The following is a 121,896-nucleotide window of genomic DNA, read 5'->3' on the forward strand; positions in this document are numbered from 1 at the left end:
CTTAATCTTGCTGGAGTGCAGCTGAGGTTGCAAAAAGGCAACCAGCAGGACTCCAAGTGGAGTGAATTGGATGCAGTTGAGTCCTTGTGCGGTCCCGACAAGCAGCCTTGCTATTGAAGTATTTGTCCTTGGGCAAGACACTTTATCAATAGCAAATTTAGGGACCCGTGCAGGCAGAAATGATCATTGAGATTGAATTTTCGGTTTACACTGAAATGTTGGTATAGCTGTTACATAAGTTACAATATGAATTTATTTTTGAACCTTATAAAGTCTCGACAATGAAAAAAAAAGTAATGGGATAAAGAAAAACAAAAAGTTATGTGGTGTTGACCAAGCATTCAGGGGCCGCGATTGGTTACCGGCTCCCATATAGGGCTCTTCCTGGGTCTCGGATTCCCCGGCCCACCACACCTCCTTCCCTATCCATCCATGTAACCCCGGAGGGCCAAGCACCGTTAAGGGAGGAAACGAGGCGACACCCTATGCCTTGCTGCCGAGACAGCAAAAGAGCCCCGTACCTATGAGTAGATGCATAACCTGGACTTCGCAGACAGTCCCAGCCGGTGACTTAACTGATTGAGCTAAGGTCGGTTGGTATTTGACGACAGGAAATTAAGACTCTTAAATAAATGACTGAGCGCGTGTATTGAAAACCAAAAAATGCACCCGGTCCGTTTCGAACCCCAGACCCCGCGGTCTGTGGACGAATACCCTAACCACTAGGCTATTGTACATACAGTCTTCGAATCACTGAGTCTTAATATATAGTTGGAGACACTTGGAGGATTGTTAGCTCAATCTGCGCTTTATTATATGCATGTAAAAAAAAAACCTCTAAAACTCCCGTAATAAACAACGATTGAATGAATTGTAAAACAAACCTGTTTCATTAAGGCACTTTTACTTCAATTGTATTCGTATACGGTACATTCGCCGTAATTTTGTTTCGCAATGTATCGGTCTATCTCCAATACCTTATACTCTTCAATCCATTATTGCCTTTTCAGGAATTTCGATATATATATTACTCTACTCGGCAAACTATTCATTTCCAACCACCATTTACTACTTTTACTTCAAAACATATTCACTACGAGGGAACCAAATTTAATATAGAACTCTCCATCGACTCCTAAAAAAATTCTACGTGTTTACAAATCTATTTTGCTGAATATTTACATTCATTATGAAACTATTGTTATTTATTCCTTGCAAAATTAGGAATATTATTGATATGTACAGCCTTAATTGTTTATCTTTGCATAAATCTTTTTCTCCGAATGACAGCCTTTTGCTTGACTGTCACTTGGTGTCGATCCGAACATATGCCTACTGTGTTCTAGGGCCGATCCCTATTATACAAGCTGTGCTTTTTTATGGATTCCTCTATTGTTTTCACTCGTCTGTTGGACATGTACATGTACACCCTACATTATACACACTGATTAGCGAACACTGGATAAACTGAACTGACTTCTATAACGAAACGTTTGAACAGGTAAGTCCATGTATCCACTGACTCGATTGGATGTCCTAAATTTCATCTTCCCTTTCATTTTGACCTTGTGTCTGCTTTTAATTTATTTTGTTGTAGAATTTCAAGCTAACATTTTGTAAGACAGGTTCGATTTGCACTGTCGTTTTTTTTTATCACGCAATTTGAATGTCATGTTGGTCACGATGTGTCGTCTATAGGCCTACACTGGTTTCTTTTAAGAATGCGGGGAGAGGTTTTGTTCTCGCTCGAGCGACTCGTGAGCTTTGTTTCCGAATGCGATTGTTCACCAGTTTCTTTGCAGAGGATCAAATCGTTGGTTTCACCGCCGTGGAAGAGTTGCTTTCAAGATACGGTCTTTGTTTCACGACTGGTGTAGCCCACTGTTCGTATGAGTCCTCCTTACGTAACAAAAAGAGTTACGTAACTTTTTTTGTTCAAAATGTATACGTTATTGCAATGTGAATGGGAAGACTTCGCCTGTCTGTTCAACTTCTCCGCTTTTGTTCCAATATCGTGATACAAGAGCGAATGGGGCATATACCGGCTTTTATTAACCTGCGCTTGGGCGGTGTAGGCCTGTTGCATGGAAAGAAAGATACATGTGTACGGTATTGAAACTCAGTTTGGTTTCTGCATGTCGCCCCAAAGACCTAAGACATAATGACGTCACGCTTTGTTTACATGTGCGCTTTGCTATGAGAGCCAAATAGTCAGGCGGCATTAAGGTCGGAATCGTAACCGACTGGTCCAAAAAGCACCAAACTTGGCAGATTATTCTTATAGCCCTAAGGAAGATATTTAGAAGGGGTGACACCTGGAATTATTTGGGAAGGGTGCCTAATTTGCATAAATCGTTAATACCTACCGTGTAATATATTTGTTTCCATATTTGGGTATTTTTTGATTTTTTTTTTGATTTTTTGAAAAGTATATTTTGGGGATTCTTCTTCCTTACTTAAATAACGTTTTCTAAAGCATATCAGAGACTGGATGATTACGAGGACATAATGAAGATCCAAAATGGCTACTATTATACCCTAAAGTTGCGCGTATTTACCTTTTCCTAAGATATCATCGAGTAGTCTTGCCAAACCTCAGTACGGATGAGCTTCATGTTCACAAACAAAAATAAGTGGGAAATCATATGATAAATGATAACATCTTTATGTTTAGCCCAAAATTTCCAATATAGCTCCATGGTTTCACCGTGGAAGAGTTGCTTCAAGATACGGTCTTTGTTTCACGACGGGTGTAGCGCACTGTTGGTATGAGTCCTTCATTACGTAACAAAAAAAAGTTACGTAACCTTTTTTGTTCAAAATGTACACGTTATTGCAATGTGAATGGGAAGACTTTGCCTGTCTGTTCAACTTCTCCGCTTTTGTTCTAATATCGTGATACAAGAGCGAATGGGGAATATACCGGCTTGTTTTAACCTGTGCTTGGGCGGCGTAGGCCTGTTGCATGGAAAGAAAGATACATGTATACGGTATTGAAACTAAGTGTCTGCATGTCGCCCAAAAGACCTAAGACATAATGACGTCACGCTTTGTTCACATGTGCACTTTGCCATGAGCGCCAAAGTTGAATCGGATGTAGGACATAAATCTGATGAAATTAATACTACGCACAAAACTAAAGCAATTAGTATGTTATTTACGCTCCCAATTAATGCTATTATTTTGCAAGTTATAGATAGGAGCAGTTAAAAAAGCGTCATTTACAGGCCGGTTCACCGTACAGCACGTCGTCCCCAAACCCTGGTTTGTTATAGACTGTATGAACGGAGAGGTTTCGGTCTCGCGCGAGCGACTCGAAGCGTTGTTTCCGAAGGATCAAACCACAAATGCATGTAAAATGGTTCGTCGTGGAAAAGTTACCTAATACTTTCTCTTACTTTTTGGGTGCAACGCACTATTCTTAATGCTCTCCCGACGTTACGTAACTTTTTGTGTGATTGCGAAGTCGCCATTTCAGGCTTAAGTTCTCCGCTTTTGTTCCAACATCGCGATACAAAGAGCGAATAGGGCACACACCGCTTTACCCGATCAACCTACATTTAGACGGTATTCGGGTGTGTTGCATTGGAATGGAAGCGAGATACGGCATTGAAACTAGAACAGAAACGCCCGAGCAAGTACACTTTTTTCAAAGCCCCTTCTAAATTATCGAACAATCTACAGTTCATAAACTGGGCAGGGATGTGATAGGTTCATATATAGCTTATACGATACTGATGTTTTTTTTTTATCATGACCTTTTTATTTCCTGAAACAAAAATTCCCCACTTTATCGCAGCTGTGAACTGTGAGTAAAACACGATTCAATTACTTCTATCGCATAATTATAGCGAGTTAATAAACTCAAGATTTATAAAGTGGAATACATGCATTTGGAACTTGCTGCAATTTTACTCAATGTGGGAATTTTACTCAATGTTTTGGTCTGGCACGAGCGACTCGTGAGCTTTGTTTCCGAATGCGATTGTTCACCAGTTTCATTGCAGAGGATCAAAGCATTGGTTTCACCGTAGAAGAGTTGCTTTCAAGATACGGTCTTTGTTTCACGACGGGTGTAGCGCACTGTTGGTATGAGCCTTCATTACGTAACAAAAACAAGTTACGTAACTTTTTTTGTTCAAAATGTATACGTTATTGCAATGTGAATTGGAAGCCTTCGCATGTCTGTTCAACTTCTCCGCTTTTGTTCCAATATGTGATACAAGAGCGAATGGGGTATATACCGGCTTTTGCTTGGGCGGCGTAGGCCTGTTGCATGGAAAGAAAGATACATGTACATGTATACGGTATTGAAACTCAGTTTCTGCATGTCGCCCAAAGACATAATGACGTCACGCTTTGTTTACATGTGCGCTTGCCATGATGAGAGTCAAATAGTCAGGCAGCATGGTAGGAATAATGACCGACTGGTCCAAAGCACCAAACTTGGCAGATAGATTCTTATAGCCCCAAAAATGATATTTAGAAGGGGTGACACCTGAAATTATTTTGAGAAGCGGGTGCCTTATTTGCATAAATCGTCGAGTCAATACCTATACCGTGTAATATATTTGTTTCCATATTTGGGTATATTTTCTATTTTTTGGGTGATTTTTTGAAAAGTATATTTTGGGAATTCTACTTACATATCCTTACTTAAATAACGTTTTCTAAAGCACACCAGAGACTGGATGATTACGAAGACATAATAGAGATCCAAAATGGCTACTATTATACCCTAAAGTTGCGCGTATACCTTTTCCTAAGATATCATCAAGTAGTGTTGCCAAACCTCAGTATTGATGAGATTCAAATTCACAAAGTGACTTACTGGCACAGTTACCCTAACAAAAATAAGTGGGAAATCATGTGAAAAATTATAACACCTTTATGTTTCGCCCCAAATTTCCAAAATAGCTCCATGGTTTCACCGTGGAAGAGTTGCTTCAAGATACGGTCTTTGTTTCACGACGGGTGTAGCGCACTGTTTGTATGAGCCCTTCATTACGTAACAACAAAAAGTTACGTAACTTTTTTGTTCAAAATGTATACGTTATTGCAATGTGAATGGGAAGCCTTCGCCTGTCTGTTCAACTTCTCCGCGTTTGTTCCAATATCGTGATACAAGAGCGAATGGGGCATATACCGACTTGTATTAACATGTGCTTGGGCGGCGTAGGCCTGTTGCATGGAAAGAAAGATACATGTATACGGTATTGAAACTCAGTGTCTGCATGTCGCCCAAAAGACCTAAGACATAATGACGTCACGCTTTGTTTACATGTGCACTTTGCTATGAGCGCCAAAGTTGAATCGGATGTAGGACATAAATCTGATGAAATTAATACTACAGCACAAAACTAAAGCAATTAGTTTGTTATTTACGCTCCCAATTAATGCTATTATTTTGCAAGTTATAGATGGGAGCAGCTAAAAAAGCGTCATTTACAGGCCGGTTCACCGTACGGCGCGTCGTCCCCAAACCCTGGTTTGTTGTAATAGACTGCACGAACGGAGAGGTTTCGGTCTCGCGCGAGCGACTCGAAGCGTTGTTTCCGAAGGATCAAACCATAAATGCATGTAAAATGGTTCGCCGTGGGAAAAGTTACAAAATATTTTCTCTTACTTTTGGGTGCAACGCACTATTCTTAATGCGCTCTCCCGACGTTACGTAACTTTTTTTTGTGATTGCGAAGCCGCCAGTTCAGGCTTTTCCGCTTTTGTTCCAACATCGCGATACAAAGAGCGAATAGGGCACACACCGCTTTACCCGATCAACCTGCATTTAGACGGTATTCGGGTCTGTCGCATTGGAAGCGAGATACGGTATTGAAACTAGAACAGAAACGCCCGAGCAAGTACACTTTTTTCAAAGCCCCTTCTAAATTATTGAAAAATCTACAGTTCATAAACTGGGCAGGGATGTTATAGGTTCATATATAGCTTACGATTACTGACCTTTTTTTTAATCAGGACCTTTTTATTTCCTGAAACAAAAATTCCCCACTTTATCGTAGCTGTGAGTAAAACACGATTCAATGACTTCTATCGCATAATTATAGCGAGTTAATAAACTCAAGATTTATAAAGTGGAAGACATGCATTTGGAACTTGCTGGAATTTTACTCAATGTCGGAAAAAATCGGTTAAAACTAACTAGTGGCTCTGTCAAGATGCCACAGGTGAATAGGGACATTCACGTGGGCCATGCCCACCCCAAATCACCCAACCCATTCTTTTTTTAAAGGGACGTCGCTAGGACTCAGTTTGAGCATGTATGGAGCATGTTATGTTCATGTTATGTTGGTCACGATGTGTCGTCTATTCCTAGTTAGGCCTATAGTTTCTTTAAAGAATGCGAGGAGAGGATTTGGTCTGGCGCGAGCGACTCTTGAGCTTTGTTTCCGAATGCGATTGTTCACCAGTTTCTTTGCAGAGGATCAAATCATTGGTTTCACCTTGGAAGAATTGCTTTCAAGATACGGTCTTTGTTTCACGACGGGTGTAGCGCACGGTTGGTGCGACTCCTTCATTACGTAACAAAAAAATTACGTAACTTTTTTGTTCAAAATGTACACGTTATTGCAATGTGAATGGGAAGCCTTCGCCTGTCTGTTCAACTTCTCCGCTTTTGTTCCAATATCGTGATACAAGAGCGAATGGGGCATATACCAGCTTGTATTAACCCTAAAGGGGCCGGGTTATTTTGACCATCTCTCAGCCGGGGGGGGGGGGGGGGGGCGGATTCCGCCCCCCCCTAAGATCTCGGCCATCGAGTGACGAAAATTTTTGAAACTCACTACATGCATAGAACAACTCTTCCTCAACATGCTCAAGAAATTTCATGACTATAGGTCAAAGGGTTTTGGAATTATGGCTAATTAATTATTCATATGTATGAATGCCAATTCTGCTCGGTGTACACGACGTATATGCGAAAATTCAGTTTTCACGGCGCGTAGCGCCGGAAAATTTTTCGCTACGTGCAAACCCGTGGTCCGATTTTTATGTTTTTGGTATCAAACGATGCGCAAAGCTCGAGGCTAAAAAGTCATAATAGCTCGGGTCGCGAAAAAAATTTTTTTAGAAGCTATCGCGGAAAATGTTGAGGGGGGGGGGCGGATTCCGCCCCCCGGCCCTTTTAGGGTTAACCTGTGCTTGGGCGGCGTAGGCCTGTTGCATGGAAAGAAAGATGCATGTATACGGTATCGAAACTCAGTGTCTGCATGTCGCCACAAAGACCTAAGACATAATGACGTCACGCTTTGTTTACATGTGGCTTTGCTATGAGAGCCAAAGTTGAATCGGATGTAGGGTATGAATCTAATGAAGTTAATACTACAGCACAAAACTAAAGCAATTAGAATGTGTTATTGACGCTCCCAATTAAATGCTATTATTTTGCACGTTAGATGGGAGCTGCTAAAAAAAACGTCATTTACGACACATCTTTGTCGTGTTTGGACAATGTTTTTCTCCTTGTTTTCTTGAAACGTTCCCAATTATCTTCTAATTCTTTCTTTGTCACTGTTTTTCTTTGGAATACTGCTCAATCCCCCAAAAAAATTATTATTATTTTTTTTGGGGGGGTGGGGGTCCAATTAAGTAGCTTTTTATTTCAGGTTGCATTTGCGCACATAACAACAGACCCGTCGAGCAACTGAACTGGTTTCCAATCCAATAATATCGAACATGATAGGGTGTTGGGTAGCATGGACCTATATCGTGTCGTATAAGCAAAAGTGAAGAATTTTTATACTGCTAGAAATTAGCGATATCACAATAAAATGTTTTGCTGTTGGGGAGGGGAGCGAGTATAGCTGAACAGGTTCAATATTGACCCTCGATGCGTTTCACCTCGAAAATCGACCTAGTCCAACGACGTATAGAACCGTGTTTTAAAAAAGTCGACATATTGGCAGCCACTCGCCCAGGGTGGGTTCATTAGGCCAAAAAAAAAAGTCTCCGGTTTCTGGTATGCGCGCGCGTCGCCGTAGCCATGCGCGTCGGCAAAATGAAAAAGGTTTTTTTTTCAATAAAAGATGATGTCTCAAAACCGCCAAACTCATTGGTTTGACTGGAATTCTGCTGCTGCACAATTTTAACGTGGTTTTAGATGGGGTTATGATCGAGAATAAGCTTTATGTTGCCTCTCTGGACTCCCATATATTTGCACTAAGTTTAGTCGGGCACCATTTGCAGTCATCAGCCGACATTTGAGGCAAAAAAAACAGGTAAAAAAAAAAAAAGCCGCGTCTCACCACTTTTTGGGCAAGCTCCATACCAGAAACCGGAGCCTTTTTTTTTTGGGCCTTAGGCTAATTTGTGTGCAAAATGAAAACTCCTTTTTCCGGGGTTGCAGACGCCCAAAATTTGGGAAAAAAAGAAAATATTCTCTCTAAAACTAAGATTCACATCGAAAACTATAGAAAAGGTATGTAAACAGCACGAGGTACGTGTCGTCTTTAATGCCGTTGTCCCCCTCCCCCCAGGAACCGAGCACACCCGCGGGGATTGTCTGCGGAATACGAAAAGGTCTTCAAAGTGTCTGTCAAAAAAAAACAACCCAAAAGCCGCACCGGCGGGCGACGGGCGGCGGGCCGGATCACCGTTCAGCGCGTCGTCCCAAAACCCTGTTGGAATAGATTACACGAACGGAGAGTTTTCGGTCTCGCGCGAGAGACTGGAAGCGTTGTTTCCGAAGGATCAAACCACAAATGCGTGTAAAATGGTATGCCGTGGAAACGTTAACCTATTAATACTTCCTCTTACTTTTGGGTGCAACGCACAGTGTGCTCTCCCGACGTTACGTAACTTGTTTTGTGAACGCGATGTCGCCAGTTCAGGCTTCTCCGCTTTTGTTCTAACATCGCGATGCAAAGAGCGAATAGGGCACACACCACTTTACCCGATCAACCTGCATTTACTTAGCTCCATGTCTAGACCGTATTCGGGTCTGTTGCATTGGAAGCGAGATACGGTATTGAAACTAAAAAAGAAACGCCCAAGCAAGTACACTTTTGCAAAAGCCCCTTCTAAATTATCCAACAACCTACTGTTCATAAACTGGGCAGGGATGTGATAGGTTCAAATCTTCCGCAAGAGCTTGCGAATTCTTTTTGATACCAAAATGATGACCTTTTTATTTCCTGAAACACAAATTCCCCAGTTTATCGCAGCTTTGTGTGAAACACGAATCAATGACTTCGATCGCATAATTATAGCGAGTTGAAAAACTCAAGATTTATAAAGTGGAATAGGCCTACATGCATTTGGAACTTGCTGGAATTTTACTTAGTAAAGAAAAAGACTCGATTATAACCAAATTGGCTCAGTCAAGATGCCACAGGTGAATAGGGACAATCATTATGTAAAAACGTTGGGAAAATTGGTTGATATGTAGACCAACGTTGGTAAAAATTTCACCAGGTTAAACTCCTGGGCAAATTGATCCCGATAGTTGGACAATTTTTACACAAATGAGGTCGTTTGCAAGCAATGTTGGGTAAAAAATGTATTGCCAAGTGTTAAAGTGTTCCACCAAACATTTTTTACATCGCATCGGCGGATCCGGGGGGCGCGCAATGGGGCCATGTCCCCCAAAAAGAAATCACCAACCCCCTCCCCCTTTTTTTTTTTAAAGTGACGTCGCTAAAAAGGCAGCCATCTGCGTACAGCATTAAAATTGTGCCACCATGCACCAATGACATGAAGACTGCCCCCCATGCTTTTTCATATCAAATTTGGGGCTTCTCGGGGGAAAAAGGTTTGGCCCACCGTAAAAAGCCACTGTGTCCTGGATTTGGCCTACGTGGGCGCGAGACCAGTACCGGACTGAACGGTCGCGCGACATGCAACGAATTGTTGATTGCAAGAAGTGAAACAACAGAAGAATAGTTTGAGAGAGGGGTGGTTTCTGCATCGAGAGTGAAGCTGAATAGGCAATTCGGCGTAACAATGAATGCGCTAAAAATTACGTAACAGAGTGTGCCGTCAATAGTGTAACGCCCGATATTGGAAGAGAAAGTAAGGCGTGTTCGAATTCCTTGGTACTGTGGTGATTGGAAGGAATTCGAGTACATTGTTCAATGACGATTATTTGTAGGATACTCGCAGTCAATTGAGGGCACTATTTAAGTTTAACGGTCAAGCCTACGCAGGTTTAGTTTGGGGGTTAAACGTACGAAAAGTAGTTCGCGTATAATTTTTGCGACGTAGTTTGCCGAAACAGCTCCTGTTTATTACGCGTGTTCATATTGAAATTAAAGATAGATTAAGGGGTTATTTGCAGTTGTGATCAGAGGAATTGTATTTGATTACATAATATCTGTACAGTGATTACTTCGAGTTGATTGAGGGCGCTACTCAAGTTTAACGGTCAAGCCTAAGCGCAGTTTGTTTTTGGTGTTAAATGTGCGAAAAGTAATTCGCGCATAATTTGCTGTTTTGGTAACGTAGTCAAGAGCATCAATCGCTTTACGATAATTATGTCTGCGTCAAATTGTTTTGTATTTACGGAGTAAATGTGTCAATTTAGTCCTCCGCGTTAGGCAACCCTTTGCCTAATTCGCCTATAGTATAGTTGGCTTTTCCGCAAAGTTGTAGAAATGCCTTTATTTTTGTCAAGATTTCTTCCGGCCTTCACTTTGGGTCTTAATCTTGCTGGAGTGCAGCAGAGGTTTCAAATAGGCAACCAGCAAGACCCCACGTGGAGTGAATTGGATGCAGTTGAGTCATTGTGCGGTCCCGACAAGCAGCCTTGCTATATTGAAGTGTATTTGTCCTTGGGCAAGACACTTTATATCAATATTTGCTTCCCATCAACCCAGTAGATGATAATTGTGCTTGGATATTCTGTTTACACTAAAATGTAGATTTTTCCATATTTTCATAAGCTTTTTCATATGTTCAGGGTTCGACTTTAGCGGGGGCCCGCAAGACCAAGTAGCCCGGTTGGCGAGTGAAAAATTATTGGGCTATAGCAAAGATGGAAGGACCAGAAGAAATAAATCAAGAAATAAATCATTCAATTCAGAAGGCAAACCTGTATGAATTTGTGTCTAATTTTATTATTTTGTTAGGGTAAAAAAAAATAACTATGTTTATTTAAAACACTGACAAGATTGCCTCAAGAATATGTTTCACATGTATGTACATTCTTGTTTATGAGACACTGAAAGAAAAAAACCGGGCTTGTTAAAATTAAGAGTCTGTTTCAGTAGCCCGGCTGGAAAAATGTTAAGGGCGAATTTATTTTTGAAGAAAACCTTTTCGTTTTTACTGTACCTTATAAAGTCTCGACAATGAAAAAAAATAATGGGATAAAGAAAAACAAAAAGTTATGTGGCGTTGACCAAGCATTCAGGGGCCGCGATTGGTTACCGGCTCCCATATAGGGCTCTTCCTGGGTCTCGGATTCCCCGGCCCACCACACCTCCTTCCCTATCCATCCATGTAACCCCGGAGGGCCAAGCACCGTTAAGGGAGGAAACGAGGCGACACCCTATGCCTTGCTGCCGAGACAGCAAAAGAGCCCCGTACCTATGAGTAGATGCATAACCTGGACTTCGCAGACAGTCCCAGCCGGTGACTTAACTGATTGAGCTAAGGTCGGTTGGTATTTGGCGACGGGAAATTAAGACTCTTAAAGTAAATGACTGAGCGCGTGTATTGAAAACCAAAAAATGCACCGCGGTCCGTTTCGAACCCCGGACCCCGCGGTCTGTGGACGATGACCCTAACCACTGGGCCGCTATATTATATAGTTTCCGAAACACTGAATCTTAATTATAGTTGGAAACACTTGGAGGATTGTTAGCGCAAACGATTTAAATGACTTGTAAAACGAACCTGTTTCATGGACACGCACTGTTGCTGAAATGATGCATTTGAATACGGTACATTCGCCGTATTTTTTCGCAATGTATCGGTCTATTTCCAATACCCAATTATACTTTTCAACCAATTATTTTGTTTCTCGGAATTTCGATATACATCACTCTACGCGGCAAGCTATTCGTCTCCATCCGTCATTTACTGCTTCTTTTTCTTTAAACTGCGAGGGAACCGAGTTGTACTCTCACTGATTCTGAAGAAGTTCGATTTTTACGAATCTTTTTGCTGAATGTGTATAAACTTGATATAATGAAACTATAGTTTTCATTATTATCTTCATAGGTTCATATCTTCCGCAACAGCATACAATGACTTACTTTTATTTTTACATGTACCAAAACATGGATATGATGACCTTTTTTTATTTCCTGAAACAAAAGTTCCCCCATTTTTTTCGCAGCTTTGTGTAATAGGTAGTTGATAAACTCAAGATTTATAAAGTGGAATACATGCATTTGGAACTTGCTGGAATTTCACTCACTGAGAAAAAAAAATCGGTTGAAACCTTGGCTCTGTCGACCAAGCTACCACAGTGAAAACTAGGGACACACAACGGCGGATGGGGGGGGGGGGGGGGGGAAACGGTGGCCAACGGGGGCCATGCCCCCCCCCTCAAAAAAGAAATCACCATTCCTTTTTTTTGTAAGTGTGACGTCGCAAAAAAGGCAGCCATTGCTTACAACATTATAATTGCGCCGCCATATGCAACGGCATGAAGAGTCCACGGGCGGAAAATTTTTGGACCACTTTTTCGGGGAACATTTTTTTTTTTTTAAATAACTGGTATGTTCTGGATTTAGCCTTGTATTTACATGTACATGGGCGCCAGACCAGTACCGGTACTGAGCGGCGGGGCGACGTGAAACGAATTGTTGATAGCGAGAAAAGAAACAAAGAAGTAAAGATTGAGAGAGGGGTGGTTCCTCCATCGAGAGTGCAGTTGAATAGGCAATTCGGCGTAACAATGAACGCGCTAAAAAATTACGTAACAGAGTGCGCTGTCAAAAGCGTAACGGCCGATATTGTGAAGGCGTGTTCGAATTCGTTGAACTGTTGCGATTGGAAAGAAATCTATAACTGAGACCTTGTTCAATGACGATTATATGTGGTGATACTCTTTCAGTCAATTGAGGGCACTATTTAAGTTTAACGGTCAAGCCTACGCAGGTTTGCTTTAGGGGTTAAACGTACGAAAATTAGTTCGCGCATAAGTAGCTGTTTCGGCGACGTAGTTCGCCGAAACAGCTCCTGTTAATTACGTGTGTAAATATTGAAATTAAAGATAGATAAAGGGATTCTAGGCTGTTGTGATTAGAAAGAATGGTAAATGATTACATAATAATTGTACAGTGTGCAATGACGATCGGGCTGCGTAATTACTTTTAGTTAATTGAGGGCGCTATTCAAGTTTAACGGTCAAGCCTTCGCGCAGTTTGTTTTGGGAGTGCAACTTACGAAACGTAGTCCGCTCAGAATTTGCTGTTGTGGTAACGTAGTTCGCCGAAACAGCTCTTGTTAACTGCATGTGTTTCATGTTAGGATTAAAAAGAGGAACCGCTGCATTTCTTTGATTCTTGTTTCTATTAACCGACTCTTATTTAGGTAGTCTGAGTATCAGCCGTTATCCAGTGAGTCGGACTCCTGACTAACGTCTGATATCAAAGCATGCAGATGTATTTATACTATCTCGCGCATCAACAAATCGGAGTAGACTTTACCATATCGCGACTTCATACTCATTTCATCCCCAAATCAGGACTGAATTTTCGAACGCAGTGTTTTGCAGGCCTGGTGTTTTGCAATACAACAGCGTACCGCGTAATACAATACTGAGCGCATCGCCACAGCCTTTGTTGCTGTGTCTAGGTTTTCATGTCTGTGATGCATAATATGACGCGACGACAACGGGTAAATAACCGAAGACCTCGATAGTGAAAGCGCTCGCGGATTGGTTAAAATCTAGAGGTCAAGATGCGGTTGTCTTGTATAATCATGAGTCAGCGAATCTGCTCACATTATTATTAACCGTGGGTTCGCCAGAAGACAATACGCACAGTTGGTCTCATTTTATTTTGCTATATCTCTAGGGGCGCAGGCGCAACTGCAATGTCTAAAGTTCAGATTATTATTCGCTCGTACCCCGGCCCTGCAAATGAGGCGCTGGGAAGGGCAGATAAGCTTCACAGAATCTTGTGAAGGAAGTGGGGATAACATTCTGGGTAATTTATCATGACCTATGTATAAAGCATCTGGCTGCAGCTGTAGACCGCGGTTAGCCAATGCGCGCAAATACTATCCGAAAAGTTTGCCATAGAAATGCATACACACCATACCGGATGTGATTTCTTTTCATTGCGGACCATGTGGACAAAATTTTGAGCGTCGAATCATATGCATTTCGTCGACCCTTCGTGAACTCGAAACGGAGCCTTAGCAACTGACGGGAGTTGAAAATTTACAAAACAGACAAGTTTTACAGATTGTCCTACATTATTATGCTTTTACAACCAAAAAAGGGCGCCGCATAAAATGAATGGGAATAAAAGAGTGATGAATGACTCAGTTTCAAACCTTGCAGGGTCGTGGTCGTGATGACTTGCAGGTCACAGGTCACGCAAAATATATCCAATGAGAGCGTTAATTCGTCAGGCCTTCCCAGTGTCCTGTTTGCAGGGCGGGGGTACGAGCGAAAGATTATTATTGCTTTCAACCGACCCTAGGCGCAAAACTATACTACGTGAAATTAATTGGTGGGATGCATTGCTGTAGTGATTGGAAAAATCGTGCGTGATTGGATACTGAACATTAAAGATAGACAAGATTAAAGATGCATAAAGGGGTTATCTGATGTTGTGATTCGAAACAATCGTATGTGATTGTGTGCTTATTTTCAGCCAGTTCAGGGCGCTACTCAAGTTTAACGGTCAACCTTACGCAGGTATACTTTTGGGGTTAAACGTACGAAAAGTAGTTCGTCAAGTGCGTTACATACGTGTTCACTTTGTTTGTTTTATATATATATATATATATTTCTGCCCCTGAAGTAAGGTCGTTCGAAGAAGAAAAATGCAGCCGTATAGATCATGCTACATTAAATGATGCCGAGTGCCGTTGTGTGCGTCGCTATAGTTTTTGTTTAGTTTGTAATAACAATAATCCTGCGTAATAGTGGAGCTGCTTAGGCTCATTGTTGTGCCCAAATTGTGCCCAAATTAAGCATGCAGGGCCGAAATGGTTTAAGAATCATTTTAAGAGGTGGACATCACTTGAATCTTGCCGATCCGGGGGCGGAGCTTGATTCAAACAAAAGGAGGTTCAAGGAAAACTGCTTTAAACAAACATTCAATCTTTTTCCTTGGTTTGAAATAAACTTACGCATGACTTAAACATTCTAGCATTTTCAAACATCATTTTCCCTCCAATAATACGGGCATGGCCTAAGTGTGTAAAGCGTTGGTGTACGTTGGTGTACTATATGAGCGGTTTGAGCCATCAATCATTCTTAAGTTTTTTTATCCGACTCTTCCCATTCGTGAGTAGCATTTCATCATGGGGTCAATCTCAATACTTTCATAAAAAAAAGTTCATCTGTGCGCGACATGTCAAGTTAATTAAACTCTGAATGCGTGACTTTTTACTTTGTTCCCCTGACCCACATGATCCGACCTAGGGCAACTTAAGAAGCGTTGTTTCAGAAGGATCAAACCACAAATGTATGCATAACGGTCCACCGTGGAAAAGTTACTTAATACTTTCTTTTACTTTTGGGTGCAACGCACTATTTATAGTTCGCTCTCCCGCCGTTACGTAACTTTTTTTTGTGAACGCGAAGTCGCCAGTTCAACTTCTCCGCTTTTGTTCCAACATCGCGATACAGAGAGCAAATTGGGGGCACACACTTGTTTACCTGATCAGCCTGCATTTAGACGGTATTTGGGGATGTTGCATTGGAACTTAGATACGGTATTGAAACTAGAATTAACAGAAAAGCCTAGCAAGTACACTTTTTTCCAAGCCCCTTCTAAATTATCGAACATACTGAAACTGGACAGGCGGCTCATAATCTTCCGCAAGCTTACGATTACTAACTTTTTTTTAACCAAAAATGGATATGATGACCTTTTTTAATTTCTGAAACAAAAATTCCCCAGCTTATCGCAGCTTTTGTGTAAAACACGAATCAATGACTTCGATCACATAATTATAGCGAGTTGAAAAATTCAAGATTCATAAAGTGGAATACATGCATTTGGAACTTGCTGGAATTTACTCACTGAGAAAAAGATCGGTTGAAACCAATTGGCTCTGTCAAGATGCCACAGGTGAATAGGGACATTCATGCGCAACGGCGGATCCAGGGGTGGGCAACGGGGGACACCCCCCCCCCCCCAAAAGAAAAATCACCAAATCCATTTCATTTTTTTAAAGGGACGCAAAAAAGGCAGCCAATGCCACGGCAGTCCTAGTGCCCCTTGCTTTTCATGTCATATCAAATTTGGGGCGGAACATTTTTGCCAACTTTTTTGGGGAAAAAAGGTTTGGCCCACCCTAAAAACCACTGTGTCCTGGATTTGGCCTCGTACATAGTAGGTGCGAGACCAGTATCGGACTGAACGGTCGTGCAACATGCAACGAACTGTGGATTGCAAGGAGTGAAACAAAAGAAGAATAGTTTGAGAGAGGGGAGGTTCCTCCATCGAAATTGAAGTTGAATAGGCAATTTGGCGTAACAATGAACGCACTAAAAAAAAATTACATAGCAGAGTGCACTGTAAATAGTGTAATGCCCGATGTTGGAAGAGAAAGTAAGGTGTGTTAGAATTCCTTGGTACTGTAGCGATTGGACAGAATTTTAGTACAACATTGATGATTATTTGTGGCGATACTCTCAATTGAGGGCACTATTTAAGTTTAACGGTCAAGCCTACGCAGGTTTGTTGGGGGGGGGGGGGGGTTAAACGTACGAAAAGTAGTTTACGAATAATTAGCTGTATCGGCGACGTACTTCGCCGAAGCAGCTCCTGTTAATTACATGTGTTCATATTAGGATTAAAGATAGTAGATAAAGGGGTTATCTGCTGTTGTGATTAGAAAAAATTGTTTGTGATCACATAATAATTGTACAGTGTGCAATGACGATCAGTTGTGTGATTACTTTTAGTAGGGTCCAAATTGATACTGTTCGTCATCTGTGAAAGTCCCGTTCCGCTTGCCGTGCCCACGATGTCCTGCCTGCAACGCTACGCCGACGCCCGCTCCTCATCTCAGTGCCTCACCGGTCACGTCATGGAGGAGTTCTCGGTAAAGGTTGTCATCGCGTGCGGCTCGGCGTGCCGGGATGAGCCTCGATGCCGCTCCTTCAATCTGCGACGAGGCGGCCCCGGAGAGATGATTTGCCAGTTGAATAACATCACCCGTAACGAAGCCGACGTGAAAAACATACGACTGGACAGTGGCTGCAAATATTTCAATTTCCAAATGCTCCACGTTCGACAGCCGCTTAATACAAAGTTGTGGCGCATAGGTCTAACCATTCGATGTACATAATCGCAGTAGATGAACGAAACAACCTTTGATTTCTTGAATCAAGCAGGTAGATATGGGCGGATCCAGAGATCAGACTGTAGGGGGAAGATCTGGATACTTCTAGCGACTATCTAGATACACTCTAAAAACTCCCTGGTCAGATTGACCCGGAATACGGACTCTATTTGGCCGAATGCGTCACAGGGTCCAAATTGATACTTTTTCTGGACCAAACTGACACACGCGACAAAAAACTTTACGCTCATGTGTACGACAGGGTTACCAGCTAATATTTTGTGGTATTTTATCAATAATGATAAAATACGGCAGTGAATAACCACTTTAATGTACCCGTAATGTTGTGAGATTTTCATTGTGTTAACCCCATCAAAGAAAGAGAACGTATGCGATGGTTTAAAATACCAGAGAACACACAGATTAAAACAAATTGTCTAGATAACAATTATGGCAACTGAAAAGTTCAGACACCAAATTATCTTCCCGACATAACATTGTTTCTGGAAATTCACATTAGCGTATTTTTGGAGGCCATAACGCACTGGGCATAATTACAAGGGGATACAATTTTGTGCTTGGCCGGTTTTTAACACTAAGATTTGTTGGAGTGTTGATGTTGATAATGACTCCTGCCTTCTCATTATCAGCATCCACGCTCTAATCTGTCTGAAACATAGTGTATTATACCGGTCGAGCACAATTTTTTATTCCCATTCATAAATACTTTCTCGGTAAAAATAAATCAAAACGTTTCTGTCATCAAGTCAAAACAAGTCAAAAATCATAAATTTCCAACAATTTTGTTCTACAATGTTACTTTCATGTTTTTTTAAACATCCATCTAGTTATGCTTTGGAATGGCTCACTCGTGAGTAGTCATAAACAACTCCTTATATGGAGATTGGGGCGCATGCTGCGTGACGTGGCGCAGAACGCAGCTGTGCCGGTGTACATGTAGTGTGTTAGGACTTTGAAATACTGACTCACTGTTAGTATTGCGCGTACGTGTGGATTGTGAACTTTCAACCAATAAAACGGTACTGGCACCGGATTTCATAGGAGTTCATATTTCATGTGGCACCGGAAAAGTGTTTAGGCCGGTCTTCATCAAGCGTTAAAACCGGCCACCTGATGGGCTCTCGACCAATAATGGGTAAACTATTTTAGGAATTTATGCAGAAAGGATAAAAACCATATTATTTTGAAAAGAACAATCTTTAAATTTCACTCTGGGTATATTCTGCTCTGTTTTGCATTGCAGGTGTTTCAGCCATCGTTGATTTCACCTGTATCACCGCGTTGATAATATTTGCAGTACTGGCATTTGGTCTTCACTTTACCTCTTGGGGGCGCTGTTTAGCCAAGCAAGGTCATCCGACCGTTTTGGCTGCTAGAGTACATTCCGAAAGTATTGTTATTGCACATAGCCCATTAACAAAAGCTGGCCCAGTGATTTCGCCATTGAAGGGGGCCTTTATGAGTGTACAGATCGCGTGCTGGGAATGGTCTACATTCAGAAAATGTCACTCAATTGCTTCAACCTCCGTTGTGGTTCTGCGGGCATTTTCAACCACAATGGCGTGGTTTAAACAGCACTCAAAGGACATAAAATCCTCTTTGCCTCTTGTTGTTTCCAGCCCAGTTCTTTCCCGTTTTAGCGAATTTCCATGGCCTGGAAATGTTTAGGATTTTTTTCGTCATCGCCCATCATGTCCCCATCCCAATCCCAGACACGGATTTACGCTAGTGCTCACTCCACAATACGAACCTCATTAGGTAGAACAAAATTAGATCGATAGTACCCTTTCCTAGCTATCTAATGGTTATTAGGCACGCGATAGCCAAATAGTTGTCTATGGGCATGGCAGTAGCAACTCAACGTGGTTAGGGTTGCTAAGGAAACCAAAGAATCCTTGACGGCGTCAAAATTGCTTGTTCGGGGGCCATGTCTAGGTCTTACAATAGTGGGCAGATACTGAGCACAGACGTAGCCATTGATCTAAGCGTTGAGTCTTGGACACGGCCTTAATCTGATTTTAATGAAAAGCGCGCAGCCATCTTGGCAATGGCGCCGTTATGAAACGACAGTTTTTAGAAAACACATCCGTGCCCCTTCAAATTTAATATAAACATAATCTGCGCGCTTAAGCGCCTTAAGCTTATATCAAAATGGCGTATTTAAAGCTTTGAAAAATTTTCTTCGTTGTTTAGTGCTTGTCTAATATTTCTTGGTTGTCGGAAAGTTAAAAAAAAAGCCTAAAGAAAAGAAGAAGAAAAATACTCATAGCCTCACAATATTGTAATGGTTGCGGTTGCTGTGAAAACTGTGAAGTATATGTATAGGCAACACACCTCTCTCATAACAAACAGAAAATACTTGAGCGTGTCCTTTTTTTTCAGAGGCCATTTCTTATTTCTAACAATTGTGTTGGCAGATGCTTACAATTGGACATCATAGGCCCAGGCGCCAGTTTTTGTTGACACAAACTTAACAAGAATTTAATGAAAACCGCGCAGCCAATTTATTATGGCAGTTGTCTCCGGTTATTGCCGGATGAAGCAACCTGTTTCTTGTAAACAGAAGCGTGTCATTTCAAATATCACAGGCATTGTTGATGGTCGATGAGGGTTTCACGTTAACTATGTAAATTCGTAGTGAGACTTTCTGAGGATTGGATGGTCCATTTAACTTTGTAGCATTGGTAGATTGTTCAACTTTAGCACATACAAATCCAGGTTGCAAGATGAAGCTGATTTGGTGGAGTGTTTTTATCGTGTGTGCGTGGTTTTACGCTGACGCTTGTGAACCCGGCCAGCAGAGATTCGGGGGTTCTTGCTATCAACTCCTGACCGAGAGAATGACTTGGAACCAAGGTGATGCTGCCTGCTCGGAGATGGGCGCTGCCTTGGCGGTTCCTGACTCCTGGGATGAGCATCAGTTCATCTTGGACATGTTCACTAGTGCCGTTACTACTAAGGGGAATCTTTGGATCGGATGTAATGACAGCGAAGAGGAAGGCAAGTGGATGAGGTCTGGTGATAAGGGAGGAGAATGCAACTATTTCAGTTGGGCACCGGAACAACCAAGTGATGGAGAAGGTCAGCCTTTCGCTCAAGATATCATTGTATGGACCTGTGGCGTCGCCGAAGCGGTCTCATGGATGACGTCAAATGCGGCAATTTGTTGTTCGTCATCTGTGAAAGTCCCGCTCCGCTTGCTGCGCCCAAGATGTTCTGCCTACAGCCCTACGCCGACGCCCACTCCTCATCCCACTGCCTCATCGGTCACGTCATCAAGGAGTTCTCAGCCAAGGGTGTCATCGCGTGCGGCTCGGCTTGCCGGGATGAGCCTCGATGCCGCTCCTTCAATCTGCGACGAGGCGGCCCCGGGAAAATGATGTGCCAGTTGAATAACATCACCCGTAACGAAGCCGGTGCGAACAACATACGACTGGACAGTGGCTGCAAATATTTCAATTTCTAAATGCTCAACGTTCGACAGCCGCTTAACACAAAGTTGTGGCGCATAGGTCTAACGATTCGATGTACATAATCGCAGTAGATGGACGAAACAACCTTTGATTCCTTGAATCAAGCAGGTAGATATGGGCGGATCCAGAGATCAGACTGTAGGGGGAAGATCTGGATACTTCTAGCGACTATCTAGATACACTCTAAAAACTCCCTGGTCAGATTGACCCGGAATACGGACTCTATTTGGCCGAATGCTTCACAGGGTCCAAATTGATACTTTTTCTGGACCAAACTGACACACGCGACAAACAACTTTACGCTCATGTGTACGACAGGTTACCAGCTAATATTTTGTGGTTTAAATTGATTGTAAATGGTTCTCTGCACGACACTTGATTTTTTCCACAGCAATAATGTTCACAGTAATAATGATAAAATACGGCAGTGAATCACCACTTTAAGCTGGCACATACATGCACTATAACATTAACATAATTATAAGAAGAGATTGAGGAATATATAGGGCCTGGGCCTTTTTATTGACATTTCACTGCAGTTCCGTGTTTTTTCCCGATCGTGAATACTGTTCATTTTGTTGTAGACTAAAATTCACAGTCGGTGTTAGAGCGCAAGATTTTAAGCTATTTGCTTAGTTATTGGTTTGATTTTGATTTTGAGATTAAGCGGAGAAGCTCTGTTCGTGAGCGACTGATAAGGACGTTGTTTCTTCATAGCGCTCAATGATATATTATTCGTTTGGATCAAAAGGAATCCAGTATTTTTTTTTTTAATATCGAACTTAGTTTTTCGGCCAGGCAAATAACATTGAACAGAATGAATCTATTAAAACAATTAAATCACGGACGTTTGTCTCCAAATCGCTTGGCAATTGTTGCTGGTATTTCTTGGACAATGCAAAGGTAGGTTTCGTAATGTTGTTATTTTTTATGTTCCTAAAACATTGAGGAAAAGAGAGTTGAATCACCGGGGAATAAAGGAGGGTTGTCGCCACTTGTCGGCGATTTCCGAATCAAGTGTAAGTGAACAGCAAAATGTACCCGTAATGTTGTGAGATTTCCATTGTGTTAACCCCATCAGAGAAAGAGAACGTATGCGATGGTTTAAAATACCAGAAGAGAAACACACAGATTAAAATAAATTGTCTCAATAAAAATTATGGCAACTGAAAAGTTCAGACACCAAATTATCTTCCCGACATAACATTATTTCTGGAAATTCACATTAGCGTATTTTTGGAGGCCATAACGCACTGGGCATAATTACAAGGGGATACAATTTTGTGCTTGGCCGGTTTTTAACACTTAGACCTGTTGGAGTGTGGATGCTGATAATGACACCAGCCTTCTCATTATCAGCATCCACACTCCAATCTGTCTGAAACATAGTGTATTATACAGGTCGAGCACATTTTTTTATTCCCATTCCTAAATACCTTCTCGGTAAAAATAAATCAAAACTTTTCTGTCATCAAGTCAAAACAAGTCAAAAATCATAAATTTCCAAAATTTTTGCTCTACAATGTTATTTTCATGTTTTTTTAAACATCCATCTAGCTATGCTTTGGAATGGCCCTCTCGTGAGTAGTTATAAACAACTCCTTATATGGAGATTGGGGCGCATGCTGCTTGTGTAGCGCAGAACGCAGCTGTGCCGGTGTACATGTAGTGTGTTAGGACTTTGAAATACTGACTCACTGTTAGTATTGCGCGTACGTGTGGATTGTGAACTTTCAACCAATAAAACGGTGCCGACACCGGATTTCATAGGAGTTCATATTTCATGTGGCACCGGAAAAGTGTTTAGGCCGGTCTTCATCAAGCGTTAAAACCGGCCACCTGATGGGCTCTCGACCAATAATGGGTAAACTATCTTAGGAATTTATGCAGAAAGGTTAAAAACCATATTATTTTGAATGAACAATCTTTAAATTTCACTCTGGGTTAATAAATATATGTATATTCTGCTTTGTTTTGCATTGCCGGTGTTTCAGCCATCGTTGATTTCACCTGTATCACCGCGTTGATAATATTTGCAGTGAAGTCATCTACATGGCGGTGGTAATGCTGCGTTTTGTTTCACTCGAACGACATTTACGCGTACTGGCATTTGGTCTTCACTTTACCTCTTGGGAACACTGTTTAGCCAGGCCAAGTCACCCGACCGTTTTGGCTGCTAGTACATTCCGAAAGTATTGTTTTTGCACATTGCCCATTAACAAAACCTGGCACAGTGATTTCGCCATTGAAGGGGGCATTCATGAGTGTACAGATCGCGTGCTGGGAATGGTCTACATTCAGGAAATGGCACTCAATTGCTTCAACCTGCGTTGTAGGTCTGCGTGAATTTTCAACCACAATGGCGTGATTTTTAACAGCACTCAAAGGACATAAAATCCTTTTTGCCTCTTGTGGTTTTCAGCCCATCCCTTCCCCGTTTTAGCGAATTTCCATGGCCTGGAAATGTTCAGGATTTTTTCGTCATCACCCATCCCCCCACCCCAATCGCAGACACGGATTTACGCTAGTGCTCACTTCACAACACGAACCTCATTAGGGAGAACAAAATTAGATCGATACGACCCGTTCCTAGCTATCTAATGGCTAATAGGCACGCAATATCCAAAGAGTTGTCTATAGGCATGGCGTTGCAAATCAACGTGGTTACGGTTGCTAAGGAAACCTAAGAATCCTTGATGGCGTCAAAATTGCTTGTTCAGAAGCTATGTCTAGGTCTTACAATAACGTGGGCAGATACTGACTCAAAGACGTAGCCAGATCTTAGCGTTGAGTCTTGGACACGGTCTTAATATGATTTTAATGAAAACCGCGCAGTCATCTTGGCAATGACGCCGTTATGAAACGGCGGTTTCTGGGAAACAGATCATAGCCATTTCAAATATCACAGGCATTGTTGACGAGGGTTTTATTTCCGAATTTTACCGAGACTTTCTGCAGTGAGACTTTCTGACGCTTGGCTGTTTCATATCCTTGGTACAAAAAGGAATGATCTTTAAAAAATATTGTTGATCTTTAACACGTATTCATAAATACTTAAAATATTTTCCATTCCTATTTGTCGAGAGCCCGTCACGGAGTGAAATCACGTGCACCTGATCGCAATTTTCAGCCGAAGTAAATTAATCGTGCAACCTGAGTTAGTAAGGGAATAAATGTGTGCTTGGCCTGTTTTAAACACTCTCTTTAAACACTAACACTCTCTTTAAACACTCTGTTTAAGACCAGTAAAAGTCTGGATGCTGAAATTACTGGAGCCGAACATACAGATTCCAACAGGTCTTAAACAGAGTGTTTAAAACCGGCCAAGCACACATTTACTAACTCAGGTTGCACTATAAAGTTACTTTGGCTGAATGTGCGATCAGGTGTGCGTGTTTTTACGCCGAGGCTTGCCAACCCGGCCAGCACCCGATTTCATCAAACTCTTCGTAACTTACGATGCATCGCAGCGATGCGACGCGTCTATCTCTACGATGCGTCGCAGCTGCGACGAGTCCTGCGATCCACTTCACAAAACACGTCGTAAGTGCGACGCGTCGTAGGTGTATTTATAGCACAACTCGGTGACTGTTTTATGTATCATGTCAGCGTTCAATAAATAGTCGTCTGACATTCAACAAAGAGTCGTCGGATCTCACCTCGAAATTTGTTAAAACGTGAAACAAAATGGCGGCCGTGCGATGCAATTCTGAAGGAAAACAAGCTCTCATTGGACTGTATAGCTACTTTGAAATTTCAAATGCAATATTCCAGTCTAATTCCTAATTATTCAATGAATTTTCTATTTACAACTTTACACACATTGCCTCGGTATTATCATCTCGTTTATGTGATGCTTATGGCATAAAACTGGCTTAGAAAACGACTTTGCGATGACCACTGAACACGTCGAAACTTGCGACGTGTTTTAAGCCGTTGTCAAGGAACTGACTGAAATGGATGATACGACGCATCGCGAGTTGCGACGTGTTACGTAACTCGAGTTGCGACGCGTCGCAGCGCTTCGTGAAATCGGGTGCAGGAGAGATTCGGAGGTTCTTGCTATCAAGTCCTGACCGCGAGAATGACGTGGGACCAAGGTGCTGCTGCCTGCTCAGAGACGGATGCTGGCTTGGCCGTTCCTGATTACAGGTTTTGTGACTGTCTGCCCCAACTTTCCTCTTTTCTGTTACGACTTTTTTGAGTTTGTAAATTTTAAGGACAATATGGCCTATGGACTTTATTTACTGACTTACTTAATGCCTTGATGATGCCTAGTGGCACATAGGCCATCAACAAAGTTCCTCCATCTTGGTCTGTTCTTTGCTAGCTTTTCCAGTTCCTTCCAGCTGTATCCCATCTGTCTCGCATCAGCCGGTCTCGCTGCCAGGTGTTCTTTGGCCTTCCTCTATTTCTTTTTCCCGTGTGGATTCCAAGTCAAGGCTAGTCTGGTGATGCTTGAGATCGGCTTCCTTAGAGTGTGGCCGATCCACCTCCATTTGGGCTTCAGGATTTCCTCCTCAATTGGGGTTTGTTGAGCTCTCCTCCACAGTTCCTGGTTTGAGACATGTTGCTGCCAGTATATGCGGAGGATTCTTCGCAGACACTTGTTTGCAAATGTTTGGATCTTCTTCGTTATCTTTTTTTTGTGGTTCGCCATGTCTTTGAGCCATAGAGTAAGACTGACTTGACGTTTGAGTTGAAGATTCGGATCTTGGTGTGAGTAGAGTACTTCGTCGAGCTCCAAACCTTAGACAGCATTAGGAATGTTGTTCGCGCCTTACCGATTCTTGCAGTGACGTCATTATCTGTGCCACCCTGCTTGTCGATGATGCTGCCCAGGTAGACGAAGGAGTCCATTTCCTCCAAAGCTTTACCGCCAAGAGTGATTCCTGTGTTCCCAGCAGCATTCACTAATAACTGAATAACTTCAAGTAGCCCAATTGCCCCATATTCATTAGTGGCATCTTGACAAAGCCAATTGGTTTTAACCGTTTTTTTTCCTAAGTGAGTAAAATTCCAGCAAGTTCCAAATGCATGTATTCCACTTTATAAAATCATAGTTTATCACCTCGCTATTACACAAAGCTGCGAAAAACGGGGGAAATTTTGTTTCAGGAAATAAACAGAGGCCGTTATGTTCGTGTTTTGGTACATAAACAAGTCAGGGTTCTAGAGGTCCTAGGTTTTTTTTTTCTGCATTGGGAGCCTAAAATTAGGATTGGTTATAAATGAGAATCAAAGAAATGCAGCAGTTGCTATTTTGAACCCAACATGAAACACACGCAATTAACAAGAGCTGTTTCGGGGAACTACGTTACCTACAGCAAATTCTGAGCGGACTACTTTTCGTAAGTTGAACTCCCAAAACAAACTGCGCGTAGGCTTGACCGTAAAACGTGAACAGCGCCCTCAATCAACTAAAAGTAATCACGCAACCCGAACGTCATTGCACACTGTACAATTATTATGTAATCATTTACGAATCCTTCTAATCACAACAGCAAAGAACCCCTTTATCTATCTTAATCCAAATATGAACACACGTAAAAACAGGAGCTGTTTCGGCGACGTAATTATCCGCGAACTACTTTTCGTACGTTTAACCCCCAAACCAAACCTGCGTAGGCTTGACCGTTAAACTTAAATAGTGCCCTCAATTGACTGAGAGTATCGCCTCAAAATAATCGTCAGTGAACAATGTACTCATAGTGACCGTTTTAGCCGATTTTCGGCTAACTTTGACAGATTGACAGAAAATTTGACAGAATGGATTTTTTTGGCAGATTTCTGGCAGAATTCTGAAAAATGTTTACTTGACAGAAAAACAGCAAATTTAAAAAAAAATGGCACATTTGGTTACAAAAGCTTCAATCTTTTAAAAAAAAAAACCTTGCAAAATGGGACAGGTTGGCTGGTCTAGGGGCTGAGGTTCACTGGGAACCGGAGTTCGTCGTGACGCAACCGCGTTTTGCCTGAAATTTACGTAATTTCATATTATCTTTATGTAAATAATGTAAATATATATAATGTAAATTGAACATTAATTAAGGCAATATTACAACATCTGCATGTGATTTAAAGTGTTTTTAGTGTATTTCGAGTAATTCTGGGGAATTCGGCAGATTTTTGATAAATCTGACAGATTTTTGAAGTGCATTTAGCAGAATTTAGTCATGACCTTACGGTCACCCTGAATGTACTTCCAATTTTTCCCGATCATTACAGTACCAAGGAATTCGAACGTGCCTTACTTTCTCTTCCAATATCCGGCGTTACGCCATTGACAGCGCACTCTGTTACGTAATTTTTTTTAGCGCGTTCATTGTTACGCCGAATTGCCTATTCAACTTCACTCTCGATGGAGGAAACCGCCCCTAGCTCTCTCAAACTGTTCTTCTTTTGTTTTTCACTTCTTCTTTCAATCAACAATTCCTTGCATGTCGCGCGACCGCTCAGTACCCGTACTGGTCTCGCGCCCATGTTCACACAAGGACAAATCCAGAACATATCGGTTATTCTTTAAAACAAAAATGTGTTCCCCGTAAAAGTAGCCTCATGGGTTTGGTGATTTTTAAAAAAAAATTTGGAGGAGGGGGGCATGACCCCAGTCGCCCCCCCCCCCCGGATCCTCTGTGGCGTATGCTTGCATGCCCCTATTCACCTGTGGCATCTTGACAAAGTCAAGGTTTTTTAAACGTTTTTTTTCTTAGTGAGTAAAATTCCAGAGAGTTCCATGCATGTTTTCCACTTTTTAAAACTCGAGTTTATCAACTCGCTATTACACAAAGCTGCGAAGAACGGGGGAAATTTTGTTTCAGGAAATGAAAAGGTAATCAAAGTATAAAAATTCAGTTATCGTATGCTCTTGCGGAAGATATGAACCTATGAAGATATGAAAACTATAGTTTCATATATCAAGTTCAACATTCAGCAAAATAGATTTGTAGAATGATGTATATCGAAATTCCGATAAACAAAATTATTGAAAAGTAGAAGTATTGGAAATAGACGGATACATTGCGAAAAAAAATACGGCGAATGTACGTATACGAATAGATAATTTCAGCAAAACAGAAAATAAAAGATTATGAAATAGGATTTGATTTGGTTGGTGTTTCAAACACCTTGGGGAGCTGTGAGTGTTTTAAAAAAAATCGGAAAGACGAGTAATTTTCACTGAGGCCTATGGGAGTCGATTTGCAGGTCTGCACCCACTATAGACACCTAATGAGAGGTGTCCTCCGTGGGATTCCACTGGTTGTTATACCGTTTACTTCGCGTATAAATCGATATTGATTTTCAATAACTTTAAATAATCACCAAGTCCGATTGCCTGAATCTAAATATTTGTCCCATTTACACTACGGTGAATGAGGGTTCGAGAGGTTCTAGGTTTTTCTGCATTGGGAGCCTAAAGATTGGTTAGAAATGACAGTTAAAGAAATGAAGCGGTTCCTATTTTTAATCCTAACATGAAACACATGCAATTAACAAGAGCTGTTTCGGCGAACTACGTTACCACAACAGCAAATTCTGAGCGGACTACTTTTCGTAAGTTGAACTCCCAAAACAAACTGCGCATAGGCTTGATCGTTAAACTTGAATAGCGCCCTCAATCAACTACAAGTAATCGCACAACTGATCGCCATTGCACACTGTACAATTATTATGTAATCATTTACCATTCTTTCTAATCACAACAGCAAAAAAAACCCTTTATCTATCTTTAATTTCAATATGAACCCATGTAATTAACAGGAGCTGTTTCGGCGAACAACGTCGCCGAAATGGCGAATTATGCGCCGAACTACTTTTCGTACGTTTAACCCCCACCAAACCTGCGTAGGCTTGACCGTTAAACTTAAATAGTGCCCTCAATTGGCTGAGAGTATCACGCAAATAATCGTCATTGCACAATATACTCGGTTACAGAGTTCTTTCCAATCGCAACAGTACCAAGGAATTCGAACGCTCCTTATCAATATCGGGCGTTACACTATTGACAGCGCACTCTGTTACGTAATTTTCTAGCGCGTTCATTGTTCCGCCGAATTGCCTATTCAACTTCACTCTCGATGGAGGAACCACCCCTCTCTCAAACTATTTTGTTTCTTTTCTTGTAATCAACAATTCGTTTCACGTCGTACGACCGCTCAGCACTGGTACTGGTCTCGCGCCCATGTACATCCAAGGCCAAATCCCAATAATTTTTGTTCTAAATTTCTCCCCGAAAAAGTGGTTCCAATGATATTTCCGCCCAGCACCCGATTTCATCAAACTCTTCGTAACTAACGATGCATCGCAGCGATTCGACGCGTCGTATCTCTACGATGCGTCGCAGCTGCGACGCGTCCTGCGATCCATTTCACGAAACACGTCGTAAGTGCGACGCGTCGTAGGTGTATCTATAGCACAACTCGATGACTGTTTTATGTATTTAGTCAGCGTACAGTAAATAGTCGTCTGATATTCAACAAACAGTCGTCGGATCTCAGCTCGAAAGTTGTTAAAACGTAAACAAAATGGCGGCCGTGCGATGCAATTTTGAAGGAAAACAAACTCTCATTGAAATGTATAGCTACTTTGAAATTTCAACTGTAATATTCCGGTCTAATTCATAAATATTCAATGAATTTCCTATTTACAACTTTACACACATTGCTTCGGTATTATAATCTCGTTAATGTAATGTTCATGGCATAAAACTGGCTTAGAAATTACTCTTCTTATTTTGCGATGACCACTAGACACGTCGTAACTTGCGACGTGTTTTAAGCCGTTGTCAAGGAACTTACGACGCATTCAACACATCGCAACTTTCGTGAAATGGAAGATACGACGCGTCGCGAGTTGCGACGTGTTACACGTCGTAACTCGAGTTGCGACGCGTCGCAGCGCTTCGTGAAATCGGGTGCTGGACTCTTTATGCCGGTGCATATGGTGGCGCAATTATAATGCTGTACGTAATGGCTGTCCTGTTTGCGACGTTACAATTTAAAAAAAATGGGTTTGGTGATTTCTTTTTTTGGGGGGGGGGGGGTGGTCCCCGTTGCCATGCCCCCGGATCCGCTGTGGCGTATGCTTGCATGTCCCTATTCAGAGCCAAGGTTTTAACCGATTTTTTTCTTTCATTGAGTAAAATTCCAGCAACTTCCAAATGCATGTTCCAAATGCCACTTTATAAATCTTGAGTTTATCAACTCGCTATTACACGAAGATGCGAAAAATGGGGGAAATTTTGTTTCAGGAAATAACTAAGCCGATCATCATATCAATGTTTTGGTTTACAAAAAAGCCAGTAATCGTAAGCCCTGGCGGAAGATATGAGCCTATGGAGATATGAAAACTTAGTTTCATATATCAAGTTAAACATTCAGCAAAATAGATTTGTAAACATATAGAACTTCTTCGGAAATCAGTGGAGAGTATATAACTTAGTTTCCTCGTAGTTTTGAAGCGAAAGAAGCAGTAAATGGTGGATGGAGATGAATAACTTGCTGAGTAGAGTGATGTATATCGACATTCCGAGAAACAAAATTAATGGATAATACATTGCGGAACAAATACGGCGGATGTACCGATACGAATACATAATTTCAGCAAAAGTGCGTGTTAATGAAACAGGTTCGTTTACAAAATCGTTTGTTTATGACGGGAGTTTAGAAGTTTAGAGGTTTTTTTTTACATGCATGTATGGATACAAAGCGCAGATTGAGCCAACAATCCTCCAAGTGTTTCCAACTATGTATTAAGACTCAGTGGTTCGAAGACTGTATGTACAATAGCCTAGTGGTTAGGGTACTTGTCCACAGACCGCGGGGTCCGGGGTTCGAAACGGACCTGCTGCATTTTTGGTTTTCAATACACACGCTCAGTCATTTTCTTTAGGAGTCTTAATTTCCCGTCGTCAAATACCAACCGACCTTAGCTCAATCAGTTAAGTCACCGGCTGGGACTGTCTGCGAAGTCCAGGTTATGCATCTACTCATAGGTACGGGGCTCTTTTGCTGTCTCGGCAGCAAGGCATAGGGTGTCGCCTCGTTTCCTCCCTTAACGGTGCTTGGCCCTCCGGGGTTACATGGATGGATAGGGAAGGAGGTGTGGTGGGCCGGGGAATCCGAGACCCAGGAAGAGCCCTATATGGGAGTCGGTAACCAATCGCGACCCCTGAATGCTTGGTCAACACCACATAACTTTTTGTTTTTCTTTATCCCATTATTTTTTTTCATTGTCAAAACGAAAAGGTTTTCCTCAAAAATAAATTCGCCCTTAACATGTTTCCAGCCGGGCTACTAAAACAGACTTTTAATTTTTACAAGCCTACATGTTTTTCCTTTTTTTAAACAAGAATGTGCATACATGTAGCCTAAAACATGTATCCAGAGGCAATCCTGTTAGTGTTTAAATAATTTGACCTTAAACAAATGACAGAATTGGACACAAAATGATACAGGTTTGCTTGCTGCATTGAATGATTCATTTTTTGCTGTCCTTTCATCTTTGCCGTAGCCTTATCATGAATTTTTCACTCGCCAGCCGGGCTACTTAGTCTTGCGGGCCACCGCTAAAGTCTAACCCTGAACTTATGTAACAGCTTCAAGCCTACATGTACTAACATTTCAGTTTAAACAGAAAATTCAAACGCAACTCGAGGTCAAGGCGTTTGTGGAGTTACAAACGCAGAGTGGTCAACGTTGAGGGCTTTGAACTTGATGTTTAAAAATAAAGATGGGTGGAAGTCGTACACAGGAGTGTGAGCTCGTATTTCGGTGTCATTTGCATGAAAATGGGCCCAAAAATTGACTTATTTTGCAATGGAGCGCATACGCATCATTTTTCAAAATGGCGATTGGCCACAGGACTAATTTTCGGGGTGACATCCTTGATGGAATTTTGTCCCAAAAGCCATCGGATAAATGAACAAAAAATTTAACAGAAAATATAAGATTATGAAATAAGCTTTGATTTGGTAGGTGTCTCAAACGCACGGTACTGCACCTTGGAAAGTTGTGGGTAACAGAGCCTGATTACCAGAATCTAATTTTTTTCATTTATTACATTACGGCGAATGGGGTTCCAGATAGGTTTTTTCCCCCTGGTTGGGAGCCTAAAATTAGAGTCGGTTACAAATCAGAATAAAAAAAATGCTGCCGTTGCTATTTTTAATCCTAATACGAAATACACGCAACTAGGAACTGTTTTGGCGAACTACGTTACCAAAACAGCCAATTATACGCGAACTACTTTTCGTACGTTTAACTCCAAAAACAAACTGCGCGTAGGTTTGACCGTTAAACTTGAATAGCGCCCTCAGTCAACTAAAAGTAATAACACAACTGATCGTCATTGCACACTGTACAATTATTATGTGATCACAAACAATTCTTTCTAATCACAACAGCAAAGAAACCCTTTATCTATATTTCATCCTAATATGGATACACGTAATTAACAGGAGCTGTTTCGACGAACTACGTCGCTGAAACAGCTAATTATCCACGAACTACTTTTCGTACGTTTAACCCCCAACCAAACCTGCGTAGGCTTGACCGTTAAACTGAAATAGTGCCCTCAATTGACTGAGAGTAGGCGCCACAAATATTCGTCATTGAACAATGTACTCGAATTCCTTCCAATCACCACAGTACCAAGGAATTCGAACTCACTTTACTTTCTCTTCCAATACCGAGCGTTACACTATTGACGGCGCACTCTGTTACGTAATTTTCTAGCGCGTTCATTGTTACGCCGAATTGCCTATTCAACTTCTCTCTCGATGGAGGAACCCCCCTCTCTTAAACTATTCTTCATTTGTTTCACTTCTTGCAATCAACAATTCGTTGCATGTCGCGCGACCGTTCAGTCCGGTACTGGTCTCGCACTCACGTATGTATTAGGCCAAATCCAGGACACAATTTTTTTTTGGGGGGGGGGGGGGGGGGTTGGCAAAACCTTTTTTGTTGTTCCCCGAAAAATGTTCCTCCCCAAGTTTGATATGAAAGGCAAGGGGTCACTAGGAATCTTCGTGGCATCGGTGCATGGTGGCGCAATTTTCTTTTAATGCTGTACGCAGGTGGCTGCCTTTTTGCGACGTCATTTTCAAAAGATATGAGTTTGGTGATTCCCCCCCCCCCATCCGCCATTGTGTATGTATGTCTCTATTCACCTGCGGCATCTTGACAGAGCCAATAGGTTTTAACCGATTTTTTTTCTCATTGAGTAAAATTCTAGCAAATTCCTAATGCATGTATTCCACTTCATAAATCTTGAGTTTTCAACTCGCTATAATTATGCGATCGAAAACATTCATTTGTGTTTTACAAAATGTTTGTTTCAGGAAATAAAAAGGTCAACATATGTTGGTATAAAAAAAAAATTCATAAGATTTCAGATTTTATATTAATTTGAATTTTCATTGAATTATTTTAGTTCATTTATTCTTTTGAATTGTTTACTTCATTTATATTGAGTTTATTTGGTTTACTACTATGTGTCAGAAAGCACGGAAATAAAATCAAAATCAAATTAAAAAAAACCTCTTGCGGAAGATATTAACATATCACATTCCTGTCCAGTTTATGAACAGTAGGTTGTTCGACATAAGAAGGGGCTTGAAACGTGTACTTGCTCTGGCGTTTCTGTTCTGGTTTCATTACTGTATCTCGCTTCCAATGCAACAGACCCGAATACCGTTTAATGCAGCAGGTTGATCGGGTAAAGCGGTGTGTGCCATATTCGCTTGTATCGCGATGTTTGAACAAAAGCGGAGAAGCCTGAATTGGCGACTTCGCGTTCACAAAAAAATTACGTAATGGCGGGAGAAGTCCGTTGCACCCCAAAGTAAAAGAAAGTATGACGTAACTTTTCCACGGCGAGCCATTGTGCATGCATTTGCGGTTTGATCCTTCGGAAACAACGCTTCGAGCAAACCAGGGATTGTGACGACGCGCCGTATGCCGGCCCGCCACCCGCCACCCGCCACCCGCCACCCGCCACCCGCCACCCGTCGCCCACCTATGGGTGCGGCTTTCGAAATTTCTTTGGACAGACACTTTGAAGACCTTTTCGTATTCCGCAGGCAACCCCCGTGCACGGTTTGGGGGGGGGGGGGGGTGCGACATTAAAGATGACATCCCGTGCTGTCTACATACTTTTTTCTAGGCTAACTAGTTTTCGATGTGCATCTTTTGTGTTAGAGAAAATTTACTTTTATTCCAATTTTGGGCGTCTGCAACCCTCTGAAAAAGGAGTTTCATTTTGTACACAAAATGAACCCACCCTGCGTGAGCTGAATTAATATCTGGCAGCCAATAATTCGAAGGAATAAGTCAGTTTCTAAACGTCAGTTTTCGAGGCGAGACGCAGCGAGGGGACGCATCTTTAACAATTGAACCTGTAATATTTTCGGCTTTTACTTGCTCTCCTCCTCAACAACAAAACATTTTATTTTGAAATCTCTAATTTTCTTGCATTATAAAAGTTTTCACTTTTGCATATATAAGACATGATATAGGTTGGTACCCGACACCCTATCATGTTCGATAATGGATTGGAAACCAGTTCAGTTGCTCGACAGGTCTGTTTGTTATGTGCGCAAAGGCAACCTGAAATAAAACGCTACTTATTTGGACGCCCCCCTTCCCTCCCCCCATTAAAATAATAATATTAATAAACATGTTTTTGGGGAGGGGGGTTTGAGCAGTATTCCAAAGAAAAACAGCGATAAAGAAAGAACTAGAAGATAATTGGGTACAATAAAGAAAAAAAGAGAAAAACATTTTTCATCTGCTCCCATCAAACTTGTCACGTGTTTTTAAGACACCCTTAAATAATAGCATTGACAGGGAGCGTAAATAAAACATTCTAATTATTTTTTTTGCTGTGGTATAATATTAATCTCATCAGATTCATATCCTACGTCCGGTTCAACTTTGGCTCTCATAGCAAAGCGCACATGTAAACAAAGCGTGACGTCATTATGTCTTAGGTCTTTTGGGCGACATGCAGACAAGGTATGTTCCATACTGGGTTTCAATACCGTATCTTTCTTTCCATGCAACATGCCTACACCGCCAAAGCACAGGTTAATAAAGCCGGTATATGCTCCATTCGCTCTTGTATCGCGGTATTGGAACAAAAGCGGAGAAGTTGAACAGGCGAAGGTTTCCCATTCACATTGCAATATACCTTTTGAACAAAAAAGTTACGTAACGGAGGACTCTAAGAACAGTGTTTCGAGACACCCGTCGTGAAACAAAGACCGTATCTTGAAAGCAACTCTTCCACGGTGAAACCAATGATATGATACTCTACAAAGAAACTGGTGAACAATCGTATTCGGAAACAAAGCTCACGAGTCGCTCGCGCGAGACCGCTTAAAACAAACTATACCAGGAATAGACGACACATCGTGACCAACATATAAACATGTTCCATACATGCTCGTACTATACTAGTCAGCTACCGTCCCTCGACTATGTAATAATACGGGCACTCGCACGGTTTCAAAATGCCTTCAGTGAGATACTTATGTGATACGAAAAACAACCTACAGCAAAAATCAAACCTGTCTTACAAAATATCTTTAAATTCTGCAACAGAATAAATTAAAAGCAGAAACATGGTTAAAGTGAAAGGAAAGAGGAAAGGACATCGAGTAGTCAGTGGATACTGCAACATGGACTTACCTGTTCAAACGTTTCGTAAAAGGAGTCAGTTCAGTTCATTTATTTCCGGTGTTCACAAATCAGTGTGTTAAATACATGTAGGCCTACATATTAAATGTATACGTGTACATGACGTCCAACAGGAGTGAAAACATATAGAGGAATCCATAAGAAAACACAGCTTGTATATAGGCACGGGCCCTATAACACCACAGGCCTAATGTTAGACACCAAGTGACAATCAAGCAAAATGCTTGTGTTCAGAGAAAAAGATTTACATGCAAAGAGAAACAAGGGTACATTTCAATAATTTTTTAAGCCAACAAAAGAATGTAAGGAATAAATAACTATAGTTTCATATATCGAAGTTAACATTCAGCAAAATAAATTTTGTAATCGGCGAATGTACCGTATATACGAATACAAAAAAAATCAGCAAAAGTGTCTTAATGAAACGGGTTCGTTTACAAGTAAATCGTTTGTGTATTACGGAAGTTTAGAAGTTTATAGAGGTTTTTTTTACATGAATGTATGAATGCAAAGCGCAGATTGAGCTAACAATCCTCCAAGTGTTTACAACCATAATTATATTAAGACTCATTGGTTCGAAGACTGTATGTACAAATGGCCTAGTGGTTAGGGTACTTGTCCACAGACCGCGGTGTCCGGAGTCCGAAACGGACCGCGGTGCAATTTTTTTGTACACCACACACACTGATTTGTGAACACCGGAAATAAATGAACTGAGTTAAACTGACTTCTATAACGAAACGTTTGAACAGGTAAGTCCATGATGCAGTATCCACTGACTACTCAATGTCCTTTCCTCTTTCCTTTCACTTTAACCTTGTATCTGCTTTTAATTTATTCTGTTGCAGAATTTAAAGATTTTTCTAAGACAGGTTCGATTTTCACTATCGTTTTTTTTTCAATCACGAATCGCAAAAGTATCTCAATGAAGGCATTTTGAAAGCGGCGGGCCCGGCTCACCGTACGAGTGCCCGTATTATTACATAGACGAGGGACGGTAGCTGACCAGTATGATCAAGTATGGAGCATGTTATGCTGGTCACGATGTGTCGTCTATCCCTAGTATAGTTTGTTTTAAGACTGCAGGGCGAGGCTTTGGTCTCGCGCGAGCGACTCTTGAGCTTTGTTTCCGAATACGATTGTTCACCAGTTTCTTTGCAGAGGATCAAATCGTTGGTTTCACCGCCGTGGAAGAGTTGCTTTCAAGATACGGTCTTTGTTTCACGACGGGTGTCGTGCACTGTTCGTATGAGTCCTCGGTGCGTTACGCAACTTTTTTTGTTATTGCAATGTGAATGCAAAGCCTTCGCCTGTTCAACTTCTCCGCTTTTGTTCCAATATCGTGATGGGGCATATACCAGCTTTTATTAACCTGTGCTTGGGCGGTGTAGGCCTGAAACGGGATTAAAACCCAGTAATGTCTGCATGTCGCCCAAAAGACCTAAGACATAATGACGTCACGCTTTGTTTACATGTGCACTTTGCTATGAGTGCCAAAGTTGAATCGGAAGTAGGATATAAATCTGATGAAATTAATACTATAAGAATGTGTTATTTGAGTGCTATTATTTTAGGGTGTCTTAAAACACATATTGCAAGTCAGATGGGAGCAGCAAAAAGGCGTCATTTACGACACACCTTTCATGGACGTGTTTGGACAATGTTTTTCCCCTTTTTTACTTTAAAATGCACCAAATTAGGCCTATCTTCTAGTTCTTTCTTTATCGCTGTTTTTCTTTGGAATACTGCTCAATCACCCCCCCCCAAAAAAGCATATTTTATAATATTATTATTCTAATGGGGTGGGGGCGTCAAAATAAGTAGCGTTTTATTTCAGGTTGCGTCTGCGCACAAAACAAACAGACCTGTCGAGCAACTGAACTGGTTTCCAATCTATTCTCGAACATGATGGGTACCAACCTATATCATGTCTTATATATGCAAAAGTGAAGAACTTTTATAATGCTAGAAAATTTGCGATTTCACCGAAATATCACAGGTACAATTGTTAAAGATGCGTCCCCTCGCTGCGTTTCACCTCGAAAATTGACGTTCAATAACTGACTTATTTCTTCGAATTATTGGCTGCCAGGTATTAATTCAGCTCACGCAGGGTGGGTTCATTTGTGTACAAAATGAAAACTCCTTTTTCAGAGGGTTGCAGACCCCCAAAATTGGAATAAAAGTAAATTTTCTCTTTAAAAAAAGATGCACATCGAAAACTAGCTAGCCTATAAGAAAAAGGTATGTAAACAGCACGGGGTGTCATCTTTAACGTCGTTTCCCCATATACCGTACACACACGCGGGGGTTGACTACGGAATACGAACTGTCTTCAAAGTGACTGTCCGAAGAAATTTCGAAAGCCGCACCGGCGGGCGGTGGGCGGCGGGGCGGTTCACCGTACGGCGCGTCGACCCCAATCCCTGGTTTGGTGTAAGACTGTACGGAGAGGTTGCGGTTTCGCGCGAGCGACTCGAAGCGTTGTTTCCGTAGGATCAAACCACAAATGCATGCACAATGGTTCGCCGGGGAAAAGTTACTTAATACAATGTACTTTCTTTAACTTTTGGGTGCAACGCACTTCTCCCGCCGTTACGTAACTTTTTTGTGAACGCGAAGTCGCCAGTTCAACTTCTCCGCTTTTGTTCCAGCATCGCTATACAAAGAGCGAATAGGACAAACAGCGCTTTACCCGATCAACCTGTATTTGGACGGTCGGTTCTGTTGCAATTGGAAGCGAGATACGGTATTGAACAGAACAGAAACGCGCAATTAGCAAGTACACTTTTCCCAAGCGCCTTCTAAATTATCGAACAACCTACTGTTCATAAACTGGGCAGGGATGTGACAGGTTCATATCTTCCGCAAGATCAAGAGTTTACGATTACTGACTTCTTTTTTAAACCAAAACATGGCAACGGGGGGGGGGGGGGGGGGCATGCCCTTCCCCCAAAAAAGTATCAACAAACCCATTTTTTTAAGGGACGTCGCTATAGTGACTCAGTTTGAGCATGTATGGAGCATGTTATGTTCCTATTATGTTGGTCACGATGTGTCGTCTATTCCTAGTATAGTTTGTTTTAAGACTGTGGGGCAAGGTTTCGGTCTCGCGCGAGCGACTCTTGAGCTTTGTTTCAGAATACGATTGTTCACCAGTTTCTTTGCAGAGGAACAAATCATTGTGGTAGAGCTGCTTTCAAGATACGGTCTTTGTTTCAACACTGGCGTAGCCACGGTTCGTAGATATAGAGTCCTCCGTTACGCAACAAAAAAACAATTGCGGGGCGAGGTTTCGGTCTCGCGCGAGCGACTCGTGAGCTTTGTTTCCGAATACGATTGTTCACCAGTTTCTTTGTAGAGGATCATATCATTGGTTTCACCGTGGAAGAGTTGCTTTCAAGATACGGTCTTTGTTTCACGACGGGTGTCTTGAAACACTGTTGGTAGAGTCCTCCGTTACGTAACTTTTTGTTCAAAAGGTATACGTTATTGTAATGTGAATGGAAGCCTTCGCCCGTTCAACTTCTCCGCTTTTGTTCCAATATCGTGATAAAAGAGCGAATGGGGCATATGTCGGCTGTTATTAACCTGTGCTTGGACGGTGTAGGCCTGTTGCATGGAAAGAAAGATACATGTAATGTATACGGTATTGAAACTCAGTGTTTCTCAGTGTTCTTCCAAACGGAAGAAATTAATTTTCAAAGATTTCGCCCGCCTGTGTGAACATTTCTGTGTACATGTAGTCAAGGTGTATCGTAACCTTTAGAAATCACCCTTCGCAACCACATGGCTGAAAAGACCTAAGACATAATGACGTCATGCACTGTGTGCTTTGCTATGCGAGCCAAAGTTGAATCGGATGTAGGATATGAATCTGATAAAATTGATACTACAGCACAAAATTAAAGCAATTAGAATGTGTTATTTACGCTCCCTATCAATGCTATTATTTTAGGGTCTTAAAACACATAGGCCTATTGCGAGTTAGATGAGAGCAGCTAAAAAAGCGTTGATTTTTTTCATTTTTTGATTTTTTTTTTGTCTGTCTTCCATGGTCTCTTGGTTTTTTTTTTAAATCTTAAGTTATCTTGGGGGTGTTTTCCTTGCTTTTTCTTGTTCATATGGTGCAATATATAAATTATTACATTAATCAGGAATTTGTGTTATTTTAAAGGGTTTTTCTTTTCGCCCATGGGATTATGTGTTATAATGTTTGTGTTTTTGCAAACTATGGTTTTTAGTCATGCTATTGGAGAGCTACTTGACAGTGATTTAGTTCACTTTTTAGCAATCCCGCGCAATTTCTCTTTTATTCTTTAGATGCGCCCAATTATCTTCTGTTTTTTCTTTATCATTGTTTGTCTTTGGAATACTGCTCAATCCCCCCCCCCCAAAAAAAATCCCTGTTTATTATTATTTTTGGGGGGTTGGGCGTCCAAATAAGTAGCTGTTTATTTCAGGTTGCGTTTGCGCACATAACGAACAGATGCCGAGCTGGTTCCTCTATCCAGAGAGAAGTTGAATAGGCAATCCGGCGTAACAATGAACGCGCTAGAAATTTACGTAACAGAGTGCGCTGTCCATAGTGTAACGCCGGATATTGGAAGAGAAAGTAAAGTGTGTTCGAATTCCTTGGTACTGTCACTGATCTCTATATAAAGACTAGTGGGCACAGACTGTAGTGATTGGAAAGAATTCGAGTACATTGTTCAATGACGATTATTTTGTGGCGCTACTCTCAGTCAATTGAGGGCACTATTTCAGTTTAACGGTCAAGCCTACGCAGGTTTGGTTTGGGAGTTAAACGTACGAAAAGTAGTTCGCGGATAATTAGCTGTTTCGAATTTTGTTTATCGGAATTTCGATATACATCATTCTACAAATCTATTTTGCTGAATGTTGAACTTGATATATGAAACTATAGTTTTCATATCTTCATAGGTTCATATCTTCCGCAAGAGCATACGATAACTGAATTTTTATACTTTGATTACCTTTTCATTTCCTGAAACAAAATTTCCCCCGTTCTTCGCAGCTTTGTGTAATAGCGAGTTGATAAAGTCGAATTTTATAAAGTGGAATACATGCATTTGGAACTCTCTGGAATTTTACTCACTAAGAAAAAAAACGTTTAAAAAACCTTGACTCTGTCAAGATGCCACAGGTGAATAGGGACATGCAAGCATACGCCACAGAGGATCATGGGGTCATGCCCCCTCCTCCCCAAAAAAAATAAAAAAATTCACCAAACCCATCAGGCTACTTTTTTCGGGGAACAAATTTTTGTTTTAAAGAATAACCGTTATGTTCTGGATTTGTCCTTGTGTGTACATGAGCGCGAGACCAGTACCGGTACTGAGCGGTCGCACGACATGCAAGGAATTGTTGATTGAAAGAAGAAGTGAAAAACAAAAGAAGAATAGTTTGAGGGAGGGGTGGTTCCTCCATCGAGAGTGAAGTTGGATAGGCAATTCGGCATAACAATGAACGCGCTAAAACAATTACGTAACAGATGCAGAGTGCGCTGTCAATGGCGTAACGCCGGATATTGGAAGAGAAAGTAAGGCACGTTCGAATTCCTTGGTACTGTAATGATCAGAAAGAATTGGAAGTACATTGTTCAATGACGATTATTTTGTGGCGCTACTCTCAGTCAATTGAGGGCACTATTTCAGTTTAACGGTCAAGCCTACGCAGGTTTGGTTTGGGAGTTAAACGTACGAAAAGTAGTTCGCGGATAATTAGCTGTTTCGGTGACGGAGCTCGCCAAAACAGCTCCTGTTAATTACGTGTGTTCATATTAGAATTAAAGATATATTGAGGGGGTTCTTTGCAGTGGTGATCAGCCGAAGAATTGTATTTGATTACGTATATTTGTACAATGATTACTTTGAGTTGATTGAGGGCGCTATTCAAGTTTAACGGTCAAGCCTACGCGTAGTTTTTTTTTTTGGAGTTCAATGTGCGAAAAATTGTTCGCGCATAATTGGATGTTTTTGTAACGTAGTCAAGGGCGTCAATCGCTTTATGATAATTATGTCTACGTCATTATTTTGCCCGGTAAATTTGTCACTTTAGTCCCCCACGCAAGGCAATCCTTCGCCTAAATCACCTAGGGCCTAGTGTTTGAATTTTTGGCTTTCCGCAAAGTTGTAGACGTGCAGGCAGAGATGATCATTGTGCTTGGATATTCTGTTTACACTAAAATGTTGATATAGCCTTTTCATATGTTCAGGGTTTGACTTTAGCGGGGGCCCGCAAGACTAAGTAGCCCGGCTGGCGAGTGAAAAATTATTGGGCTTTAGCAAAGATGGAAGGACCAGAAGAAATAAATCAAGAAATAAATCATTCAATTCAGAAGGCAAACCTGTATGAATTTGTGTCTAATTTTATTATCTGTTTAGTTAAAACACTGACAAGATTGCCTCAGGATACATGTTTTACATGTATGTACATTCTTGTTTATAAGACACTGAAAGAAAAAAAACCGGGCTTGTTAAAATTAAGAGTCTGTTTCAGTAGCCCGGCTGGAAAAATGTTAAGGGCGAATTTATTTTTGAAGAAAACCTTTTCGTTTTTACTGTTGCTTATAAAGTCTCGACAATGAAAAAAAATGGTATAAAGAAAAACAAAAAGTTATGTGGTGTTGACCAAGCATTCAGGGGTCGCGATTGGTTACCAACTCCCATATAGGGCTCTTCCTGGGTCTCGGATTCCCCGGCCCACCACACCTCCTTCCCTATCCATCCATGTAACCCCGGAGGGCCAAGCACCGTTAAGGGAGGAAACGAGGCGACACCCTATGCCTTGCTGCCGAGACAGCAAAAGAGCCCCGTACCTATGAGTAGATGCATAACCTGGACTTCGCAGACAGTCCCAGCCGGTGACTTAACTGATTGAGCTAAGGTCGGTTGGTATTTGACGACGGGAAATTAAGACTCTTAAAGTAAATGACTGAGCGCGTGTATTGAAAACCCAAAAAATACACCGCGGTCCGTTTCGAACCCCGGACCCCGCGGTCTGTGGACGATGACACTAACCACTGGGCCGCTATATTATACAGTTTCCGAACCACTGAGTCTTAATTATAGTTGGAAACACTATAGGAGGATTGTTAGCTCAATCTGCGCTTTGTCTTCAAACATGCATGGCAAAACAACATCTAAACTTCTAAACTCCCGTAACAAATGATTTAAATGAATTGTAAACGAATCTGTTTCATGAACACGCACTTTTGCTGAAATGATGTATTTGAATACGGTACATTCGCCGTATTTTTTTCGCAATGTATCGGTCTATTTCCAATACCCAATTATACTTTTCAACCCATTAATTTTGTTTCTCGGAATTTCGATATACATCACTCTACGCGGCAAGTTATTCATCTCCATCCGCCATTTACTGCTTCTTTTGCTTTAAACTGCGAGGGAACCGAGTAACAGTACTCTCACCGATTTCTGAAGAAGTTCTATATGTTTACGAATCTTTTTGCTGAATGTTTAACTTGATATGAAACTGTAGTTTTCATTTCTTCATATAGGCTCACATCTTCCGCAAGAGCTTACGATTACTGACTTCTTTCTTTATACCAAAACATGGATATGATGACCTTTTTATTTCCTGAAACACAGTTTCCCCCGTTTTTCGCAGCTCTATGTGAAACACGAATCAACGACTTCGATCGCATCATTATTATAGCGAGTTGATAAACTCGAGTTGAATACATGCATTTGGAACTTCCTGGAATTTTACTCAATGTGGAAAAAAAATCAGTTAAAACCAATCAAGATGCCACAGATGAATAGGAACAGTCATGCGCAACGGCGGATCCGGGGGGGGGGGGGGGGCAACGGAGGCCATTCCCCCCCCCCAAAAAAAAAACACAAAACAAAACAAAATAAAAACAAATCACCAAACTATTTTTTATTAAAGTGACGTAGCAAAAAAAGGCGGCCACCTACGTACAGCATTAAGTGCGCCACCATGCACCGATGCCATGAAGAGTCCCAGTGCCCCAGTGCTTTTCATATCAAATTTGGGGCGGAATATTCAATACTGGATCCCCTTTTCTAGGGACCCCAAAAAAAGAAGGTTTGGCCCACCCTAAAAAAAACCCAAAACACCACTGTGTCCTGGATTTGGCCCTAGACATACGTAAGTTGGCGCGAGACCAGTACCGGACTGAACGGTCGCGCGACATGCAACGAATTGTTGATTGCAAGAAGTGAAACAAAAGAAGAATTGTTTGAGAGAAGGGTGGTTCCTCCATCCAGAGAGAAGTTGAATAGGCAATTCGGCGGAACAATGAACGCGCTAGACAATTATGTAACAGAGTGCGTAACACCCGATATTAGAAGAGAAAGTATGTGTTCGAAATTCTTGGTACTGTAGTGATTGGAAAGAATTCAGTACATTGTTCAATGACGATTGTTTGTGGTGATAGTACTCTCAGTCAATTGAGGGCATAATTTCAGTTTAACGGTCAAGCCTACGCAGGTTTGGTTTGGGAGTTAAACGTACGAAAAGTAGTTCGCGGATAATTAGCTGTTTCGGTGACGGAGCTCGCCAAAACAGCTCCTGTTAATTACGTGTGTTCATTTTAGTATTAAAGATATACTGAGGGGGGTTCTTTGCCGTTGTGATCAGAAAGAATTGTATTTGATTACATAATATTTGTACATTACTTCAAGTTGATTGAGGGCGCTATTCAAGTTTAACGGTCAAGCCTACGCGCAGGTTTTTTTTTAGTTCAATGTGCGAAAAGTTGTTCGCATGGCATAATTTGCTGTTTTTGTAACGTAGTCAAGGGCGTCAATCGCTTTATGATAATTATGTCTACGTCATTTTTTTAAGGGGTACATTTGTCACTTTAGTCCTCCACGTTCTATGTTTACAAATCTATTTTGCTGAATGTTTAACTTGATATATGAAACTATAGTTTTCTTATCTTCACTATAGGCTCACATCTTCCACAAGAGCTTACGTTTACTGACTTCTTTTTTTTATTATACCAAAACATGGATATAATGGCCTTTTTATTTCCCGAAACAAATTTCCCCGTTTTTCGCAGCTACGTGTGAAACACAAATCAACGACTTCGATCGCATAATTATTATAGCGAGTTGATAAACTTGAGTTTTATAAAGTGGGAATACATGCATTTAGAACTTGCTGGAATTGTACTCACTGAGAAAAAAAACGGTTAAAACCTTGGCTCTGTCAAGATGCCACAGGTGCAGGGACATGCAAGCATACGCCACGGCGGATCCGGGGGAGGGGGGAAACGTGGGCCAAAAAGGAAATCACCAAATCCATTTTATTTTTAAAGTGTGACGTCGCAAAAAGGACAGCCATTACGGACAACACAGGCGCGGTTCTAGAACCAAAATTTGGGGGGGGGGGGGGGGGGGGGGGGGGGGGGTAGCAGGGTGAATCCAGAATTTTTTTCAGGGAGGCGTGCTGAAATGTAGAACGGTTATTTTCTCCAGACACTTAGGCCTCCGAAAATCAATAGGTGGTGGTGGTGGTGGTGGTGCCATATTTTCAATGGGGAGCGCCAATAAAATCCTAAAATCATTCACACTATATTAACTACAAAATTCACCCTTGTCACTACTTTTTCTTTGGGGGGAGACCGTTCGCATGTACATCACAATCCTTCTTTTTGCTAATGCAATTTCTTTTTACGGAATTTTTTTTTGGGGGGGGGGGGGGGGCTAGACACAATTTTTTTTTTGGGGGGGGGGGGCTAAAGCCCCCCCCTAGCCCCCCCCCCCCGTAGAACCGCGCCTGGGACAACATTAAAATTGCGCTACCATGCACCAATGACATTAAGAATCCTAGTTCGCCCTTGCTTTTCATATCGAATTTGGGGGAACATTCAGTTGGACCCGATTTTCGGAGAAATGTTCTGGATTTGGCATTGTACGGACGGTACATGCATGGGCGCGAGTTACATATGGCCCTTCAAACCTGCATTGATCATGCTAATTATACATATGCGGTATGTATCCATAACGTTTTGTGTTTCGTGTAGAAGAGTTTGCGAAAGATTACTTTTGGGGGTGCTCCAGCCGGCGCCGAACCTAAAAATTGCTCCGTTTTTGCCTCTCTGATTCGGGGCAGGCCAGGGTGGACACCAGAGGGAACACAGGCCTCAAAGCCGGGGGGGGGGGGGTGGTTATCCTATGACTCCAACTAGTTACGCCACTGACCCCATGTGATAATTAAAACAATATCAAACTGTTATTAGGCACATAAAACTATGTTCATTTCATTGTTCAATTAAAAAAACTCTATAATTATAGTTAGCCACTATTTGTCCCTATAGCGAAATCGTCTATTGGGCGTTGGACTTTTTAAAACAAAACAAAAGATTTGAAAATCCCCCATGTTCTTGGCGTGGGGTGGGGTGGGGTGGTTCCGTCCACAAGTAAACTTCGGTGTGTGATCCGGGTGCACCGGAATATGCCCCCGAGACATGGCATCAGCCCCCCCCCCCCCCACCCAGTAAGGCCCTCTCGCTGGATGCGGAACAGATTTCATGTCCAGCTATTGGACAGTTCGCTTTCAAATATTGGCTCATATTTATCAACAATGACATTCTGAGTCTTTTAATTTGGTCGCAATTACTTATCTTGAGAGATACGACGAATCCCAACCAAAAATATAGCCGAGGTTTAAGAAATGGCTATCGACTGGTTCCCGTTTCGTCTATTATTTTTGTGGATAAAAATCAAAATAAGGGGCTGGGAACCAGACAGTCCAATTGTTGAAGCTAGGTACCAGGGTGACCGTTTAAGCCGAATTCCGGCTAAATTGACAGAATTTTTGGGGAAAAACGAGTTTGACAGAAAATTTAGCAGAATGAGTTTTTTTTAGCAGATTTCTAGCCGAATTCTGTAAAATTAGTGACCTGACAGAAAAATATGGCAGATTTGAAAAAAATAATAGCTGATTGGTTTTGAAAAAGCTTGAAATTGAGGTTCCCTGACGTGTATTAGTACACGTAAATTTGAGACCATAATGCAAGCTAGGCTAAACACGTGCAAAAATGTGTAATTTTTTTGAAATTATTTTTTCTTAAATGAAATTTTATGATTTTTGGTTTTTTGTTTAAAGGAAATTTTAAAACATCTGCATGAGTATAATGTATTTCGTGTAAAAATAGGTGATTAAGCAGATTTTTGTTAAATCTAGCAGATTTTTGAAGTGCATCTAGCAGAATTTTGCCGTTCAGGCATTATACCTTACGGTTACTCTCCTGCTGTGTGCACGTACTTCAATTGCATAAAAGTTACTATCGATTCCGTACTGCACTGGATGAACTTAAGAGTCGACCAAATTGCCAAATCTGCTATTCATAAAAACAAAATCGACCACTGCACCCCTAATGAACATCGAAATTAAACATATTCTCAAATCTCAACTGAAAAAAAAACTGGAATAAAACAATTCCCAACCTGGACCCCACCAAAAATATGAATTACGAAACATCTAAATTTCTCCTTTACAAGTCACTTTGGGGAATGAAACGTAGTACCCAAGAAGTTGCTCTTCACAGGCTAAGACTTGGTACATGTAACGGCCTAAACAATTTCCTTCACAAAATCGGCAAACACCCAAACGGAATGTGCGAAACCTGCAATATAGCACAGACGATGTTCAGCACTTCCTTTATTAAGTGCCAAAAATATAACATCCAAAGACATATCCTCCAAAAATCGCTTGACTTCTCTGACTAACACTTACCCCCCGGTACCCAAATTCTGAGACCTAAACAAAATGGTGAACACATCCTCAAATACATCCACACATGTAATATCAAATTATAACCCCCCCCCCCCCCGGATACACCTCAATGATTTCTGATAAAGTGCCCAATATTTTTCGGGGTGGTGGGGAAGTGTGAGTGGTTGGCTGGACATTGCGTCACCATCATCACCCGGGTGTCGGACCTGCAAATCAACCAGCGGCCCCGGCCCTTAAAATGCGGGGGATACGGTCCGACCTCGCAGGACTCCTGTGACGCTTTGTGTCCGGAGGATCACAAGCGCTTCCTCTCCCCCCCCCCCCCCACCCATTACCTGTGTTTTCCCTTTTTTCCCCCTCACTTTTAAGTTTTATCCGTTCTTGTACCGACTCGATCTTTTTCCCACCTTAGAACTACTAAACCACAGAGACTTTTCACTCATCACTGAACCCCATGTGTAAACGAAACGTATTCCTACGCGCAGAAGCACACGCCCAAAGTATATCGGAGCTACACACTGACGTTAATGGTGCAAAGGGCACACAAGTGCTGTAGGCACCAGTCTAACCTACAATACCATGCAAGATATGGGGTAAAACATTTCGCCACATGTGTTGAGTAGCGCTACAAGCACTACTCGTACATTTCCAACGATACGCTCTCTGTATCCGACACCATGACCATGGACCATGAGTATATCACTACTCCATAGAACTGTGTACAAACTAAAGAAGCTTCTTGGGAGGGGAGATGAAATCACTACTCACTGCTCCATAGACACGTGTACAAAAAGTCACTACACAAGTCCTACACGCCAGGAAAATCACTACTCCATAGAACTGTGTACAAACTAAAAAAGTCCTACACGGCAGGACTTGTGTAGTGCCTTTTTGTACACGTGTCTATGGAGTAGTGAGTAGTGATTTCAACTACCCTTCAAAAAGCAGCTTTTTATATATATATATTTTTTAATGTACAAAGTTCTATGGAGACTGATTTACACAGTGGGCTAGTGGTTCACATCACAGATTATTCAGTGGTGTGCGTATTTTAGGTTGTGACAGGATACCATGTGTGTAGGGTTCAGTAGCGCTACTGAAATCACCTACCGACCGAGAACCCCCCATTTCATGCACCATTTGACAACACCGGGAACCCCCCATTTCATGCACCATTTGACAACATTATGTGCACCGTGATGATTCTGTTTGTGGACATGAATGACACTTGACAGGCTATACATCCTCACAACTTACTTTGTACATGTATGTATGCTTGGTGAATAATAGCCAGCGGTACAACTATAGAACCCCAGCTAGTTCAAGTAGTTGTACGTTTTAATTGTTGAGAAGGCCATCATTGAGATTCCCTCATTGACATTGTCATTGTATCGTGTATCCATATAGCCCCATAAATGTGGCCTATTTACTGGCATGACTGGACTGCCTCCGTAAACATAGGCCACACATCCACATGTACAAAAAACGTGTCGACTTTGCCAAATTTTGATTTTCACATTTAGGCTTACTTTTTACGTTTTTTTTGCTTTAGAAGCATTCTCACCCTCTATATAGGCATGATAGGCTAATCAGAAAGTGCTGCCTTTTTCAGATGTTTAATTTTTGTGAAATTTCATGTTGAAATTTTGATACGCAAACGTGTGCAAATGTATCTGAAAATTTCACTTTGTCAAATTTTGATTTTCACATTTAGGCTTCAGTGCGTGAAATTACAGTCGGACATCGGACATTTTCCGACCACTTTCATGGTTTGTCCGACCAAATGCAGATGTGCTCGGACAAAATGTCCGAGCGATTTATGTATTCTTTGTGGAGTTGTCTTTTTCAGAAGTATGAAATAAACGCTTGCACTCAAAAGTATTTTGTTGTTTATTTCCGATGATCCGGTCTGTAATACTTACCGTACGCTGAGCGGCTGCTAACTACATGTACGTGTTGTCTTATATTCACGCAATAGATGCAACGCGTTTACACCCCAATCATTACACAGTCTAGTACAGCGCGGCGTGCACAGCGATAGATTGGCATTCGTACGTACGTGCCGTTTGCCAAAAAATAGACGTGAAATCAAGTCGATAAATTGTGTTTCGATCAGCAGTCTTCGTGTTTCTTCTACAAATCAGTTAATACAACTTTTTGTACTTTTCAAGACATTTTATGGAAACGAGCAGTGGCCGTTTGTGGAATTCCCAGTTAATTTCTATTGGGCAAAAGTGTTAAATTGGACCTGTTTCAACCTCTATTCCTTGCTATAATGATTCGATCGAGCCTCTTTGGACATTCAGAACTGCAATTTCACCCAGATTAAGTTATGTGTTCTGCAGACTTGAATCGAGTCTGTATAGTGACGAGTCGAAATATAGAGTATTATAAGGACATTGACGCGCATACATGTAATGAGAATTTAGCAAGATCAAAGTACATTGTGTTGCGCGGTATGCTTTAAGTGCGTGACTGTTACTAAATTCTCACAACGTGGCTTACTACAGAAACGAGCGGGTAAATCAAATTTGGAACGCTAAATGGCAGATCAAAACTTGACAATGGCAGAACACTTTTGATTGTGCTCGGACATTTTGTCTGACCACTTTTTTGGTCTAATTTCACGCACTGGGCTTAGTTTATAGTTTATTTTTGCTTTAGAAGCATGCTCACCCTCTTTATAGGCTAATCAGAAAGTGCTGCCTTTTTCAGATGTCTATTTTTTGTGAAATTTCAAGATTCTTTGCACACGTTTTTGTATCAAATTTTCAACATGAAATTTCACGAAAATTAGACATCTGATTTGAGGCGTGCGATCGCACCCCCACGCCATCGCACGCCTAAAAGCTTCCCGAGAAGTGTGAATAATTGCACGCCTGAATTTCCGTGGACCACAGAATCACATGTAGAAAATCACACACCTAGAAAACCACACGCCTAGAATATTCAAGGTGTGCCTTTTTTCACACGCCTATGATTATCAAATCAGAAAGACTGGCCATAAAACAAAAGTATGCGCGTACTCTTTCCACAAAATTAACGTTGCTGGATATTCAAGGATGTTCAAGTCAACATGGGTATCTTACTTCTTAGCAAACTATTTTGATGATTCCAAACACAAAGTGATTTTTCCTGCTTTTTCATAGCCAAATGTTTAGGTACTATAAGACTCACTATCTGGGGCGCTAGTAGTAGTAGAACTCCTTTTTTCAAATTTTTGGATTTGGTCTGTCAATGCTAGTAGTACTAGTATGAAAATTCTCCATGGTACAACAGACCAAATCCAAAAGTTTGGGAGAAAAAAGGAGTTCTTGTGCTCAGTTAGTGGGTCTGTTATTAAGTCCCAAAACATAAAAGTGTCTTTTCATTCTCTTATCCCAAACTAGAAGTACACGATAACCTAGTATAAAGTGACTTTTCATGCTTGTTTCATAGACAGATGTTTAGGTATTAAATCCCAAAACAAAAAAGTGTCTTTTCGTTCACTTATAAATATGGAATGGGGCCCTAAACTACAACATTTAATACCCATGAATGCTCGATTTAATTGGTCCCTGATTGTTTTCGTTGCTGAACCGGTACTGCACTGAACATGCACAGTGGTTATTTTTCCCCTCTGATTTACCGCTTTCTTTCCTGTTAGGTTGGCATGGCAGCAGTAAACTACATAATGTTTTCCTCCTGATTCAGATCGGTTTTTCCAACATTAGATGGTTCAAGCTTATTGATTGAGTTTGAGAAATCATTCAAATCATTTTGTGGTTTAACTGGATTGAATGTGTCTATTCCTTTGCTTGCGTTGTGGATAGATACTTTCTTGAGTCGGTGACTGGATGGAAGTCAGTTTGCCATAAAGTCAAGAATGGCTTCCTTGCCGTCCACTCCTACGTCAGTTGGCTCCGCTTCCCCCTTCAGGAACGGAGGCTTACAGCGACAGGTGTCATCTCCCAATCACATCAACCACTCCTCACACCCTGCGACTCTCCTGGAACAACTGAACTCGCTACGCAAGGAGGAACAGTTGACGGACATTTGCCTGCAGAGTGACGATGGACGCCGATTCCACTGTCACCGCGTTGTCCTGGCGGCCGCGTGCCCCTACTTCAGTGCCATGTTTACCAGTCACATGGGGGAGACCCACACTGATCAGATCACCCTCCATGAAATAGCTGGAGCTATCCTGGGCCAGTTCATCGACTACTGCTACACCGGTTCCTTACTCCTCACGGACGACACAGTAAACGCAGTGGCCGAAGCGGCCAACTTCTTCCAATTCACGGCCATAGAGGAGGAATGCGTGCGATTTCTGCAGACTCGCTTGAATGCCATGAACAGTCTGGAGACCGAGCAGGTCGCCAACCGGCTCTTCAACCGGCAGCTCAGCGCACAGGCTCGCGGCTACTCGGTCGGCAACTTCGCCGACGTTGCCTTCACCCAGGATTTCTTGGACTTTACCCGGGAGCAGATTGAGGACTTCATCTCCAAGGACGTGGGCGTGGACTCGGAGGAGGAGGTGTACGAAGCCGTCATGCGCTGGGTGTATCACGACATCGAGGAGAGAAAGAGCGCCCTCACTTCAATGTTCGAGAAACTTCTCTTTGAAGTGATGCCAGAAGCGTACGTGTTGCAGATTGCAGGTTGGTTAATGATTGCCTGTAGTTTGCATTCAGTGACAACACTGATCAGTTTGCCTTAGTTCTCTTTTTGAAACTGTTGGGGGGGGGGGGGGTGTTAACTTTTACATGGAGTCCTTAGAGTTTACACTCATTCTTTGACATTTTGTGTCGCCCTTGATTTTCAAGATTCTGAAATACAAGCCTTTCAAAATGTGTATGCCATTAAAGGGAATATACATCATTTGCTCTTGCTGTAATTTTCAGAAATGGATGGAATTGGGGGGTTGGAAATATATAGCAAATATAATTACACTGACTTTTTTGAGGTTTTGGGTTCGAAAATGCTATAAAAACCAAGAAAAACAATCATTTTCCTGTAGTCTGGTTCCCTGACTCCATTTAAGAAGAAACAGAGCAGTTTACATATATTGGGGAATTGTAAGGTCAGGGAACCAGTCTAGCTGGCTTGTACCCGTTCATAGGTGTGTAATCGATTGCAAACAAGTGTGATGGTCAACTGGGGCCAGTATTTGAAAAAAAGCCAGTTTTTTCCAACGCTGATCGGCTGATCAGCGTTGGAAATTGATACAAAAATACCACTTTTCTTGAAAATGACAGCATACCAGGTGCCATGATTTTACAGGATGCTTTACACTGTCATTCACTAACAGTCCAGCAAGGTATTTCAAAATGATTTGGTAGTTTTATTTTTTGATGTTTGCAAATGTTGTATTTTCCCTTTAATCTTCTGGTAATACCAGGACAAGTGTCAGCTGAGGATATTCATTTGCCACCAATCTAACATGTAATGAAAGTGCGTTTGATATAACCAGGGATCCCTTGTTTTCTTACAGCTGGTGAACCATTGGTGCAGGAATTTGACGACTGCCTGAGGATTGTCAAGAAGGCACGCTCCTTTCACGGACCTAAGGGCACCTCGATATCTCGGAGCATCGGCAGTACCTCCAGTGAGCTCCAATCCAGGGCTCAGTCCATGCGAACCTACTCCGAACTCATGATCTTGATAGGGGATCTAGAATTCCGCTACCGCGTGGACGGCTCCGACCAGAAAGCCACCAACATGCTGACGTACGACCCCAAGCATCAGAGGTGGGAGGAGTTACCGGAGTCCCCCTTCGGGTGTGGCAGCACGGAATTCGTGACCACCGCCGCCGTTGTCAACAACGACATCATCGTGGTCACAAACCAGCACCGAGCCTGGCTGTACCTTACCGGTCAGCGCAAGTGGTCACTACTGACCAACCAGATGGAGGGTCGTAACGGCGGTTGTCTGGTGGCGCTGGATAACGAGGCCTTTATTCTGGGCGGTCTGAAGCCTGTGGATACCACTCGCGTGAGAAGCGTGCAGCGTTTCAACCAGATCACCAAGCAATGGGTAGACGTGGCGCCTATGAATGAAGGGATTATCCACACCACTGCAGCAGCTTGCCTGGGCAAGATCTACGTTCTCGGGGGTACGTCCGGCTCCCGTTACGTCTCCGAGATGTTCTGCTACAGTCCTCTCTTGGAAAACTGGGTCGGGTGTGAACCACTGCCGTCGCGACTCATGCGCCCTAATATGGTCGCTTTGGCTGGTAGCCTGTATGTCCTCGGCAACCAGAATGACTTCACTATGGCCATGTACCGGTTTGACGTCAGAAACCAGCTGTGGGCGGCGACAGACGCACCTATGATCTCAAGACATTGTGCATCGGTTGCAGCCTGCAACAACAAGCTGTTCCTTATCGGAGGGAAAGTGTGCAGCAGTGATTACAGCGAAACTGATGAGTTTACCATCGAGTGTTTCGACCCAGACAGCGAGATTTGGAGTATCCATGGAGAAGCACATTGGGTCCTGAATGGTCACCAGACAATTACAGTCTTGAACCCAGCCTTCTCTCCAGCACGGTACCTTGGCCCAAAACAACATTGAATGACATTCAGACAGTCTGGAAACCAGACGTCTCCCCAGCATGGTACCTTGACTCAAAATGACACTAAATAACAGTCAGTCTGGAAACCAGACTTCTCTCCAGCATGGTACCTCGGCCCATGACAACATCCGGTAACAATCAGACAGTCTGGAAGCCAGACTTCTCTCTAGCATGATACCTCAGCCCGTTATGTTGGGTAACTTTCAGACAGTCGGGAAGCCAGACTTTTGTTAATAAGCATGATACCCGGTACCTAGACCCAAATGAAACTTAATAACATTTGGACAGTCTGGGAAACCAGATTTCTCTCCAGCATGATACCTCAGCCTGTGACACTGGGTAACATTCAGACAGTCGGGAAGCCAGACTTTTGTAAATTAGCATGATACCTACCCCCAAATAACACTGAATCACATTTGGACAGTCTGGAAGCCAGATTTCTCTCCAGCATTATACCTCAGCCCATGACGTTGGGTAAAATTCAAATAGTCGGGAAGCCAGACTTTTCTGTAGCATGATACCTAGACCCAAAATGACGCTGAATAATAATCAGACAGTCTGGAAGCCAGACTGCTCTCCAGCATGATACCCCAGCCAATGACGGTATTGGGTAACATTCACAGTTGAGAAGCCAGACTTCTCTTTAACATGAATTCGGCCTTCTTTCTTCTTTTTCAACGGGTCTGCACAATACCAAAAAACATGTGATTTGATCTGCAATTACTTTTGCATTGACTTCAGGGCCATGCAAAGTCTGAGGCATTATGTACATGAATACGTGTAGTACATGTATTTTACAGTGTATTACGAAAGATTATCTGTTTAAAAGTTTATCTTTGCTTAAATAAAGCAAACTTATACATTTTAACTTACATTTCTTTTATAATAGAGGTGGACAACTTGGTGAATGATTGTATTTGTTGTATTGAATTCATCAGCCAAATATTTTGTTACCTTGAGTTTTTACAATGTAGTAGTCTAGTTCACCACAAGTCCGGTCACTAGTAAATCACAAGTCCATGCACAAGTAAGACGGGATAACCAGGAGCAAAGGAATGCCTTTGTTGTTGTTTATTTGAATAATTTGTGACTTGGCTTGGTGCTGGGTGACTTGTGATAGCCTTGTGATGGACTTGGTTGCAACACTGATCATTCATATGATTTACTTTAAAAGCCATGCTTGTTTTTTGGGGTTGAAAGTCTCTATTGGGTTCAGGGCTGTCCTGAATATACGGAATATTCGATCATGAAACGATTATTCGAATAGCTTTTTACCGGTTGGAATATTCGAGAAAAAAACCCCTGAGTATGCACGTACACGACTGTGATGTTAGTTTAATCGTAAACTTACAGTGCTTTATCGTCAGACGCCACTGTTTGTCGACGGCGATTGCAAATGTTTTTGTCGACGGCGGTTCGTTGTTCATCCTTTTAGCAGGTTAAAGCCCTGGACGGTTAAAAAATACTTACTGCAAAACCTCCCAGCAGCCCATAACATAGAATGCCGCGCGCAAATTTTACCCGGCGCACTTTGCGAAAATTGCGTAAAACGTGACGGGGGCGGTACGCAGTTGCAGCTTGTGTGTGTAACTTGATCGGCGAGTTTTGAATATTCGAATATTCGGTCAAATGCTGTTTCGAATAATCGAATACTAAATTATTTGAATATGGACAGCCCTAATTTGGTTTGAACATTGAAGGACTTTAAGACACGTTTTTCTTTCTGGAACCAGATACAAAAGCCACAGCTAAGACTCACCCCCTGATTTCAGAAATGGCTCAATGAACAACATGTACATGCGCATGTAGCTAGTTAATGCACATCCTCACAATTATTTTGGGCAGACACAGATATATATATTTTTTTGCAGATATATTATACAATGCCCATATTGGTAACCTCATTGAACAAATGTAGATTTGTTTTCCGCGATGCCAGTTTATATATATTATATTTTTTAAACTTTAATACTATGGTAGTAAATGTTTCATACAATGGAGTGTAACAGCCTTGTATTTTTTTTAAATGTCATTTACTTTACATTGGTAAACATAAAATGATACAAGTATTATATGCCAGTAAACTTTATTGTATTAAAGTTGTGAGTATAAAATAATCATAACAATATGCAGGTTCTTCACATAAAATTGCTTTTTATTGCAAACTTTGTATTTTTTTATTGCACGCAAAAAGTATTTGTACAATGTATTATACATTTTTCTTGTAACTGCTGTATTAATTCAGGTATTTTTAAAAGTTGCTTTGTAAAATGCTGGTAGTTTGTTAGCGAAAAATATGAATATGTATGCATATATATGTACATGTACTGTACACCAAATCACTCAAAATGTTCCAACAATGAGATCTGACTTGGGTCAAGTTTTCAACAGAGTGTGTTGGAGTATTAAAAAAACCCATTCTTGAGTGACTCACGAACAGTGTTCTCGGCTTGCCGATGACGAACGCCCAAGTGCAGCTGGGCGAAAATTCAAGATTAAAACGCCGAATGAAAGAAGGGGAAACTAAAAGATCTTGCAAAAAAAATTAAATCCAGGAACAACTATAAAATTGAAAATTACACTAGAGCAGGAAATTACACAAGCGCCTATGGTAGTGGCTGCAGCCACTTACCTTAGGCCAAAAAAAAGTCTCCGGTTTCTGGTATGGAGCTTTCCCTAAAAGTGGTGCAGCGATGTGGCTTTTTGTTATTGTTTTTTTTACTTTTTTTTTCTTCAAATGTCGGTTGATGACTGCAAATGGTGCCCGACTGAATTTAGTGCAAAAATATGGGAGTCCAGAGAGGCCACATAAAGCTTATACTCTATCGTAACCCCATCTAAAAACATGTGCAGCAGCAGGATTCCAGTCAAACCAGTGAGTTTGGCAGTTTTTAGACATCATCTTACATTGAAAAAAAAAAAAAATTTTTCATTTTGCCGACGCGCATGGCTACGGCGATAAGCGTGCATACCAGAAACCGGAGACCTTTTTTTTTTGGCCTTAGGCCCGTGTGTTATTTCCAGACGTAGTCAAGTAATGCGGACACGGCCCAACTAAACAAGCGGAGAAAGCGAGATATTTTATCAATAAAGTACTGCCTTTTTATAGAAGTACATGTAATTTTTATGTCTTGACTTGATGTGTTTTGTTTTAAACAGGATTTACTGAAGAAATATATTTGTAAATTCTTGCAGTTCTTGTCAATTTGTCAATGATACTGAAATAACGAATCTGAAAAAATATGTCAAGACATGTAAGACTAAAATTATAACATTTTGATGATTGTAATCATTGTACGTGTAACAGAAAGAAACAGTACAAGTGTAACACTCTCCACGTACATACAATGTACACATTTTTATTTTGTATTTCATTTTATAACATCAGTGTTTAATGTTATGACTCCCGTACATACAATGTACACATTTTTATTTTGTATTTCATTTTATAACATCAGTGTTTAATATTATGACTTGAATGATAAATAAACGTGACATTATGTGATATTAATAAATACCTTGGAGAGTTGATGGTTTCTGATTGGTCGAGACTCGATCACGTGGCCGGTCATTAACGGTGATAATGGACCGGCTTCAAAGATCAAGCCAATAAATGGCCCCTGAACCAGCATTGATCCAGCCCCGTTCAGCCCCATGCAAGCCAATGATTGGTCAAAATATAGTAACAGTCCTGCGGTAGCTTTTTAACAATTGAGCACTGCACATGCACTCAACCCCCATCGCGTGAGACTGACGCGCGCGTACGCAACACAGTTGCTAGGGATGCGTGCGTGCGTGCGCGCGCGTAAGGAAGTTTTGAAACGACATCGTACAGCAGCAGTTGCAGAATATACTGAGGATGTTTACGATGAAAGCGTAGATCTACGATTTATTTTCTTTGAACACTTCACCCACCGACATATTTACCTTTCCTAAACCAAGCATCTTTGTAATTCCGGACACAAGGAATGTGTAAACGAGATTTCAGCTTCCTCCATCAGGTAACGATATGAAAACATTGTTGTAATTTGTTTCGCTACGGCAGCAGTTTCTGTTGAGTTTACGTCGTTATAGCTGTTAAGCTAAAATATGGCCCATGAACATGAACACAAAAAAGTCTGGAAATATCGCCGAAAGAAAGTCACAAAATCGGAGCATTTTAACTGTTTATTTCGTCATAAAGGTATTTATTAATGGGAATAACAGTGTGAGGATCCGGTCTTCACTGCGTGATAATGACCGGGTGTGGGGGTGACCGCTGTTAATGGACCTCGACTTCGTCTCGGTCCATTAACAGCGGTCACCCCCACACCCGGTCATTATCACGCAGTGAAGACCGGATCCTCACACTGTTATTCCCTTAGTATTGTCTACAACATTTCAAGAAACACAGTATTTTAGATGTTGATTTTTGTAACTGAAGAACAGTTCACTAGCTGCACTTCTTACTGAGATTTTTTTCCCTGTCACCTTTGACACGTGAAGTTTGTATCACAGAGCATAGTTCACATTTAACAACTGTTGACTACTCTGATGTGGGATATGGTTTTTTTAAAGGTAGAGTACATCATTTGTCATTTGTGCATTTTTTTCGTTTGAAGCAACAAAAGTGCTCTAATTCTAAAGAAGGGTGATTAACAACTAACCTGATGAAATTTTAGCCCAGTGAATGCTGTATATTCCGAGAAAACCATATTCTAGGATCTCAAATTCAATTCAAGTTGCCGAGTCATGTTTTGAATTGCGCCTGAAATCAACGCCTGGGACACGTTCTCATTCAGCCGATTGCAGCTGCGTGATGTTACGCACTGAACCGACAAATTGTAGCAACCGTGCGCGAGTGTCCGTCATGTCAACGCTTGAGCGCAGCAGTCGCCGAATTAAAAACTATTAATTTACAATTACTAACGGAAATTTCCAAAAACGCGTCTTTAGACGCATCTTTGAAAATGACCTTCTTTTATTGTTTTCTTCAAAACAAAAGCATGCACTAAGGAATAATTTCACAGGGAGTTTAGTGCCATTACTATCTTTAAAGGGAAAATACAACATTTGCAAACAACAACAAATAAAACTACCAAATCATTTTGAAACACCTTGCTGGACTGTTAGTGAATGACAGTGTAAAGCATCCTGTAAAATCATGGCACCTGGTATACTGTCATTTTCAAGAAAAGTGGTATTTTTGTATCAATTTCCAACGCTGGTCTGCCGACCAGCGTTGGAAAAAAATGGCTTTTTTTCAAATACTGGCCCCAATTGACCATCGCACTTGTTTGCAATCGATTACACACCTATGAACGGGTACTAGCCAGCTAGACTGGTTCCCTGACCTTACAATTCCCCAATGTATGTAAACTGATCTGTTTCTTCTTATATGGAGTCAGGGAACCAGACTACAGGAAAATGATTGTTTTTCTTGGTTTTTATAGCATTTTCGAACCCAAAACCTCAAAAAAGTCAGTGTAACTATATTTGCTATATATTTCAAACCCTCCAATTCCATCCATTTCTGAAAATTACAGCAAAAGCAAATGATGTATATTCCCTTTAAACCAAGTATGCTTTCCAACAATAATTTTGTCAGTTACTTTTTGGATAGCTGCAAATGATCTACTCTACCTTTAACACCCGATGGGCGCATTAACAATTGTTGACTACTCTGATGTGGGATACGGCGTTTTTAACACCTGAGGGTCTCATAGCACACGAGGCAGAGCCAAGGGTACTATGCGCCCTGTAGTTTTTGTATTCATGCACGACACAGCATATATATTTTCTACAGTTCCAGAATTACAAATTTCTTGATGTTTCAATAGAAATCTCCATGGTTGTGCAAAAGTTAGCGAGTCTGGGACGCGAACCTTGCACAAGTTGGCACAACTTGTCTGCTGTAAGGCATCCGTAGAAAATTGACTGAAGGTTTCATTTTTTCCCCCCGGCTATGTTGTGACTGGAAAGGTTTTGACGTCCAATACTATGAGGTTGATAATCCTGCGTCATCTCTTCTTCCCTGACTTGGCTGCTAGCTCCAGTCCCTGAATATACCTCCTTGGAATCTGGTAGTGATCTGTGAAAACCAAAGAGTTAATGAGTGTATGAAGTTGGACAGATCAACTTACTAGTGAACCCTTCCTGCCCGTCAACCAGGCTGTGCGCATTGACCAGATGAATCACAACTTTTGTTAACCCTCCTGCTATTTAAACAGTCACAGACAGTCAAAATTCACTTCCACTTCCCCATCTATACTTTGAGCGAAGGCTAGTCACCAGCAGTCAGATAGTATGTCAAGCAAGCACTGTGACTAGTTGAACTGGGTCATTGAACAGACTAAACAGGCAAGTTGTGGTCACAGCTGTTTTATCACTCACCCGGAGTCAAAGCATAGCTGTATCAAGTTACTTAAAAACAGTCCCAGCCAGTCAATCCTGCTTTATGTAGGCTGGGAACTGTTGAAAGCAGTCATTTGTTTGTTTTGACTGAAAGGACTACTTGGCACAGAATGTTTGTTTGCATAGGAGGGTTTAGTGATCCCAAGTCAAACGTTATTCATGGCATAATTAGACGTCCTCTTCAATTCCTAACTGGCTCCAGCAATGCAATAGAAAAGCACTGCGTGTCATTCTGATTCAAATCAACCGGTTTAAATCCTGGACGGGTATACGGAGAGTCAAGTGAAAAAAAATCTCCCCCTCTGGAAAATTCATAGCCCCACCCCTAATTAGGATCATTTTCCTCCATTCAAAGGCTGTGTCCGAATGACTTGGCAATGGCTACCAATACACTTGCTTCTATCTAACCAGCATCCCACATTCAGCCGTAGCCAAGTATTCCAGACAAGGCTTTGCTCACCTGTCAGCAATGTCTCGACAAACCGCACTTGCTTGCCCTGTATGATGACCTGTGACCCCGACCCTTGACCCGGCATCTGATGGATGGTACTACTAGCTGCCACGCCCACCTGTAAACGATGCGCAAAGTCCTTGGGTTCTATACCGTAAGGTTCTAGGTTGTGGATTACTGTCACCTGTACAAAAACGGAAGAGAGCATTACTTCGGAAAGTTCGGATCAAATGTCTAGAGACCCTTAAAAACCACGAAATTGTGAAGTTATCAAATGAACAGTTGTATTGTAAAACTTACATTCTTATTGCCAGATTTTCGTTCAATCTTGATTTGTATCGGCTGAAGTTTCCCCTTCCTGGTGTTTCCCTGACCTGACGACCTTTGACCTGGCAGAATGACCTCATGCCCTGATGTCATTTTTCCATTACACCTGTCAAAAATAAAAATAATTTGTAAACTGAACAAAGAAATTGACTGGAGCAGGGTTTGAACCTGCGATCTTCGTATTGCCGTTCCAGTGCTGACTAGCGCCCCTTGAACAAAGACATTGATGAAATGGGGAACCGCCAACATAGGGCTGGACAGCTCCCTGGGTAGAGCACCGGAACAGCAATCCGGAGGTCGCAGATTCAAACCCCGCTCAAGTCAATGTCTTTATTCAACTTCAAAATTAAAAGAAAAACAGTTACACGAAACGAAGTCAAGATCAATATTTTACAGTTAACCAAGTAATAATTATGATGTTAAGGAATAAAAGTCAATATTCTCCAGACACAAACTGCAAACGGCCGCAACAGGACCGGAACCTTCCCTTTTTCTAACTTGAGACAAAGATGTCAAGTGAGAATGAAAATATGCAGAGAGTTCGAACCCACCTACTAAACAGTTGATCCCACCGGAGTTTCTCCACATACCCCTCTGACCGGTTGATAAGTGCATCGTGTAATGGGCCGTCAAGGTTCACCATCCTAATCAAACGATAAAAACAAGGAAAGGGGTTTGAAGGGGAGCTACTGTGCTTGTGTCCTTTTGCAAGGCACTTAACACATAGGAGCACACGAGGGCAGCAGAGTGTGGTTAAAGGGAAGATACATCATTTGCAAACATGACAAAACGAAATGATCAAATTATCACGAAATACCTAACTGGATTGTTAGGGAATGACAGTCTAAAGCATCTTGTAAAACTTGGCTCCTGATGTGCTGACAATTTCAAGAAAAATAGTATTTTTCCAATGCTGGTCGGCCGACCAGCGTTGGAGAAAACTGGTTTTTATTAAAAAACTGCTCCTTGTTTTTCATAAGTACTTATTCCGCATTTTCTTTGCAATTGATCACACACCTGTGAAGGGGTACAAGCTGCTAGACTGATTCTCTGACCTTACAATTCCCAAAAATCTATAAATTTCTCTGTTTCATCTTAAGTGGGGTCAAGGAACCAGACTACAAGAACATGATTGGTTTTCCTTGTTTTTTTCAGCATCTACAAGCTCAAAATGTGAAACAAGTCATTTTAACAATATTTGCTATAACATACCTATCCTCCAAATCCATTTATCTCTGAAAATTGCAGTAAAAGCAAATGTTGTATATTCCCTTTAATGGAGGACAAACAGATACGAGCTCTGTAACTCAAGTCCCAAAAAGGTATCTTTTATTTACTTAAACTTGAGGGGTTTAAAAGGACAAATTCTTTGAGGGATTCTTGAAAAGTGGGCAGCCACAGTGCTTGTGTCCTTGAGCAAGACACTTATCTCCAATGAGCACACAGTGCATGCCCAGAGTCTTTAAAAGATTCACCTTGGATTCTCTTTGTCGGCCAGGTCGTGGTGTTTGATGTAGTTAGTCACGGCTTCTCTTAGAGCCTCGTGCGTTAGCCAGTCACCTTTGCTGAAAAAAAACAATGATCGACATCTTTTTTCAACTACACAAAATTATGGCGGGCTGTAGGGGAATTTTTTTCTGATTACAACATATAGGCATGGAGATAATAAAAACGACAAATTGAAAAAAAGGGGGCAAACTTTCTCGACAGGTTTTACAAATAAGCAAGCAACTGTCTCGGAATTCCCTCAAAGGGAAATTATTGCTCAAAGGAACTTATGTTTGCAAGTCTGAAGAAATCTGAGAACTAATCCGAGGAGTTTTTGAGGAAATACCAGTACGTGTGTTTGAAACATTTATTTCAACTATATCTACAGGGACGACAAAATTGAAGTAAAATACTAAAAGTTATATTGAAGGTTTTATAGAGGCTAGTAGAGGTGGCAAAACCAAAAGATTGTGTGTAGCTTGCTGAGGAGATCCTTACCCATAGCCTGATAATTTCAGTATGGGTAGCATATCAGCAGACACTCCGTTCATTAGTCTCACTTCAAGCTGGCTCTGAGTTGCTGATGCTCCGATACTCCCACTAGATGCAGAGGATCCGTCATTTGATGCTGGCACAACAAAGGAACGGAGTCTAGCAATTGGAATATGAAAAGAATACATGTGAGGCGTTCTGGTAAAAAGGAGACGGAACTGGGCACAGGCTGTAGCGGAGAAAAATGCAAGAAACTGAATGGGGGTGATTTTTTTTCTTTTCAGATTTATTGATATTTGTAATCTTTGATTTGTCTACTACACATTATTTTTAATGAAATAGTATCAAAATGCTGGACTAAAAGCCTTTTTAATGAAAAACAAATGGTATCTTTCATTTTCACGAATGCAAACTCAAAACTCTAAAGGCCCTTTTTTCAGTATTTAATTTTTGAACATGTCGATAAACCCAACCTTTAAACAGCCATAACTCGTCAACGGAATGTCCTATTGAAGTGCAACAAACAGTATTGTATTAGGAGAATTTTATTCTCTTTCCTAATACCTGCAAACCCTCATTTCGACCTCTACCCAGTTCTCATTTTGCCTGAACTCCTCAAATATGTCAGACAATAGATCAATCTGATAAGCCCTGCCCATGATGTTAAGCCCCATCACAGCCGTGACTGCACAACTTAATATCCGACAAAACTTAGACATAAGTGTATTAATGCATTATGTGAGTCCCATTATGTGCGGGACAAACCCATAACGGCTTCACCTCAGTGCCAGCCTTCAGCCAGTGGTCTCCCCCAACTCTGCCTTTGTAACTATTGTGGGGGTACTTGCACAGAGAATTCATATTGGTGGCGAAAAATATAATGCGCACCTCAAATTAAAGAATGCTTATGTGATGGCTTGTAAAACTGTGATGGTGGGAGAAATGTCTACAGGCAAACTGTGAGTGAAAGACATCAGGACATCGACTTACTCCGGATGGTCCTTGTGCACAGCTGTGATGAAGTCAACTCCCTTCTTCTCCTCCTTGACCTCAAGTAACCCCTCCGAGTGCAACTTCTGTAGAAACTTGGACAGTTTCTTGTAGCTGGTCTTCTTCATGTCTAACGTTTGGCCCTCAGGGCTGTGGAAATGGAATTATGTTCTAACTAATTATTGTTCAGACAAAAGAAACCTGAGAAATTGACTGGAGCGGGGTATGAACCAGCGACCTCCGGATTACCGTTCCCGCGCTCTACCGAATGTTGGTGGTTCCACATTTTGTCAATGTCTTTGTTCAAGGGGTGCTAGTCAGAAGCCGTAAACCCAATATTCCATGTAGCCAGGGAACACGCCTTAAGTCACAATGCTAGCAACATTATGGGTGCAGACCAGTAAATCGGTCCGAAATTGCATGCGCCGGCCAAATCGCGATTTGCATGCCCTCAAAATCTTCGGTATTTGAGCATGCTGTGGGCCATGAACTTGAGGGTTTGTAGAAAATATGGGTGGAAGCCGTGCACAGGACTGGGAGCTTGCAGTTCTGTGTAATTTTGATGTAATTTGGACCCTAAAAGCGCTCTATTTTGCAATGGAGTGTAGGCATCGTTTTTCAAAATGGCGATGGGCTTCAGGACTATTTTCAGGGGTGATCATCTTCAGATGGAAATTTCTCCTAAAAGTCATCAGTTGACCCCCCCCGAAAATTGAAAAGAAAATGAAAGATGATGAAATAAGCTTTAATTTGATGTGTGTCTCGAACACCTTGGAGAGTTGTGAGTATTTTTCCCGAATTTTTGAAGTGGGAGCATTTACCATTGGGGTCTATGGAAGTTTATTTACTGGTCTGCTACCTTATGCTGCAAACCTGGGAAATAGCAAACTGGGAACACTCGGAGAGTGATTCCATTATCATAAACCCTGTCAGTTTTCCATTGTAGTGTATTTGAAAATTCAAAAACAAATTGATTAGTGCACATGTGTGTCACCAAAAAATAGTCACTAACAAATCCAACACAGCTTGAATATCACAAAACCGATACTAATTTGTTCTGAACCAGATTGTTCTACTCCACTGCTCTTTGCCAGCTTGTTGAATAAGAAATCAGGATAAGAAATCAGACACTACATGCAGCAAGTCACTCTGTTGATTCTTACCAGTCGCTGGCAGGCAAAATCTCAATGAATGCAGCTGTACACAATATCTTATGATTTCATTTGTCAAATTTGTGAATAGATTTTCTGGACACAAATTCCAGAACACGTAACTTACCAACAAGCTACAACATAGGATCTGAAGAAGTTACTGGTGAGCAGGGGTAGATCTGATGGTTTGATCTTAGACTTCAGACTGTGTAGTGTGCACTGGTATAACAGAGCATCCATCTTCTCTAAAAGTAAATCAAAGAAAGTAAATCACGAACGAATTTGACTTCATTTCAACAAACTTGTATTTTATGTACTATCCTCATCCTTAACCAAACCAAAACCACCCATTCCCAAAGGATATAAATTACACTAACGATTGAGCTTGTTAAAAGTAGATTTTGCTCTGTGGCATGCACAACTATATTTTTTGGTCCAATTGGAAAATGAAACACATCTTTTTTTCAAGTCGATACAGTATTAAGTCTTGTTACAGATGAAAGCACTGATGCATTGCATGGTTTTCAAACTTACATCATGTGTCCCCCCACCCAAGAAAAAATTAAATGACTGCAATATTATAAAATGTAGATTTTTTTCATCTCCATGCTGAAGACACCAGAAGGCAGTGTTGGAGTAAAGTCCATCACAAGTCCTCAAAAGTCAATCACAAGTCCTCACAAGTCCATCACATGTTAACTAAGGCTCTTAAAATGACGTTGTGCAATAGCATTCCTTGTGTGACTGTTCATCCACTGTTTCTTGGGACTGGACTTGTGATGGACATGAGATGGACTTGACCACAAACACAACAAGAAGTATGCAGTAGTTTCCAGGCACAGGTTGGTTGGTGAAATCTTATCACAGGTCTCACCCGTTGGAGACAGAGCATCCTCTTCATCGCCCTCCTCTGCTCCCTCACCACCACCTGCAGCATCAGCTGGACCGTCTTCAAGATTTAACTCACTAAGCTGTGGCTCCATTTCGTCTTGCAGCATGGCCGGTAATGAGTTACTCGCCTCAGTGGCTGTGCCATTCTGTTCTGCAGATGCGACATCTTCTGTGAAATCTTCAGAAAATATTCCGCTCGGCGGGGGGAGAGGGATGTCTGGTAAGGACGTTTTGTTTCCCTGAGCCCTGAGAAATACACCCATCAAGAAATTTTAATGAATTTCTGGTGTTTTCTTTTAAATACAATTTAAAAAATAGACTGATTTCAGCCCCATCCTGACATTTTTCTGTTTAGAGAATGGCATTCCAATTCTCAAAATATCGATCTTCTAATATCAGATTTTAGCCGGCCAGACAGTCTAGCAAGCTTGATGGTCGAGAGTTAAGACATCCAAACTAGTAAGCAAGAGGTCATGGGTTCGAGTCCTACCCGAGTAAGATCGTGAATTTATTTCTCACAATTCTTCGTACAGAGTGCTTTCAGGCGATGTATGAAATTACACTGGTGAAGGGCATTCTGTAAAGTTGGGTTTCTTTCCTGCCCCTGTTACATCTGACATCAATGATTTTATAATTCTGATGCACTCCTTAATGCAGTCGTCCTCCAAGAGTGAAAATGAATAGCAAGCTACCCCCCCCCAAAACCCCCCCCCCCCCCCAATGTTTGAAGTCATTCTTCGTGATACTTGAATGGTTAATTTTGACTCACAAAAATCAAGCAGTTGCGTGCTAGTCGTGAATCCTGCCGCATAATTAATGTTCCACACAACGTTCCCCAAGCACTCACCACAGCATATCCTTGTAACAATGGATGATTTGAACGCCTCGTCCCTTCATTCCATTGGCCGTCATACCGTCACTGGACATAGCGGCATGGCCGATGGCTATTGGAGCTTGATTGCCTAGCAGGCAGACTGCACAGAGCTGACCCTTACTGAGTCGTGGCAGGCCGGATTGCTGGAGAATGACTCCTGGTAACATCAGATCTGCATTCAGAAATTAACTGTGTTGTTATTGGTGAGGCAATATAATCTAGGCTAACATTAATGCACGGCTGAGCATAAACAACAGATGTCCAGCCCAAGACCTTGGCACAGTGCATCCTCCAAAATCAGCCACACATTTTTGCCATATAGCCTCAATCCTGCAAAATCCTCCATTTGGCAAAGAGGATTTTGGATGATTTGGGAAGGTTAGGGTTAGGCCCTGCCTCATAGTGGTTGGACCAATCACAGTCTGTCACGTGTACACTTTAGACTTGACAGGTGTCGCGGGAACATGCACTACTGTATTATAGGGAGATGCGTGTGTTGTTGGCCAGGCAAGACGTGGGCAGTCGCTTAAGACCAAATTCAGAATGGCTCATTTAGGACAAGTACCAACAGTGCAAATGGACAGCCACACAGTACAGCCAAACAGACAGGAAGACCAACAGACAGAAAAATCAGGGAGTCACTTTACCTGCTCCCCCTGAGATTTTGTCCAGGACTTGTGGCCAAGTAGTGAGGCATGGTAGTAGGTTAGGGTGCTTCCAAAGGGTGTAAACTGAAGGAAAAAAATGAAATCAAAATGATGTTCAAAACTATAACTTTTATAGAAAATTCATTTACAAAGTTATAACTAAAACTGTTTTAAGCAGATTTATATTATTATTTTTTTTCACTTGACTTCATCCGAATTAGACGAGGAATAAACAAAATATCCATAAAATGATATCTATAATTGTGAGTAGATGTCAACAAGGGGGAGGGGCATATGTGGGGTGGGGTGGGGTCCTTGACTAGAATCCCAAATTCAACCGCTTTTTTTGGTGTTTTTTGTATTACTTTGAAACAACAACATTTCTCAAAATTTTAAGCAGGGTGCCTAACTAACATATATGGAAGTTTTAGTTCAATAGCAGCTGTACATATATTGAGAAACATGTCAACTTTTGTATTAGATCTCGTAATCGGATTTTGTTACTAATAAACATTAAAAAAAGTGTGCCCTCTGACACACTTTTTAAAACTGCCTTCAATCATTGTTTTCTTCCAAATGATACCATTTCAAGTGGAGTAATCTCACAGGGTAGTTGATACCATCCCTATCCTGAAAGATTTTTTTTCATTAAATCTGCGTTATCACCATATGTTCCATATGCCCTTAATACCTGTTGGATAGAGTTGCTTCTCAATCTGGAAGAATATCGGCGTTCCCGTCAGACAGTAGACGTGCATGATGCAATCGCTGTGCGTAGTGATCTTCATCACTGTCATGTCATCTTTGTTCGGAGTTAGCTCAGCTACTTCGTCCGAGTCTAGAACTGGAAACTGCTCGCTGATGGTGCTGCGCAGTTTGCGCCTGCAGTTACCATGTTGGGAAAAGAAAATATCGGTATTGAGTTAAGTTTTTTTCATACGAGTTGAAGGGAGTGGTCTGGCCATATAATTTTGTTAAAAACTTTCGGTCTACCTCAATAACTTACTAATAGGAACCCTCTATTTCTTCTTTGTTGCTAGAATGCTTCAGTTGTCAACTGAATGTAGCTCAGACTTTACTTTCCTTAAAAAAAAAACCTTCCGGGCCATGAATCAGAAACAAAAATTTTAATCTGGCTTTCGCCAGCAGTTTAGGCAAGTTTGAATAGTAAGAATGTCTTTTGATTCTAGGAAGGGGTCCTTAAAGTGTAATCTAAGGCCAAAAATATTAGTTCTGCTTCCGATTAAATGGCATTTGAAAATAGGGTAGGTAGGTATGGGAACTTTTTTTTTGGGGGGGGCAATTTTTTAGTAAATGATCATATGGAGGTGTCTGCGTGTAGTCATGGGTAAAAGGTAATAATTGATGATGGGGGGGAGGGGGGGGGGGGAGGGTGGGGGGCGAGGAACACAAAACCACCTCTTTCACTTGTTAAAAAGCTTGAACAAGAAAGTTTATTTTACTTGGCCTCATGTGCTTCCGCATTTTCTTTCCCTACAGAATTGACTGAAACCTTACAGGGAATGTACATCATTGGCTTTTGCTGTAATTTTCAGAAATGAACTATTTGAGAGGTTAGTATAATAGATCAAATATTGTTACACTGACATTTTTGAAGTTTGGTGTTCGAAAAGGTTGGAAAAACCAAGAAAACCAAAAATGTTCAAGTAGTCTGCTTCCCTGACTCCACAAAAGATAAAATGGATCAATTTATAGATGATGGAAAATTGTAAGGCAAGGGAACCAGTCTTACGCTGGCCTGCACCCGTTCATGAACATGTAACCAATAGCAAACAAAATTTGGACTGAAAAAAAAAGGCACATTTGGAGCAGTAGTTGAAAAATAGTTAGGTTTTTCCAACGCTGGTCGGCCGACCACCGTTGGAAATGTTTACAAAAATACCATTTTCTTGAAAATGACTTCACACCAGGTGCCATAATTTTACAAGATGCTTGAGACTGTCATTTACCAACATCCTAGTAAGGTATTTCGTAAAAACTTGGTAGTTTATTTTTCGATGTTTACAAATGTTGTATATTTCTAAAAGAGTATTGCATTTCGTATTCAAACGAATTTGAAATAGCGCCCTCCATATTTCATCGTAGGAACCGCATGCACGACGTAAAAAGAGGGACGTCATGCTGTAAAGTTTGTGTAACAAACGTTTGCTTTTGTTTTGATAGGGAAAACTAAGGAGAAAAAGTTCTACCTGTCTGATCCTCGAATGGCGATGTTTGACTTTGTGTGGAATGCTTTTCGGAACATCACGGGGAGTTCAAAAAACGGACAAACTTGGGTTTCCAAACAAATTCTAACGATGCAACTGTAAGACAGATTGCGAAATGTGCTTGCAACAAAAATCTGCATGTGTTTTTAACTGTACCTTAAACTTAATTCAGTCCTTTGCTCATATTTTTCTTTCCAAAATTCATTGACAAAATTCTGCACTTCATGTACGAAATGATTTTTTTCTTTAAATCTTTTAAAAAACAGTTTCAAAAACATCATATCATCCAAAAAGGGTTAGATATTTGTAAACTTTGTATTTTTGTTGACGTAATTTACCAATGATAAATATTATATTCTTAAAGGACTGAATTAAGTTTAAAATCGTGGTGGCTGATTAAAGGGGCGGAGTCGTTTGTTGGATATTTTTGAGACAATTACTGTATTTTTAAAAAAGGAAAGAATAATTAATTTCACGAAGAACTCAAACAATAAGGCAATCGGGGAAAACCTCACTTTTCTGTTAAGTGTGCCTTTATATCGAGAATTATATGTTAACAACTTGAGCATAATTCTCATCAAAATCATTTCTTTTTCTCCCAATTAATCTTTCTACTTTCGTGTCTGATATGTTTTGTTTGTGGTTAGAACACTTTTCTCCGATTGTTCTTTTCTTTTGGTCTGTTTTTGTTTTGTCTTTTTTTGGGGGGGGGGGGGGGGGGGGTCTCTGTGGCTTGCAGCCGAAATTATGCGCTTAATAGCGCGCGCACCAGTGTCAAGTGAAAATTAATGGAGGACGCCATATTGTATCCATACGCGTCCTAAAATAGTTTCTTTTGTGAATTTTTCTTCTATCTGTGAGGTTTATTTTGGCATTAAAACGCATACACAAAATCCATAATAAGACTGATATATTCTGACTATGTAATCCTCGTTTGTAATCTCAAAAAAGGAGAACAATGGTCGCCGATGTTGGTGTTGGCGTAGAATTAACGATAAGGCCGAATAGCATGCTATTTAAGTTGTGATCAAAATATCTCTTGTTTTGGCGCGACAATGTAGTCGCTTTTCGGTGGCATCTGAGTTATTTCTCGGGACATCCTGTTCGGATTTGATGCCTTTCTGACTTTGATTATAGCATTGTTCTACTCCGGACTAAGGTGGCTTCCTTACTGTTACCGTAGAGGGGTGAGGATTTGTGTCACATTTGCTCTTTTTGTGTGTCTTTTCGAAGGGGTTCAAGTGCAGTACGTACGTGCGGTGTGCTGCAACGCGCAGGATGTCAGACAAGTCGACCGTTGAGACAACTCGACTCGGGACAAGTCGACCGTTGAGACAACTCGACCGTTGAGACAAGTCGACCGTTAAGACAACTCGACTCGGGACAACTCGACCGTTGAGACAGCTAACGTGCACGGCACGTGCACGGTACGGCCACGCGGTTGACCGGAGATGCGCGCACAGGCCCGGCAAAAACGAACGATGTGCATGTGCACGGACAATCACGCTGCGCTATATCGGCTCTGCTCTATGCAACAAAACAAAGTAATGTGTCATAACTCCCAAACGGCGATCAGCCGCCGTCAAAATCCCCGGTACTATCCCCAAAACTAGGCCCAAAATCATGCGAGGCGACATGTCTCAACGGTCGACTTGTCTTTCCATTTATCGCACATACGGTCGAGTTGTCTCAACGGTCGAGTTGTCTCAACGGTCGACTTGTCCCGAGTCGAGTTGTCTCAACGGTCGACTTGTCTGACCCCCAACGCGCAAGCCAATGTCCATGACTGCACATTGCATGGACTGTGGGTCATGTGGGGGGTCACTGTGCGGGTAGCGAACCTTTTTGCATGTAAATTCGTATAGGGCCTATGATCGGCAACACTATGAGTCTATAGTTAATTAGTATGACAATGACCATGATACTATTGATAGGCCCCTACTAGTAAAAAAGTAGTAAGTTAGACAATGTTAGATCTTTACCGATTGTTGGTGATTGTGTGTTTTTTTTACTGCAAATACAATAGGCCTACTCTTTTTAGTCTTTACTCAGTCACTGGGCTCCATATTTGTCATGCTTTTTGGTCCTTCATTTCCTTTGGCCATGTTGGCTGTGTTTTAATTATTTCTGTATTCCAAAATGACCTGAACTCAGAGTTGGTCTGAAGCAGTCTTCGGAAAAAAATGTTGAAACCTGACGCCACTTCTGTGATTATGTACAAAGTCTGTGCACATGATGGAGAGTCAAGAAAATTTCCTAAACAAAATTGGAAATGTTTCTCACTGTCCCAGATTCATGTGTTAATCTTCATTTTTGCAATGAATGACCTTATTGAGATAATTTATGAAGAAAACAGTGGCGTCAGAATGCAATATTTTTTCCAGTCTTTTAAATCTTAATTTGACCCTATTTTCAATGATTTTGTTGTTGCAATTTTAGACAGTCATGACGACAGTAGGCCCTAATGCGCCTATCAATTGTTTCCCCCACCCCTCCCCTCCCGGGCTGCCCCACCCAAGATGTGGGGATTGTCACTTTTGAAGTGACAAAATCCCCACCCCTCGGGCAAAATTTAAGTGACAATCCCCGACCATGCCCCGACTTACAAACGTGGGGCACACTAGTGATTGCCTTTCCATTAGTACGCCAATGTTAACAATGTTATTTGAGTGACCAAAATCCCCACCCTGGGGCATGAAAAACGTGACCAAATCCCGACATCGGACCTGGGGCAGCGCGGGAGGGGAGGGGTGGGGGAAACATTTGATTGGCGCATAACATTAGGCCTATCTTTTGGTAGACCTAGATAATGCAATTTTGTCATTTAGTGGCAGCCATAACCCACATGCCGATGCGAATCAACGTTTTTTTTGCGCATTCACAGTGCGTAGCGGTTATCCTGGTGATGGCCATTTTAAATTTTTGTATTGAATTTCCCTAAAACATTCTTAACCCTGCTCTCTAACCATAACATTCCTGTTGGTTTTAACATTAAACATCACTAACTTAGTAAAGTAAACTAAATATGGGTCTAATAATGATTCATTTTGAAAATGTATTATTTAGAATGTGATCGAATTTTACGGCCACAATTTATTTTTTTGAACAGGAGGGTGTCGTGCAATTAAGTCAACATGAATGGAGAGGTCCCAAGTGTTCCCATTACAACCTTGTCTGGTATATCAAGTCTGACTGACTGTAAGTATCTAGGCCTAATATTCAAAATACCAACGCATATACATATTAACCCTAACCGCCCTGAATCCTTCAAAATCCTCTTTGCCAAAGTGGAGGCATTTGGAGGATTGAGGTTGCATGATCAAAGTGTGTTACTGATTTCGTAGGATGCACTTTGTCAAGGTCGTGGGCCGGACCTTGTGTTGTTTTTGCTCAGCCATGCACAAATATAGGCCTGGATTATGCTTGAAATCCTCCGTACTGCTCCAGGATGTCACTGACCAAGCCTCAACATATTGACAGTCACTGCCGCAGCATTTTGCAGGATTCAGGCAGTGGGCACCCCTCCCTGGACCATATTTAAGAAATAATGGAGGAATTTGCAGGATTGAGGCTACAGTGTATATGCTATTTTTCCGTGACGCCAATTGGAGGATTTTGCAGAATTGAGGCTACATCCTAGCAAAAAAGGCCTAGGGAGTTAGGGTTAATATAACATTTGTGTAAAGAAAACTAAAATTGGTCAAGATTGGAAGGGATTTCAATATTTAACTTACTTTTGCTATAGATCGGGGCGGAGTGACGTCATCTGATGAAATACATCTATTCATTTGCACATCAGTTTTCATTTGTTGCTATGTGTTACCATTCAGCAGGCCAGACTCGGGAACCATTGAGTTTCAAGAACATTGGTCTGGGAGCTAGATACAGGCATGCAACTTTTCCGCAGATCCGCTGATTTCCTCATTTTTTGCTTCTCAGGAATGCCATTACAAATTGAAAAACACTGTACAAAGTCTTGTGCGGTTTGGAGTTTCCTCGTTTTTTCCCCTAAATTCCCAGTTGCATGCATGTAGATAAGCCAATGTCAAAAAAATACTGGATGTCCGCGCCAACCTATATCCAGTTGCACACAAATTTAGCTTTCGATACTCTGTACTGGTGAAATTGAACAGACCATACATAAATTGATTAACGTTAAGCCAAAACAGTTTGGCCTCTCCGAGTTAAGAACAAAATTTACAACAATCTGTTTCCGTGTTTACCTTTAAAGGGAATATACATCATTTGCTTTTGCTGTAATTTTCAGAAATGGATGGAATTGGGGGGTTGCAAATATAGTTACACTGACTTTTTTGAGGTTTTGGGTTCAAAAATGCTATAAAAACCAAGAAAAACAATCATTGTATTGTAGTCTGGTTTCCTGACTCCTTATAAGAAGAAACAGAGCAGTGTACATACATTGGGGAATTGTAAGGTCAGAGAACCAGTCTAGCTGGCTTGTACCCGTTCATAGGTGTGTAATCAATTGCACACAAGTGCGATGGTCAATTTGGGCCAGTATTTGAAAGAAAGCCAGTTTTTTCCAACGCTGGTCGTCCGACCAGCGTTGGAAATTGATACAAAAATACCACTTTTCTTGAAAATGACAGTTTACCAGATGCCATGATTTTACAGGATGCTTTACACTGTCATTCACTAACAGTCCAGCAAGGTATTTCAAAATGATTTGGTAGTTTTATTTTTTGATGTTTGCAAATGTTGTATTTTCCCTTTAACCTTTGTTACTTCATCCCCAGTGTTAACAGAGCTTCCGTTGCCCTCGCCGTTACCCTGCACAGTCAACAACAAAGGGTTGTTGTACAGCCCTCGCGTGGCAGATGAAGCCAAACGTCTCCTTGGAATCCAAGATGAGAATCTGGTACCCCAGCTTCTGCATGCGCTCAGCCAGACCAACACAGACAACATGTAGGTTACCAGACAGAATAACTCTAACTAATAAAAGAAGTATAAGGCCATGTACCAATCTCTTGTTAAGAGATTTTGTCTAGTCATTGGACAGCCCTTTTGGACATGGCCTAATATCAGGCTTTCAAGTATTCATACTTTCCCTACTTTTTCCTATTTTTTTTTTTTTACCTCGCTCGGACTTTCCCTACTTTTTTCTCCAAATTCCTACTTTTTCCTACTTTTCCCTACTTTTTGTCCCAGAACTCAAAAAAAATGAAATCTCATTGAAAATTTTTCATAGCAGTGTGACACACTATATATGTCATTTGGACATTGAAAAGCTCGGGTGCAGGAGTACTGCAACTGTATTTCAAAGAACTTAGTTGAGGATGGAGCACAAGTGTTGTGAGTACAGAACATGCCAAATGAAGTTTATGATGCTGTGGACATGGGGGAGTATCAACGAAAACTACTCCTGAAAGCCTGCAAAAGTCCTACTTTTATCCTGATTTTGTCCTCCAAAGTCTTACTTTTGTCCTGTATTTTTTTTTAAATTTTGATCCTACTGTTCTCGTACTTTTTCACCTGGGTCTGCTTGAAAGCCTGTAATATACTTCAATCTGTCTGGAAGTTATGTATAATGTTCCTGACACATTGTATAACTGCCAATGTGCAAAGTTTATTTCATATAATAAGTTATCACCCATGTTGGAGTAACTACATCATCTGTTGTAGTTACTGCATCATTTTAATGATGAAACAAAGTCCACATTGCATTGTTCGTTGTTCATCACTTTTTTTGTTTTTCTCTACTTTAGTGAACTGAAAGACAAGTCAAGTAGTAATGAAATTGAAGGCGACATACCGGTCTTACTGCAAGCGATACTGGCTCGTAGTCCCAATGTCTTCAAACACAAGCGGATGGAACAGATGGGAGGTAAGATTTAGTGGGTTGATGTTGGGGGGGGGGGTGAACCCTCATCTTTCTTAAAATGTAAGAATTTTTTTTTTGAAACCATGGCTTTGTCTTGTGGTGTCGGTTTCATCTGTGGCCTCAAAATGATTGAGCAGCCATTAACCTTAACCACCTAGGCCATGTTGGCTAGGATCCATCAATCCTTCGAAGTCATCAAATTGCCCCATGTAAAAATTGGATGTAGCCACAATCCTCCCAAATAATCCGTCATTTCTTGCATTTGTTCAGTGGAGGGGTGACCACTGCCTCAATCCTTCAAAATCTTCCAACAATCACTGTAATGCAATGAGGAATTGCCGATGATATCCAGAAGCAGTGCGAATGGTATCTAGTGTAATTTATGCATGGCTACGCATAAACAACACAGGGTGCAGCTTAAGACCTTGACGCAACGCGTACTCCTAAATCAACTGGTATTAAAATGGCATGCAGCCTAAATCTTCCGAAACAGCTTAGTTGATTTTGGAGGATTGAGGAGGGTTCGGGTTAATCATTAGAAAAAGTACTCATCACACAAATTGTTTTTGTACTATTCTACCTTTTAATGCAGGTGTGTCGCCCAGACAACCCATGGCCCCCTCGCCTTACTACCAGCAGTCGCCGGAGGGCGCCATTCAGCACAGCCCCTACAGTCGGACTCACACCATGGGCATGCAAGGCAACTCGTCCCCGCTATTCACCCCAAACAGCCCGGCGGCCTACCCGCAGGGGAGCTCAGTCAAAGTGCCCCACGGAAGCCCGACCAGATATCAACATGTTGGACTGTCTGGACAAGGTAATTCAGAGCTCACTTTTCGTTCCCAGAAACAAGGTTCAGCCAGGATTTTTAACTGGACTTGTTAAAGCAATTAAGACTTTGTAAGCGAAAATCCTTGTGAAACATCCAGCGCTTGAATTTTGCAAACTTTTTTCCTTCATTTCAACATTTTTGAGGCGTTCTGACAAAAGACGGAACTGGGCACAAGCTGTAGTGGAGAAAATGCCACCAAAAAAAAATGGGGATGATTTTTTTTATTTTTTTTTATTTTCAGATTTATTGGTATTTGTGATCTTTTATGTCTACTACACATTGTTTTAAAGAAATAATATAACAATTCTGGAATGACAGTACTTTTAAGGAAGAGCAATCGGCATCTTTCATTTCCACGAATACAAGACTTGAAAACTTTAAGGCCTTTTTCTCAGTATTTTATTTTTTTTGACTTGTTGATAAATGCAAACTTTAAACAGCCACATCTTGTCAATGGAATGTCCGATTGAAGTGCAACAAACAGTATTGCAAGGAGAATTTTATCCTCTTTCGTAATACCTGCAAACCCTCTTTTCGACCTCTGCCCAGTTCTGTCTCATTTTGCCAGAACGCCTCACATTTTTAATAAACTTGGCAACAAATTAAACAGTGTACTGTGAAGCATGGCAGGAAGATGGTCCATTTTCATATGAGAATCAGCCTCACTATACAAGGTTAACCCTAACCCACCTCACTCCTCCAAAATCCTCCTGGCGGTTTTGGAGGATTCTAGAGGATTGAGGATGAATGGTGATTGAATCAAATGAGGATTCTGGAGGATTGAGGATGAATAGTGATTGAAGCACATGAGGATTTTGGAGGATTGAGGATGAATGCATTTTGAGGCAGGACTGTCTGATGATTTTGAAGGATTTGGCGTTGGGTTATCCTTCATTTAAACACGAGTGCAAAATTTTGGGATGAGGATTTTGGAGGATTGAGGATGAATGCATTTTGAGGCCAGACTGTCTGACAATTTTGAAAAATTTAGGCGGAGTTGCAAAATTTTGGAGGATTTTGGAGGATTGAGGATGGTTGTAAGCAACAAGGGCCTAGGGGGTAAGGGTTAAGGCGAGCTTTCCCGTACAACTTAAAACCCTGGTTCCTTGCACCTTATGTTCTTAACTTTGGAAAGAGAAAGTGAAAATGACTAAATGTGAGAGTGATTTCTTGCTTTGAGAATCATTGCCTACCAATGAAATGGGGGTACCTGGCACAAAGTCCACATGAAACTGATTTTTGAGGAAAAATCTATGAAAGTACTTGACTTTTACAATTCTTATTCCTTCAACAGGATCACCCGTGCCAACGTCAGTCAATGGTTACACGGGGCATCAGTTGTCCCCAGCTACTGCCACAAGTCCCAGTCAGCCTGTGCCAACTCCACCGCCCGTACAGGCCAAATCAAGATCTCAACTAGCACAGCCACCTAATGGTAGGCAACGCATGTATTATTTCATTAAAATAATAATAATAATAATAATAATAACAACACAGTTTTTATATAGCATCACACCAAGGTCTCGATGTGCTTCACAGGAAACAAAAAACCAGTAATAGACCTTTATCATGCTGCCACCATTTCAGTCATGTTCCCTGTATCCAATAACAGTACTGAATGATAATATTTTTTGTGCAAAAAGGAACCAGACTATTTTTCCTTCCAGCCTCACTTTGGTTACGTTGATTTGAATGGGAAAAAATCAAGATGCCACAACATGATAATGGTCTATATAATTTATTATATAAGAAAAAACATTCACTGTAAGAATAGAGTATTGTCAGTCAGTTTGACTTATGTTTATAAAGCTATACGTATCCATTCTGTTGACAAGAATCTTGTTACTGCTAGACTATCACAGCAAGAATTCGAAAAATATTAAGTATTTTCTTTCAAGCAAATCCTTAGGAGGTACCTCAAATACATTGTAATTCGTGTGTATGAATTTTAGGTTGAATTATTTTGTCAAAAAACCTGTTATAAATTTGTTTTCGTCATTTCCCATATTTATTTTTGCCCCTGTGCAGGTATGTGACAATCACTGGATGTTTTTTATGCAATATTTCATGTATTCCTGCGGAATGAATGAAATGTATCCGAATTAGTCATACTATTATCAAAACAAGTATTGATTGAATTTGTGACGTGTCTTCGAATAATCTTCTAAAACTCACTCATGCATTTGCTTTTGACAGGAGCCGGTCCTTCAGGAGACTATGTTCAACAGCCTGCCCCAAGGGGGAGAGGACGCCCACGCAAACGGCCACCAAACCAGGAAGTCAATCAGAGAGCTGTATCCGGAAGGGTAATTGCCACAGTGTGTCCTCAATGTTAGAGTTGACATTCAAAATCAAACATAGACAATTGACCCAAACTCGGCTCAGTGCAACAAGGCGTAGTAGTACGAACCGATGGCACCTATTGGCATTGGAAAATGACCAGGGCCCAATTTCTTGGCTCTGCTAACCACAGAATTCCGCACTTACGACCACAAATTTTGTGCTAACCGCAATAGCAGAACAATTGTGTGCTAACCCGTAAGCGCAGAATCCAGTTACGGGATATACTCATGCGCAGAAGCAAAAATTCCTTGCTTATGTGTGAAGTACGCTTACCGTAAGCACGGAATTTGTTGCTATACAAGCAGGGATTTTGCGTTAACGGTAAGCAGATCCAAGAAATTGGGCCCAGGACAATTATGGTGTCAGCAGCCAAGTTAGTTCCACAGATCTTTTGCATTGCAGCCATCTTTGAGGTATGTTCTTTCATTCCACAGGGCTACACATAAGAAGACCCTTTGTACATTTATTGTTTAACAACAAAAAACCTCTCAAAGATGGTTGCTGAATGCAAAGCGTCTGTTGAATATTGTCTTTATTGGAACCTGTGGTGGCCAGCAGACTTAAAGACTGAATTGAAATCCCAGATCCTCCTAACTTTTATGATTAATTTCTTCAAATAGTGAAATCTAAAACTAGGTACTAGTAAGCATACTTTCTTTCACAGGAATCTGACGGAGGGGTGTCTGTCAGTGCATATCAGTCCCCTGCCAGTTATCAAGCCGATCCGCACACCAGCCAAGAAAGCTCCTCTCACGATGTCACCGAGTCGGACTCGTCGGTCAAGGACTCCAGCCGGCGCCGAAAGCGCAGCAAATCCCACAAAGAGGATCGGGACAGGGACAAAGAGCTGCCGCAGTACAACATCGTGAGTTCCCCGGACACCAGCGGCTCCACGAAGATCAAACTGAAGCTGACGAGGTTTCCGGTCAAGTCCAGCGAGCCCAAAGAAAAGGAGAAAGACAAGGTGCCGGCGGAGCCGAAACGTGAGACCGTCGTGAGGCAGCCAGAGACTGTGTTGACGGCCCAACCTGAAACGGTTTTGAAGGAACCGGAACAAGTCGTGAAGCAAGAAGTGAGACGGGACATGCGAAACGAGTATGCCTTTGAGGAAGATTCCAATTTAGATGAAAGGACAGGTGTCGTCGGGGTTAGAGATAGGAAAACTCCCAAAGCGGTACCCAAACCGAACGCGGAAGTAGTTCAGTCAAATAAGGATGTACCTCAAACTCGAGAGGTTAAACCTCATCCTCAAGAGGTACCCGAACCTCAAGAGGTACCCGAACCTCAAGAGGTTTCCAAGCCTCAGGACGTGCCTCAGCCACAAGAAGTACATGAGGAGGAGGACGACACCCCAGCAAATAAGGCCAGAAGAACATCGACACGTAACAAAGATAGCAACGAAGACGAAGACAATGCTTCCGCGAACGGCTCAGACGAGCAGGGTGAGTTGATTAATTGTGGGAAAGGTTGGGAGGGGGATATCCGTCAACTGCAGGCTCACAGCGGCAAATATAATTAACATAATGTTAACCAACTTCCCAGGTAATTCTGCAGGGAACCTTACAGCATTTCTAAAAGTCAATTCACCAAAAACCATCTCCCGACAGAATCGGCGGCTAAAAGTGCAATCAGTCAACCCAGGATACTACTCACCAAGCTGTCCATATCGGAGGACCAGGCAGCCTTACTGAACAAACCCATGGGACGGGGCAAGAAGCGACAGCGGAAGGACATGGAGAGCGAAGAGGAGTGGGAACCGGCGCCGCCTCCGGCATCCAGACAGGAGTCCCTGCCGTCCCCAGTGTCTCAGGGTCCCCCAGCGCAGATCTTCATCGAGAGAGAAGAGGCAGATAAAGATAATGATGATGAAGAAGAAGAAGGTAATGACATCTTCTCGCATCTACACTCTGACACTCGATTTGTATCTTTAAAGGCAATTAGCCCTAACTCCCTAGCATGATTTACTAGGAATCATACTCATCCTGGTAAATTCCAACACCATATGTGACCCGCTCCGCAAAAATGAGTCTGTTGTGGCAAAACTGACATTTTGAGTTAACTACATTAATAAAATGGGAATGAAATAAGCTTTCATTTGGTGTATCATGGGTCTCTCTAGGACATTTGGTTGCATTGTTGTGCTTGTTTCATTCTGTAAAGTTAATGCAAAGCTAGAAGTGTCTTAATGGAGAAAAAAGGCTTTGAAAAATGACAAATACACTGTAACTAACCAAGAAAAGCACCAAAGATTCATAGTTTGTTTTCTTTTTCTTACAATATTTACATTTCTGTGTAAGATATTTGAACTAAAACTATCAAACAACCAAAATAAAACAAAAACAAAAAAATCCAAATTTTGAGCAAATTTTTACTGTTTCCATTTCAAAATGGCAAAAGCTTGAATTCAAATTATGCGACATCAGACTCATTTTTGCAGAGCGGGTCACATATAGGAAACTGCACACACATATTTCTGTCTTTGATTCTGGAGGTGTGCCAACCCAATGTAAGAGACTGTCGGTTTTGGGGTACTGTACCCATCCTGACAGATTCCAACAAAACATGCCGTTGGGGTTTGATGGGTTGAGTTCTGTTAGGGTTGCAGTTACCCAGAAACATACCCACCGATTTAACGTGAAAATCCTTGCTTAAAGTGAAGATAGGTCTGGTACCAAACACCCTGTGAAATTATTCCGCATAAAACGGTGTCAGTCAGTAGAACACAATCATTGTATAAGGTTTAAGAAAATGTGCCCGTGGGCACAGATTTCTACAACATCCAGTTACGAGACCCCCAGAATATGTTGTCTCTGTTTTCTCCAAATGTATAGTATCCACTGAGCTGAACTTTGCAAAATGATTGCTTTTAACTAAAAACAAAAAAAAGTAAATGTTCCCTTATACCTTTATTACAGTGTTGTAGTCAAGGTACTTACGGTCAATCACAAGTCCATCACAAGTCATCTAGTCTGGAGTCAACTCACAAGCTATTCCAATGATTGTGACAAGAGCATTCCTTAACCCTAACTCCCTAGGCCTTTTTGCTAGGATGCAGCCTCAATCCTGCAAAATCCTCCAATGCCTCATGGAAAAATAGCATATAGCCTCAATCCTGCAATTCCTCCGCTATTTCTTGAATATGGTCCATGGAGGGGTGACCACTGCCTGAATCCTGCAAAATCCTCCGGCTATGACTGTCAATAGGCTGAGGCAGAGGCAGTGACATCCTGGAGCAGTGCGGAGGATGTCAAGTATAATCAAGGGCTAAAATTTATGCACGGCTGAGCATAAACAACACAAGGTCCGGCCCAAGACCTTGACACAGTGCGTACTCCGAAATCAGCAACGCACTTTTGCCATGTAACCTCAATCCTGCAAATTCCTCCAATTTGCAAAAAAAGATTTTGGAGGATTCAGGGCGGTTAGGGTTAAAGATTGCTCAACCCTGTTACTTGTGACTGGACTTGTTAATTGACTCATGATTTACTTGTGAACGGACTTGTGATCGTCTTTAATTATACTCAATTATAACCCAAGAGTTGTAGCGATTTTCTCTCATACCCGAATATCTTTTTATGCACTTAGTTTTTCCTTCACCCATTCTCACTTAAAAGAATTCTACTGCTTCAAGATCGTCTTCAGATGACTTGTTGCTAAGTCTGGGGTTGTGATTCATATGTGATGTAACTTAAGATATCACATGAAGAACCTTTCGCAACACAAAAAGATTTTCAACATTTTTAAAGTTTTTCCTTTAAAAGATTGCTGTAAATGACACAAGTTACGGGTTAGACCCTGCCGTTCTGCAGTACCTAAAAATGACTGTTTGAATTTGTTTAAATTTCATGTCTTTTATTTCCGTTTCAGCACCAAAGAAGAGACTAAAGAGGGACAAAACGCCAAACAAGAGGGTCACATATCTAGACGACGATGGTAGGTTGGCTGCTTTCTCCATTTGTATCACGCAGTTCTGAAAATTCTTCGTGTCTTAGGCTGTGTCCGGATAACTTGGCTACAGCAGAAAAATCATTCACGCGTCTATGGAAGCGGCTGCAGCCACTTCCCATAGACCCGTGTGTTATTTCGAGCCGTAGCTAAGTAATTGGAACAATGCCATGGCCACATTACTTGACTATGTCTTGCAATTACACAAGTGGCTATGGATATGGCTGAAGCCATACACGCGCCTATGGAAGCGGCTACAGCTACTTCCCATAGACCTGTGTGTTATTTCCTAGTCGTAGCCAAGTAGTTCAGATGCGGCCTTGGCCACATTACTTGACTACGGCTTGCAATTACACAAGTGGCTATGGATATGGCAGAAGCCATACATGCGCCTATGGAAGCGGCTACAGCTACTTCCCATAGACCTGTGTGTTATTTCCTAGTCGTAGCCAAGTAGTTCAGATGCGGCCTTGGCCACATTACTTGACTACGGCTTGCAATTACACAAGCGGCTATGGATATGGCAGAAGCCATACACGCGCCTATGGAAGCAGCTACAGCCACTTCCCATAGACCCGTGTGTTATTTCCTAGCCGTAGCCAAGTAATTCAAACACGGCCTTGGCCACATTACTTGATTACGGCTTGCAATTACACGAGCGGCTATGGATATGGCTGAAGCCATACACGCGCCTATGGAAGCGGCTGCAGCCACTTCCCATAGACCAATGTTATTTTCTAGCCATAGCCAAGTAATTCAAACACGGCCTTGGCTACATTACTTGACTACGGCTTGCAATTACACAAGTGGCTATAGATATGGCTGGAGCCATACACGCGCCTATGGAAGCAGCTACAGCTACTTCCCATAGACCTGTGTGTTATTTCCTAGCCGTAGCCAAGTAATTCAAACGCCGCCTTGCCCACATTACTTGACTACGGCTTGCAATTACACAAGCGGCTATGGATATGGCTGGAGCCTTACACGCGCTTATGGAAGCGGCTGCAGCCTCTTCCCATAGACCCATGTGTTATTGCTTAGACGTAGCCAAGTAATTAGAACAATGCCTTGGCCACATTACTTGACTACGGCTTGCAATTACACTTACCATAGCCACATGTGTTACTGTCGGCCATAGCTACTTAATTCAGTAAAAGTAAGTAAAGTCAGTCACGAGCCAATGTGGCCCATCAGGCCGGCTTTTATCTCCAGGGGTTCAAATCCAAATTCAAACGACTGAGTATTTCTATTCCCCTGAACGGGATGCTAGTCCACCGCAGGTTACTCCCCAGTTATACCCCTAGGTGGAGAGAGGCAAGTTGGGGTGAAGTGGCTTGCCCAAGGACACAACATATAACCAGCGGCTGGATTCGACCCCCTGACCCTCTGATCATGAGTCGCAAACCCTAACAACTAGGCCACACTTCCCCCCCACAGCCACGTAATTAAGGCACTGCCTTATTTTCATTCTGGGCTTGTGTTTGACCTTGACTTACCATTTTGTGAATGTCGATGTCCACAGAGCTGACCGAGTCAGCCACCTTCAAGAGGTTCCATGCAGCCATGGAGTCAGTGTTTGAAGGATCTGAAGATATGGAGATTAGTGTCGAGCAAGGTAAGTCTTGTTATTTTTTTTTGGAAATTTAACTGAAATAATGATTGAAGTGTACTCGAACAGTACAAAAAATAAGCATTTTTTTAACAAATAAGACGTTGAACAAAATCGGCCACAATGCAGTACTGTGCACATCACCTAGAGTAAAAAAAATTTCTTCAGCAATAGAAGGATATCAGGTTCCACTCAATAGTAAAAAAAAAATGCCTAGGCCCAAATGGAATTAATCGTTTTCCAAAATTTCAACAATGTGGAAATGGGTTGTAGAAAAGCTTAAGTTCATGTGATCCTAGCAGGTTTTTCATAATTGTGTGTGAGATGTGTCAATATTTGTTGATTGTTTACAAATGTTTGTTTTGAATTTGCTTTTTAACAGCTGACGATGAAGAGGAGACAGACGAGTGTAATCCAGAGCTCCTCATCAGCAAACCTCTCCTGAATGATCTGGTCTCAGAATCGGCCAAACTCAAATCCATGGGTGTTATGAACCAGGTGAGGCACTAACAAAATAGTCCAAATTCCCTTGACCAGGGATGAGATTTGTCAAGATTTTCCCCCATTCCAGGATTTTTTGTTAGGATTTTTTCTGATTTCAGGATTCTTAAAGAATCACTTTTGAAATAAGAAATTCCTGAGGCTTTATCATTAAGGTGGTTTTTACGTATTCAAATTTACATTTTGAACAAGAGAGATTATTATCTTAGGGTTAAATTAAATTTATTTAAATTTTATATTAAATTTATACAAACATACACACTAGACCCTATGTCAACCCTCAAAACATCTGCTGATTATTTTTGTGGATTTTCCTATTTTCTCTGAAAGTCATCCCTGCTTGACACATTCCAGTGTCACGCTCAACCAAATTATTCTGAAATTTTGGAAATAAAAGACCTGCTGATGTTTAATGTTTGAAAAAGGAGCAACTTTGTCAAAACGACTAATCGTTGCAGTCATTCAGATTAACTCGTGTACATAAATGGTGCCAGTCTGAAACTAAAATCTGGGTCGACCCCAGTTGCTCCTAATATTATTTGGTTCGATGCAACTTTGGAATATCATTCAGAAATGGTTGTTAAAAATCTCATGTTTTAGAAAAGCACCTTGATTCAGCCGAGTCTTATGTACAATTCCCAAATTTGTGTCTTATTTGTAAATTGTTATCCCCAGATTCCTCACGAGAAGCTTGTCCGGCTGTTGAACATCCTGGAGAGAAACATCCGTGATGGAACAAAAGTGAAGCCCAACGTTAACCATGTAAGTAGCTTCTTTTTCTTCATCAAAAAAGAAAAATGTCAATCCAAATGAAATTAATTTTTGAACATAAAATATTTTCAACTACTGAGTTGATAAAATCTGTCCAAAAAGTTGAGTTGAAGCAAAACTCCTGAATTCAAAGCTGTATGAATCAAGCTTGGGTTCTTGAGGCTTATGCCGATTTCTCTTCATTTTGGGGATTTGGAATTTTTTTAAAACTAACTTAGCAGGACTGATGTCCATAATAATAAAAGTTTGGCGTGAGTTAATGCAAATTGGGTAAGAGATGAATGCAAATGAAATAAGCGGTAACTCCAGAGTGAACCCTGAGGTACCCCGTAAAACCTGGAGTAAACTTCTACTTAAGCCCTGTTTAATTTAATAATAATAATAATAATAACTGGTATTTATAAAGCGCCTTTGCCAAAGGATACAACTTGCTAATTATTACTCCTGTTCATCAGTCCATGAGACCATTTTTCTGCAGCAGCACGTGGTGAGTGCAATCTGGGCTCTACCCTCACAGCTACCCGTTTATACTCCTGGGTGGCGAAAGGCAATTGTAGCAAAGTGTCTTGCCCAAGAACACAAGCACCATGTTCCCCGTCAGGGTTCGAACCCGCATACCATGGCACTTGAGTGGAACTATTGACCTATCGCCGTTTGCGAGTTGGCCATGCCCCTTAGACAACCCTATGGAGTTTTTGTACGCTAAGCTTTGTTTGTCGCAGATGTTGCGCATTCCGCATCCATTTGTTTATCATGTAATTGGACAATATTTCACAAGCTGCGTTGACGCGATTCTACCGTGATAGGTTAATTGGAAAACAATGCTCCAATGAAATTTGTGTTCTCCCAATAAATGCTATATTAAACGGATAAGGCCAAAAAAAAAACGTGTGCGGTTTCTGGAGCTTGCCCAAAAAGTGGTGCAGCGACGCGGCTTTTTTTTTTTTTTTACCTGATTTTTTTCCTTCAAGTGTCGGCTGATGACTGCAAATGGTGCCCGACTAAACTTAGTGCAATTATATGGGAGTCCAGAGAGGCCACATAAAGCTTATTCTCGATCATAACCCCATCTAAAAACACGTTAAAATTGTGCAGCAGCAGGATTCCAGTCAAACCAGTGAGTTTGGCGGTTTTGAGACATCATCTTTCATTGAAAAAAAAACTTTTTCATTTTGCCGACGCGCATGGCTACGGCAACGCGCGCGCATACCAGAAACCGGGGACTTTTTTTTTTTGGCCTAAGGTATTGACTGATTTTTGTTTTACCCACCCGTCAGGACGAGGGAGGTCGTGGGGAGCGTCTATGGCGAGAGCTGGCCATGGAGAGGATCACGCGCTCCATCGACTCGGCCCTGACTGCCCTCTACATCATGACCTCAGAGGCCATGCCCAAGGAGGTGTTCATCGAGGATGTCATCGACCGCATCGCCAACCTGGCCAAGTTCCAGCTGCAGAACTCCATCTACCCACAGTTTGATCCCGTCTATCGAGTCAACACGGATAAGAGTGAGTATCGGATCTCTTTGGAATTGGGTCATTCTATAAATGTTGGGTCCAGGTTTTTTCCTGTCCCTGTTACAACTGACATCTATGATTTTTGTACTTCTGATGCGTTCCGTATTGCAGTTGTCCCTCAAAGAGTGATTATTAGCCCTAACAGTCCTCAACCCTTCACCTGTTGGAGGATTGAGGACTGTTAGGATTAAAGGCAAACTACCTAGCCAAAAAAAAACTAGCTAAAAAGTTGTTTTGAGTCGTTTTTAACCCTAACTGCCTAGGCCCTTTTTCTAGGAAGCATTCTCTATCGTGCAATACCCTCCTAAAGGCGGCACGTTAAAATTGGATTCTGCCTCGATCCAAAATCGTCCGTTATTTCTTGAAGTTGTTCAGTGGAGGGGTGACCGCTGCCTCAATCCTCCAAAATCCTCCAACTATCACTGTTAATGAGTTGAAGCAGTGCCGATGATATGCAGAAGCAGACGCTGTCCAGTATAATACAGACCTTGTATTACGCTATGGCTGCTCATAAATAATGCATGGTACAGCCTATGCATCGTCCAAATCAACTGGCGTATTTTTGCCATTCAGCCTCAATCCTCCCAAAATCAATCAATCCTCCCAAAATCCTCCCCATGTTACGTAAACAAAACTCCCCTCCCTGCTCCACAGTCCCAGCGAGATAATCACTTGTGGTTTAATGAACTACCACCTGTTGGCCACACTGCTTTCTGGAATTATACTTTCTGGTGATTGTGGTTTATGCTAGCATAGCAGTAAAAGATTGTTCTCGTCCATTTATTCACCGATTTTCACACTTCAACATATAAAACAAGTCAACATTTCAGGTACATCATCATGATAAAATTTTAGATTGAATTTAGCTACGAAATAATATGCTTGAAATCTCTCAGGTAGTGTGACCTTCGCTCCTTTATGGAACCAATTATAGGATAAGTGCGGTTAAGAGTCTTAATCCTCCAGGGCAGACTCTCCAAAATGGTGTGTCCCAACCCGAGTGGCCTATATGGTTGGTCGGGTTGGTCTTAAGAGGAGTGTTCACCTCATGCCAAACTGCCTGGAGGATTGAGGAGGGTTAGGGTTAATCGAGTCCCTTATTCTTACATCTTTTGCTTTTGTCGTGTTTTGAATGCTGCAATGGAAACGGTACGAGAAGCAACCTACCTGCATCCTTTTGAATTGATTTTTGTAAAAAAAAATACATAAATCCAAAATTTACAAAAGAATTCTTGGACTCTCATTTTTTTTTTCAGATGCAGTGTACACCAACATGAAGATGAAGCGTGCCCGTGCCCACGGATCCACAGAGAAGTCCATTCTTGCCTTGTACAACAAACTGTGTGTCCTGGTCTCCAACGTAGCCGAGCTGTTGGACATACAGATCCTAACTGACTCAACAGTATTGTTGGTGAGTAGAAATCGTAACGTTTTGACTCTGTGCGGGAACAGTAGTTAACCACTTCGCCCCAGGAGTATTTTTGCTGAAATTTCAATTTTCTCAAAAGGCAAAATTGTCCAGCCAACTTCTGATATACAGCCAAATGCCACAAATACTGATTCTCAAGAGTCATTTCAACAGTATTTGTACGATATTTCTTGCCGAGACCTCATGTTTCACTCTGGTGTGTGCACTGGAGCATAAATTGTACAACAATAGGCCGTGCACAACGGCCGATTCAAGATCAACACACAGTCCGCCTCCACAGACTTTGTGTGTGTGTACAAAAGGCATGAGGGAAGGTGTGTTTAGACGTCACCCGGAGGCAAGTCGAGGCAAACTTCACGTCTTAAAGCTACAGTCCATCATTTGTAATTTGTGCATTTTGTTCGTTTGAAGCAACAAAAGAGTTCAAAATCTAATGAAGGATACTGAGCAACTAACCTGATGATGTTTCAGCTAAGCTTCAGCTGTACATTCCAAGAAAAACAGCATTCTAAGATCTCAATTTCAAATCCAAAGTTACTGAATCATGTTTTGAATTGTTTTGAATTGCAGCTATACACGACGTCGCGCACTGATCCGACGAATTATAACAACCGCGCACGCGTGTGCGTCGTTCCAATACTTGTGCGCGCTGCGCTGAATAACAAAACGAACTACTAATTTAAATTTTCCTACGGTGCTTCTTAAGAAGCACCGTTGGAAATGCCTTCTTTCGTTGATTACTTCAAAATGACAGCTTCCCAGAAAGAATAATTTCACAGGGAGTTTAGTTCCCTTACTATCTTTCAACCAAGTTGTTTTTCAACAATAATTATGCCAGTTACTTTTCGGGTGGCTGCAAATGATGGACTCTAGCTTTAACCCATCAGCCGTGCCTGTGTATAAAAACAGCCAGTGCGTGTTATCACATCCTCTGTCGTGAACTGGTTAGCACTGTTTGACTTGCATGAACAGATTTTGAAATAATACTTGATCATCATTTTTTCTCCTCAATTTCAAGGTATCGTCTATTGGGACGGCGCCTTTCTTTGTGGAGAACATCAGTGAACTGCAGCTCAGTGCAATGAAACTCATCTCAACAGTAAGTCCACCTCAACGTTTGTATTATTGAAAAGGAAAATTTTTTTTTCGTCACATATCCAACAGTATGCTTACATATAAAAACAGTTTCCTTTTTCGCTCAGATACAACCAAGTCTTTTGAGTTTCAGTTATTAATATTTATATTATTTTACTTCTGGTAATGAAAGCAAGGATTCCTCAAAAGCGCCCTAGGCACTGTAGTTGGCAAGCCTGAAGAAACCTGTAGAGAGGAGACAATGAGAAGAAATTACAGTTTTAGAGGTGGGAGGAAAAGCCCAAAAGAATATTCTGGGGGAAACCCATGGAATCAGGCAGGGACTGAAAACCCAATCCACATATTGGCCCAGACGGGATTCGAACCCGAGTCACAGCGGCGGAAGGCGAGGAAAGTACCGCTACGCTAACCTGACTCCCCACTGTTGTTGTTCACTTACAACTTGACAGAAATGCTTGTATCTATGTGAAAACGCATTTTAACCATTATTTCCCTCTTGCCACATCTTACGAGCGTTTAAATGAAAATGTCGGTGTTCCCCTTCTCAACCTGTCAATTTTTTTATTACAGGTGTTTTCTAAGTACGAGAAGCATAGACAGCTGATCTTGGAAGACATCTTTGCATCCCTAGCCAGGTTGCCTTCCAGTAAGAAGAACCTCAGAAACTTCAGGTGAGTCAAGACATTGAGGTCTTAAAACAAAATTTCATGCGCTCAACTTTTCTAGCCATAATATGTAGTATTTGTTTGATATGATTAAAATGAAAAGAAAAAACAAATTGATTGACATAGCACCTCTTTACAGAAAATGTGATCAAAAGGTTGTGCATGGTTTTTCATAATTTTTTCAAAAAAGTGTTATGTCCACTGAGCTGAAACTTCAACAGGTCAGCTTTTGTTTGAACCAGGGGTGTGAAATCTCAGCTTTAAAGCTGATTTCCGCTTTTGTTTTGTTTTGGATTTCAGCTTTTTTTCAGCTTTTTCCCCATTGCTGTGTACAAAAGTATAGGAGATTTCCAAAGTTCAACTTTTTTACATCTTTTTTTCAGCCGTTTTCAGTTATTTTTATCAGTGGTCGCTCACACCTCTGTTGAACATTCTTCTTTGGATTTTCAGTGGTGTTATTAATGGAAACGAACAAAATGCATGCAAAGCAAGTAATGCTATATGATAAGATGGAATTTTGCGTCGGGGTGATATCAATCAAATTAGGTTTTTGCCCTTCAACTTTCACCTTTTTTTCCAACTTTCACTCTGGAGGTAACACACTGAGTACACAGTGTTTAAACGTCGGTGAAGGGCAAAAACCTAATTTGATTAATGCTATATGCCTCTAATCTTCACGCAGGTTAAACCAAGACACCAATGTTCAAATGGTGACGGCGCTGGTCCTGCAGTTGATTCAGTGTGTGGTGGTTCTGCCGCAACACAAAGACGACCCAGCAGGAGACCAGGAGGACTCAGACGATGAGTACAATTACGACGACGACACCCTAAAAAAGACCAGAGAGGTAGAGTGTCAACCATGTCTCATGTTGTCAAGTCATTAACCCTAACCCCCTAGCCCTTGTTGCTTACAACCATCCTCAATCCTCCAAAATTTTGCAACTCCGCCTAAATTTTTCAAAATTGTCAGACAGTCCTGCCTCAAAGTGCATTCATCCTAAATCCTCCTCATCCCAAAATTTTGCACTCGTGTTTAAATGAAGGATAACCAACGCCAAATCCTTCAAAATCATCAGACAGTCCTGCCTCAAAATGCATTCATCCTCAATCCTCCAAAATCCTCTTGTGCTTCAATCACCATTCATCCTCAATCCTCCAAAATCCTCATGTGCTTCAATCACCATTCATCCTCAACCCTCCAGAATCCTCATTTGATTCAATCACCATTCATCCTCAATCCTCTAGAATCCTCCAAAACCGCCAGGAGGATTTTGGAGGAGTGAGGTGGGTTAGGGTTAAGCATTTGCCTGCCAGAGGCGTTGAATTCTTGCTGAATTCTTCTTGAATTGTTGTTATCTCAGATGTGGGTTTTGTTCAGTTCAATAGTTTTGGCAAAGGCTGCAAATTTCACTTCCTGGATATTGCAGAACTGTAGAAAAATGGGAACCGCCAACATAGGGCTGGATAGCTCAGTTGGTAGAGCACCGTAACGGCAATCCGGAGGTCCGAGTTTCAAACCCCACTCCAGGCAATTTCTTTGTTCAATTTTTAAAAATTCCAGCATATTGCAGTTAGAATCTGAAGCCATAGTTGTAAACCATCCAAAAACTAAAGAATTTTCTAGATTTAATTCCATCTCAATTTGAATTTTGATTAAATATGTGTTTGTGTTTTACAGACGGACAAGGATGTCTTGATAATCAACGCCTACGAGACTGCTGTCAGAACAGGCCAGAACTTCTTGTCAGTTTTCCTGAAGAAGTAAGTTTTCCAAACAACCGCCCTTTGAGAAAGACAAATCATGACATACTTTGACCAAGAAACCTGAAAGTGTTTAGTTCTCACTGAAATTGTTAATATTGTTAGTTACTTCTGGTAATGAAATCCAGGACTCCCCAAAAGCAACGTAGGCACTGTAGCTTGCAATGTGCACCTTCGATATCAGAATTTTCAATAATTTATATATCGGAAATCCAATATTGAAAATATTCGATATATTGATTATCTGTAAAAGTTAAAGACTGTAAAGATGGCACTTTGATTAAAACAAAAACAGTCTTAAGTCCCAATTTTCCACGGCTTTCTGCAGAGCTAAAATCTAATTTGTTGAAGATCACGTGAACGCAAAGTTAATCTGTGAACACTTTGTAGTTAATAAAATGAGAAATATCTGGGTCATATTTCTTGGAGTAATGTTCTGATCTATTTTCTCTTTAAACAGGTGCGTCAGTCGTGATGAGGAGGACTATCGGCCGCTCTTTGAGAACTTTGTCCAGGATCTCTTGTCAGCTGTCAACAAACCAGAGTGGCCTGCGGCTGAGCTGTTACTGAGCCTGCTGGGAAGGTTACTGGTAAGTCAATAAAATTAGAGAGAAACCTGGAGGGGGAAAACTTTCAAATTCAACACACCAGTCTTACCTGCTCAATTACGAGTGCTTGTTCATTTGATATTTTAGGTGCCCCTTGAACTAAGACTAAAAAATGTTTAATAAATTAAATGTTCGTGACAAATTAAATATTCATGATGAGGTATCGCATGTTATATGTTAGTGCGTTGTCATGCGCACTGCTGACTTCCAGACTCTTCAATATGGCTGCCTACATGATCGTCTGTCCGAACAATGTGCGCACCCAGAAAATGTGCCCCAAAAAACACATGTTTCCTGAGATGTTTTCAGTTTCCCCAATGAAAACACGATGTGAAGTGAAAATTGTTGTGTTTGGAGGCAAATAAGTGGTGGCCGGACACGAAACTCTCCCCTTAATCTGAAGAAAATAGAGCAACTATTTCTGACTCGATAAAAGTTACAACATGTGCATAATTGGGGGAAAAAAACCCAAACAAGACCCTAAACTTAACTTTCAACAGTTTGTTCAAACTTTTGTTTTTGTTGGTTTCTTAACTTAAATATAAAAAATCCATCATAAAAATAGTAACTCGGTGAAGAAAAAGTCATCTGGTGATACATACTTCTTCGTGTAGGTCATAAAACTTAATTCTTGATGACCTCTGCCGATCATTTCATGAGAATTGTTTTGTTTTTAATCAACAGATGCATCAGTTCAACAACCGTTCCAATGACATGACCATGCGCGTCTCGTCATTAGATTACTTGGGTCAGATAGCCAGTCGACTGAGGAAGCACGCTGTGTCCAGTAATATGGACCAAGGAACTCTGGATACTATCGTTAACCAGGTAAAAATGGTATATTCAAGTAAAAATATTGCTGTTTTGGGGTGAATGCAAATGCAAACTTGACTTTTGTCACTGCACATTTGTGCAAAGTGAACACATATTTTAACTGTCCCAAATTTTGCTGTTGATGTTTCATGACACTAAAAAAACTTGCTTTTCCTTCGTTTTTACATGAAGTATGAAACAGCATTAATGCTTCAACGAAACTTACACTGAAATGTACTCAACACTCTGGTTGTTTTTTTATAACGAGGCTAGGAAGCCACTGTACACAGAGCCTTCGGCCCAAAGTACATAACATGAAAGTGAAAAGCACCTGATGCTAGCCATCAATTAATTATGGAGAGCAACTAGCAATGGCTAGAGAACAACTACCTCCCGGTGCAGATGCAAGCTGGGCAAAGTGGAAATGCCTCAACTGACTGAGAACTGGAGTTGGCAGAGCCAAGGTGACACTCAACAAGTTCCTCCAATGATACCATGTGTGATTGTGGCGTAGAGCCACAAACTATAGAGCACCTTTTGAGATGCCCTCTTCTACAACATCTTTGCACAGCTGCTGACCTTGCAATGTACAATCAAGATGCAGAGAAATGTGTTCGGTGTTGGCTGAACCGAATTTAGCTTGTTGAAGAAGAAGAGGAATTAATTATTGTCTCTCTCTCTCTTTCCCGCAGACAAGTGCAGCACGTGGTGACCAGTCTCCACATGACAAGGATTCCAAAGACTCCGATCAGAAGGATTATATTCAGAACTTGCAGCAAGCCATGCTAGACTACTTGTCATACAACAGCCAGAATGATCCTGCAATACTGGTAAGTCATTCTTAAATCTGATTTCAGTCCCATCCAAAAAAAACTGGCCTGATTCCATGAATCTTACATTTTTCCCCTGATTGTGGGGCTGGGATGCTATTTATTTCAGACTGTGTTCCACAATTTGTTGGCATTTTAAATTGGGACTAAATTTATTAACCTTAACCTCCTAGCCCTTTTTGCTGGGAACCATCCTCAATCCTCCAAAATCCTCCACATTTTTTTTATTTTTCAAAATGTTCAGAAAATTTTCAGACAGTCCTGCCTCAAAATGCATTCATCCTCAATCCTTCAAAATCCTCCTGATCCAAAAATGTTCAAATGAAGGGTACCCAGCCCCTCAATCCTTCAAAATCGTCAGACAGTCCTGCCTCAAAATACCATTCAGCCTCAATCCTCCAAAATCCTTTTCTGAAAAAATACCATTCAGCCTCAATCCTCCAAAATCCTTTTCAGAAAAAAACCCATTCAGCCTCAATCCTCCAAAATCCTTATTTAAAAAAAATACCATTCAGCCTCAATGCTCCAAAATCCTCCAAAACCACAATGAGGATTTTGGAGGATTGAGGAGGGTTAGGGTTAATATATAAAAAATCAAAACAACTGGAATACATTCATGGATAACAGTTAGAATGACATGATGATATTTGTTTCACAAGAAAATGTCCATTTTCCAAAACTTCATCTGTGCTTTCCCATTTCCTAATCTTGTAAGGTAAACTGTTATCCAAGTCATTCCAAACCAACCACCCTGCCTGTTACTTCCTGAACTGGTTGGGATTAAAGGGAAAATACAACATTTGCAAACATCGAAAAATAAAATGACCAAGTTTTTACGAAATACCTTACAGGATGTTGGTAAATGACAGTCTAAAGCATCCTGTAAAATTATGGCACCTGGTGTGAAGTCATTTTCAAGAAAATGGTATTTTTGATTACATTTCCAACGGTGGTCGGCCGACCACCGTAGGAAAAACCTAACTATTTTTCACTACTGCTCCAAATTTACCATTTTTTTTTCAGTCCAATTTTGTTTGCTAATTGGTTTTATGTTCATAAATGGGTGCAGGTCAGCTAGACTGGTTCCCTTAGCGTACAATTTTCCGGCATCTGTAAATTGATCCATTTCATCTTCAGTGGAGTCAGGGAGCCAGACTACTTGAACATTTTTGTTTTTCTTGGTTTTTCCAGCATTTTCGAAAACAAAACTTCAAACATATCAGTTTAACAATAATTTGATCTATTATACTAACCCCTCAAATAGTTCGTTTCTGAAAATTAAAACATAAGCCATTGATGTACATTCCCTTTAATTTCTGTTTCTGCCCACGTTTGCTTCCCCAGTTTGCCAGGCAATTCCTAGTAGCCCAGTGGTACCGCGACACCACGGCCGAAGTGGAGCAGACCATCAAGGCCCCGCCGCCCCAGCGTGACGACAGCGACGATGACGAGGACAGCGACCGCGAGAACAACGCCGTCGACACCACCACGGAGATCCTACAAGCAGCTGAGAGGAGGAAGCTGTTCCTGAAATCCTTCATCAAAGTCGCCGCCCGCTCCAATCTCTCATTCAAGTAAGACAAATTTACATTGTCCGGGTGACAAAAAAAATCCCAGTATTATTGATTGAGGAGCCCACTGGTATATTTTGTTTGAATCACCGAGTCGAACCCAGTAGTTAAATGCTTAAAATATCATTTCAGCAGGAAGTTATAAGATTAAGTTTACGGTAGCACCATGTGTCAAATCTCTTCTGTGAGTTTTGAGATTCAGAAAAGAACTCAACATTTTTAAAAGTATGCTCTGTCCATCGTTAGAAGACTGACGATGGCCCAAGTCTCCTGACGACGGGCAGAGCATACTGCTCGAATCTTTGTTTTCCCGGTTTTTTTTTCAGAATCTAACAAAAGAGATTTGTTTTATTCTGTGGTAATTTGGCATTAAAGTGAAATAAACAGAATGTGTTTGAATATGAAATTCATCTGAAATCTACTGACATTTGATTGAATTCTAGGAGGTCACGGCACATCTTAACGTATGAAAGCTCGTCCCTGGTAGCAAGATACCTAGCTTCAAAGAGACCCTTCTCACAGAGCTTTGACATCTACCTAAGTCAGGTAAGTGTCTTAAGATCTTTTAGATGGGTTTGTCTGGTTGGGGAGTCTTGTTGGACGGGGCAGTTCTTTCCTCGCCTTCCACCGCTGTGACATGGGTTCGAATCCACCCTGGGCCAATATGTGGATTGGGTTTTCAGTCCCTGCCTGATTCCGTGGGTTTTTCCCAGAATATTCTTCTGGGCTTTTCCTCCCACCTCTAAAACTGTAATTTCTTCTCATTGTCTTCTCTTTACAGGTTCCTTCACGCTTGCGAGCTATAGTGCCTAGGGCACTTTTGAGGAATCCTTGGTTTCATTACCAGAAATAATTAATAATAATAATAACGTTGCCTGTTGATTTCTTGGAATTCCTCACCATTTCTTCATGATCGGGAAAATTACAAATGAGTGGACAGTTGTTGTAACGGCATGATTTGAACAAGGAATTAAAAATTCATAATTAAAGTGTTTCGTGCCCGGAAAATGTGATAAAACTGTATGTGTGAACTTTTTTCCTTTTTTTTTTGGGTTTTGGGAGAAAAACGATTTTCGTTTTGGCAGAAAAGTTCTATTTTAAATAGTTAAAAGTTCAAGAGTCAAGATTTGTGGCAACCATTTTGGAATCTAAACAGAAAGTGTTTTGTATAATAAAAATAATAATAATAATAATAATTTGGGAGGCTAATCATCCTTACTCGCAGCTGGTATGCTGAATTGCGAAGGACGCGGCTACAACGTGGTTGGGCCGCTGGCACGTAAAGGCGCCTATGGCTGCCGGCCACATCGACCCATATATGACCACGGAGCACAGCCTGAGATTGAAAGTGTTTAATTTTTGCGGATGGAGGAAAACCGGAGGGCCCGGAGAAAAACCCACGTGGCACAGGAGAGAACCAACGCACAGCTGTGGCAGAATTTATAGGGTTAGAAATTTGTAATGAATTTTATTCACAGTATTTTTACTTGAAGTTATTGTTGTTTCTTTGACTCAGATCCTGCGAGTACTGAGTGAGACGGCCGTAGCAGTCAGGACCAAAGCCATGAAGTGTCTGTCCTCGGTTGTAGCAGCTGACCCGTCTGTATTGGGAAGGGTGAGTTAACAGTGGCAGCTCATACCTTCAGGAAAATCTGGGAGCAAAAAATAAATAATGAATTAATTAATACAGGCATGCAACTTTTCCTCGGATCAGCTGATTTCCTCTTTTTTGACTTCCCATGTGTACCATTGAAAATAGAAAAACACTGTACAAAGTCTGGGAAAGATTTGAATTTCCTCTTTCTTTGTAAGTTCCCAGTTGCTTGCCTGATAATAATAACAAAAAAAGACAAAACAGTAAGTATTTTGGAAACTACTTTATCAGTTGTCAGTTTGGGAAAACAATCCTGAATAGAATTTTCCAATCCTGTATGGTAATATGCTTTTCGTTTTGCGATTTTGGTTACGCATTGCAGGGGTGTGAAATCTCAGCTTTAAAGCTGATTTCAGCCTTTTTTGTGTTGGATTTTAGCTTTTTTTCAGCTTTATCCCTCAGCTTTATCCCTCACTTGCTGTGTACAAAAGTATAGGAGATTTCCAAAGTTCAGCTTTTTTACACCTTTTTCAGCTGTTTTCAGCTATTTTTATCAGTGGTCACTCACACCCCTGGCATTGGCAAAGCCATGCATCTTTTTTTTAACGTGAGCTTTGGACATAAAATTTTTTTATACGGTAAACTGATATATTGGCTCAAAAATGTGCATACCTCTTGGAGACGATAAGCCGACATATATCGGCTAGAAAGTTATAGCTAATTTTTTTCCTTGCAATTAAGGCATTTAATTGTGCACAAATTGTTGGTGTGAGATAAATTTAGCACAGACAATACACTCCGTAAAATTATAGCAGCATGTAAATGTCAACTTGCTTGCTCTTTACTTAAAGTGATTTTACCCACACCTGCCTACTTTGTGGTAACTTTCCATACAGTTTAATGAGAGGTCTGATATACAAAGTAAATTAATTCGTGTTGATTTGCCTGCAGGCTGACGTACAACGTGCTGTGCACTGTCGATTCATGGACCAGTCCACCAGCGTCAGGGAAGCGGCGGTGGAGCTAGTGGGCAAGTTTGTCCTGATGAAACCGGAGCTCATCAATCGCTACTACACCATGCTGATTGAGAGAATACTGGTAAGAAAATACTGGGGTGCATTTTGTCGGTCACAACCAAAAATTGGTTCTGCTGTTTCTCTTTGGTTAATTGTTTTGGGGATTTGAGTACTACATCATCATGCGTAACTCTTACCCAATTCAAAGTACCAAAGAATTCACCGACAAGAAAGAATTCTTGGTTAGGACCGCCATAACGCGCCCCTGGTCTGAACTGTAGGCAGTTGATTGGATATAATCTAGGCTTGCTAATGGGGCCAGTTCATACTCGGGAGGAATGTCGTGTGATGTGATTTTGTGTCATTATGGGGAAATTTCTTCCATCTTCCATTTCGAGCACAATTGCCACAAATTGTCACAAATTGTTTGTCATGTCGATTTCGCTGTGCATTCATGTAAATTACGCCCAAGTGACCCATTCTTTACAACATGATTGATGATCTACCAGGGGTCAGTTGACAGGTTTATAAGATTTTTAAACATCTCCTAATTAAATAATACACCTGTCTTCCCCCCATCCCAAAATATCTCAAAAAATGATCTCTCCCCCCCCCCCCCCAAAAAAAAACATGGAAAAAATGTTGCAACCTGACACATTTTTCTTCATAAATCATCTCAATGAAGGTCAGTCATTGCAAAAATGATGATAAGACATGAATCTGGGACTGAGAAACATTTCCAATGTTGTTAAAAAATGTTCTTGACTCTACCTAGACTTTGTACTTTGACTTGGTTATTGATTAATGCTTGATAGTACTCTTTTACTTCTTTATTTAGTAATCTTTTACTGTTTTGTTAATCATTTTGCCTTCTGATAATGGTTTTTTTTTTCTGTGCGGTATTCCTCATTTTATTGCCTGTTGTTTTTACCTTGCAGGATACTGGTATCAGCGTGCGTAAGCGGGTCATCAAAACCCTACGCGACATCTGCATCGAGCAAGCAGACTTCCCCAAGGTGCCTGAGATATGTAACAAGATCATCAGACGAGTCAACGACGAAGAAGGCATTAAGGTAAGGCATGACACTAACATCCTGACACAAACAGTATAGCTCAGCTTACCTAAGCACAAGAAAATTGATTAACCCTAACTCCCTAGCATGATTTACTAGGAACCATACCCATCCTGGCAAATTCCAACACCATATAGGAAACTGCACACACATATTTCTGACTTTGTTTCTGGAGGTGTGCCAACCCAATGTAAAAGACTGTCAGTTTAGGGGTACTGTACCCATTCTGACAGATTCCAACAAAACATGTCGTTGGGGTCTGATGGGTTGAGCTCTGTTAGGGTTAAAGGCATATAGGATAATTTGTATTTATCCCAAAAGTAACCTACCCAATTATCATCAGAAAAATTACTTGGATCAAAGATCGTACTAGTACTAAACACCCCGTGCAATTATTCCGTCTGGCTTGCTGTCGTTAAGAAGAAAAGAAGAAGTGTAGGAGATTTCTAACGTCAGTCAGTTCATTTTTTTAAAATAAAGAGTGCTGTTTACAAAATCGTGTATCGTGAAGTTTTTTTAAAAATGTTTTTTTATTTGCAGAAACTTGTGAACGAGACATTCCAACAGATGTGGTTTGCCCCGCTCCCGACAGCCAACACCGACAAACTGCTGAAGAGAGCCCTCAACGTCATCGAAGTGGTCGCGGCCAGTAAAGAATCCGGCTACGACTGGTTGGAACAACTCCTGACAAATGTAAGCGGAAAACGAAAAATCAAATCTGGTTAAGAAAATTTTTAGGTAAAATTTGTGAACTTACAAGTCTTGGAATGTTCAACTGAGTATATTGCGTGTTTGAATTGGGATTGGTACTGTTTCCAAAACAGGAATACCAGGGAATTCTTGTGGAAAAAAGGTTGCCTTCTTATGCATACTTGTGTGGGAACCTCTCTAGAAACACTTTGTTCTTGACGCAGTTTAAAATAAAGTATTTGAAAGGAACTGAAATGTTCTGTTTTTTTTTTTAATCTCTAAAACATTTTGGGGAGAATGTGAAATCAAACAGGCAGTAACTCAGAGGGAATGTACATGATTGGCTTTTGCTGTAATTTTCAGAAATGGAATATTTGAGGGTTTAGTATAATAAATCAAATGTTGTTACACTGACAAGTTTGACGTTTTGTGTTCGAAAATGCTGGAAAAACCAAGAACAACAAATATTTTCAAATAGTCTTGTTCCCTGACTCCACTTAAGATGAAATTGATCAATTTATAGATGCCGGAAAATTGTAAAGTAAGGGTAACAGTCTAGCTGGCCTGCACCCGTTCATGAACATGTAACCAATAGCAAACAAAATTTGGACTGATAAAATGGTAAATTTTGAGTAGTAGTTGAAAAATAGTTAGGTTTTAACAACGGTGGTCGGCCGACCACCGTTGGAAATTTACACAAAATAGCACTTTTCTTTAAAATGACTTCACACCAGGTGCCATAATTTTACAGGATGCTTTAGACTGTCATTTGCCAACATCCTAGTAAGGTATTTCGTAAACATTTGGTAGTTTTGTTTCTCGATGTTTGCAAATGTTGTATATTCCGTTTAAGGTTCTACATTGTTTTAGTGGGTTTTTCGGAATATCTCTGGGTGCTTCCCTAATTTAAACCAATCAGGAGAACTATTTACTAACTATGCTATTTAGAGTTATTGATGAAGTAATCGTCGACTAATTGCCTTGTTTCAGTTGTTGAAAGCAGAGGAAGATGCTCGACAGAAACCCGTCCAGAAATCTTGCCTACAGATCACCGACTGCCTGGTGGAACATGTCCTCAGATTAGAACTCCAATCAACAGGTAATTATACATTGCAAAGTCAAGTCTGTCATGAGCCAGTATGGCCCATCAGGCAGAATATTTTTACTCCCCCTGGATGGGATGCTAGTCCATCGCACGTTACTCCCCAGCTAATGCCGGTGTAGCGTGAATATCCGACTCCATGAAATGTGGACTCATTGGTAGTACTGCGCACGCGTGAGTACGATACTACGCTATTTTTAGAATCGTTTCGGGAGAGTGACCTGTCACGTGCGAGGGATCAACCAATAATAGGGATATAGGGGTCCGATTTTCATAGGAGTCAGATTTTCATGTGACACCGGTACCCATTTATACTCCTGGGTGGAGAGATATGGTCTGTCACGGGCGGATATGGCCCATTAGGCCGGCGTTCGTCTCTGGTTTCCGTGGCATGAAAAGACAGAGAATATTTTTACTCCCCCTGGATGGGACGCCAGTCCATCGCAGGTTACTCCCCGGCTAATGCCGGTACCCATTTATACTCCTGGGTGGAGAGAGGCAAGTATGGGTGAAGTGGCTTGCCCAAGGACACAACATGTGGCCAGTAGCTTACCTCTGTGCCCCAAGATGGGCTCGTGGGATCGTACTTCCTTGATCGTAAAAAATGACAGAGTGGTGATATTGAAGGATGCTTTGTGTGCCATTGCCAATGTCCGCCCATGTTCAGATGCGTTTGTCTCTTATGCAGATGTGACTAGTTTGTGCATGAATGAAAGGACTCGTGATGGACTTGTGGTGGACTCTACTACAACACTGGCATGACGTCTATAGGGCTCCATTATTTAATTGGTTTAAGTTGGAGACGTTTAACGAAACTATGAAAAGAAAGGAAAAGTCAAGCAGACAAAGTGGGAATCATTATTTTGAGTGTTGCTGCTCGCGGTCAATGATTGAGCAGTCTCTATTATATTTCATGCATTTTCTTATTTATTATTATTCAGGCTTCTGATGACGGGCAGAGCATCTGCCAGAAATATTGAGTTTCCCTTGGTTTTTTGTTAGAACCTGACAAACTCACAAAAGAAATTGGTCACATGGTGCTACCGTAAAGTTTGATCTTATTGCTATCATCAGCATGCAAACCTTCAAATGTTGTTTTCTCCTCTTTTTTTTCTGTCCAGAATCCTCGGCAGAAGGCAAAGCCAGCAGTCAGCGCCTGGTCAGCTGTCTACAGACGTTATATCTCTTCAGTAAAGTCAAACCAGAGCTCATGCTGACCCATGCCACCACGTTCCAACCCTACCTCAGCACAAGATGCAGTGTAAGCCAACAATTTTAACGTTGAATTCTTGAGCAGAACCCACTTGACTGTTCTTGAGATGGATCAGACGATTCTGTAGAAATGGACAGCAATATGTGGTGATTCTTTTTTTAAATTGTGACGATAACCAATTGATTAATGCTTACATCTTTAGAATATGAAGCTATGAAGGAATTGACAGTAATAAGTGTTAAACATTTCTCACATATCTGCAGACGCAAGGTGATTTCTTGGTCATTCACAACGTCGCCCGCATCCTGGAGCTCGTCGTCCCCCTCATGGATCATCCCAGCGAGATATTCCTGGCTAGTCTGGAAGAAGACATGATGAAACTGATCATCAGACACGGCCAAACGGTGAGCTGATAGAACTCTAGCAATGCACACTGTGTACAAACCAATGGGGGGTCTTGACCAATATTGACCCAAGTAATAACAAGGCTGACAATGCACGTTTCCATAGGAGGGTTAATAAATGAATATTTTTTTTTAACAGGTATTACAGAGCTGTGTCAGCTGTCTTGGTGCTATCGTCAACAAAGTCACCCACAATTACAAACTGGTCAGGGATTGTTTCCAGAAATACTTTGGTGAGTTTACGTTTTGCTATATTCTAAAAATATGTGAGATGTGGTATCCACTTTACTTTGGTCAGAAATATGTACAATGTTAAAACAGACAATTTTTTCTCGCTGACTAGAAATTATAAATACCTCGTAGAGTGAAGAAACGGAACGGCATTTGATTAACATTCTTTAAGTCTTTTCATTAAAATAAGTCGATTGGTATTTGAAAACAAAGATATACAATTTGTCGTTGGTACAAAGATTAGGTTGATTGATGTTTGAAAACAAAGACTTACAATTTGTCATTGCTACCGATCATTAAGTGGTGAAATCTAGATACTAATTTTTTTCAGTTCTTCAGACATGCAGCTTTCCTCACATCAGCTAATATCCTCTTTTCCACTTCGCACTAGTGCCATTAAAAATAGAATTAAAAAACTGTTTAAAGTCTTGTAATTATTGGAATTTTCCCTTTTTTATAACTTCTTAGTCACATGCTTGGTTCTGTCTGAATTTCTAATAATCTGTTACTTGCTCATGCTACCGTAAAGGGCCAGTGTCTTTATATTACCATTTTCTGGTGTTTTACTTTTCATTAAGTGAGCTTTATTGAGTCAATCTTTGTTTAATTCCCCACGCAGCGGTGCTGTCCAAGCTGAAAGCGGAACACGAGTCCAACCCGGAGAGCGCCACCATGGCCAAGAACAAGAACACACTCTTGAGGGCGCTCTTCACCGTCGGACTGTTCTGTAAACACTTTGACTTTGATGCGGGCATCAAGCACTCAAAGGTGGGTTGGAAAACCATTTTTATTGAATGGAACTCTTAATTTATTAAAATTTTAGGACTGAATTTATTTTTTATTTAGGACTGAATTATCCCTATTCCTTTGTGGCTAAGAAACCCTGCTGAACGCAAAAACTTGCAACATCTGCCAAAATGACAAGTCTGCTCAGTGTAGCAAGATCCATCAGGTCAAAAGTCTCAAGGATAAAATGCTTCAGAGTCTGTGGTGACCAACTGCAGCAGGATACAACTGTGGCATTGTTCAATGGGACTAGCGCTCATTGTCTCAAAATTGGCCGTTTATGCACTGTTGTTGATGGCTCAATGCAGCAAGGTCCAACAGATTTTGACACCTGATGCACTGTGCTGTGTCTGGCAGGGTTAGGGTTAAACAAGAACTCACAGCTTGATCCTGAAAAGTCAGTCGATGACTGGTCTGTGTCATCCCAAGGTTGACCTGGGGGCAGCCTTAATCCTTATTTCAAGCTTTTATCAAATTGTAAATAACATATTGGCCTCATAGATGTCTGTATACTTTACTTTTAACCTCAAATTTTAGGCAAAAATGTCAATCCACTTGTATATCCGGTTTTTAGTCATTTTTAGTCACCTTATAAAACTAAAAAAAAAATTCCATCTTATAATATAAACACCTACTAAAAGTTTTTTTGTCTTTTCTTCTCAAACAGACTGGTGACAGTCCAAGAACACCCAGGAATCAACATGTGGTGAGTCAAGATACTAACACTCAGGAAGCTTCATAATGATAGCGGCTTTAGTCTCCCAATTAAGCACTTGGTTTCTATACAGCTCTTTCTCTTAGTAATAGCAGCATCTTTCCCAATGTTTACTCTTGTATTCTTATTCTGCAATTTCACTTCTCCTAGAATTGTTGGTCTGAGTAGGTGGAAGGCAAGCTTGCTGCTTCTGTAGCTATGCATCATGTCCTTTGGCTTCATAAGGCCAAGTGAAAAAAATACATCATTTCTCATTTCTGAAAGCATCTTGACTTTCTGAGCTATCGATAGTCTGGCTTGGCTCTGTGTGCAATGGGGGCTGTGTAGCCTAACTGAAAGGGTAAAAGTCGGTTCCCAGTCCCTGTAGACTTGCAAACCTTGAAATGAGGGCGAGGGACCACTCTAGAAGTAGACGCTCTTAGGGAAGAATGCAAAATTAAATGAGCGGTAAGTCGAGGTTGAATCCCAAGGTACCCTGTGAAACCTTATAAAACCTTGCGGTAAACCTCAAGTTACCGACTATTTAATTTCACATTTTCCCTTAACTTGGCTGGCTGTCGTGATATGTCATTGGTAAAATTAACCCTACCCCCCTACATACATTTACTAAGTGGAGGACCAAGTCCGTCAAAATCCATCACTGACCCTGCTTCACATAATGCTTCAGGGCCAAATCTGTTGAAATCCACCAATGTCACTGGTGGATTTTGAAAAATCCCCAAAAAATGGAGGTATGGATTTTGTAAGGTTAGGGTTAATGAACTATTGCATTAACAGTTATTTCATCTGAGGAAAGTCACCGTTGAATATTGTGTGACACCTTCGTTTCTTTCATACATGATTTCTGTCCTAAATTTGCTAAAAAAAACCTAAATACTTGTCAAAGCTTCTCAGTGTGTTTCATTTGTTAACTTAAAAAACACAACGCTGGCCGTCAGAAAATAATACAAATAGAAAAAACACAAATTGGAAGGAAAAAATTAATGCCGTGCAAGAAAACTGTATTTCTTTTTGCTTGGCCTTATGTTAACAACGCTTGGGCTTCCCCTGTGCAATTTGAAAGTGTATTGATCCCAATGTGATTTTTGTCCTCAGTCGACAGGCGAAACTCCACACACTGTCCCTAATAACGCGGTATGTATCCTCCTCCACATTTATGCCACAAACAAAATTTCAGTTTCCTCTGGACGATCATTAACCCTTCTTTTTCCTGTTCTTTGCGTGAACCGACTTTCTCTCCCTTCAGTGTGTTGATGTGTTTTTGACTATCAAGAGAAACAGAAAAGAAGTGTTACGCCGTCACATATCTATCATTCATGTGTGGATTCATTCACTGTCGAGTAGATAAAGAGTGAAAGTTATACCTGTGTCTGTAAAATCATCTTTACCTTTTTTTTCTGTGAAAAGCATTTTCTGAAGGGGAACAGCAGTGTTACAACTGATAATGTAGTAACCAACGGATAACGTATCACCAACCGATAATGTCAAATAGAATTGACCGATACTGTATCACAAACCGATAATGTAACAACAATTGACCTATAGTGTAGTAAAATGTACTACACTATCAGTACATTTTTGTTACATTATCAGTTAGTGATACAATATCGGGCAATTTGTGTGACATTATCGGTGGTGATACATATACGTTTTCCGTTGGTTACTACATTATCAGGTGTAACACAGCCGATTGAATTGTGTTATACCAAAATAAATATTTTCAAAAATGTTTACGTAAACACCTTGATCTGTAGAAATTACGATTTAGATTAAAACTGCCTTGGCATTTTTGGCAAGAAACCATCCTCAATCCTTCAAAATCCTCCCAATTCGGACTATGTAAACAATTGATACAGCCTCAATCCTCCAAACTCATCCTTTATTTCTGGCATTTGTTCAGTGTAGGGGTGACCACTGCCTCAATCCTTCAAAATCATTGTAATACAATGAGGAAATGCCGATGATATCCAGAAGCAGAGCAGATGATATCTAGTATAATCTAGACATAATTTAGGCACGGCTAAAAAGCATAAACAACACAAGGTGCAGCTTAAGACCTTGACACAATGCATCCTGCAAAATCATCTGGCACAAAGATGGCATGCAGCCTCAATCCTCCAAAATCCTCCAAAACCACCTGGTTGGTTTTGGAAGATTGAGTAGGGATAGGGTTAAGAAATCTGCACTGATTTCCAATGAATTGTGCAAAAATACAGATTGATTAATTTGCTGTAAAAAAATACTTGGAGGAAGAAATTTATTTATGGTTTCTCTCTTACGAAGTGAAACTTCTGATTGTCACGTACCCTTCAATATTGAACAAAATTTGCATACTTGCAAAATTTAAACAATAAAGCTTATTCAATTTTCCCAATACTTCTGTTTTTTTTTTTACATTCAGCAGCAAACCAGTAAATTGCTGCAAACGGCCTCAAATCCCACGCCAAATATGGTAGCTTGTATGCCAGTTATTACTCTGACTGCTTCACAAAGCCTGACAAACCAGGTCGAATCTGTAAGGTTTTTTTTTTCTCACTTTGTGTGATTTAATCTTTTTCTTAATCTCCGAAGTTCATTCACCTTCTCATCCATGGCACAGCAAACCTTGAAAACTTTTAAAAAAATAAAACTAATTTTGTTTCGATTGAAGATTTCCATAGTGGTTCTAATACTGAAGGGGGGGGGGGAACCGTGAATGGATTGTTCTGTATTTGGCCATAAGCTAGTCTTAGCCCAAGACGGTAGTGATCGATAGTGGATTGTGCATATTGTTTCACGTTCAAGTGGCAGTACTGCGCCATCTATTGGCATGATTAGTCCAGCGCGCCTGCGCACACTAAAGTCTTGGGAATCCTGTAGTAGCCGTTTAATTTTTCATTATTTTCTCCCTAGGTTTTCCTAGGGAACCAATCAGCGATCTTGAAATGATGTATAGTTGGTCGCGCATGCAATAATGAACGTTTGGTGCTGAATGCCTGGCTTTTTTTGTGAAGTTTATAGTCTTTGCGCGACAGTTGATAAACATACACAGTACCTGCGGAAATTCAACTGTATAGTGTGGTGGTCAAGCATTGCTAATTAGATATGCAACGAAGTGATACCCCAGTGCGCCTGTCTACCAGTATCTAATGGGAAGCGGCTGATTTGCTCGAAGATGTTAATATTCACACCAATGTTCTAATTTACATAAAACGGCCACGCCCCACTGCTGCAAGATTCCCAAGAGGTTTGTGCGAGAAAGTAAAAAAAAAAAACAGTTGTGCAAAAAAATGCAACCATCGCTATCAATCACTGAAGTCTTGGGCCAAGACTGCCTTAAGCCGTGCCCTTCTTCAGTCTGTGGGCACTACTCACAGTGCTTGTGACTGACTTAGACCCAGCTACCATGGTCACATGACCAAAACGTCGTGATCTGATTGGTGAACAGTTTGATTAGCAGGCAGGAACGTTCCATTGTGAATATCGTGATTAATGCAGCACCGTCTCACCTCATTTAAAGTAATTCCATTCTCACATTCACTGTAAAGCACCCTCCTAATCATGTATCTACAGTTACCCTTTGTCATTCATATCATCTTGAAGTGACATCTTGGAGAAATGAGGACGACATATCAAGGATGTGACGTTTACATATTTAAAGGGAAAATACAACATTTGCAAACATCGAAAAATAAAGCTACCAAGTTTTACGAAATACCTTACTAGGATGTTGGTAAATAACAGTCTAAAGAATCCTATAAAATTATGGCACCTGGTGTGAAGTCATTTTCAAGAAAATGATATTTTTGTACACATTTCCAACGGTGGTCGGCCGACCACCGTTGGAAAACCTAACTATTTTTCAACTACTACTCCCACTTTACCCTTGTTTCAGTCCAAATTTGGTTTGCTATTGGTTACATGTTCATGAACGGGCGCAGGCCAGCTAGACTGGTTCCCTTACCTTACAATTTTCAGACATCTATAAATTGATCCATTTTATCTTTAGTGGAGTCAAGGAACCAGACTACTTGAACATTTTTGTTTGTCTTGGTTTTTCCAGCATTTTCGAACAAAAAACTTCAAACATGTCAGTGTAACAATATTTGATATATTATACTAACCCCTCAAATAGTTCATTTATGAAAATTACAGCAAAAGCCAATGATGTACATTCCCTTTAAGTTTTCACTCATTCAATGACTGCCCACTATTTATTATGTAATCATTGTTGATTTTTCACCTTAATCATACTGGTCTGCAGACAAAACTGGCAGGTGTCGGCCTTTTTAATGTGATGGAATAACGTTAAACAGTATTTAAAAGATTTGCCAAAGTTTTCAAAATTAAACACAAAGTTACGTCCTGAAGACATTATGATGATAAAACAGTGTCACTCTCTGACGAACTGAGAGGCGAGAGTTGAATTTATGTTGCAGATGATGGTTTTGTATTCCTCTCAAAGGCCTTGGAAACAAATAATTATTGTTCATGTAAAGAGTCAAAAACAAGAAGTATTCCTAATTTTCACACTCGATTCGTCTTTAGCTGTTCTGATAATCTTATGCAATAAAAGTACTTGTTTTTTATTTTGGGCTGCTAGTAAGTTTACTAACTTGAGCTGTTTTGTGTTGATCTGCAATCTATATTACTGACTCCTAATTATTCTTTCAGTTCACTCAATAATTAATTTAGTAATTCCGGGAATAATTTTGTCATCCGCCTTTTTGTAAAGTATAAACTCAGGAACTGTTCAAAATCTTTCTAAAACGTAAAGTGTAATAATTTCCACCATAACAATTCTTTCATAACCAATATCTTTCCCGTCAAATGTTGCTGCAGACACATTTTTCTAACATGAGAACTGTCTGCAGAGTGAGTGATCTTGGTATTTTGTGATATACAACATTTGCAAACATGAAAAACTACCAAATTATCATGAAATACCTTACTTGACTGTAGGTGAATATAAGTCTCAAGCATCCTGTGAAATTATGGCACCTGGTGTGCTGACATTTTCAAGAAAGGTGGAATTTTGGTATAAACTTGCAACGATGGTTAGCCGACTGTCGTTGGAAAAACTAATTTTTTTGGGGTCAATTACTGCCCCCAATTTACCAAATTTAGTTAGTCCACATTATGTTTGCAATTGGTTACACGTCCTTGAAAGAGTGCAAGCCAGCTAGTCTGGTTGCCTGACCTGACAATTCCCTGACATCTATAAAGTGCACCGTTTTGTCTGAAGTTGGGTCGGGAAACCAGACTACAAGAACAGCATTTTTTTCTTGGTTTTTCCAGCATCTATGAACACAAAACTTAAAACGGGTCATTGTAACAATATTCGCTGTAAAATACTAACCCCCAAATGCATCCATTTCTGAAAAATGACAGCACTAAAAAGCAGATGTTGTATATTACCTATAATTTGTATTTTGGGGAAATCTGAAGGGTAGCTTTATCCAGCCTGCAAGTTTGTGGCAAAATAGCTTGAATCGAGGGCACAGTCTGACAAACAAGTAGAAAATAAAAAAGGAGAAGTAAAAACAATTTAATAGAATTGACATCAAGGAAGCATTATCTTATAATCCCCAGGTGCCAATCAGGGAACGCGTCTTTGACGTCCTCTTCTACTTCTGTCATCACGAGGATGAGGAGGTCCGCATGAAGGCCATCAGCGGGGCCGGCTTCCTGTGCAATCGTCACGCCAACTTCCTACTGGGCACCAAGATGAAGACGCTCTACTGGGACATCATGATGTACGGCGATTCCTCCATCAAACTTCTCTGTCAGGTCGGTAGATACGGGACGCTGATTTGGTGGAGCGTTTATTGTCATGAGGGCAAGCACAGACATTGTAACCAAGAACAAGTACAAGTTTGATGTGCAGATAGTACAAGTTTAGCATTGTGTTCCAATAGTTACTGTGTACGATTGGTAGTGGGTTTGAACCCTGACAGGGATCATGGTGTTGTGTTCTTGGGCAAGATGCTTTACCACAATTCAACCCTTGGATGTGTTTATTTTCAGGTATTGCGGAATCTCCAGCTCTACTTGACCGAGGAAGATGAAAGGATGAGAAGAGCTGATGCTGAATGTAAGTCTGGCTAAAAAAATAATGACTTGCGAGTAAAAAAAAAAAAAAAAATGAAGATTGAAAATGTGGATTAAGCAGAGGATTGTCAATTCTTTCTCCAGACGTTATTAACCATTTGTTGTTGTGTTTTTGCAGGGAACAAGCTCGGTAACAAGGAAGACTTGAAGGAAATGGGTGACATACAGTCAGGGTAAGTTGCTGTCACAGTGTTTTATCCAGTTTGCATCAGAGGCCGTGTTAACACGCACTGGCTGTTTTTATACACAGGCACGGCTGATGGGTTAAGACATCAAGATTGGCTCGACTCGCCTCCGGGTGATGTCTAAACACGCTAATCCCTCATGTCTTTTGTACACACACACAAAGTCTGTGATGTCTGTGGAGGCGGGCCGTGTGTTGATCTTGAATTGGCCGTTGTGCACGGCCTGTTCTACAATTTACGCTCCGTGAGCACACCCCGGAATGTTGAAAAATATGAGGTTTCGGATACTGATACAGATACTGTACAGATGCTGTTATGACTCTTGCGAATCAGTATTTGTATGGCACGAACTGGTTAATTCGCCAATCCATTAACCCTAACCCACCTCACTCCTCCAAAATCCTCCTGGCGGTTTTGGAGGATTCTAGAGGATTGAGGATGAATGGTGATTGAATCAAATGAGGATTCTGGAGGATTGAGGATGAATGGTGATTGAAGCACATGAGGATTTTGGAGGATTGAGGATGAATGGTGATTGAAGCACAAGAGGATTTTGGAGGATTGAGGATGAATGCATTTTGAGGCAGGACTGTCTGATGATTTTGAAGGATTTGGTGTTGGTTATCCTTCATTTAAACACGAGTGCAAAATTTTGGGATGAGGATGAATTTGGAGGATTGAGGATGAATGCATTTTGAGGCAGGACTGTCTGACAATTTTGAAAAATTTAGGCGGAGTTGCAAAATTTTGGAGGATTTTGGAGGATTGAGGATGGTTGTAAGCAACAAGGGCCTAGGGGGTTAGGGTTAAGCTCGGACCCCTTGACAAATGGGCCTCAATCTGTACTTTCAATTTACAAATTTCAGCACTTTTTTGTAGCGAGCTATGTAATTTTTCAATGTGGTTTGATTTTCTCTCGACAGGATGAGTAGTTCCATAATGCAGCTATATCTGAAGCAAGTCATGGAGGCCATGATGCATACGCAATCCTTAGTACGCCTGTCAGCATTACAAGTCGTCATAGCCACATTGAAACAGGGTCTAGTACACCCCGTACAGGTAGGACAAAATTGTCTTTAGGTACTTCATATGCCTAAAAAAAATTACTATTAACTTTGAAGACAAATACAGTGGAACACCACCAAACGAACTTTTCAGGATCCACAGAAATTATTCATAATAGCGATCATTCGGTTTACCCATTTAAAGCTGCCGGTGCTCCGGTACTCACTTTTCAATAAATAGTACCCTTCAAAAGTTCACCCTGCACGCCCTGGTAGTTACTGAAAGACGACTTCGAACACGTGCCGACTATTGAATCATGTAATTATACAGATTTTGAGTTGACTACCAACAGCAATGGTTGGCGTTTCCCTTCTATTGACATTTTCAGCAGCAGTTTTCAATACGTTTTGTACGAAAAAAATCGGGAGCCAAGGATGATGTACAGAGCATAGGTTTGAGGCATTTTCAGTGTAATATGATATATTACAGAGTTTGAAGTTAGTAATCCTCCGTTTTTAAATCCTCAGTGTGTACCATACCTGATTGCCATGGGCAGTGACCCAGAAGCTACTATCAGGATAAAAGCTGACCAGCAACTATCGGACATCGACAGCAGATATCCTGGATTCATTCAGGTTAGTTACAGTAGGAGTTTTGTTTTATGTGAGGCATTCTGGCAAAATGAGACGGAAGTGGGCAGAGGTGGAAATGAAGATTTGCAGGTATTAGAAAAGAGAATAAAAATTCTCCTTGCAATACTGTTTGTTGCAATTCAATCGGACATTCCGTTGACAAGTTATGGCTGTTTAAAGTTCAATTTTCAATGTCAAAAAAGCAAAATACTGAGAAAAAGGCCTTTCAAGTTTTCTATTGGTGAAAATGAAAGATACCAAGCGTTTTTTGAAACACTTGTATTCCACGATTTTTATACTTTTTTTTCTTTAAAACATGTGTAGTAGGCATATCAAAGGCTACAAATATCAATAAATCTGAAAATCATAAAAAAATCTTTTTCTCCACTACGACCTGTGCCCAGTTCCGTCTCATTTTGCCAGAATGCCTCACATAAAAAGGTGGCCTTTAATGGTTACTGCCAAGGTTACTGTGAGAAAAGTACAGAATGTGTGTCACTCGCCATTTGTGTCTCAACTATAACTCTGAAAGTATATGGGTGGTTCTTGAAAGCGCAAGGCTTCTTTAATAGAATAGTTGAAGGAAAAACTAAGTGTGATTGGTAAAAGTACTCTATAAATGTGGGTAATTATTATCATTAAAATGAAAGGTTCTGTGTTTTCAGTAATTAAATGTAATTCACCCTACGGCCAGTTGTAAAGTGTCTTTTTGTACCAGTCAGCAGGATTTCACAGATTTGAACGTATCATAAAAACTCTGATTTTTTAAATATTTTAGTTCATATTAAATTAATTTCAGTCATGGTCTATAAAACAACCTGCACCAAATGTCAGCTAATTTATAAGAACTCATAAGTGAAGAGAAAAAAAGTGACCAGTAACAGTTGTCAAAAACACGAAAATAATAAAAACTAAAATAAACACTCTCGCACTCCCCAGAAAAAGTTCACATGTAGAAGGGAAAGTAACTGTACTTGATGCCCAATCCTTTCCTGTTTTCAGATGAAAGCCCTGGCCGGTATCAAGATGGCCTTCCGTCTGCAGAGGCTTCTCCAGGAGGGCCAGTTGACGCCCCTGCGTGGCATGAGAGAGAAGGACAGCTACTACAGCCTCAACAACCACACCTACAGTATCATCAGGGGTCATCGCCAACACCGGAGGGCGCTGTTGCTCTGTCTCCTCAACCTATTTGATGAACAAGCTGTGAGTAGGCCAAGTTTGTCAATATCTTATGCACATGATGCTTGGTGTCAGCCAGTACACACTGTCAGCTCCATCGCAATCAGTCTTGTCATGTGGAGTTGTGTCATGTTTAAAATGTTAAGCACTAATTGGCATCTTGAGGCTTAACAGTCCAGTTTAGTGTACTCGTGCAAAACAAGGTTGCCCCACTGGTCCCAATTTCATAGAGCTGCTTAAGCAGAAAATTTGCTTAAGCACAAAAAAACATTGCTTAGTAAAATTAGGTTACCGGCCAAAACTCCATGTGATGTACATTGCTTGTGACTGGTATTTAGCTGTTGTTTACTAATAGCATAACAATCGCATGGAGTTTTGGCCGGTAACCTGATTTTATTAAGCAAGACGTTTTTGTGCTTAAGCAAATTTTGTGCTTAAGCAGCTCTATGAAATTGGCCCCTGGTGCCTTTAGTTGTTTCTTTGTGAAAACTGGCCATTAATTATAGACCAATAGATATATGATCTTATGTTGTTAATGACAGTGACTGTGGATAGTTAACCCCTTAAGGACAGGGTGTAATGGGGACATTCCTCCACACATAGAGCAAGTGGCCCGCATGACTGCACAGCCTTTGTGTGGTAGCGGGACTGCACAAAAGCAGCAGCTGTGGAACTACCCACTAGCCGTGTGCCACGGCATACCACAGCTGGCAACTGCATTCCAATGAGGATTAGCGGCCGCGGCCATGACCGCTTCCCGTACGCATGGGGTTAAGGCTGCTGTGTGTTTTTTTGGTTAGAATGCATGTACCATTAAAACCGATCAGGTGTGAGAAACTCTCGCTGGTTGTTAACATACATGTAGCACTGTATTGCATCATTTTTCATTGTTTTTTTTTTTATTCTCTGACGAATCCATGAAACTAGTGCTGTGTATTTTTGAATAATTTAGTATTTGATTATTGGGACTTGAATTTGATTGAATATTCAAATATGAATTATGAACTAATAATAATGTACTTGAACGGTAGATGAAAGTGTGTATGAATGATTGCTATTAATTTGTGAATATTATTTGTTGACATTTCAGAAGACAGACTTGGATCTGTTAGTCTTTGTAGCCGACAACCTTGCCTACTTTCCCTACGTCACCCAAGACGAGCCCCTCTTTGTCATGCATCACATCGAGATAACGGTGTCTGTCTCTGGAGCCAACCTACTCCAGTCATTCAAAGATGTAAGTCAGTTTGACCCAAACAGATTTTTTTTTAATTTGTGGATTAGATATGATGTCTGCTTCTTAACGCAGGATTCTCTGTAGCTTGAACATGTAATTGTTTTGGAGGGTGGTGGTTCAGGGGTTGGGGAAGTAGTTTAAGGGAAGGGGAGTTTAAATTGTTCTCAACCAGGTCCAATTCATGTAATATCCCATTTGAAGCGTTGTCTGTTCATTAGCATCCGGTTGTCATGATTTTCCCGATAGACGTTTCTTTGCCAACCACGACTTTGCAAACTATGGAAGGCCAGCGTTGCAAAAATAAACAATATTTATTAACGTGTCCAAACTTATCATTGGATTGTTAAAAATCTAAAATAACCAACAAATGCTTCCATAGACTTAATAAATATGCCTCTTTCTTACATAATAAGGGTGTTCATATGCAGGCTTAAATTTGTGCCGTTTTGGCGGCCCATACAAAATAATGCGCTTAATATATACAGACATAAAAAAGGTCTATAATACATTTTGGGCTACGATTGTCTATTATCCCAAATAATTCATGTTGTACTGTTCGGCAGTAGATTTTTCTTACAAAGGCATCTGGGAGAACAATTGTTACGGTCTTGTGTTGATCAGATTTTTCCTTCATAATTCTCGCATAACTGCTTCAGAAGTGTTGGAATTATCACATACTTTCAGTCCCCCCCCCCTTCTGCCTGTATTGGTCAATTCAGCAGTCAACATTATCTCTGTTGCTCATAATCATCACTTCCTATTTATGTTTTCACCTTTCCTCTGTGATAATAACTTCTTCTTTTTGTAAGTATTATTATTATTAATCATTTCTGGTAATGAAACCAAGGATTCCTCAAAAGCGCCCTAGGCACTGTAGCTCGCAAGCCTGAAGAAACCTGTGGAGAGAACACAATGAGAAGAAATTACAGTTTTAGAGGTGGGAGGAAAAGCCCAGAAGAATATTCTGGGAAAAACCCACGGAATCAGGTAGGGACTGAAAACACAATCCACATGTTGGCCCAGGCGGGATTCGAACCCGGGTCACAGCGTTGGAAGGCGAGGAAAGTACCGCTACGCCAACCTGACTCCCCACTCAGGTGGTAATCTATAACCACCGACTGTGTATTTCTTGTTTCTTCCGGCAGTCGTTCATGAAGAAGCAGCCTTCAAGACCAGGCTCACGCTCATCCAGAGGGAGTGTGGACGCCAGGAGAAACGACGACTTCAGCGATGACGACGACGAAGATGAAGAGGTCCTCATGGGTGAGTGACTCGGCTGTGAACATTTAGAGTATTTGAGAGCATCAATTTGAACATGCGCGTGAATGACAGCAACAGTGCTCTGGGAAGACTTGTTTCAATGTGGAATATAAATTGGGAACAGGAGGAACACGAGATGCTCTCAAATGAGAACATTTCCCTATGTGCACAATAACAGAGGAACGCTTCATTTCAGCTAGAGATACATAGGGTATGGTCAGGCGCGGTTCTACGGGGGGGCTGGGGGGGGGGCTGTAGCCCCCCCGAAATTTTGTCTAGCCCCCCCAAAATAAATTCCGTAAAAAAAAAAATTGCATTAGCAAAAAGAAGGATTGTGATGTACATGCGAACGGTCTCCCCCTAAAGAAATAGTCGTGACAACGGTGCATTAGTTAATATAGTGTGAATGATTTTAGGATTTTATTGGCGCTCCCCATTGAAAATATGGCATGAGCCTATTGACTTTCGGAGGCCCAAGTGTCTGGAAAAAATAACCGGTCTACATTTCAGCACGCCTCCCTGAAAAAAATTCTGGATCCACCGTGCTAGCCCCCCCAAAATATTGGTTCTAGAACCGCGCCTGGGTATGGTTAAATTTTTTTTTTTTTTCAGACTTCAAGCAATAGTATCTTATGTCTTCTTTCAGAAAATTGTTGTTTTTTTCGTCACCTGAAACAAGTATACAAGAATTTTGATGTTTTTAAAATGTATTATATCGCCCAATAATATTTTCTACCTTTTTTGTTTTGTAATATATCATTCAGGATTGATACCAGAGGATCCCAGTACGCTACTGGAGTGCTGTGTGGCGTCGCAAGCCTGCATCATGCTGCTGGTTCTCAAGCAACATCTCAAGGATATGTACGGCTTCAGGGATAGGTAAGGGAACAGTCGGCAACAATTTCATTCACTTGCAAACAATACGAGTTGGCAATCACATATTTTGTTCTGAAGATAACCCAGCACAACAGTAATACAGATTTAATTTGTAAGATTTACTCCGTAAAGTCCAAACAAATGCAATGTAATTCAAATCCCTAAATCGTAGACAGAAATGTTAGTATATTTTTGTGTTAAATAAATATCATCAGGTACTTTTATACTTGGCACTGCAACTTGAGATCTCTAGGACATATAGTACTTATAACATTACAACCCCACCAGAAATTCCAACACATTGCAAGATCTTTACAAAATATGTAATACTTTATATGTGACCTGTTCTGTCAAAAGCAGACGCTTCTGGGCAGAGGTTGAAATGAAGATAAGGCCAAAAAACACTGGGGGAGTGATTTTTTTCGATTTTCAAATTTTTGCAATTTTGTAATCCTGAACATGTCTAAAATATACAATAAACGTTTGAAACCCTAATTTGAGCTCTAAATATAGTATTTTTGATGATTTGTTAAGGCGTATCAGTTCAAGATATTACTGTTTTGTGACGTTCGTGGCCATTTTCTCAGTTTTCTACTTTTCAACACAATAAACTTCAAAATAGCATAACTCTGCCCAGGAATGACCGGTTTCAAAAATTAAACCACCTATTAAAAGGAAAAAGAACATATGTTAACAATATGCAAAAATCTCATTTTTGACCTTATGCCCAGAAGAGTCTGATTTTGACAGAACAGGTCACATATTTGTACATAGTGTACATGAATCTCAAATATTGACTCATGTAAGTCTTTGCTATGATTTTCCCAACTAATTAATGTTTAATCTCTCCTGTTTATATCCTTCAGCACAATCCATCGCTACTCCCCTACCGACGCGTCCAAAGTCAACGACAAGTCGCTCAACCGCAAGAGCAGTGTAACGTTCAACCCCGCCAGGGCCCTGGAGCTGTTATGTGTAGGACAGCCTAAGACACCACTCACCGAACGCGATAAGAGGGACATTGTAGCGGAGTACCTTGATGTAAGTGTCAAGAGGTTTTTTTTTTCAGTTCGGTCATTTTTTTGGTTAAAAAACAAGATGCCAAAATGACTACCCAAGATCTGACCAGTTTCCATCACACTGGCACCCCCTTTATTATAAAGGGGTGTGAAATCTCAGCTTTAAAGCTGATTTCAGCTTTTTTTTTTTTTTTTTGGATTTCAGCTTTTTTCAGCTTTTTCCCTCACTTGCTGTGTACAAAAGTATAGGAGATTTCCAAAGTTCAGCTTTTTTACACCTTTTTAAGCTGATTTCAGCTATTGTTATCAGTGGTCACTCATACCCCTGTTTATACCACATTTGAGGTTGTCATGCTTGTAGTTGTAAGGGTTTCATAAATTTTCAAATTTTCAGCCGTGTCCACTTTTGCGTGGAATAGGCCAAATAGTTAAAATGGGATTTTCTCATTTTAACAATTATATTCTGCTATGAGCTATACCTAACTGGATCACCAAGCGCTAAATTTCAAACATTGCTCGTTGTAAGTATTTGCTGAGCGAGAACCGGCCGAGTACCAGCGACACAAGCAATTGAACCCACAAGCAGTTTTACATGGTTACCGATTCAGCTTAGCAAAAGTTATCGGTGCTAAGCTCTTAGCTTTCTTTTGGAGTGCCGTGGTCTGGAGCATAGAACTCTTGCTTCTGCAGGTCGTGGGTTCGAGTCCAGCCTGGGGTTGTGGTGCATGTGCCCTTGGGAAAGGCACTTTGTCACTCACTGCCTCCCCCACCCAGGAGTATATGGGTACCTGTAAGGGCAGAGATGGTTATTGTGGTTGATTTTAGCTGCGCCGAAGTGCAGCGGAGCTGAAATTGTCTTTGGAATGTTTCATTGGCCCAATGAGCAGGGTAATAATGATGTAGCGCCTTGAGCACCAATACTGGTGGATACATGGGCTTTATAAAATACGCATTATTCTTCTTCTTTTCACCCCGTAGTTCAAGCAGCTCATGGAGTTGATGGATCCGTCGGACGATGAGGAGGAGGACCCTGACCGATCCAAGACCCCTAACGCTGCCACCGCTGCCACCACTGCAGCAGCATCCACCTCGGCCCACAACACCTCAGGGAACACGGACGACGATGGCAGGCCACACTCTGCAGCGGGAGCGTCGAGTCCTAACGCCGTCGTCGTGGTCAAGGACGATGAGGATTCAGATGTTGCACCATTGACGCCACCTTCAGTAGAGGTTCGATTGTCTTAATTTGATTCCATAATGTTTAAAAAAAATGTTTTTGAATAAAATTCAGGCAATTTTCAATGTACGAGACACTTTGTGCCTTCATTTATATGCACTGCCATTGTTGGTTTTGACCCATTACAGACTTTGAAAAGTTGTCAACGTTAACATGTTTGTAGTGCACTTTTTAACTGGTGCGAAAATTACGAATCAGCTACAAGACTGACACATCTGCCCAAAGAATTTTGGAAAACCTTTTGGGGATTATTCCTTGCAAAACCAAATTTTTTAAAATGTAACTTACGGACTTGAGAAATGATTACTTAGACTGATAAGCATGATTGACAGTTATTAAATGGAATTTGTTTTGTTTTTGTTTTTCTGAAGGTACACAAAGTCAAACGGCCGAAGCCGAAAGGAAGAAAACCCGCACCGAAAGTCATCAAGAAAACACCCAAGCCACGGAAGAAACGACGAAAAATATCCTTTAAAAAAAACAAATTCAATATTTTCTACCCAACTTACTTTCTGTCATGCATTGTAGTCATTTCTGTATGGTTGCTCAATTTCATCTTTTTGAATAAATTATTTTATTGTTATTTGTTGCAATGAATTTTCGCTGTTTTTCTTAACTCTTGCTCACTATGTTGATGACAGCGACGAGGATGATGACAGTGATGATAGTGACTTCATGGTGTAAATACAGCTCCACGACCTTTTGAACTTCAACCTCTGACCTGCGACATTTGACCCCAAGCCCAGCCGACCACAATGTGCATGGAAACCACGCCCACAAACACCAACTGTCACAAAGGCCAGTAACTTATCATCCAGACACTTTCAACACACTTCAAACAAGTATTAATTTTTTTTTTAAATTTCTTGTGAATAATTCAGGTTTTATGAAATACTCTTGTTTGAAACTGTTACGCCATTTTACAGGAAAATATCAAAATATTTGGTTTTCACATATTTTGTCCATTTTCTCCCCAAAGTTGACCGATGGCATTGATTTGGTTGTCTGTTTTATTATTCAGTACATTTTTTTTTTACAAAATTGTTACAGAAAATAGAAGAGAACATGGAACAAAATTAAGACTGCTTGCCTATTGGGGGAAGGTCTTTTATTGACAGTGATGATACACATTTTTGCCGTTAAGGGGGTACAATTCGGTCGATTCACAATGCAGTGTGCCACCAAGAGTTTGCCACGGAGAGTCCATTTTTCAAATTTACGGTCGACAAAACACGGCCCATTTGGATAAGTGTCAGTAGACAACTTGAGCTAATTTGTTATTGATTGGGGCAAAGCATTCTGCCACCTTACAACAAACCCCAAATTGATAAAAAGAACTGAAAAGGGCAAACAGATACTCGAATCATACGCTTACGAAACTACTGACCAGAAAAACTAACAAATTCAAATGTCCCGTGCTGCCAATTTGTCGACCATCTCCCACAATGCACTGGGAAAAATGAACTCTCTGTGGCAAACTCTTGGTGGCGCACTGCATTGTGAATCGCCCGAATTGATATACTCCATTTTGCCCGTACATCCATTCTCCGCAGATGTGAATCTCACGTAATCTTAAACATGATATTTTCTAGAATCGGCGACCTGTACAAAACCAAGCTTGGACACTTTTTTGTATGAATCATCATTAACCAGGGATTGGCGTTGTACAGACTTTACTTATAATTATTCTTTCATAGTTTCAACTTTGTAAATTATGACGAGGAACCTTTTGAGAGTTTTGTATTACAAATTTGTTTGGATGTTTTTTGAACAGGTTTTTTTATCACTCGGCTGTGTATCACGCTTTAGTTTTGTGAAAAACATACAAAAAGCCTTGGATTTTAATACCGAATTTCCGAAAGTTGACGGTTCCAAAGTTTTATGTGTCAGATTGTGTGTACAAACCCCAATTTTTAAGATGCCAAAAGTGGTTCTGGATACAGAAAGAAAACAGGTTCAGTTTTCACATTTTTCTTGTGTTTCAGCCAAAAAAACAAAAGAAAAGAAACAGAAGTTTGCTATGAGTGGATATGTCATACGTAACCTTGTCACAAAATCCAAGAGATGTTTTGTGTTGGATAGACAGGTTTTTTTTGCATGTAGAGTTTGAAAAGAACTCTTCATACAATATACCATACTTGTTTTCATTCGGAAGCTGTCCAGCCTAACAACTATTACTTTTTATACAACGCCTGAAAAAATTCCCCGTCATCTGATTGGTTGGTCGTTGATTGATAACGTGTCACTGAATTATTCGTCCCAACACATGGCCAGGCCGCACAGCTAAAATAGAAGTTCTATTCCACGGTAGATAGAAGTTCTATTCCACGGTATATAAGAAGTTCTATTCCACG

At 41.0% G+C, this 121,896-nt stretch overlaps 3 protein-coding genes across 6 annotated transcripts; 2 read left to right on the top strand and 1 right to left on the bottom strand.

Moving 5' to 3' along the window:
- Nucleotides 1-48,447: 48,447 nt before the first annotated feature.
- On the top strand, nt 48,448-56,444 carry LOC119737797 (kelch-like protein 30). Its single transcript, XM_038212411.1, has 3 exons — nt 48,448-48,649; nt 51,196-52,023; nt 52,857-56,444. Exons 2-3 carry the CDS (start codon nt 51,249-51,251, stop codon nt 53,933-53,935), a joined length of 1,854 nt encoding a protein of 617 aa, XP_038068339.1. The 5' UTR covers nt 48,448-48,649; nt 51,196-51,248; the 3' UTR covers nt 53,936-56,444.
- A 3,037-nt stretch (nt 56,445-59,481) lies between these two features.
- On the bottom strand, nt 59,482-70,031 carry LOC119738369 (eukaryotic translation initiation factor 2D-like). The gene is made up of 13 exons (XM_038213242.1): nt 69,851-70,031; nt 68,332-68,522; nt 67,641-67,724; nt 66,967-67,165; nt 66,103-66,365; nt 65,356-65,473; nt 64,078-64,227; nt 63,094-63,246; nt 62,583-62,672; nt 61,659-61,751; nt 61,081-61,213; nt 60,790-60,964; nt 59,482-60,006 (listed from the first exon to the last, which is right to left on the bottom strand). The coding sequence occupies exons 1-13, from the start codon at nt 70,006-70,008 to the stop codon at nt 59,936-59,938; spliced, it is 1,878 nt and encodes a 625-aa protein (XP_038069170.1). The 5' UTR covers nt 70,009-70,031; the 3' UTR covers nt 59,482-59,935.
- An 840-nt stretch (nt 70,032-70,871) lies between these two features.
- LOC119738368 (nipped-B-like protein) lies at nt 70,872-121,536 on the top strand. 4 transcript variants are annotated; one of them, XM_038213241.1, is made up of 49 exons: nt 70,872-71,055; nt 72,978-73,066; nt 74,626-74,794; nt 75,595-75,713; nt 76,303-76,527; nt 77,837-77,977; nt 78,739-78,848; nt 79,550-80,327; nt 80,493-80,765; nt 82,753-82,818; nt 84,353-84,445; nt 84,822-84,937; nt 85,616-85,702; nt 86,989-87,217; nt 88,483-88,637; nt 89,674-89,754; nt 90,321-90,421; nt 91,098-91,260; nt 92,094-92,176; nt 92,637-92,766; nt 93,469-93,612; nt 94,290-94,427; nt 95,772-96,001; nt 96,442-96,544; nt 97,515-97,613; nt 98,544-98,690; nt 99,547-99,681; nt 100,222-100,374; nt 101,362-101,470; nt 102,595-102,734; nt 102,950-103,090; nt 103,230-103,323; nt 103,941-104,089; nt 104,775-104,813; nt 105,918-105,956; nt 107,224-107,337; nt 110,394-110,591; nt 110,829-110,895; nt 111,031-111,085; nt 112,021-112,156; nt 112,630-112,737; nt 113,737-113,937; nt 115,004-115,150; nt 116,296-116,413; nt 117,175-117,289; nt 118,153-118,327; nt 119,284-119,535; nt 119,914-120,006; nt 120,170-121,536. In XM_038213241.1, exons 2-49 carry the CDS (start codon nt 73,003-73,005, stop codon nt 120,224-120,226), a joined length of 6,879 nt encoding a protein of 2,292 aa, XP_038069169.1. In that variant the 5' UTR covers nt 70,872-71,055; nt 72,978-73,002; the 3' UTR covers nt 120,227-121,536. The 4 variants fall into 4 exon arrangements, with proteins under 4 accessions (XP_038069169.1, XP_038069166.1, XP_038069167.1 ...); XM_038213238.1 differs by lacking the exons at nt 70,872-71,055; nt 72,978-73,066; nt 74,626-74,794; ... (2 more) ...; nt 77,837-77,977; nt 78,739-78,848 and having other exon boundaries at nt 79,672-80,327; nt 107,227-107,337; XM_038213239.1 differs by lacking the exons at nt 70,872-71,055; nt 72,978-73,066; nt 74,626-74,794; ... (3 more) ...; nt 78,739-78,848; nt 107,224-107,337 and having other exon boundaries at nt 79,672-80,327.
- Nucleotides 121,537-121,896: the final 360 nt, after the last annotated feature.

Source organism: Patiria miniata, unplaced genomic scaffold, assembly GCF_015706575.1.
Source record: "Patiria miniata isolate m_02_andy unplaced genomic scaffold, ASM1570657v1 HiC_scaffold_3, whole genome shotgun sequence".
Taxonomy (NCBI): domain Eukaryota; kingdom Metazoa; phylum Echinodermata; class Asteroidea; order Valvatida; family Asterinidae; genus Patiria; species Patiria miniata.

What these genes read in the sequence shown, in the direction of transcription:
- LOC119738369 (XM_038213242.1), bottom strand. Translation starts at nt 70,008, where the DNA reads ATGCAGATTTTTGTTGCAAGCACATTTCGCAATCTGTCTTACAGTTGC. An exon ending in TGTTACAAGGATATGCTGTG is followed by an intron (nt 66,366 to 66,966) that starts GTGAGTGCTTGG and finishes TGTATTTCTCAG; the next exon opens with GGCTCAGGGAAACAAAACGT. An exon ending in GAAAATCTGGCAATAAGAAT is followed by an intron (nt 60,965 to 61,080) that starts GTAAGTTTTACA and finishes GTTTTTGTACAG; the next exon opens with GTGACAGTAATCCACAACCT.
- LOC119737797 (XM_038212411.1), top strand. Translation starts at nt 51,249, where the DNA reads ATGGCTTCCTTGCCGTCCACTCCTACGTCAGTTGGCTCCGCTTCCCCC. An exon ending in GTACGTGTTGCAGATTGCAG is followed by an intron (nt 52,024 to 52,856) that starts GTTGGTTAATGA and finishes GTTTTCTTACAG; the next exon opens with CTGGTGAACCATTGGTGCAG.
- LOC119738368 (XM_038213241.1), top strand. Translation starts at nt 73,003, where the DNA reads ATGAATGGAGAGGTCCCAAGTGTTCCCATTACAACCTTGTCTGGTATA. An exon ending in ACTAGCACAGCCACCTAATG is followed by an intron (nt 77,978 to 78,738) that starts GTAGGCAACGCA and finishes TGCTTTTGACAG; the next exon opens with GAGCCGGTCCTTCAGGAGAC. An exon ending in GGAGATTAGTGTCGAGCAAG is followed by an intron (nt 84,446 to 84,821) that starts GTAAGTCTTGTT and finishes GCTTTTTAACAG; the next exon opens with CTGACGATGAAGAGGAGACA.